Here is a 103,934-nt window from a genome sequence, read left to right on the forward strand (position 1 = left end):
GAAGCCAGTCCTTCTGCTTGCTAGGCAGATGTGTTAGCCATTACACCACTGTAGCAGTACAGGTAGAACAGCTGCACAGAGGACCCTAATCCAGTGCTCTCCCTAACACAAAATTCAGTTCATTCCTTCAGCCTACTTTCCTCTTCCTAAATAGTCAGAATTGTCGAGGCTCTTCGGTACTGGAATAGCCCCCAGCTTTTTACATAATGGATAAATTCTGCCTCGGCAATACTAACAATTTAAGAAAATGAAAATAGGCTGAAGGCGTGAATCGAAGTTATTGTTACGGAGGGATGACTAACGGAGTCTGTGCAGATGTGTTATCTACACTGCGACGGTAGTGAAATGGCTAACACATCTGCTAGAAAGCAGGAGAGCCGGGTTTAGGTCCTGGAAACGGGATAAATTTTAATTCATTTCTTCAGCTTCTGTAATTAACGTACATACAGCTGAGATTCATACGTGGCAAGGAATACGTAATTATATAAGATCTATACGATTGCTGGATTTACGCATTTACTCCCCCCATACACATGACAGTCTAATTTATTGTAGGGGTAATTACAAGCCAATGCGTGACATTTCGCATCATATGGTCATTCTGTGTAATTACCTCTACTGCACGCAGCCTTTACTCAATAAGTACTAAAGATGTTACGAGACTGGTAGGTACAAAAAAGAATTAGTATTGTTCGTGACATTTTGCAGGCTGTTTTAGAAGGGTGCAGGAAAACCTTAAGATATAAAATCGCCAAAGAAACTGAGACCACTGCCAGGAATTTTCATCCAAGGACACTACAGATGATTCCAAATACGGCGAACACCAATTTCATCCCCTGTCTCTGAGTTCCTCGTCTTCTTTCTCTGGAGATATTTCTAAATTGCAGACTGTCACTAACTTTTCTGTGCGGCTATGGTGATCAATGTGTCCGAATGACGTAGTGGTCAGCGCCCTTGCCTAGTCTATGTGGTATCCGTAAATGCCTCACCGGACTCACCTTATGTGACGGCACACCATATGCAGACGATCTGGTTCTCGTGCTCCGCAATCGTGACGATGTAGCCAGCGCACTAGAATGGGTTACCACATACGCTGTGGCTTCCGGCAGCTGTCTCGACGTCACCAAATCGATCGCCATGGCCTTAGGACACGGGTTGACTCCTGCGTCGGTCGCACACAGCTCAGTGGCACTATCAAATGGCTCGGAACAGAGTTTCACGGCGACATACGTCGCGCTGTGGCCCTTAAGTACCGCAGCTTACTACAACAAATTCGGGTCCAGATATCCAGACTTTGTCTGAGGACCCTCGACATTCTCCAAAGGACACACTTGGTCAATTTTTACCTCCCATTGCGCCTTCCACGTATAGCGCGCGTCCTTCCCGTATCATTACTGGTGGCTCGACGTCTATTAGTGGCATTCGGAGCCTACGTCAGTAGAGGCATGTTCTTCAGAGTCAGTTATGAGACGCTGACCCTTCCGCCGGAAAGGGGAGGCCTTGGAGTTGGCCATGCCCTCGACAGAGCGGTAACCCTGTTTGTCAGCTCGCACATCAAGCTCTGGCGCCACCACTCGGAAAGTTTGGCAGGTTTGCTGCTTGAGTCCTTAGCTCCGTCCTCACTTATTCCCCCATTGACGACGCAAGACATACCCCCAAACTTCCACTACTAAGGGGAACTTTTACATTGAACACAGTTCCGTCCGTATAGCACTACCAGTGACGAAACAGGCGTCGGCGCGGGATGCACATCGCGTCCTACAGCAGAGGCGCTCACCAAACATCGTGGAGGTCAAAAACACTCAGATTAATTGCAAGGTGGTGTGGCGGACGATACACGCGGCTATATTGGATACAGGCATCCAATCGACATGGTACATAACAGTCATCGGGAAACTTCTATGTGTAGATAGCTGTATACCGGACACGAACAGCACCGTCTCACATGTGGCGCTGCAGAAGACGTATGGCGCTTGGTGCAACAAATTTAGAGGTATTTTCTACGACTGAATACGGAACACATCACACCTCGGCTTGTACTACTTACGGATGAACAGTACTTCCTACGTACCAAAACAAACGCAGTCTGTGGGCACGCGGTACAATACTTATTTCGCGATGGACCTAAAGATGTATTGGGCTTTTGAAACTACCTACAAGAACGTCATTGCAAAATTGTACGGAACCCAAAATATGGGCAATGTTTTTCTAATAATTGAGGGGTGCCCTACGCGACCCTCCACGCAGCTGGGTCATCAACAACTAGGAGAATATACCCATTGACTGAGCTGAGAAGAGCATGTCCGCTTATCGATGGAATAACATACGATATGCGTGAAGACGTACCTGGATGATGAAGCGTAAGGAAAGTAGCGACACATCCTTCTGCATCGTGTACGAAACACATTTTTCGTTTCGCCACATATATTACCTCGTTGTAGTAAAGTACCGAGATGTTTATTTTGTTTAGTCAGAGCACGCTGCGGTGCTAGATACGTTTATTTTCGTTGTGGTGTAAAGTAAATACAAATTACAAATATATTAAATAAATACATAAAAAATTCCCACAATTGATTTCCTCTCACCATCCCTAATACCTTGACTGGTGAGCGGGACATTGTGGCCAGGCCTATGGTTACGACCGCTGCCCACTCTGCCCTCCCCGCCCTCACTTCCATGCAACCCCTCCGAAAAAAAAAGTAATCAGAAGACCTGAGTTCGAGTTCACGTCTGGCAAAAATTTTCTGCCTGCTCCATTGACATAAATCAATGATCACTGGCAGTTACTGTAGTTCATTCCTTTGTGTCTTGTGGTCATACTGTTTGGTGCATCGTCGTTTACTGATATGTACCGCAATGGTTTCTTCTAAAACAATAACCTTTGTAAGTATGTTATACTCTAGTGTTCTACTATTTGAACGGGAAATGCTGGCACCGATTGAAAAGAGAAAACTTCAGGTCTTTAGTCTTCTCACTGTGTGGTAGTCCACTAATATATCGGCTGACCAGTAGCCTATCAGCTTTCCTCAAGGTAAGTTATAAACCTAGGGTGAGGTGGAAAAATGCTGATCAGCATCAGAATTAAGATACAAATGGTTCAAATGGCTCTGAGCACTATGGGACTCAACTTCTGAGGTCATCAGACCTAACCTAAGGACATCACATACATCCACGCTCGAGGCAGGATTCGAACCTGCGATCGCAGCGGTCTCGCGGTTCCAGACTGTAGCGCCTAGAACCGCACGGCCACTCTGGCCGGCATTAAGATACAAGTGGAGGATAAATCTCGCAGTAACCTTTTTGAAAAATGGTATAATAAATGACGCACCGCCACATAGTAATTCAAGTCACTGGTGAATCAAGTATCTGGTAGCCGCATTTTCCATGGAGACGCCAGCGTCACACTGGGTATGAGAGCAAGGAGCGTCCAGGGACCGTCACCATAGAATAAACATTTGAGTTAAATTCTATAATACGCCTGTCTTTGATGTGTGTATGTAGCAGATTGAAGTAATGGTTTTAGTTAAGCTCAGCCAGCTTATCTGAATGAACGCTGTGTTAAAATTGTCTGAAATATTTAAAGGATAGCCAGGAGTTAACGAGGCGAAGTGCCTGTAATGTTTATTTCCCAAGACTGTTTATTGAAGTTTGTTATTTGAGCATTACGTCGTTTTTCCTGGTGTTTTGAGAACGTACGGGTCACTGCGTGAACCATCAGTATATTAAATGCAGTGCAGTGCACAATTATTATTGAAGTGAAGATTATTACGTGAATATGGCGCCATGTAACTCACACTTGGTTAGGTGAGGATGAGCTTTATTTAGGATCCAGTCAGATGCACATTTAGGGCCGTAATTAGATAGCTTAGTCAACTATCAGCTGTTCATTTGATGGATACTTCACCTGCCTCAGAACCACATGTTTACTAAAGCGCTCAGAAACGGGAGTATGGAACAGGCAGCAAATCGCACCAAATAACCGAACCGCCACACTTATAGTACTAATAGTTGTGGACTGCAGGAAGAAATATTACGGGAACGTCTGTTGACTGTACTGCATACTAAAGGACAGGGTCCTGTAAGAGGTTCATGTCTATGGAATTTGTTGCTAGCGCACTCGAGCAGCTGTAATTTCAATGGAATGCTCACGCGCTGACTGCAATATGTAAGCTATAAGAGAATCTAAGACTAAAGAGCGGTGTTGGCTGCAGTAGGGACTGTGTGTCAGTAGGAGTAAGTAGTAGCGAGCAGTCGTGTGTATGGAGTTGGCTGGGCCAGTCGTGCGGAGCGATGGCGGTGCCTGAGCGATGTAATATCAGGTAAAAGCAGCCTCGCGCATATGTTCTATTGTTATGTCAAGTCCCATGTAAATGGTTTTAAAAAATCTCTTAACAATAATCTTTCTTATAAAAATTAACTTTTGACAATCATTCATCTCAATTTAAAGAATTTACTAATTGGTCATCCCAATTATTGTAAATAAAAATCAGATTTTTTTTATATATATGAACAATCTGTCGGCCAACATTGCACTGGGCTGTGCCAGAAACATTTATTATAGGAGCAGATATATATGCGTTATCCGGCGACTTCATTGAGGTAAGAATTTTCAATTTATTCAGTACGATCTTTCAGAGCCATGACGCAGCACTGCTGAAATCCAAAATTTACCTGTTTAAATTCGCAGTCAATTATTGAAAGGTTATCTATGAGTCACATTTTTTATTAGGAGATTAGTCACATTTATTGTTCCAAGGTTACAGAAGTAAACTGTTGGTAGGTTACGCCAAATGTGGTTCAAATGGCTCAGAACACTATGAGACTTAACTTCTGTGGTCAACAGTCCCTTAGAACTTAGAACTACTTAATCCTAACGCCGGTCGGAGTGGCTGTGCGGTTCTAGGCGCTACGGTCTGGAGCCGAGCGACCGCTACGGTGGCAGGTTCGATTCCTGCTTCGGGCATGGATGTGTGTGGTGTCCTAAGGTTAGTTAGGTTTAATAAGTTCTAAGTTCTAGGCGACTGATGACCTCAGAAGTTAAGTCGCATAGGGCTCAGAGGCATTTGAACCTTTTATTTTTTAAACATAACTAACCTAGGGACATCACACACATCCATGCCCGAGGCAGGATTCAAACCTACGACCTTAGCGGTCGCGCGGTTCCAGACTGTAGCGCCTAAAACCGCTCGGCCACCCCGGCCGGCTGCTAAAAGTGAATTATATATATATATATATATATATATATATATATATATATATATATATATATATATATATATTACTGTTTGAAGGTTACAGTCTGTACTATCGTGTGTTGTTATCTACCTCTTCCGCCGTTTTTCATGTAGAGAGTTAACACTTTAAGTAGGCTGTTACATTTCCTGCAACACTTGGGAGTTTTCTCCATTAATAGATAATTCGACGGTGATAAAAAGTTCTGAGAAATTGCTTCTAATAAATTATTCGTGAGACGCACGTGTGGCGCAAGAGATTTCACCAGTACCTACAAGGTTATGTAATGCGCATTATTCACCGAGCGATAACCTGGCCCAGCGAAGTACTTTGTCTACAGAATTTCATTCTCTCTCATCCTCTTTGTGTAATTACAGTAACTTGCCGCTGTAGACAAAGTCTATACTTGATCCAGACAAGACCCCTTGCAACACATTTAGCAGAAGAGACTTCCATTATAATAAGTATCTTGGTGGTTGGGGAGAGGGGGCGGGGGCATTCCAGAGGCACAAAAAGAATCACACAATACACACTAAAGTCAATAGTTACAAATACCTTCAAGATGCAGCATGCATATCCATCAAGGTCGAAATGTGAAAATCGAGAATCGATGAAAAGGGGGGGGGGGGGGGGGGGGGGGGAAGGGCGGAGGTCGACATAACTCATTATTAATTCAGGAAGTCTCGCAACAAATCAATGCCTGGTGCTCGGATTCATAGTTTACACTCAACATAAACAAGTGTTCCATACGGCGCATAAACAGTTAGAAAGCCCCATTACTGTATGATTATACAATCGCAGAAAGAACGCTGGAAATAGCTAGAAAATATCTAGGGGAAAGTGTACGTGATATTTAAAGTGTAACTACCTCACACAATGAGTCGCAGGTGAGACAGATTCCAGATTTAGACGCATGTGACGAATTCTCACTAAGTGTGGTTAATCCACGAAGGAAATAGCTAAGAAAACCATTGGTCGTCCAGTACTTGATTACTGCTCGTCAGTCTGGGAACCATTACAGAAAGAAAATATGCAATAAATAGAGGAGATCCGAAGGAGAATTGCTTGTCTCGTTACAGATTCAACCGATAAACGGGAAAGCGTTACTGCTATGTTTATCCAACTACAGTGGCAGACGTTATTGTTGAAATTCTGAGAGCGTAACTTCCGAGAAGAGTCAAAAAGTATATTGCTTCCACCTACATTTATCTCGCATAAAGACAATTAGGGTAATGTTAAACAGATTAGATTTCGGACAACGATATCTCATCGATTGTTATACATGCGTGCTATTTGCGACTGGAACAGGAAGTGGGCAACTGACATTCATACACAAAATACTTTCCGCCAAACACAGTAAGAAGCTTGTGGAGTTTAAACGTAGATGTAGACATCTATGTGACTTTCATTATTCATCTAAGGCAGCAAAATAAATTAGACTCATATTTAACAGAGGTAGGACAGTATCTGAAGAGCACATAGTCAACTTTAAAGACGTCAAGCAAAGTACAGGCATCGCTCTTGACTACAGAAGCGTGCCACACGCACAAGACTCTTCTATAATCACTAAAGAAGAAGACAAAAAAAACTATTCTGTTGAAGTAAACACGGATGGAGGCAAATCAGACGACAGAGCGAACTGAGGAATACCAATACTTTTCAGCCTGAAGCTCAAGTTCGATAATGAACGTTCGAACAACCAAGCAGAACAATTTACCATTATAAATGTGCTTGCGTCAATACGCACTCTAACGATTACTGGCACAGATGCAGTAGTCCAAATCGTGGGCAGATTAACATTCGACTGGATACGTAATCCAAACTTTTTGACTGAAGGAATACGGGCCACAAACAGAAGATTACAAGGCGCTAGTGGCAGGTAGATTGAGGATAGGTTCGCACACATACAATGGTATGGGACAGTGAATCTGTAACTAAGAGAAAAGCTCGATCACGGAAAACGGGCAGCTGCAGCAAACGGGCTATGTTGGAATTAGGGAAAAATTGAGAGAAAAATCAGCATCTAACTGGAAATTGACTGAGAACTGACTGGGAACGAGGAAAACAGGAAATTGTGTTTTTTACGATCCACCGACGTTTGACAGTTAAGCTACCACTGTCACCAATTGTTACGGCCATGTTAAAAGATCGCAGAAAGCTAAAAGCCTGTTACAAACAGATTCAAATAACTGAAGACGCATTGCATTCCATCTGGAGCAGCAATGTGAGTAGCAGTTGGCACCAAAGTGACACAACGACGTGTTACAAATCCTTATCCCGCTCTTCTTTCGACCGCGCATTCTCGTGAGCACCACCGCGAAGGATCATGTACAGTGGCGGCATTCCTGCCAAGTCCTTCTGCCATATCGCAAAAGGAACATCCAGCTTCTCGTAGCCCAATTACACGACCTCGTTCAAACTCAATGGTTGTTCATAAATGGCGTATTTATCAACATCAGGCATTCTTAAATAACGTCAACTCATCACATCCAGTCTAACTAAGTCTCACGACCGTAGCAACTTTTACTTAAAGCAAACCTGATTTGCATCCTGAAAGTGGCGTAATTAGCGGCAATCTAATGCTACTGGCGCGAAATTTTAATAGGCATTACCTTTGATACGTAGAAATACACCTACCGACTGTCGTTCATGTCGCACAACTTCTCCTTGGGTTTGCGACTTTCTTCCCTCAGTGCAAAACAAACGTTATTAACAATCTACTTCTTTATTCTTCATGTGTAGATATTTATATCTTAAGATAATTATCACGGCGACGAGCACATCCACCGAACGAAATACCAATTTGTCGATACCGTCAGTGCGAAAGGTCTGACATTGTTGACGAAGCCACAGCCTCACATCTGCTTGCACCGCTATCAAAATGTAGTACTCGAAGGTTCTGTAAGTCTTGTAAAGGAAGAAAACTGGATGGGGTCAAGTCGGGATTGGATGGAGGGTAATCGATGACAGTGAAGCCAAGGCGTCGGATTGCTTCAGACGTCGCAGAGCTCGTGTGTCGTCTGGCATTGTCATACTGAACGGGATTGAGCTCCAGGTATAGATGACTAGAAACTCGATTGCTACAAGCCGTTTCTTTCGCTTCGACACAGTTGCGTCTACCGGCGAAGGACTGTGAAACGACTCTTGTGAAAAATGAATTCAATATCGTTGTTTCTCCGTATTGTGACGAATTAATCATGCTATATGCGTGTCGCGTCTTGGAAGATATATGCAATGTTAATCAAAGTAGAGCAAACTCTAAACATAATTTCATGGACTGGGTATTCTAATAACCAGAGAACATTGTATCCAAATGTGATTTACTTTTTAAAACGAAGGTAGGAAGGATGGTATTCCTCTTCTGATATGGACTATGTTTTTCCTTGTGTTTCCTTAGCGAGCAGATGTATGTTTACTTGCTATACGTAATCTGTAATTTATATTGAGTAATAAGTTAATGTCTTACAAATGTGTCAGCAGTCATTTTTACAGGCCTTTGGAAATGCTTTAGTGGTTTAACATTTGAGAGCTTTCCATCGTGATTGTGCACACTTGTTTGGAAGCAAAGCGGTCGGTGGCTTACAGTCATCGGGTCATTTTGCGATTTCATATGTATGAAGCCGAACTTTTGTATAATTTTTCTGCGAAGTCATCTTTCACACTTTCTGCCTCTTTGCGCATGGAACTGAATATAAAATATTCTCAAGGTCAGTTCTGGGGCCTTATACATCGAGACGACAAACAAAAATTAGCGATGTAGGAAGTAAAGTACTAAATCTGACGTAAGTTAACCAAATAACAGTATATTTGTGATGCGCGTTAAACTAGTAACCGCAACGTGCCATCGTAGTTGTGAAGTGCCTTTTCTGAGGCAAACCTTTCATAACTGGAATGCACATATTTTGGTAGCAACTACGTACTCTTGCAAATTTTATTCTTTAATCAGGGAGAGCTACATTACAACCGGTGACGCGCGAGTGGACTGATTGCATGTACCAGTATTGCAAATACTCTGTCTTTTAAATGTATTACGCTGGATACGGAGCCTGAAGAACGAAAAACACACAAACACATCCCAGGAATAGGTAAGAATAAAAGGAATTCAAAAGAGACAACCATATGTCTGTATTGGGATTCATAGACAAGAATATCCAGTATTACGAAAATATATTGCAGCCATCGCAACAACCAAGAAAAAGCAGGTGAGGGCATCCTTGAATAGCCACTTGCTTTTTGAGTTACCAGTCTTGCGATTCTACTGTAGACGTATCATAACCGATCAAGAAATTTTTCAATGGGTAATTAAAAAAATTGAAATTGTACTTACTGTACGCTCTAGGTTCGTGGCACTAAGATGGCCTTTGTAGCGAGCGGAGTTCTGTTCACAAAAGATATAAAATGCACACCCAGCGACAGCATGATTTCTGTTCGGAACACTGTTGAAAGACGCACAACACTGAACACTCACTTAAACACTGCACTAAAAAGTTGGCACAAATGTGACATACCACACCCGAGAGCAGGTGGGGTGAAACAGGTCAGATGACGGGAAAAAAAGGGGGAGAAGGAGAGGAAAAGTGAAGGGGGATGGGGGAAAGGAGCCAATGGAAGATGAGGATCCATAAGAGGGATGGGGAGTGCTGAGCAGACGTGCCAGGGAGTGGGGAAGGCAGAGGAGGGGAGTACAAAAGGACTTGGGGGGGGAGAAAGGAGATAGGGAGAGGGTAGGCGGGGAGAAAACACAGGATGGAAGTGGGGAGGAAGAGGGAGCCCAGGGAAAGGACGGAGGAAAGCAGGGGATCAGAGTTGATAGGAGGGATAAATGGAGGGAGAGAGGGCACCATCCTGGAGGGGGAGTTGATGGAAGCCGCCTTGGGAAAGGAGATGTAGGGTGTAGAGATGGAAGGTAGGGGGGATACAACAGTGAAGACATGGCAGGGGGCGGGGATGGGAGAGGAGAGGAGCAACCAGGGGGTGAGGGGGTTCAAGGCGGCGGGAGGTGTAGAGGATGCAGATATGTTCGAGGAAGAGGAGCAGATGGGGGAAAGGAATGTGATCGTATAGGATCCGCGTGGGGGACGGGACCCGCAAGACCCACTTTCTCACCTTATATATCCACACACTACATTCGTAGTGTCCCTACCCAACACACTCATTACTCGTGGAAGACATTCAGGTAATACATGCTCATCCACATAAAAGAAGGTCCTGCCCAGTATTGCCAGAAATGTATACTTATATGGATATTGTGTCTGTTCTTTCGATCAGAATTTTGATAAACAGTTGGGATACGTCTACAGTTGAGTAATTTCCTTTCTACAGAAGTTTAAATGCGGATTCATTATTATTATTATCATTATTATTATAATTATAAGAAAACCACTCAGTGCACGAGATAGTCCGCAGCTCATGGTCATGCGGTAGCGTTCTCGCTTCCCACGCCTGCGTTCCCGGGTTCGATTCCCGGCGGGGTCAGGGATTTTCTCTGCCTCGTGATGACTGGGTGTTGTGTGCTGTCCTTAGGTCAGTTAGGTTTAAGTAGTTCTAAGTTCTAGGGGACTGATGACCATAGATGTTAAGTCCCATAGTGCTCAGAGCCACTTTTTGCGCGAGATACCATCATACTGAGTGAAAGTATTTGTAACAATACTTAAAGTGTAGTAAGTAGGGTCAAGTAATTAATTGCAGAAGCAACGTTTTCTTTCTATTGGTTTACTAAACATGATGTTGCCAGTCTACACCAAGGTTGCGGGATAACTTTCTCTTGTGGTTATACTTCATCTCCATCGCCATAATCTTCTTCATCTGCTGTCGTAAATGCATTAGTGTCATCTCGTTGCTATTTGCATGTTTTATTCTAATGACCGAATAGTTCTCCCAATCTTTATAGCAGTCGAGAAGATTTCTAAATTCTATTTACACTAAAGAATTAAAAGTTTAAGCTTGCCTTTTTTTAAGTAATGCCAGTTCCCTGTGGAGATTTCAAGACCTGACTCTTAGGACTACTCTTCCATAAATGCGAACTGAGACACATGTTGACAACTCCAGTGCAAAATCGCCACTGAACTGATTACAAGCAAGTGTTTCAATTTACACCACTCCTCACAGCGTTATGTATAAAGTGTTACTGGGTCTTAAATACTATTCTAATACGAGAAGGATCTTCACTGGAGTGAGAAAAATCGTAGGCCTCGCTAATATATTAGTGTTGTTGCCATAAGGTATTTTGCATTAAGGAGTACTTCCTCTGTAACACATTAAAATGTTGTTGCCTGGAGGCATAATGAGTCATGCGTCAAGCGTATTAGGTGCTAAGCATTAGATATTATTGGGTCTCAAATAGTATTCAAACTCGACATAGATGTCAGATGTCGGACGGAAATACTGTATTTCCTCTGTAAGGTATTGTATGGTTGCTGCCTGGTGGCGTAATCCATTAGCCACTAACTGTTAAGTGTTACTGTGACTTACATAGAATTCTAATACCAAATGGATGTCATGTGAATTGCTAGAAAGGGGAACACAGTATATTCTAATATCACGGTCAGGGGGTGTTATGCATTATTTGTGAGACCTGGGCGTTACGCATTATATTAAGGTTTCGTAATGCTGTGTATCTGTATGTGTGTGTGTGTGTGTGTGTGTGTGTGTGTGTGTGTGTGTGTGATACGAGATTCTGCCATGTTGCATTAAAACTACGACCTCCCGATCCGCATAAACACCTCTTTAAAGCCGACCGGAGTGGCCGAGTAGTTCTAGGCGCTACAGTCTGGAACCGCGCGACCGCTACGGTCGCAGGTTAGAATCCTGCCTCGATCTTGGATATATGTGATATCTTTAGGTTAGTTAGGTTTAAGTAGTTATAAGTTCAAGGGGACTGATGACCTCAGAAGTTAAGTTCCATAGTTCTCAGAGCCTTTTGAAACACTTTAAAATAGCAAATAAAAGTAACCCATACAACAGGGTTTCAGGCAAAGGGGAAACATATCAGAGGAAAGGCAATTCAGTGATAAACTGACTATAGCATATGTTGAACGTGAACAACATTCATCAGTGGCACTTCTGTGCCATAGGCAGCAAGTTCCTGCAGGAGGATTGAAGCTGGACTGCTGGAACTGTTGCACTCTCATCCGAAATGTTCTGCGGCATCCCTTGAAGATTGAGAAGGTTGTTACGATACACCATGTACTAGAGGGCTTCCCATGTTAAGTAACCGCACACAGACAGATCAAGTGACCTGGGTGGCGAGCTAGCGCCACGACCAGGTTTACCTCTGCCAACAGTTCTGTCAGGCGTGAAGATTCTGTAAATGTGCTCCAAGGTTCGGCCAGTTCTATGGGCAGTTGCTCGATGCTGTTGGACATAGATTTAAGACTATTCCTCTTCCGTCTATTTTGCCACAAATTTATTTCCAACCTTACCATTCGTCTCAGCAACTTTTATTTGCCCCAAACAGTATATAAAACATATTTAGTAGATATTATCTCCTCTTCAGTGATAGCTATATATTTAATTAAAGCTGGAGGTAGACAGACAGAGGTTAGTTTATAATCTTTTCTTAGTCGTGACTTCTACACCATCCAACATCTGTGTGTTCTTATTACTGCAGAATAATAGTAGTGTGACGGTCAGCCGGCCGGAGTGGCCAAGCGATTCTAGGCGCTTCAGTCTGGAACCGCGCGATCGCTACGGTCGCAGGTTCGAATCCTGCCTCGGGCATGGATGTGTGTGAAGTCCTTAGGTTAGTTAGGTTTAAGTAGTTCTAAGTTCTAGGGGACTGATGACCTCAGAAGTTAAGTCCCATAGTGCTCAGAGACAACTGAACCATTTTTATTTTTGTGACGGTCATTGACCAATGATGGTCAGTGATCATTTATGGATAGTGATCACTATAGTTAAACTTCCGGTCTGAGCGGCTGTGGACGATATGTAAAACTTCTTCTTTGTAACATTTCGTTGCGAACTGCGGGCAACATCTTCCGAGATGAGTCAACGGCTGGCTGCCAGGCCGTGGAGCTGCCGTATATATAGAGCTCGTCACGTGGGCCTGACTGTCAGTATGTCTATGAGTAACGTAATTATACTCGTTTGAAGGTAAACAATTGTCACATCGTTGGTGCAAAGTCGACAGCCATATCTTAGATAACTTTAAGCCATCCTCTTTTCTATTAAAGTTGTTGTGTGTTTCTGAATCTATATATCTTCTCTATACATGCGTGCGTAGCAATGCGATATCCTGGGTCTCACGTTCGTCTGACTAAATATTATTTTATGATCAACGTCTTTAAAAACATGTTCCGTTATAGTTGATTTGACGATGTGTCCCAGGCGACAGTTCCTTTTGTGTTCGGTTAAGCGGTTATTGACACTTCGTTGTTCCAATATGAATCTTCCCACAGATACATGGAATTTTATAAACCCCAGAAACTGCTAAGGGGTGTCAAGCGTCTGGCGCCAATCTTAAACACTCACAAATCTTCTTGGTGCGTCTAAAGATTCCAGAATGAGATTTTCACTCCAATCTGAACCGGAGTGTGCTCTGATATGAAACTTCCTGGCAGATTAAAACTGTGTGCCGGACCGAGACTCGAAAGGCAAAAGTCCCGAGTTCGAGTCTCTGTCAGGCCCACAGTATTAATCTGCCAGGAAGTTTCGTGTACAGATTGTTTCAACTTGAAACTTGGCCACAACATTCCCAATACGGTCCGCGAATAAATGAAGTAGAACTTTTCCAGCTGACAGTTGTTGTTGCTGAATGTTGTAAGACACTTCCCTTCTGGGATGTACTGCTCGATCTCTCTCGTTGTCAGCGTATCCATTTTTCTTAAAAGCCGTTCGCAAATGATTTAGTTCATCCTGCAAATAAACTGGCTCACAGATCTTATTACCTGGGTCCACCAATGTCTTAGTAACACCAGTCTTCTGCCAGGGACGATGGTTCGAATCCTTATGGAGGTCATGATCAGTGTGTGTATCTTCTCTATACACTTTATGCCCTAGACTCCCATCAGCCCGTTTAATTACTGGTACGTCCAAACAATTAAGTTTTCCATTACTCTCTTTCTCCACAGCAAATTGTATCTTTAGATTAATACTATTTAGGTGCACCAAGAAACCATACAATTCCGCTTTACCGTGATTCCATACCACGAAAGTGTCATCCACATACCGATACCAATTCAAAGGGCTTTCTCTGTCAGACAGCAGCGCCTGATATTCCCAAAAAATTCTTGAATAGATTAGCAACAGCTGGACTCAGAGGCCTCTCCATGGCCACTTCTTCGGTTTGTTCTTAAAACTCATTATCATACTGGAAATAAGTCGTGGACAGGCAAAGCGCGAAGTATCTGCTCACTCCTCAGTCTGCAGACCTATGACGGATAGAAATGCATGATAAAAATCCAACGAGTGCTCGCTCCCCCTCCTCCCCTTCAAAAAAACTTTTATAGCCTCTGAACAATATTTATCCCCTCACACTGCCCTAATCCTTAATGTCGAAGCTATATCATTGGGAAACATATGAACTATGTATGAAAGAGCTTCGTCAATAGGAACCATGGTAGAAAGGGGTACCGCATCGAGGCTGACCAGGATATCACCTGGGGTGACAGTCATCTGGCTCAATTTTTCGATAAAGTGCATACAATTTTTAATGTGATAATCAGTTTTACCAATAGTTGGTTGTAGCAAATAGGCGAGATGTCCAGCCAGTTCTTGAGTAAGCGATCCAATAGCACGCACAATCGGTCTCAATGGGACATCAGGCTTACGTATCTTCGGTAGCACATATAATGTAGGAGGACATGTTACCGTTTTCCATAGATATTTTTTTTATCCTCGAATGGAACCCTTTTTTTAAATCGATTGGTAGCTCCTAACAATTTCATTGTAGGATCCTTTTGAACTTTTTGTATGTGTTAGAATCCTCCCTATGGTAGTCCTCACTTTTCATTACATCGGTAGCATTACCCTTGTCAGCAGTAAGCACAAAAATATTCCTGTCCACGTTAATCTACCGTAACGCCTTCCTTTCTCCTTAGGACAAATTACTGCAAGGTTGGTTGGCTTTACGTAGTATGTGACTGTTTCCATCCTGATGTCATCAGCAGAATGTGGTGATAACTGACGAATCCCCATCTCTGTATTAGCTACAATATCCTCCGTGGCAACCTTTGATAGCGTAATTGCAAAATTTCCCTCTTTCGAGCAAACAGAAATTTCTTCCTTAGATAATTCCCTTCCCGACAAATTAACAACGACACGGGAATCATCTGTATATGGTGTATCCTGTCTGTCCTTCTGTAAATTCTCGAACTTTGTCTTCTGCCTATTACAAGACACTTCTGCATTCAGTTCCATATATATAAATGTTGGCCAGTCTACGTCATTCCAGTCACAAAACTACATTGCATTGCTAATAAATAAATGGAGATTTAACAGTTGTCTGCTAGTTACCGCCAGTCCTCGACGAGTTCGATGAATTCGCTCGTGTAACATCGCAGCTTCCATGCGTGGGTAGAAACGTTTAGCTGGCGCCGAGTGAAACAGTCTTCTCACTTTCTAAAACATCACAATTGTCCCGGTTTCACGACAATGTAGCAGAAAAGTGAGCGTACAAAGTTGTTGAGCTTTCTTCTTACGTATCCCCTCCAGTCGTTGTACCATAATCGACATCTCCCCTTAGTGGCGTCTAATCATAACGTGTAGTGTATCACGGCCGACGTCTCCATCATACGTCACTTGGTGCCGACTGTAAGTCTAACTATGAGTAACGTCATTATTCTCGATTGAAGGTAATCGACTGTCATGTCGTTGGTGCAAAGTCGACCGTCATATCTTCTCTAACTTTAATCCTTCCTCTTTTCTATTAATATTATTGTGTGTTTCTGAATCTCAATTTTTTGGATGCATCAGTAATTAAACAGGCAGATAGGAATCTAGGGCATAAAGTGTATAGAAAATATACACAAAACGACCGTTACCTCCATTACAATTCGATCCATCATCGCAGGCAGAAGAGTCGTGTCATTAGAATATTAGTGGACAGAGCTAATAAGATCTGTGAGCTAGTTTATTTGCAAGTTGAACTAAATCATTTCCGAACAGCTTTTAAGAAAAACGGATACGCTGACAGCATGATAGATGGAGTAGTCCATCCCAGAAGAAAAGCGTCTGGCAACATTCAGCAGCAACTGTAAGCTGGAGAAGTTTTTCTTGTATTTATTCGCAATATTACGGACCGTACTGGGAAAGTTGTGGCCATGTTTCAAGTTGAAACAATCTTTAGACGCACCAAGTAGATCAACGTGTGTGCAAGATCGGTGAATCACGCTCGACACCCCTTAGCAACTCCTGGGGTGTGTGAAATTCCGTGTAGCTATGAGAAAGTTTATACTGGAACGACGACAAGAAGTGTCAATACTCGCTTAACCGAACACAAAAGGAATTGTAGACTGGGACATACCGACAAATCATCTATAGCGGAACATGTTTTAAAAAATGGCGATCATGAAATAAAATTTAGTGGGACGAGCGTGTTCGCCAGGACATCTAATTATTATGCATGCACGCATGTAGGACTTGGAGGTGGACTTTGCACCAATGATGTGACAATCGATTGCACTGTTCGAAAAGGGTTCTATTTTTGTGTGTGCTTCTATATCAGTATTTCTTGTTCAACAGCAGGTGGGAAGAATCTTACTTCCTTGCATTATCCCCCGCCACACGTACGTCATAAACACAACCTGCACTAGCTCATTAACCCACACGGCGACAGCCGGTCACTGCCTCGGCAGTAAGCCTTCACGCTTCCCAGAGGCAGGTGCATCGAGTTTATAACAATGGTGTTAGCTGTAAGTTGCGTCAATCTTAGCGAGTATGTATCACACGTAAACGTGTGTGTTACAAGTAACCGTCTCTGTCATATTTTCGAGCACGGTTGAACTTTTAAGTTCCAGTGTTTAAACAGATTTAGCCTGGTGACCAAGATAAAGAATGAGCACCACATTTCTGTTTGCTACATCTTACTGCAAACTAATTCAGTGGTGGAAAGGTAAAGGAAATGTGGCGTTGTTCGCTGTGTCCATGGAGTGGAGAAAACCCAAGGATCACGTCAATAATTGTTATTTATGTCTAACAAAAATTCTGGGTTTTACAAACATAAAATTGAAGAGGCATATTGTTTACCCAGATCTGCCTTCACAAAGAACGCCAGTGCAGCATTCTGACAGCCTTCCAGTTGCTTAAAGAGCTCCAGGTCAAATTCGAAGTGACAGTGAAATAAGTAGTACTGAAGAAATCACTACACAAGTGAGTCATCGCCACATTTGTTAACACGAGCAGATTTAAATGCGTCGAAACCAAGTCTCCAGGGTTTGTATTTACGTGCAAATAGCTGCCACCATCCTGCCCAGACGATGAGTGTTCTCCTAACTTTGACCCACAGAGCGCATATTAATTCTGACGAAAGCAGTCTGCAAAATGAACTTTCCTACTTACAAAGAGTGTTTGAAGACAATGGGTACTCCCCACAGCAAATACAGAAGGCACTGAAAATGAAACCAAAACAGGCCACAACGAAGGCAGAAGAAGACGATGAAAACTTTAAATCGATGGCCTTCCTGCGATATGTGGGTAGCCTATCATCTAAAACAGAACGGATTCTCAGCAGACACAAAATAAAAGTGATTTTTCGTCCTCCATCCAAGACAGCGGTACTCGTGGGCTCCGTCAAAGATGATTTGCTGCTCCAAAAATCTGTAGTTTACAAAATTCCATGTGAATGTGGCCTTTCTTACATTGGGCAAACAACTCGTACTGTCCATGAAAGATGTGCACAACACTGTAGGTACACACAACTTTTACAACCTAACAAGTCAGCAGTGGCAGAGCACTGTAGTGATACTGGTTTCAGTATGTTGTATGAGAACGTCGAAATTTTGGCAACTACATCATCTTTTTGGGACTCGACAGTCAAGGAGGCAATTGAAATCCGCTTGACGTCGACTTTAATTAATAGAGATAGTGGTTTCAACCTTGATAAATCATGGAATCCCGGACTTGCTGTAATAAACTCACAAAGAAGCCGTCACAGTGCAGCTTACAATGATATATCGACATGCCAACACAGATCGACTGCGGAGTCATAGATGTAACACGCACATTGTACACATCTCTGCCGCCGACCAACGTCTCTGGCGCATTTTTATCTGTGGGTGCATGCGCAGTTGCGGGGTAACGAGTATAAAGGGACGAAGCGAGCACTTGAAAGGCAGTCTTGCGGTTCACTCTGAAGATGGCTGACATTATACGGCCGAAATATTAGAAGAAAAGAAAGGAGAATTCTTGTGGTTGCACACCCGGAAATTAATGGAACAGTCTTTGCGCCGTCAAAACCTGAAGAATACATCCTTGGTCTACACCCGTTTTCTCCGAACATTTTGTTCTTGGTCGTCCACTCTTGTTATTCCCTCTTGGCTCCTGTACATTCTGTATATTACTCGCTTCTGCCTATGACTTATCCCTACATTTCTCAGAGTTTCGAACACCTTGCAGCATTTTACATTCTCGAACACCTTTTGCAGGTCGACAAAGCCTATGTGGACGACTTAATTTTTCTTTAGTCTTGGTTCCATTATCAACTGCAACTTCAGAATTGCCTCTCTGGTGCCTTTATCTTTGTTAAAGCCAAACTAATCATCATTTTCCTTTTCCATTCTTCTGTACATTATTATTCTTGTCAGCAAGTTGAATGCGTGAGCTGTTAAGCTCATTGTGTGACAATTGTCGTACTTGTCAGCTCTTTCAGTCTTCGGAATTGCGTGGATGATGTCCTTTCGAAAATCAGATGGTGTATCGCAGTCTCATACATCATACAACCAATATGAATAGTCTTTCCTTTGCCAGTTTCCCCAATTATTTTATAAATTATAATGGAACGTTATCTATCCATTCTGCCTTATTTTGTTTCAAGTTTTCCAAAACTCTTGTAATTCTGATTCTAATGGTGGATCCCCTATCAGTTCTACATCGACTTCTGTCTCTTCTTCTATCACTTCTATCGCGTCGTCCCCTCGAAGGGTCCTTCTGTACACTACTTCCACCAATAGGCTTCCTCCTCAGCATTTGACAGTGGAATAGTCACTGCAGACTTAACGTTACCACTCTTGCTTTTAATTTCACGGACGTTTATTTTCACCTTACCACATGCTGAGTCAGTCATTCTGACAATCATATACTTTTCAAATTCTTCACATTTTTCATGTAGCCATTTCGCCTTAGCTTCCTTGAACCTCCTATATATTTCATTCCTAAGTGACTTGAATTTCTCTATTTCTGTTTTTCTCTGAACATTTCCGTACTTCCTTCTTTCAACTTTTTTTGAGATTATGATATAACTTTCTTGCCGTTTATTCCAGCTTTCCTTGATAATGGTCGATTGACCGAAACTAGCAGCGAATTGCGCAAAGGATAGCCAAAGGTTTCACCATGAATTTTAACGATTATTTGGTGGGTGAATATCGCCACATGCAAACATACGTATGATCAGCTGAAGTATTTCTTCTGTTTCCAATTATTTCTTCGCAGTTACTTCTTTGAACCTTTGTTTTTCTTTCCAACTTCCGTGATTTCCCTTTTTAGAGACTCCATTCGTCTTAATTTGAACTGCCTACTGAGCGATTCCTCATTACATTTCCATAGCCTCAGAGACCTCCAAGCATATCTCTTTATTCGGTAGTATGTCTGTATCCAACTTGTTTTCACACTGATTCTTCCTGACTAGTCTCTTAAACTTCAGCCTACTCTTCATCGTTACTACGAAGAGTAGGCTGAAGTTATCTGAATCTACGTGTGCTCTTTGACCATAATGTAATCTAACTGAAATCTAACCGCGTATCTTGGCATTTTCCAAGAATACCTCCTCCTCCTGTGATTCTTCAATACAGTGTTCGCTATTACTAGGTGAAATTTATTGCAGAACTCAATTAGTGTCTCTCCTCTCTGACTCATAGTACTAAACCATTCTTCTACCTTAATCCTTTCTTCTACTTTGAAGTCAAATTCCTCACACGCAACGCTGTATTTCTGAATATGTACAATGATATTCCAATCGCGTCTGACTATTAGATTTTTATCTCCCTTTACGTACTCAATTACCCTTTCACTAGCCTCATACACTTTCTCTGTCTCTTCATTTTCAGCTTGCGACGTCGGCATGTGCAACTGAATTATCGATGTCTGTGTTGGTTTTGCTGTCGAATCTGATGAGAATATCCTTGTCACGGAACTGTTCACAGTAACTCACTCTCTGCCCAGCTTCTTATTCATACCCTGAGACCAGGAACGTTTAGATCATTAATCAACGACGCTACCTGTCATTTTTATATTTTGTTCGTTATTTTTCATGGAACTTGATCAAGGCAGACTGCACACGACACTCGTTAAAGGGCATTGTTGCTTTCTTGACTCAGTTTCCTTATTGCCCTCTGACCGAACACGCTGAGCTGCCGTGCCGACAACCCGTGGATCACAAGTAAACTCCACGAATCCTAGTCCTGAACAAATATACTCAACATCTCAAATTCAAAAGGAAGTAGGATAAATGTTCTGTGACGTTACATGGCGTTTGATCCAATAACTAAGATAAAGGGATAAGTATAAGAAATTTCTACACTTCGGTCTCTGTTGCAGCCCTACTAACCTTTAGACGGCAGCTAGGTGTCATCATACTTAATGTGAATTTGGAGCTGCGCTGCAAACGTACGTTGTTAGCTGGCCTTAGGCAAGTATGACTCGAGTCTGTTTGTAATTACAATAAACTGTCGCATGAGGTGGTAACCTACACACACTCTTATTACACAATTCTACCAGCGATCCACCAAAGCAGCAAAACTCCACATGTCGGTTTGTAGTGACTTCTTCGTAAAGCAGGTTCGCAATACTGAACGAAAATTCCGACTCACTTACTCCCTAAAGTGAGTAACATCCTGTCCAATACCTCCATTTTCTTGTTGGATTGACTTTACATTAACCAGATGGCTCTGCTAACTAATGCGTACATTGTACCTGGTTTTTAAATCATTGAAATAAAATCAAATAGCTGCCATCTACACAGACTGCCGACACATTAATGCGGAAGTTTTAGCAGAAATTGTCGCCTTCCGCTTGAGCTATTCTAACGAAATATCTAATCGTGGTAAACGTCTGGCAGCGCAAAAGAAAAGCTGTGTTACTGAACCAGGTTTTTTCGTGATTTAGTAAACCACTCCTCGTCTTTCTGCCAACAGTTCAGTCTGTTGCAAACTCAGAAGTGAGCTGCTTCACTTTTGCACCCTCCAGTAAGAATACAACCTTGGAAAAACGTTTTTGAGAAAGAGCACTTGGCTGCCTGTCCTGGCCAGAACAGTTTCTGCGCTATCATCATATGGTCCCCAGATGCTAGTCGGCATCAGCACAGATGATCACGATGAATCGCACATTCAGACTGTGATCTACAATGGACGCCCCTACGCTCGCATTGCCTAGAATAAGATTATATAACAACGCAGTTTGGATTTCAGCATTAATATATTCGATTTACACAGTAACAATAACGTTTGACCTAATGCAGTAGACGCCATAAGGAATACCAAGTATGTAGTCTACAACTATGGGCAAAATTTATACAGAAAATAAGGGATTGTTGCATTAATTCGAGACGATTTTGTTTGGTGTACTGGTACGCAGTTTGTTGTAGGTGTACTTGTCAACTGTCACATTTTATATGAGAATCTAGGACTGTTCTTTCTTTAACATTTGAATGTTACTTATTTGATACTTTTATGTCCTGTTTTTTTAATGAGTGAGATACCGCAGCTTGACTATGTTTAACATTATATGAACTGGGGGTGGAGTGAGGTGAAAGAAAAGAAACTGTTGGGGCTAAACGTGGAATTAGCGGCGATGAATGAAAATGTGTGCCTGTATGGGACTCGGACCGAGGAACTCCGGTTCACTGGGCAGTTGCGTTACCCACTGGGCCACCAGGCCACAGTGGTTACAGCACTTGTGTGTACTACACTCCTGGAAATTGAAATAAGAACACCGTGAATTCATTGTCCCAGGAAGGGGAAACTTTATTGACACATTCCTCGGGTCAGATACATCACATGATCACACTGACAGAACCACAGGCACATAGACACAGGCAACAGAGCATGCACAATGTCGGCACTAGTACAGTGTATATCCACCATTCGCAGCAATGCAGGCTGCTATTCTCCCATGGAGACGATCGTAGAGATGCTGGATGTAGTACTGTGGAACGGCTTGCCATGCCATTTCCACCTGGCGCCTCAGTTGGACCAGCGTTCGTGCTGGACGTGCAGACCGCGTGAGACGACGCTTCATCCAGTCCCAAACATGCTCAATGGGGGACAGATCCGGAGATCTTGCTGGCCATGGTAGTTGACTTACACCTTCTAGAGCACGTTGGGTGGCACGGGATACATGCGGACGTGCATCGTCCTGTTGGAACAGGAAGTTCCCTTGCCGGTCTAGGAATGGTAGAACGATGGGTTCGATGACGGTTTGGATGTACCGTGCACTATTCAGTGTCCCCTCGACGATCACCAGTGGTGTACGGCCAGTGTAGGAGATCGCTCCCCACACCATGATGCCGGGTGTTGGCCCTGTGTGCCTCGGTCGTATGCAGTCCTGATTGTGGCGCTCACCTGCACGGCGCCAAACACGCATACGACCATCATTGGCACCAAGGCAGAAGCGACTCTCATCGCTGAAGACGACACGTCTCCATTCGTACCTCCATTCACGCCTGTCGCGACACCACTGGAGGCGGGCTGCACGATGTTGGGGCGTGAGCGGAAGACGGCCTAACGGTGTGCGGGACCGTAGCCCAGCTTCATGGAGACGGTTGCGAATGGTCCTCGCCGATACCCCAGGAGCAACAGTGTCCCTAATTTGCTGGGAAGTGGCGGTGCGGTCCCCTACGGCACTGCGTAGGATCCTACGGTCTTGGCGTGCATCCGTGCGTCGCTGCGGTCCGGTCCCAGGTCGACGGGCACGTGCACCTTCCGCCGACCACTGGCGACAACATCGATGTACTGTGGAGACCTCACGCCCCACGTGTTGAGCAATTCGGCGGTACGTCCACCCGGCCTCCCGCATGCCCACTATACGCCCTCGCTCAAAGTCCGTCAACTGCACATACGGTTCACGTCCACGCTGTCGCGGCATGCTACCAGTGTTAAAGACTGCGATGGAGCTCCGTATGCCACGGCAAACTGGCTGACACTGACGGCGGCGGTGCACAAATGCTGCGCAGCTAGCGCCATTCGACGGCCAACACCGCGGTTCCTGGTGTGTCCGCTGTGCCGTGCGTGTGATCATTGCTTGTACAGCCCTCTCGCAGTGTCCGGAGCAAGTATGATGGGTCTGTCACACCGGTGTCAGTGTGTTCTTTTTTCCATTTCCAGGAGTGTATATCCACACGCCTCTCGTCCGATCCACGTTCCCATCTAGCGCCACCTATCTGCAGTCTACGCCCATGTCCTACATGCTCGCTTTTTTGAGATTCTAGCAGGATACCGAGCCTAATTATATATGCGCAAGAAGGTGAAGAATTCATTACACATCGAGGCGGATTAATTATATGAACGTGTGCCGTCTGTCCTTTCTGACTTGTCCAAAAGTACAGATATACTAATTCAAGTAGAAAAGTTTCACGTTTGTGACATTTCTTCTTCTCTTCGGATTTAATAGAAGTTTGAAAGCAGTGTATGAAACTCGAACAATTGTTCCCTGTATGGTGTGGGTTCCATCGAAGAAACCACGTCAGAAAAAAGCCTTTTTCCTTCATATAGGATAGATTTGGTATGACTTACTTGCCACATTCAGGAATTCTAACGACAGTGTTTCTGCTTGATTGTTAAGATGACACACCGCAAATGAAATTTGTTTAGAATATCTAATTGAAATACTAAGAAATATCAAATAGATTTCGCAGGATCGTTCTGTGTCACTCGAGGAAATAACCTATCACTGGGTTGTCAGACATAATCTACAACGTTGCCAGCAGACATGTTCTACAATGTTGCCAAGCCCCAATCATCCTCTCAGCACGATGGAATATGTTTCCACGGCCGACAAATTTCTAGAACGGCCTAGGAGATCAAAGACGCAACGGAAACAGCTACGAAAGTGACATATACTTTAAATGCTACAGGTGAGCAAATGTCACTCGAAGAAATACCCTATGACTGGGTTGTCAGACATATTCTACAACGTTGCCAGCAGACATGTTCTACAATGTTGCCAAGCCCCAATCATCCTCTCAGCACAATAGAATATGTTTCCACGGCCGACGTATTTCTAGAACGGCCTAGGAGATCAAAGACCCAACGGAAACAGCTATCGAAGTAACATATACTTTAAATGCTACAGGTGAGCAAATGTACATAAGCGAACCGATATACCATAAATTAAGAGCAGGGGAAATTAATCGAATGGAGCCAATCATTATGCCTGTCCTTATTTTATTTTTGTTTTGTTCTCTAAATTATCAGAATAATCCGATCAAATTGTTCTAGGAGTAATTGTTAGAGCTGTAAGCTACTGTAAGTGTTGATAAGAAAATAAATAATAGTTATAATGAAGGTATTAATGTCAGCAAGTCCATAAATAAAAATAGATTAAAAAGAAATAAAATGAAGCGACCATCAGCAACACCTAGGGATACGATGGTGCGGATTGGCACATGGTGCTGGTATATGATGATGCTGTTGATGATGATGATGTTAGAATTCTGGTGCGCTCAACTGCGTGGTTATCAGCGCCCGTACAAATTTCAAACCATTGCTCTGTCCAATCTCACACTTTCATGAATGATGATGAAATGATGAGGACAACACAAACAACCAGTCATCTCGAGGCAGGGGAAAATCACAGACCCCGCCGGGAATCGAACCCTGGGCCCCATGCTCGAGAAGCGACAAGGCGACCGCAAGACCACGAGCGGCGGACGTGCTGAAATATGTTGCGACTATCCAGACGCTGATATTTCATGAAGTCCAACTATCTGAATTCGTGACAGTGATAGTTGACAACCATATTACTGAAACTTCCCCAACAGTCAGTGAATGGGATCAACACTTTTTGCACCCCACACGCAACACAGTTCCATTGCGTGAGAGTTAATACTGAACAGGTCTTTATTTACTGCTCTATTCGATGGCTAATAATAAAGGTCGACTTACTGTCCAAAATCTGTCTTTCCCTGTACTTCAGCCTCAGCCCACTATCACATCAAATTAAATTCCATACATAGTTTCTGATATCATGAAGGTGGAGGCAGAAATTGAATAATAAGTAAATAAATATATTAAGCTATCAAAATGGTTTTATTCACAAAACATGGTGTTGCTCATGTGATTTCAGTCTTCATTTAGCACCAACCTTAAGAATGAAACCATCTTGCATGATACTATGTGGATTACGTCCTGCTACGTGAAGCTCTGATGATGGGCTATGTGTGAACTGCATAAACCAAAATACTTTTTACAACAAGTGGCACGTTGTTGCTAATTACCGAATGAAACGGCGAGAAACCATGAGCTCTGCATTCTCATAATGGTCGCAGAGTGTCTGTGAGTCTGTATCTTACAACTCATGATTGTTAATCACAAAAATATGACCTATGCTTACAACTTTGTGTAGGCCTGAGGTTCCCAACCTTTCTGAGACTGTTGCTACTGAAAGAGATCAGATTCTATTCACTACTTTAAACAATATTTGGGACCTAATTAAACATTAGAGTGTAAGAGAGTTAGTATTCCTATATTTAGTGTGACAAATTGTTTATAGTACTTAGTTAATGCTCAATTAAGAAAGCGTTTGACATTAAACTAAAAAATAATGGGTCATTGGGATGGTTCTAGTTATTTCCCACCGCAATTTTTGGTATTTGAATTGGTGTTCTACATTGTCCTGCCATGTACCAAACTCTTTCTGTGCTTCATTTTCGTTTGCATTGTATTGGCAGTCTTAATAGATCTGCCAGTAATAACAGGCCATTATTTAAAACAATACACGTCTTTGTTTATAGTGATTTACCTTAGCCAAGTCCAAGAAATGGGACTTTCGCTCAAATTTCACTACCTGAAAATATTGCTTTGTCTGAAACTGGTCTTAGAGTCAGGGCTAATTTTCCAAATCTGAAAAAATAGTTACTAGTAGAATTTACTACTGATGGCGAAACATGACTGCCATTGGATGGACAGTAAAAGCAATAAACAGAAGAGTACTTTTGGTAAAATAAACGTATTTTGAAAATGAAGTATTTAGTGCGCATGAAACTGACCATTAACAAACACTTCGTGTTAACAGCTCTGACTGATGACAGTGGTTCGCTATATTTTCACGCCAAGACCATTGGCTGATGGAGAGATGCGCATTACAGACTACTGGGAGAAACAGGAAAGCAAATAAATGGTTCAAATAGCTCTGAGCACCATGGGACTTAACATCTGAGGTCATCAGTCCCCTAGAACTGAGAACTACTTAAACTTAACCAACCTAAGGACATCACACACACCCTTTCCCGAGGCAGGATTCGAACCTGCGACCGTAGCGGTCGCGCGGTGTCGGACTTAAGCGCCTAGAACCGCTTGGCCACCAAATAAATGGTCTAGGGGACAGATACGCACTGAAAACATAACTATGATGCTGGTGAACAAAATTGAAGGTTCGCTGGACTATGGCTAAAACGACAGGTAGTAGATCGCCAAAGAAATTTCTTTTCTGGATTTTAAGAAATAAGAAAGGACCTTAGGGAAATGAGGCAGACAACATTGGAATGTACGTAGGAGCAACATTTATTTCTATCGTTCAGGTTCACAGCGCATGGAAATATCTAGACGAAGCTTTGATCAAATGGCTGACGATTATGATTATATATGTTACGTAGCAGAGGCCACTGCGGTTTCGATAAAAGACATTATTTTTAATGAAATACGGTGGTCACTGAATCTTCATCGAACCCATTCTGTTTATATCCCTCGGAAAATTCCATATTCTCTTTCGGGGGTAATTACCCCCACGGTGAGGACCACTGCTGTAGACGACATAGCATGTTCCACAGTTGACTAAACTCGTCGTGGAGGCAAAAAATTACAGTAACAGCTTATCGCGTTGTTGTGCACTCCACTAACACATGTTCCAACTATTGTTCTCACAGCTTCTTATTCTCATTTGGTAACTTGAGTTGTGGTCACGTGTGTCTATGAAGTCCTGGAGCATATCTAGTCCCACTCTGACAGTTTTTTGATATTATCCAGATGATGCCCATTATTGTTTCCAAACATTCAAAGTTTTTTTATCAGTGGTAATACTGTTAGATCATAGCTGCTGCTCGAATTGAAATGCACAATTACTGTAAAGCACACTATGCACGACAGCCAGCTTGGACCTTAGAGACAAACTTAACTTCACAAATATTGTTTTTCATTTAAATAACGATTTATTTATGCATATTATGTAAGAAATAATAAATTTTCACATAGAGTGATACAATTAAATGTTACTGACACTGTAGTTAAGTCCTTTACTGCTGTTTACAAAGTACCACACTGGGTTAATTTCAAAGGACTCTTCTGAAAGCTAGCTTCAAATTGAATAACCAGATTTAATGAATGTAATTGATAACTTTTGTCCTAATAATGCTATTAACAGAATTCATTATTCTCATAAGCGTGTTAAATCTGTAAATACCTCTAAAAATCATCGTAACCCTTTTGTAAATTGAAGTAAGAGTCACCATTCAATTTGTTTGATACGATTACTTTAATAGCCTGTTCCTTGAAACATTTCTTTTACTGTGTTGCCTGAGACTTTCCCGACGGACATGTTGTATATATGGTTCTCGGGCGAGACGTCGGATGCCATAATGAAAACTCCGCAATGTTTCATCAGCGCAACTGGCCGACCTCTTCAGGTGCGACGGACACACTGCTAAGGCATGACTAGGGCCCCCTATTTATGCCAGTCTTAGGCAGGAAGTGCGCATGCGAGGAGGCGCCAAATTCGATGGCCAATAGCGACGATATCAACCGATAGCTTGAAGGACAGTAGCGTCACCAGCAAGACGAAGAACTGAAGACTTCGTTGCACGCGCGGAGGCTGCCGCTGCTGCCCTGCGCTGCCATCGACCACCCCAGCGACCTCTGTCGGAAGCCGAAAAAAAACCACATGTAGCGAGTGTAGAGTCGGTGTTCAGTCCATCTCTCTTCCACAGTGCGACAAGTTTGTCCGATGTACGACATGCCGCAGCTACAAGGAATCTCGTAAACACCATGTCTTCTTAGGTCAAGGCTGTCCTTAGATGAGCCCAAGAGAGCTCTAGGTATTGCCGACGGACGAAAGACACATTTAACTCTATGCCTCTTCAATAATCTTCCTATTTTTGAAGAGACACCGCCGATGTAGTGCAAAATGAACATTCCCCTTTGTTCTTCACCTTCTTCCAGTTCCTCACGTTGGGTAACCCGCTCCGGGTGTAAGACACGGCGAATCTCCCGTTCGGAATATCCACTTTGTTGGAAAGTGGTACGCAGATGCAGTAGCTCATTGGATAAGCTGTATGAGTTTGATATGCCTCGTGCTCTGTGAACCAATGTCGTAAGTACGCCACTTCGTTGCGGAGGATGGTGACAGCTGGTGGCCTGTAAATATAAGTCCGTGTGTGTTGGTTTACGGTACACTGCGTGAACTAATGTGCCATCTTCTTTTCTCCTTACCAACACGTCCAGCAATGGAAATTCGCCGTTTTTCTCCATCTCCATAGTGAACTTGATGTTGGGATGAAGCGAGTTAAGATGCTCAAGAAATACATTCAGCGACGCAGTGCTGTGAGGCCAGGTGACAGAGGTGTCGTCCACAAATCGCCAAAAACACGTAGGTTTCAAATCTGACCACTGGAGTGCTCTCTTCTCGAAGTCTTCCATAAAAAGATTAGCCATAATGGCTGACAAGGAATTACCCATTGCGACGCAGTCAGCCTGTTCAAAGTATTGTCCATTAAATAAAATGTACGTCTAGGTGAGCACATGTTGGAATAACAAGGGCAATCACAGAATCTGGAAAGAAAAACATAAGTACAACGAAGATAACTGTAAAGAAACCATGGGTAACAGAAGAAATACATCAGCTGATCGATGAAAGAAGGAAATACAAAAATATTCAGGGAAATTCAGGAATACAGAGATACAAGTAGCTGAGGAATGAAATAAATAGGAAGTGCAGGGAAGCTAAGGCGAAATGGGTGCATGAAAAATGTGAAGAAACCCAGAAAAAAATGATAATCTGAAGGACTGACTCAGCATAAAGGGAAGTCAAACCAATCGTCGGTGAAATTAAAAGCAAGAGTGGTAACATTAAGAGTGCAACCGGAATTCCATTGTTAAATGTAGAGGAGAGAGCGGATAGGTGGAAAGAGTACAATGAAGGCCTCTATCAGGGAGAAGATTTTTCTGGTGTGATAGAAGAAGAAACAGAAGTCGATTATAAGAGATAGGGGATCCAGTATTTGAATCAGAATTTTAAAGAGCTTTGGAGATAAAGCTGACGGGATCGATAACATTCCATGATAATTTCTAAAATCATTATGGTGAGTGGCAACAGAACGTCTATTCATGTTGGTGAGTAGAATGTAGGAGTCTGGAGTCTGGCAATACATCGTCTGACTTTCGGGAAAATACCATCCACACAGAGTGCAAGAGCTGACAAGTGTGATAACTAATGCACAATCAGCTTAACAGCTCATGCATCCAAATTGCTGACAATAATAATACACAGACGGATAGAACCGAAAATTGAGGATGTCTTAGATGACGATCTGTCTGGAAAAGGCGACGGAACCATACACGCAATTCTCACGGAGGTTGATATTGAAAGCAAGACTAAAGAAAAACCAAGACTAGTTCAGAGGATTTGTCTACCTGGAAAAAGCGTCTGGTAAGGCAAAATGGTATAAGATGTTCGAAATTCTGAGAAAAATAGTTAAACCATAGGGAGAGACGGGTAATATACAATATGTACAAGAATATAATATAAGTGGATAACCAACAACGAAATGCTCGGATTAAAAAGGATGTAAGACAGGGATGTATTTTTCGCTCCTGCTCTTCAGTTTGTATATCGAAGAAGCAATAATGGGAATAAAAGAAAGGCTCGGGAGTGGAATTAAAATTCACGGTGAACTGGTATCAATGATACGATTCGCTGATGACATTGCTATCCCGAGTGAAACTGAAGAAGTGTTACATGATCTGCTGAATGGAATAAACCGTTTAATGAGTTCAGAATATGGATTGAGAAAAAATCAAAGAAAGACGAAAGTAATGGGAAGTAGTAGAAACGAGAATGTCTAGAAACTTAACATCACGACTGATAGTCTCGAGGTAGTTGAGGTTAAAGAATTTTGCAAAATAGCAAATGACAGACGGAGCAAGGAGGACATCAAAAGCAGACTAGCACAGCCAAAAAGAGCATTTCTGGCCAAGGCAAGTCTACTGGTATCAAACATAGGCCTTAGTTTGAGGAAGAAATTTCTGAGAATATACGTTTGGAGCACAGGATTGAATGGTAGTGAAACATGGACTGTGGTAAAACCAGGACAGAAGAGAATCGAAGCATTTGAGATGTAGTACTACTGATGGATGTTGAAAATTAGGTGGACTGATAAGGTAAGGAATGAGGAGGTTCTGCGCAGAATCGGTGAGAAAAGGAATATGTGGAAAACACTGAAAGAATGATACGACACCCATAAAGACATCAGGGACTGACTTCCATAGTACTAGAGGGAGCTATAGAGGGCAAAAACTGTAGAGGAAGACAGAGATTGGAATACATCCAGCAGGTATTTAAGGACGTAGGTTGCAAGTACTAGTATGAGATGAAGAGGTTGGCACAGGAAAAAATTCGTGGCGGGTGCATCAAAATAGTCGGATGACTGATGACTCAGCAAAAAAGAAAGAAAAAGAGGTTAGAAGAACAGTTTAAAGGCTGAAAACTCACTAACAATACAAGAAAGAAACAGAACTTACATGTCTCGTATTCAATAAAGGTCCAGGGATAAAGCTTTAGTCAGAATTTTCTTTTAGTCTGATGCTACCTGTAGCTCAACCTGTGTGAGTATTCCCTAGAGGCATGCCCCCAACGTTTCCTATTTTATTATCTCACAAATTTTGTGATTAAAGCTTCTTCGTGTGAACGTTCTGCTCCTGATTGCAGTTTCCGGTCTACGTTTAAAAGGTTAACATATTTGTGTTTAACCTCTCCTAAATGTCATTTTATCTTTCAGTACGTAGAATCACTTTAATAGGCCACGGGAAATGACGACGTCTTTGTCTTTCACACCGTTGAGAATGGATTACACTGCTTCTTCTGTTGTTTTGATCTAAAATTCTGACATGGCTTTAACATAAGCCGAAACCGATAAATAAACTAATATTATTGCGATGTCGAGTTTTGATTTTAACCTAAATATAGCACCAGATCGCTGCGCTCCATAGACAGTATAACCTAATTTTATGAAAAGCAATATATTCAACGTCTCCAGCTCAGTTAATGGCTGGAATAGTGTCTTGTAACATTCCATGGCTTTTGATTCATTAACTAAAATAAATTTAAAAGTATAAGACAGGTTTCTGGTGACTGAATTTCTACTTGCTGACACTACCGCCTCGGATTAGGCGCAAACTAATCTCTAGGAGTTAGTGAAGGTACATCACACTTACTGTGCATTTGGAAACAAGGAGCATTCAAACGATGTTAACATGTCATATCTCAGGCAAAGCACAACTCCATTACGTTCTAGTTATTCGCAGGAACATGTCATTCTCTTACACCTTCTTGTAGATGACTTAATTTCGTCGTAGCAGACAGTCACCTCATTTTGGAAGCGGTAAAAAGGAGTAACAAACCTTCAGACCATCATACACCACATACGAACCCACTACTACACTCATGCTTAAACTCCAACGTGAATTTCTCATAAATTACACTCCCACACATATAACTTTAGGTCTTGTGGTCTCTCTGCACAAGAAATAAGCTTGCAAGTTTCGTGTGGTTATGATACCTCTGTCTTGTGAAACTGATACACTACCGAAAGTAACACATCCTGCGTCTCTCTGGGCGCTACGACTTCTTTCCAACGTCGACGAGGTATAACTACCGATTAATAGATTTTTGCCAGTTCAGAAGACCTCTTGATTCTTCTTGATCTATGACTTTACGCAAATCAGTGTACTAGGTACAGTTTTATAGGCATCTTCTGTCACCCATGTGTCATTGCCACTAAAAGCATTACGCTACAAACCTCAAGAAATGCCCTAAATATGAATGTAGGGAAAGTTGACTTGAATCATGGAAAACCCTCTCATCAACTAGAGGGAGGGAGAGAAAGTAGCATCTTATCCTTAATCTCAGAGCTCGTTCCGTTATTACGAGAAATCAGTTTTCAACTACGAATAATAAATTAATCAGGAAGAATTCGTCCTTTACTAACTCGTTCCTATCGACTTGTAGATGAAATACGATTAGTCGGTAATCCAAAAACAATCAACTGTGGCTACTCATACAATACTCCAAATCATGGTTGCAGTGGAATTTATCATACGGCACACTAGCAACTATTAACTGAAAACTGTTGGCTTTGGACCCAAAAGCAATAAATACTTGATATTATAAAATTTATCATACTTCCGCACAAATGCATCATGATGCCAGTGTAATAAACGTTCTCCACCATTTTCGGTTAATTCAATGAAGCAATTAGACGAAAAAGCATAAAACCATTCTAAGCTTCTTAAGACCGCACATTCGGTGCTTTCTGGTAGTTTCAACGTGTATTACACATTCTTTTGTTGATAACATGCTCCGACATGAACTGCTCCGTCGTCACAGTAATAAATGACCAGATATTGTTACAGAACTTTTATATCTAGGGTACCGGCTCCCTATTATCAGCTTCTCTGGCTGGGTGTTCTCCTTTTACTCGGAAAATTAAGTGAACAGCGTAGGTAAATGGGAATATTGCGTGTAGCGAACATCCCTCACTTCGATCTTTCTAATTGACCATTCAAGAAAATAGAGTGAATATGAGTGATAGAAAGGTTCCTAAAAACGTGTAAATAACAACAGCAATAATAATATTACGGCAATAATTAAAGACGTTCGGTGCATTCCATCATTCAGCGAATTATCAAAAGTTGCCTGTTCTGTCTATACAATACATCTAGTGCGAACTCCGAGATTTCATTAAGATGGCTTTACCGAATTTCATTCCGGGTCTTTCAACAGCATTAGAGAAGGAGAAATAAATTGACCTACATGCAACACTTTTAAAGCGGTACTCGGCACTATGGCAGCAGTGAAATTCGCATCAGCAGACGAGCCCGATATCACACGGTGGCGAGACGCCGACGTCAGGAACATAGAATTTTAGAACATGTTTTTTGCTCGAGTATCATGTCGTTTTTGGAAACCCAGAATCTACTATGTAGGAATCAACATGGGTTCCGGAAACAGCGATCGTGTGAGACCCAACTCGCTTTATTTGTTCATGAGACCCAGAAAATATTAGATACAGGCTCCCAGGTAGATGCTATTTTTCTTGACTTCCGGAAGGCGTTCGATACAGCTCCGCACTGTCGCCTGATAAACAAAGTAAGAGCCTACGGAATATCAGACCAGCTGTGTGGCTGGATTGAGGAGTTTTTAGCAAACAGAACACAGCATGTTGTTATCAATGGAGAGACGTCTACAGACATTAAAGTAACCTCTGGCGTGCCACAGGGGAGTGTTATGGGACCATTGCTTTTCACAATATATATAAATGACCGAGTAGATAGTGTCGGAAGTTCCATGCGGCTTTTCGCGGATGATGCTGTAGTATACAGAGAAGTTGCAGCATTAGAAAATTGTAGCGAAATGCAGGAAGATCCGCAGCGGATAGACCCTTGGTGCAGGGAGTGGCAACTGTCCCTTAACATAGACAAATGTAATGTATTGCGAATACATAGAAAGAAGGATCCGTTATTGTATGATCATATGATAGCGGAACAAACACTGGTAGCAGTTACTTCTGAAAAATATCTGGGAGTATGCGTGCGGAACGATTTAAAGTGGAATGATCATATAAAATTAATTGTTCGTAAGGCGGGTACCAGGTTGAGATTCATTGGGAGAGTGCTTAGAAAATGTAGTCCATCAACAAAGGAGGTGGCTTACAAATCACTCGTTCGACCTATACTTGAGTATTGTTCATCAGTGTGGGATCCGTACCAGATCGGGTTGACGGAAGAGATAGAGAAGATCCAAAGAAGAGCGGCGCGCTTCGTCACAGGGTTATTTGGTAAGCGTGATAGCGTTACGGAGATGTTTAGCAAACTCAAGTGGCAGACTCTGCAAGAGAGGCGCTCTGCATCGCGGTGTAACTTGCTCGCCAGGTTTCAAGAGGGTGCGTTTCTGGATGAGGTATCGAATATATTGCTTCCCCCTACTTATACCTCCCGAGGAGATCACGAATGTAAAATTAGAGAGATTCGAGCGCGCACGGAGGCTTTCAGACAGTCGTTCTTCCCGCGAACCATACGCGACTGGAACAGGAAAGGGAGGTAATGACAATGGCACGTAAAGTGCCCTCCGCCACACACCGTTGGGTGGCTTGCGGAGTATAAATGTAGATGTAGATGTAGATTTTTTCCTTTTAGTGCTGTAGCAGCAGCTAATGCACAAAGGAAAACATATTGCTCACAAAGTGAAAGAGGAGAAGTAATTGTAGTTTACGAGTAAAATGACCTTCTTGCATAGGAAATATTAGATTTCGTCATTTTTATTTAGTACCTAAAAGCTATTCAAATTATTTAGTCATAATTACCAACAAAAAAGCCACATACACACTCAATGAAATTGGAAGGATAATTCAGCTCTAGACTTGAAGGTGAGGACGACCAAAGACTTGACAAACAACGTTGTGAAGTTTCGAATTGTCAACGTTTCCAAGCCAAGGAACATATTTTTGTACGCCTCTCAAAATTTCACACTGTCGCTGCCACCCAAATCTTGCTAGACCTCTGCGCTAACGGACATAAATTTTGGGACAGGCTTAAATTAACCCAGATACAAAATATAATACATCATTTCTATCCGATAATTACAATTATCTGAATATACCACAGATTATTAATTTCAGCACCTAGGTATTTAAAATCGTCTACACACTCAAAATTAAAATCTACAGCCGAGCAGTTATCCTAGTTGTTGTCCTTGTTTTACAGAGGTTCGTATATAAAGTTTCTGATTTACAGTCCCCTACCCTCTGCGGCTACTTACAGTTGCACCGCTACTCTCTCCAATGGTATCCTACGTTTACTGATAAATGCAGTGACATAAGCATAAGCAGCCATCTGTGCGATCGTTATACCAATTTGCCCAGATATTTCAAATGTTCGTATAATTTCTTCTAAGATCAAATTTAAAAGCATTGTGGAAACAGCATTGCCTTGTATTACTCTTATTATAATACATTTTCACATCGACTATCCTCATTTTTAAGGCTTCTCTTTTCTTTTTTCTGCACATCCTTGACACTTCTGTCGTATTTTCATTACACATAACCTGGTTAATATTCATGTTTACTTGAAGACATTTTAATCTCACGTCCTTCTTTTATTGCACCACTTGTTTACAGTCACTCTCTCACAACTCGTTATTTCTAGGCCTTCTAGACTCCCCTATTACGTCCTTTGCTACAGTTAGGATATTATTCATACTACATTCCCACTCCCTGTCAGATTTCTTAATGTGCTATACCTTCTCTTTAATTTATTCTTATATTCAAAAGGTGTATATCTTCTAATTTTTCTACATTCAGGTTCAGCGTTCTCGTAATTTTCCCTCTGTATGACACGGCATTAAGGAATAGATCAATAGGCGTGAATGGACATGTCTAAAAAGGGAAGTCACCGAAGTAGGAAAGAAAAACAGAGGTACAAAGAAGGTAACTGTGAAAAAACCATGGGTAGCAGAAGAAATACTTCAGTTGAAAAAGGAAACAAGGAAATAGAAAAGTGTTCAGAGAAGTTTAGGAATACTGAGATATAAATCGCTCAGGAATGAAATAAATAGTATGTGCAAGGAAGCTAAGGAGAAATGGCTGCATGGAAAAACTGAAGAAAAAAGTGACTGTCGGAAGTACTGACTCAGCTTATAGGAAAGTCAAAACTATCATCGGTGAAATTAAAAGCAAAGCTAGTAAAATTAAGAGTGCAACAGGAATTCCACTGTTAAGTTCAGAAGAGAGAGTGGATAGGTGGAAAGAGTACGGTCAAGACCTCTATCAGGGAGAAAATTTGTCTGATGTGATAGAAGAATAAACAGGAGTCATTTTGGAGGAGATAGGGGATCCAGTATTAGAATCAGAATTTAAGAGAGCTTTGGAGGACTTAATAACAAATACAGCAGAAGGGATAGATAACATTCGATCAGAATTTCTAAAATCGTTGGGGGAAGTGGCAACATAACGTCTGGCCACATACCCTCTGACTTTCGGAAAAATATCATCCACACAATTCCGAAGTGCTGGCTAGAATAGTATACAGAAACGCGAGGATGTATTAAATGACAATCAATTTGGCTTTACGAAAGATAAAGGCACGAGAGAAGGACTTCTGACGTTGCGGTTGATAATGGAAGGAAGACTAAAGAAAAATAAAGACACGTGCATAGGATCTGTCGACCTGGAAGAAGCGTCCCACAATGTAAAATGGCGCAACATGTTCTGAATTCTGAGAACAACAGACGTAAGCTATAGAGGGAGACGGGAAATATACAATATGTAAAAGAGACAAAAGTAATTTATAAGAATGGACGACGATGAAGGAAGTGTTCGTATTAAAATTGGTGTAAGACAGGGCTGTAGTGTATCGCCCCTGGTGTTCATTCTGTACATCGAAGAAACAATGTTGGAAAGAAAAGAAAGGTTCAGGAGTGGAAACAAAACTCAACTAGTCTGAAGACTGATGATTAAAAAAAAACCATTGGAATAATCTATTAAAAAACTAAAAACCCGCCTCGATTGCGAAAAAAACCATATAGTGTTAAGTGTTAACACAAGTTTCGGCGTAGATAACTACATCTTCTTCAGAACAACAATAAGACCCACAAATACCTAAGAAGACCTTCGTCAATGATTAAAAGAACACCATAGCTACACATTTATAAGCGAAAAAGAAAAGGAAAACACAAACAGTACATATGCACAAAGTCAAAACCACTACTTACCTTAATAGTGTACGCTCCACCTCACACCGGCCTATGTACGATGGGCCCTGACCAGCCATAAACTGCAGCTAAAAATGGTCGCTCACCTAACAGTAGGTGCTTTTCGCAATCGAGGCGGGTTTTTAGTTTTTTAATATATTAACTAACGATAGCTGACGCACTGCTATGTTGAATGTGCTGGAATAACCCTTTGCCTCAATTTCGCAGCTACAAGAAAATGGTCCGAGAGTGAGTTTGCCACCTGCAATGTGCTTGTATTTTCAGTGTCACTTGCACATCTTTTGGCTATCAAATGAAATAACTGCTACCCAGTAAAATTCAGAACAGCAACAGAAATGTTTCATTTAAAGTAATCGTACCAAACAAAACTGAATAGTAACTCTTATTTTAATTTACATAAGGGTTACGATGGTTTGTAGAGGTATTTACAGATTTAACGTGCTTATGAGGATAAAGAACTCTTTTGTTGTTTTATAGCTTTATTAGGACAAAAATTGTGAATTACATTCATTAAATCTGGTTATTCAATCTGAAGCTAGCTTTCAGATGAGTCTTTTGAAGTTCACCTTGTGTGGTACTTTGCAAACAGCAGTAAAGGACTTAACTACAGTGTCAGTAACATTTAACTGTATCACTCTGTGTGAAAAATTATTATTTCTTACATAATGTGCATAAATAAATCGTTATTTCAATGAAAAACAATACTTGTGAAGTTAAGTTTGTCTCTAAGGTCCAAGCTAGCTGTCTTGCGTAGTGTGCTTTACAGTAATTGTGTACTTCAATTCGAGTAGCAACTAAGATCTAACAGTACGTACAACTGTTAAAAAAACCTTAAATGTTTGGAAACGATAGTGGGCAGCATCTAGATAATTTTCAAAAATTGCAAGAGAGGAACTACATATACTTCATAGACACACGTGACCACAACTCAAGTTACCAAATGAAAATAAGAGGCTGTAAGAACAATAGGTGGAACATATGTTAGTGGAGTGCACAACAACGCGATAACCTGTTACTGTAATTTTTTGCCTCCACAACGAGATTAGTCAACTGTGGAACATGCTATGTCGTCTACAGCAGTGGTCCTCACCGTGGGGGTAATTAGCCCCGAAAGAGAATATGGAATATTCTGAGGGATATAAACAGAATGGGTTCGATGAAGATTCAGCAACCACCGTATTTCATTAAAAATAATGTCTGTTATCAAAACTTCAGTGGCCTCTGCTATGTAACACTATATAATCATAATCGTCAGCCATTTGATCAAAGCTTCGTCTAGATATTTCCATGCGCTGCGAACCTGAACGATAGAAATAAAAGTTGTTCCTACATACATTCCGATGTTGTCTGCCTTATTTCCCTAAGGTCCTTTCTTATATCTTAAAATCCAGGAAAGAACTTTCTTTGGCGATCTACTACCTATCATTCTAGCCATGGTCCATCGAAATTTCAATTTTGTTCACCAGCATCATAGTTATGTTTTCAGTGCTTATCTCTTCCCTAGTCTATTTATTTGTCTTCCTGTTTCTCCCAGTAGCCTGCAATATGCAACTCACCATCAGCCAATGAGCCATCTTAATATTTTTAATGGTCTTGGCGTGAAAATATAGTTTACTACTGTCATCTGTCTGAACTGTTAACACGAACTGTTTGTTAACGGTCAGTTTCATGCGTGCTAAATTCTTCATATTCAAAATACGTTTATTTTACCAACAGCATTCATGTTCGGCTGTACTCTTATATTTATTCCCTTTACTGTCAACCCAGTGGTAGTTATTATTCGCTGTCGGTAGTAAATTCTACTAGTAACTATTTTTTTCAGATTTGGAAAATTAGTCCTTGCTCTAAGACCAATTTCATATAATGAAGCAATATTTTCAGGTAGTGAGATTTGAGCGAAAGTCCCATTTCTTGCACTTTGCAAAGGTAAATCATATAAGTGTATTGTTTTAGCTACTGGCCTGTTATTACTGGCAGATCTCTTAAGACTGCCAATACAATGCAAACGAAAATGAAGAACAGGAAGAGTTTGGTACATGGCAGGACAATGGAGAACACCAATTCAAACACCAAAAATTTCGGTTGGAAATGATTAGAACAACCCCAATGACCCACTATTTTTTCATTTAATGTAAAACGTTTCCTTGCTTCTACATTAACTAAGTACTATAAACAATTTGTCACACTAAATAAAGGAATACTATTTTTCTTACAGTGTAATGTTTAATTAGATTGCATATAACGTTTAGAGTATTGGATAGTATCTGATCTCGTTCAGTGGTAACAGTCTCAGAAAGGTTGGGAACCTCTGGCCTACAGAAAGGTGTAAGCATAGGCCATATTTTTATGATTAACAATCATAAGTATGAGTTGTGACATGCAGACACACAGACACTCTGTGACCATTATGAGAATTCAGAGCTCATGGTTTCTCACCGTTTCATTCGGTAATTAGCAACAACAGGCCACTTGTTGTAAAAAGTCTATTGGTTTTTGCAGTTCACACATAGCCCATTATCAGAGCTTCACATAGCATTGCGTAATTAATAGTACCATGTAAGATTGTTTCATTCTTAAGACTGGGGTTAAATGAAGACTGATATCACATGAGCAACACCATGTTTTGTTAATAAAACCATTTCTATAGCTTAATATATTTATTTACTTATTATTTAATTTCTCCTACCACCTTCATGATATCGGAAACTATGTGTGGAATTTAATTTGATGTGATGGTGGGCTGAGGCTGAAGCACAGGAAAAGGGAGATTTTGGCCAGTAAGTCGACCTTTATTATTAGCCATCGAATAGAGCAGTAAATAAAGACCTGTTCAGTATTAACTCTCACGTAATGGCGCTGCGTTACGTGTGGGATACAAAAAGTGTTGATTCCATTCACTGACTGTTGGGGAAGTTTCAGTAATTGGTCGTCAGCTAACACTGTTAATGAATTTTTGTAGTTGTACCTCATGAAATACCAGCATCTGGATAGTCTCAACATATTACAGCACCATATGCCAACCACACCTTCGTATTTCTAGATGTTGCTGAGGGTCACCTCAGGTTATTTCTTTCTAATCTATTTTTATTTATTGAGTTGCTGTCCTTCAGCCGTTCATTACAACTACTATTTGTTTTCTTATCCACACTTACAGTAGCTTACAGCTCTAACAATTACTCCTAGAAAACTCTCATCGGATTATTCTTATAATTTAGAGAATCACACAAAAATAAAGTAATGACCGGCATAACGAGGAGCGCCATCCAATTAATTTCCCCTGCTCTTAATTAATGGTATATCGCTTGGCTTATAGACATTTTCTCACCTGTATTATTTCAAGTGTATGTTACTTTGGCAGCTGTTTCAGTTGCGTCTTTGAATTCCTGAATTACTAGGCCTCTCTAGAACCACATCTGCTGTGGAAATATATTCCATCGTGCTGTGAGGATGAATGGGACTTGGCAGCATTACAGAACATGTTTTCTGGCAACATTGTAGAATATTTCTGACAATCCTGTGATAGGTTACTTCCTCGAGTGACACAGCTGCTAAATCTGTTTTATACTTTTTGGTATTTCAATTAAGTAGTCTGACCAAATTTCATTTGCGGTCTCATCTAACAATAAAGCAGAAATGCAGTCGTTGGACTTCCTTAATGCGGAGAGCAAGTCATGTTAAAGCGGACCTATATGAAGGGGAAAGGCTTTTTTCTGACGTGGTTTCTTAGATGGAAACCACACCATACAAGGCACACATTTACGAGTTTCCTCCAGTGCTTTCAAACTTCTATTAAATCCACAGAAAAGAAAAATGTCACAAACGTTAAAATTTTTTACATGAGCGAGTGGATCTGTCCTTTTGGACATGTTATAAAGAACAGACAGCACGCATTCATATCATTAATCCGCCTAGATGTGTAATGAATTCTTCACGTTCGTGCGCATACGTAATTAGGTTCGGTATCCTGCAGGAATCTCAAAGTAGCGAGCATGAAGAACATGGACGTGAACTGCAGATGGGTGGCGCTAGGTGGGAACGTGGGTCGGACGAGAGGTGTGTCGAGACAGTGCACACAAGGGCGGTAATCACTGTGGCGCTGGTGGCTCAGTAGGTAACGCAACTTCCCAGTGAACAGGAGATCCTAGCTTCGAGTAAAAGACAGGCACACAGCTTTAATTCGTCGCCACTACTTCCGCGTTAAGTCCCAATGCAGCTGACACATACAGTTTATTTACTTTCATCTCACTCGTTCCTCAGTTTGCATAATGTTTAAGATTTTTTCTTGTCAGGCTCCAGTTTCTCACTCAAAAAAAAAAAAAAAAAAAAAAAAAACCACTACTTAAAACTTTAAAATATGTAACATGTACTTGGTATTCCTCATGTCCTATACTGCATGAGGTCAAACGTTATGGCTACTGCGTGGTGTACACTGAGTTAATCAAGTATATTTCTTACTGAAATCCAAACTACGTTGTCAAATAATCTTATGCTAGGCAATGTGAGAGCAGGAACTTCCATTGTATATCACATTCTCAAAGTGCAATTGATTGCGGCCATCTGTACTGATGCTGAATAGCATCAGGTTACCACATGACGATGACGCAGATACTGCTCTGGCCAGGACAGGCAGCCAAGTGCTCTTTCTCAAAAACGTTTTTCCAAGGTTTTGCGGTTACTGAAGGGTGCAAAAGTGAATCAATTTACTACTGAGTTTCCAACAGACTGATACTGTTGGCAGACAGACGAGGAGTGGATTACTAAAGTATGAAAAAATCAGATTCAATAATACAGCTTTTCTTTAGCACTGCCAGAGGTATACAACCATTAGATATTGCGTTAGAACAGCTCAAGTGGAAGGCGACAATTCCTGCTAAAGCTTCTACATTACTGTGTCGGCCGTCTGGGTGGATGGCAGCTACGTGATTTTATCTCAATGATTTCAAAACCAGAAGCAAAATTGGAAGAAGCACATAGAAAATGTCGTGGGGGCGGCAAACTAAAGGTTGCGTTTTATTGGCAGGACACTTAGAAAATGTAACCGACCTACTAAGGAGACTGCCTACACTACGCTTGTCCGTCCTCTTTTAGAATACTGTTGCGCGTTGTGGGATCTTTACCAGGTAGGAATGACGGAGTACATCGAAAAAGTTCAAAGAAAGGCAGAACGTTTTGTATTATCGTGGAATGTGCGAGAGAATGTCACAGAAACAATGGAAATCATTAAAAGAAAGGCGTTTTTCTTTGCGACGGAATCTTCTCATGAAATTCCAGTCACCAACTTTGTCCTCCAAATGCGGAAATATTTTGTTGACACCGACCTACATAGGGCGGAACGATCACCACGGTAAAATATGGGAAATCAGAGCTCGTATGGAAAGATATGGGTCTTCATTCTTTTCGCGCGCTATACGAGATTGGAATAATAGAGAATTGTGAAAGTGGTTCGATGAACCCTCTGCCAGGCACTTGAATGTGATTTGCAGGCTATCCATGTGGATGTAGATGTAGATGTAGATGTAGGTCGAATGTACGCATTGGTCAGCAGAGCCATCTGGTTAATGGCAAGTCAATCCAACAAGAAAATGGAGGTATTGAACAGAACGTTATCCACTTCAGGGAGTAGTGATAGCAGGTGGCACTTAGCACGTCCCTACTATATTATTTATTCGTATGCTCTTTGGCTGTGGCCATTCATTGCTCAATTAACTTAAAACTAACTTACATCTAAGGCAAACCTTGCTCTCCTCCAATAAATGTATTTTATTTCAGGTGCTCACATAAATTACTTCTCTTGTGGAGGCAGGTCGACAGGGTGTTAGTCCTGTGCATTATTCTTGTATACACTTATACTTCACACATAGTATGACAACAGCTTAACTTAGCAGATATTGCAGATATTTTCAATGGTTGACTCGGTATTTCTTTAAGTCTGCGTGATGAAACAATTCCTTTATTCGTTTAGATACAGGGTCAGCTAATAGATAACAACCAATGTGTGGTTTTCTTAGTATAATAAATGGTCCTTCACACAAGTGCTGCCATTTGCGATTCTTATGATGAATCAAAGATGGTTTAAAGTGGGTCTTTAATAGCACTCGTTCATTTATACAGTATGATAAGACTCTGGTAATGTGTTTGTCATGCGCCTTTTTTCTGAGGTTGGCATGAGTGGTTCAAGATATGAGAGCTTGTCCTAACTTGTCGTGTGAGGTTACTACAGGCTATTGTAATTTCGTTCCGCAGCTTCCCCGTGGAGGCATAAAGAAGCTGCTAACGTTTTTACGACTTGAGTGAAGTTGAAATGTCAGTTATGTTTACTTGATTACTATTTTGTGTCATGCTAGGCTGAAAACGTGCGTTAGTATCCCATCCGAACCGTGCATCACTTAATTGCGTGTCATTGGACATCGCGTTTGATGCTTGGTTCGCCTATGTGCAAAAAAATGGTCGGGTTTCCTTGGCTATTATTACTGGCGGTGTTGAGAAAAGCATGCGGCGGATTGCCCTGATTATTGTTCCTGAACTGTTGGTTGAGTTGGTGAGAAAATGTCGCATTTTGAGGCTGTAAAGGATTCATTGGGTTAGAGGGAGTGAAATAACTTGGCTGACTGTACTGTTGTGGCCCGTTATAATTGTTCCATTTCTTTTCCTTTTGACGATTTCCATTATATTTCCTGTTGCTCGGATGCTGGTAATTACCGTTGAGATTCATTGGTGAGTTACCGTATTGTCGCTGTGTGTTTTTTTTAAATCGAGTTGCATCTTTTCTGGTTTGGATATTTATTATATGGTTTTGCGGCGGTTGAAATTATTATGATTGCTGTTAAGACTGAGCGTTTGGTTAACCCGTGTTATGTTGGTACGACATTCCGCTGACACAGTCGGCTACGTGCTATTGCGAAGCAGGCGGTCCATTATTGTAATTATTCGGCGCACTCGCACGCACATCCTCATTGATCGTATCCAAAGTGTCAAGAATGGATAGAAAGTCTTCCTGGTCCCCTTCACTCACATTAACTAATTTTCCCTTATTGACACAGGAAGTTTTGACTTTAACATCATGATGACATCTTTGGTTGAAATGGGCGTGATCTAATACTGAATTTTACGTCGATATTTTTCGAAATAACGTCTCAAACCTACTCGCTTGGTGTCGAAAGGTTCGGCGTTGTAAACCTGCTTTCGTAATCTTTGAACTCCAGAATTTGTTCAAAAAAGAGCTTTCGAAATCTGCGCAGGTGTGACATTTGTCTATTATTTCAGTACGCCAAATTGATCCTTTGCCTTGTACATATCCTAATATGAGCTGTATTCGCTGCCTGTCGTTCCACGACTCTGGAAAAGCACATATGAATGATTTTAGAAATACCAGGACATGAATATTTCGTTTTTCAGGTATAATGGCTGGAAAACTCTGTGTTTCAGCACACTCTCATCTCGCATTAGTTCAACGAGTGTCAGTTGATCGGTATGACTACGTGACGTTGAAACTGTATCACGCGTATTGTTTACTGCTGGTGAAAATTGTACCTGATACTCGGTGTATTGACGAGTAACTTGTTCTGGCGGTAGTGAATAATCGCTTTGATTGTTCTCTTGCAATTCTATAACTTGCCTTTTCAGCTAATCTATGTCATTGATCAGCCGTTGCTTCCATTCCGGAAGATCGTGGCTGAAGGCTCGTCTGATTTTGCCTAATTCACTGGTTAAAGTGTCACCAGAAGTACCGGGAGCGGTTAGGATTTCTACTGCGGTGGATTTAACTGCACCTATTAGATCAGAGTGTACTTTCAATGTACTGTTCCTTGGATTTTATCCACTTTTCAAATTCCCTGTTAAGTGTGGTGCTTATTCCTGCGGTGACATCTTCGAGTCTTTTGTCAATATTGACATCGGGTATTCGCTGAGCAAAGTTCTCTACTCGCTCGCCAATGTGGGTAACACCTTCCGTCAATTGCCCTACTCTTTTGAAACATCATTATAATGTTTCAAAGAGTCACTCGCTGTTGATTTACACACATCGACTTGGGTCTGCAAATCTGTAAACTTTCTACCAATGTTGGTATTGGCGGAATCCACCATGGAAAGAACACTTGTCTATTTTTGCATGTACGCTTGCGTTTAGCTCGCTTGCGTAAGCAGTGGTAATGTCTTTAATTTTTTCCTCCATGGTGTCATTCGAACTTTTGATTTGTGTTTAGATGTCGGTAATAACAGAATTTACATTCGTCATTCGTATTTGAGTGTCCTCTATCCTCAATTCTGAACTGTTGAACCTGCTGTCTACATATGTGTTCTGTTCCTGTTCCTGTAATCTGGCATCAACTTCCGCTATTTGGCTTCTAAGATTACCCAAGTGAACTTTGTTAACTGAGTAATCTGCATTTCAATATTGTCACCTTTGTTTGTTAACTGACTGATCTGCATTTCAGTATTGTCACTTTTGTTTGTTAAGTGTCCCATGTGTGCTTCAAAACTGGCTTTCATATCAGCAAACACGCGGTTGCGACGAGGACTGTGAGGCCCATACCTCGCGTGTCACTTCGTCGTCTGTTGTCCCTTCACTACGAGATTCAAGTTTGTTTACAACTGCGTGCGGTCTAAGTTGCTAATCCACCATCTTAAATTTAGCGTAGTTACACCACACTAGCTAGAAAAGGTAATTTATGATTATGATTTTCACTTGTCAGGCGCGCCAATGATTTCGCGTCCTGATTTCTCAGATGTTGCTTGCTCATTATGAACAATTGAAACTCTAGCACACGAAGATGCCTAATACGGCAACTGGGGGAATAAAATAAATGAAAAACTCTTATACACCACGGAAACTGGTATAGATAGCGGCCATTTTGATAAACTAAAATATACAACAATGGAAATTTTGACGAAATATTTCTAACTATTTTAAGCGAAATGATGTGAAAGAGACAGTTCTAACTGGAAAAATAAAACGGAAATTTGGAATTTAGAGAGCTAAAGCAAAAGGAATAAAGGTTAGAGATCTAATTCTCATTAGAGGATTGAATACTTGGTACGCAAAGCTTCAAACGAAATGAAAAGTCGTACTCCCTTTTCGTTGTCTTGAGCGCTGCAATTTACGGCTGTTGTGGTTTCGTACTGGAATTTTTTTCTTCTACTGACTTTTTGCGACTCGCTTCCAAATCTCCCCAAGTTGGTTGCGGGAAAAATAAAAAGAACAGATTAGTTTTTAGTCAACTCCCTGTACGGGCGCCACATCTGGCGTTAGGAACTTGCTTATTAATAATAGTGGTGCTGTAACTGTTGGTTGGAAATATTTACTGACAAAATACAACCTAACGCTACATTGCGTACTTATGGCTATCCTTTACGGGCGTTTTTTAGTACGACTTTAAAAGAGAGAGATAGAGAGAGAGAGAGAGAGAGAGAGAGAGAGAGAGAGATTATTAATTGATCACCGATGCGTCGGTTCTCGATTGTGTTCAGGAGACGTACGGATTGATAACGCGAATAATTGACCTTTTGACCCAGATTGCCTCCACGCTATCAGAATCTTCGATGAAAATACCTAAGGGACCAATTTGAATACGAAAATGGAATTGAAAGCAGATTAGTGGAATGTCGTAAGAGAAAGATTAGCCGATCGGAAGTTGACCACATTAGTGGTCTCCCAAATATAATCGAGACACCGCGATAAAGAGCGAATCTGTAACAAAGTTCATACACAATTTGAACATCATTTTTGGTTAGTGAAAGAAAAGAATAAGAAAAAAATTACTGCATCGTAAAATATTAATATATTTTGAACAAATTGGCTTTAAACTTCTACAAATTGACAAATACACAACAGATCCATGACTTACACCTGATATTTCTTTTGTAAATGGCGCAATCCAATAATGGCTGCTTTGTCAGTCCGTTCCTTCTTAAAATTAAATGTCTTTGCGTGTGCATAAGTACATTGTATCCACACCCGAGTTACCGAAATGTTTATTCGCCTTTTCACATTGTCTTTAAACAAAATAAAAACACAACTTGTAGCAATGCTATGTAGTACGTCTTAACATGGCGGCGACCAAAAGTACAAGGGATAATGAAGTCTCTAGAATATTTCTTAACAAAAGACAGATTGTCCTTTCTTCTGTTTCGCTGCTTCTTGCTATCAAGCCCTGCGGCGATGATTTTAAATATCTGCACCCACCGGGTCATATTGTTTATTTAGAGTATTTAAACGCTGGACGAGCGTTTTGGTATAGGCGCATATTAAACAAAAATATTTCACCTTTTTACTCTCGCTCTTTGAGGCTTAGCATCTTCACGAACTACAACTCGTCTGCTGTCCTTTTCTTTAATGACAAATATCTCACATGCAAAGTAGCTTAAATCCAATTATATTAGAAACAGTGTTCTAACCCGTTTTGTGTACCAATGAGGATCAGCTCAGTCGTTTGTTAATTTATTTGGTACAAAACTGTGACCTGCTACCGATGCTATTTGTTTGAATTTAAGCCACATCTGGTCTAAACTTATATTATTAGTTTGGAATGAGGGGAGATTGTCTCTCAGGAAGGCGTCAGTGAAATTTTATCTGCTTTTTTGAATTGGTATATTTTTCGCTTATTTTTCGAGGATTTGGGAATTACAATATTCAATCTCGCTACGACAAGCCTGTATTCACTAATCCCTGAATCGGTTTTAATGCTCGTTATTAACTCAGAATTGTTGCTAAGAGGTCAAGTGTGTTTTGACAACCGTTTACTATTACCGTGGGCTCATGAACTAATTGCGAGAAAAAATTTTCAGAGAATACGTTTAGCACAGACTCAGATGATATTTTATGCGTACCTCCGAAATAAACGTGTATTTCGCCAACATAGCGAGGGTAAATTAAAGTTACCTCCAACTATTATCGTATGAGTCGGGTATGTGTGGGGAAATAAAACTCAAGTTTTCTTCGAACCTTTCAGCAACTGTATCATCCGAATTTCGAGGTCGGTAAAAGGATCCAATTATTATTTTATTCCGGTTGCCAACAATGACCTCTGCCCATACTAACTCACAGGAAGTAGCTACTTCAATTTCGTGACAAGTTAAACTACTTGAGACAGCAACAAACACGCCACTGCCAACCATCCTTTTGGAACACAGTTAGGTTCTTCGCAAAAATTTCGGCTGAGCTTATATCGGCTTTAGCCAGCTTTTTGTGCCTATAATGATTTGAGCATCAGTGCTTTCTATTAGCGCTTGGAGCTCTGGTTCTTTCCCAACACAGCTACGACAGTTTACAACTGTTATACCAATGGTTCCTGTATCTACGTTCTTCCTGTGTTCAGCCTGCACCATTTGCAACTGAAGCCCTCCAACCTAAAAAAAAGCCCAGTCCACGCCACACAGCCCTGCTACCCATGTAGCCGCCTCCTGCGTATAGTGGACACCTGACCTATTCAGCGGAACCCGAAACCCAACCACCATTTAGCGCAAGTCGAGGAATCTGCAGCCTACACAGTCGCAGAACCGCCTGAGCCTCTGATTCAGACCCTCCACTCGGCTCTGTACCGGAGGTCTGCAATTGGACCTGTCGACTATGCTGAAGGAATGAATTAAAATTTGGTCCGCGGCCGGGACTTAAACCTCGCTCTCCTGCTTTCTAGCAAATGTGCTAGCCATTTCACTACCGCCGCACTGTAGATAACACATCTGCACAGACTGCGTTAGTCCAATGCCCTCCATAACAAAAACTTCACTTCACGCCTTCAGCCTATTTTCACTTTCTTAAATGGTTAGTATTGCCGAGGCACAATTTACCCATTACGTAAAAAGCTCGGGGCTATTCCAGTACCGAAGAGCCTCGACAATGGGTGGTTCAAATGGCTCTGAGCACTATGGGACTTAACTTCTAAGGTCAGAGCCTCGACAATCATGACGATTTAAGAAGAGGGAAGTAGGTGGAAGGAATGAACTGACGTTTGTGTTAGGGAGGGCACTGGATTAGGATCCTCTGTGCAGCTGTTCTACCTGTACTACTACAGTGGTGTAATGGCTAACACATCTGCATAGTAAGCAGGAGGGCTGGCTACAAGTCGTCGCCGAGGTAGAAATTCTGGTGTATTTCTGCAGCTTCTGTCATTATCCAACAATTTTGTTATTGTGAAGGTCTTAACTGTAACATTGGCTGACAAATCCAACATTGTCTGGGTATTCATTTTGCCAATTTTTTATTATAAATGAAAAAAAAGGTAACTGCGTTTGTAGTGCAATACCGAAAATAATTCGTTTCCATGTATTCGTGAAGATACCTTTCAAATTATAGAACAGTTGTACATAGAAATACACACCTTACTCAGATGTATAATTACAATACCATAGACAGTTTCCGTGCAACAGCAGCAACTGTTTCGCACATACACAGTGCGATTTTGTAAACGCCTCTACGGCAACGCATCTTCGTAGTTTATACACTCCTGGAAATGGAAAAAAGAACACATTGACACCGGTGTGTCAGACCCACCATACTTGCTCCGGACACTGCGAGAGGGCTGTACAAGCAATGATCACACGCACGGCACAGCGGACACACCAGGAACCGCGGTGTTGGCCGTCGAATGGCGCTAGCTGCGCAGCATTTGTGCACCGCCGCCGTCAGTGTCAGCCAGTTTGCCGTGGCATACGGAGCTCCATCGCAGTCTTTAACAATGGTAGCATGCCGCGACAGCGTGGACGTGAACCGTATGTGCAGATGACGGACTTTGAGCGAGGGCGTATAGTGGGCATGCGGGAGGCCGGGTGGACGTACCGCCGAATTGCTCAACACGTGGGGCGTGAGGTCTCCACAGTACATCGATGTTGTCGCCAGTGGTCGGCGGAAGGTGCACGTGCCCGTCGACCTGGGACCGGACCGCAGCGACGCACGGATGCACGCCAAGACCGTAGGATCCTACGCAGTGCCGTAGGGGACCGCACCGCCACTTCCCAGCAAATTAGGGACACTGTTGCTCCTGGGGTATCGGCGAGGACCATTCGCAACCGTCTCCATGAAGCTGGGCTACGGTCCCGCACACCATTATGCCGTCTTCCGCTCACGCCCCAACATCGTGCAGCCCGCCTCCAGTGGGGTCGCGACAGGCGTGAATGGAGGGACGAATGGAGACGTGTCGTCTTCAGCGATGAGAGTCGCTTCTGCCTTGGTGCCAATGATGGTCGTATGCGTGTTTGGCGCCGTGCAGGTGAGCGCCACAATCAGGACTGCATACGACCGAGGCACACAGGGCCAACACCCGGCATCATGGTGTGGGGAGCGATCTCCTACACTGGCCGTACACCACGGGTGATCGTCGAGGGGACACTGAATAGTGCACGGTACATCCAAACCGTCATCGAACCCATCGTTCTTCCATTCCTAGACCGGCAAGGGAACTTGCTGTTCCAACAGGACAATGCACATCCACATGTATCCCGTGCCACCCAACGTGCTCTAGAAGGTGTAAGTCAACTACCCTGGCCAGCAAGATCTCCGGATCTGTCCCCCATTGAGCATGTTTGGGACAGGATGAAGCGTCGTCTCACGCGGTCTGCAGGTCCAGCACGAACGCTGGTCCAACTGAGGCGCCATGGGAGAATAGCAGCCTGCATTGCTGCGAAAGGTGGATATACACTGTACTAGTGCCGACATTGTGCATGCTCTGTTGCCTGTGTCTATGTGCCTGTGGTTCTGTCAGTGTGATCACGTGATGTATCTGACCCCAGGAATGTGTCAATAAAGTTTCCCCTTCCTGGGACAATGAATTCACGGTGTTCTTATTTCAATTTCCAGGAGTGTATACATGGCTACTGTGTGCACCTACAGCCGTTTGCACTTCACAGTCGAAACCTACCAAAAGAGCTTTCAGATGTCTGGGACTTCCTTATGCTGACTCAGCCGAAGCAGCTGTAGCGTTATGAGTATGTAGGAGAGTGATGTGGCTGCCCAGAACTGGCGCGGGGTAGGGTGAGTTTGCTTGTGTGGGCCAGGGCATTAGGGCGTGGTGTTGCCACCTTAGCCAAAGTGCTACGACTGGACAAGCCTGCATGGGTCAGCCAGTTGAAGAGTCGAGCAAAGAGCCGGATCTGGGTAAAATCCCACTATGGGGAATTTTGACAACTTTAGGCCGTTTAAGAGGACAGACAATACTCCAAGAAATGGTGGAGCATCGCACAATCTTAAGGTGGCTAAATTACAGCTCTTTGAGATTCAACAATAATTCACAGTCAAGTATTAATGGAAATCCAAATACATTGGTGACCTCAGATAAATTAGGCACATCCAATGGAAAAAGAATATTTTCGGTATATTCAAAACTATGGAAGTTAATATTTCACAACGAATAAACATTATCACAATTAATGTCTGAATTAACAACCTTCAAACGCTTCATGCATTTCCAGTATGTTTCAGATTATAGCACTGCACTATAGTTATCATCTCTCAAAAGTTACAAATTAGTATCTAATTGATTTCTTGATTTATTTTGTTTCTTATATATTTCATTATGCAAATGTTGTTAGGCTATCATATCTTCCACAATTACTCAGCAAATGAATAGACATTCATACTTCGGATTTGGTATACTTGTGTATTTTCTTGATTAATGGTTTACTATTTTCCCAGTAACTTTATTAAATATTAGTTACAAATGATAATACAAAATCATGGTAATTGAGGGCGCAGTCAGTCACATGTGTTACCTGAAAACACTTTCCTAAAAGAGTGCCAAAAGACTCATCTGAAAAACAGGTCTAAATAATCGCTTAAACAATGTTTAACGATAGTCTGCTGCAATTAATTGTGAGCATACTTACACAAGAAAACTAGCTTATCTATTTAGGAATTAACTTATATTTATCTTTATTGTGAATAGTCTGAGTGTAACTGAATGTTTATAACATTTCATTCTTTAAATATTCTTGTAATACATCGATTTAGCCTGGTAAGTGGTCACGTTGAGTCAAATCATGCCTGCAGAACTTAAGAACAATGTATGTTTGGTGGGAATGGACTTCAGCCAATGGAAAAGCAAGCAGTATTGGAACACTAACGGAGTCAAGTGGAGGCTGGGACGTTTCCCAGTGAAGAACTCAAGGGATTCATTCCACACTTTTATGCTTTGTGCTTGAAGAATGCAGACATGCCTTTGGTAATGAGTGGTATTTCATAATGTAGGTATTTAATTCTTGACTGTGAATGGCCACTACCATACTTTAATTCTGATGTTACTTATTTTTCGAGTGTTTGAGTGTCCTCCAGTGTTGGACTCTAAATTTTTCCGCTTGTGTTACACAACTGAGGACAGGCAGGTTATGGGTTCCTCTTCTTTGTACCTCGTGAATCATCATACCAAACTGTGGACTGTTTTGAGCTGGTGAATAGTTCGTCTAATGTGATTGAGAAACTGATTTAGTTTTCATGTATCTGTGATGACCATTGAGTTAGGGGATTGTGCAACCATTCTCGTAATGCTCTAAATAAAATTTTACTGCATTTTATAAGCGTGTTTCCTTTCTACACTTTAACTAAATATCGTAGGACCACTTCCCGTTTATTTGATATGTCCTGTCGTGAATAAACATTATTAAATGTAATTTTCTGTCGTCTACCTCAATTACAGACATTAGATTTGAATCCTTGTTATTATGTTATTCGGTTAACTTCCATTTTGTATTTCTGTGAATTATATTAACTCGCAATGCTATCCGATACATAAACTACTTGACTGCAGGGTCACAGCTACCAGATTATTATTTGCATCGAATTAGCTGGAGGTATGAAGGCAGACGTGTGTGGCTTGACCCTATGATTACACCGAGCTCTTCTCTCTTAAACAGAGCCGCAGTTACCCATGGTAAAGTCTTTTAATTAGAAAAACAAGTAAACAGCAGGAGTGGACTTTATGTATCATCGCACTATGCCTTAGTATAGGGTGACCAAATTATTTTCGGTGAAAACCGGGACACATTCACCCGGGTGCCAATGGACACCTTACTCCACATGTACCCAGGTTTCTTAATTTTAAATATTAATATTTTGTTGATACATTTTGTTAACCCAATTATTATTACTAATAAGAGGATACAAAAGATTGATATAATCTAGATTATCTGTATAAGAAATGACATTTAATAAACGTATACAATAATAAAGAAATGTATTACGATTTCACAGCAATTCAACTTTTAATCAATTAATATTAACATGAGCTTTAATATTACTGAGCACTTGTAGAGGGAATTGACTGTCCTTGGAGAAAAGGGTATTTTTCACTGTCTCCAGCCTTCTTGATCATGTCTTTGTTCTTTGAGACACAGTGATATAACTAGGCACAATCCATTTTATAGTTGTGCATGATCTGCAGGATTGCTTCAAGAGAGTCCATCTCCATTCTGTTTCTTTCATCAGTCCACTGAATGAAAATATTTTTTCCACATTGGCATTTAGGGCTGGGATTGCAAATAAATACCTTGCAACTATTACCAACTCAGAGTAATGCTGAAGACAGTCACAACTTTTAAAAAAACTCACCCACCTCTCATGACATTCAAATGGTGTTTTTTTTTTTCATCATTCCACTTGCGAAGACTTTCTGCAACAAAATTTGCCAGTATTCCGAACTGAACAAAGAGAATAGAATCATCGATTTCAATCTCTTTACTCTTCAAATACGAAACTGTCTCTTCAACACCTTCCCATTTTGGCACTCTCTACAGTAACATCCGATCAAACACCGGCGATGAGAGTAAATATGAGGCGCTCCACTTAATGAGATATTCTACACAAGTGTCATAAAGCTTGTTATCTTCTTCTCTAAAACTCCTTTCCGCTGCTTCTGATACTTTTGCTCTTTTAAGGACAGATTTAACATTAAAAGAAATGAACTGCTGTTCTCACCTCTTAGTAACAGTTTCCAGAGTATTTTTCAAAACATCATTTACCTGTATCACACTTTTCGTGCTTCCCTCAATTTCCTGTATCCCATGCTGCAAAGTGCTCAGCTGACTGTGAATGAACCATAAGTAGGCTTCTCTTAAAGGGTCACAGAAAAACTGAACCAATATTTTGGGGGCTTTGTCTTCATTTAGGAAAATATCTTTTAATGGTTCAAACAGGCGGATTACTCTTTCAACTGCTGGAAACAGTGATAACCAACGAGTTTTCGAATGACACATTACATTCATATATGCAGTTCCCACATAATCACAGAACTCCTTATGCCTCTCTGTTCTAACAGTATAGATGTAAAAGTGTGAGTATACCTTCATGACGATAGTTTCAACATCACAGCTTAAACTGTCAGCAGATGTCTGCAAGCTATTGTGTAAAACATGTGCAGGGCACCCTGTACCTTCAATGTCTTCATGCAATGTTGCCTTTAATTTGGTAAATACGTTGCATTTGCCTTGTCTTTTTAAACCATCAAAGTTTGTGTTGGTGTTGTCTCCACAAAATGCCACACATTTATTTTTCTCAAGATCAAACATTTTGATAGTATTCATAAAAAATCTTGAAATTTCGTCAGATGTTTCATGAGGTAGGGAACTCACCTTCAAAAGTTTGGTCTGAATTCCCTGATTAATATCAAAAAACTGTAAAACAAACGGAAATATTTTAGTGGCCTTATGATTGCTGGCATCAGTGGATATCCCGTAGAAAGAAGACTTTTTGATGTATTCAAGACTTTCCTTTACACTCTGGGGAGCCATAACGCCTTTCATTAAGGCTGACACTTCAGTTCTTGTAGAAACTAAACTTTTTTGCAATGGAAGAATCATCAAACGTAATGCCGTTAAGCGTATTAGTGCAATCACTAGATCTCTAAGTTCAGTGATGTTTTACCGTGTGGTAGGCTAGTGTAAGCTCGGCTGCTCGATCTTTCGTCTCTTCACTTGACTGATGTTTCACAAAATAAATTTGTAGAGTTTTACTGCAGCTCGGTGCACTGTATCTGTTATGTGTTTCTTTGACCTGATGCGATCAACTATGTCGGAACATCCACCATGACATATACTAATAAAACAGTTACATACGGAACACTGCTTCGTAATCAAAACGACCTTTCTTAATGATATTCCATTGTTTGGAATAACAGTCACTGAACTTGCAAGCACGTTTCGGCATTGCGTTTCGCAGTACTGCAGTAATAATACCATTAATATGAGAAAACACTATTGCAGTTTGTCTGACAAAACATCAACTACTACACTGTTCTGACAATGAGTGTGTGAGTAAGTGGGCGACAATCGGACGGTTTCATAGCTCTGTTACAATAATACAACTTACTACTTGTTGGCCAAAGTACCGCTCAAAGTAAATTATTGCCTGAGTGTATCAATACTGATACTGTCATTACTAGTATGGGACGATGAAGGTTTTAGATAAATAAGCTAAAATATATTAATTTCTTGTGTTGTATTTCCTTTAATATAGCGAAATCCCAAAAAATTGAGAAATTTTCATTGAATGTATTTAAAAACTGAATTCCCGGACTTTTGAGCGTCCCGAAACAAATTTTCGGGACACCGGAACACAGGGATGAAAACCGGGACAACCCCTGTTTTCCGGAACGTTTGGTCACCCTACCTTAGTAATAAAGAGAAAGTACATTAAAATTTCATCCTTGATGCGGAACTTTTTCACTCATTTCAGTATTTATGAGGTCATATCTCTTCAACTATGTGTCGTATAATGATATGTTTGTGTAGGTACGGATTATGTGGATACTGTCTGCAAAATATGTTCTGAACAGAGTTAGCAGAAAAGACGTGATAAATTTAAAGGCCATCCACAAAGCAACAGCTTTTTTCGCATTTCAGGGAGTTTATAACGTCATCCTGTGAACCACCTGTGGTACCCCGATATAATTTTGTTGGTGCATTTAACGGAATATGTAGATACTGTCTGCAAACTGTTTTCCGAATAGAACTAGTGATAAATAAATAATAAATTTAAACGTGATGCATGACGCAACACTTTTTGACGCATCTCATTCTGTATGAAGTCACATTTCCTGAAACATGATAGGTATCTATTTATTACTCTGCAGTAGTTGGTGCCTGACAGTAAGATATATGTGTACCAAGTGTCGTTGAAATCGGTCTAGTTGTTTAGGAAGAGATGTGGAACATACAAAAATAAACACGCACACACTTAAAAGTACATACGATGGGCAGTCAAATGAAAATCGAACACCCGCCACTACGTGACCGTGCAATGATTCCTTTCAAACATTCAAAAGTAATCACCATGCGTTGGGAATTTTATCCCACTGGGAGAAGAGCCGATCAATTCATTATTCGTATAAGATGTTTGACGCTAACAGTTCCACATCCGCACCCACTCTTGCATATTTCCAGCTGAAACCGACGGTCACGTTTATCTTTCTTCAGGTCTCCAAAGATGTGAACATTGCATGGTGAAAGATCCAGGCTGTTCAAAGAATGCTGCAGTGATTCACAATCAAACTGCTGAAGGGCGGCCTTCATTCAGCTGGTGGTGTGAGAACGGACGTTGTGGAATATAAGGGCCATCTAGACGAGTGTGAAACCACAGTGAATGTGCAATACTGTGAAGACACTCTGCAGGAGCTACGACACGCCATGAAGTCGAAACGCCCAGGAGTACATCCTGTTGCATCATTACGCCCACCCCATATTGTCAATCGGACGACGGCTACGCCTCAGCGGTTTGGTTTAGAAACACTGCAGTATCCTCCATACAGCCCTGATCTTTACCGTGTTATTTTTAGGTCTTTGGCGACCTGAAGAGACATGCCTGGATGTCGTTTTCATGCGGACGGGTAAGAGCGATACTGGGTGAGACGAATACTCGGACATCCGCGGCCAAACTCTTTCTACTAAACAGGGATTGATCGTTTCGTCTCCTAGTGGAATCAATGTCTTAACATGGACGGTGATTGCTTTTGAGTGCGTTCCATGGTACTCTTGTGGCTTGTGTTTGGTTTTCATTAGACTACCCCTCATATATCCCTTTATATAACATGTGTGGATTAAAATTTCTTTAGGAGAAGGTGTTGCAATTAAAATATTACTGCACAGGCACCCAATTTATGAAATATAATGACTTTATTTTTTGGGAAACTGTATGTTCATAGAATTTTGATGACTCACACAATTGTTCCAAAACTTATAGCCAGTTGTTGCCTTTTTAATTGGGAATTATTATTTACCTAAGCGATCAGTCATTTATTTCCAAGTAATGGTTGACAAACATCCATTTCCCAGGATCAGCGTTGCTAAAGATCGGAAAACTGATAAAAAAGCCTCTGCTGATGTCGCTGTGTGATCCGCGGATTAAAAAGTTACTTCAGTACCTCTCCGATAACATCGCTAAGAACATAGGAAAACGCTATAGAAATATGCTGATTAACGGACGATAAAAGGAAATTAACTGATATCTATTTCCGGATATTCAAACAACCTACGAAATTATAGCCCAGAACACTATATATAGCACCTTGCAGCTGCTCATTGAAACCCGCTGGCGATTTCCAACGAAGAGGTTGCTGATCACCTTTACGGCAGTGTTAGTCGTTGTTTCCGCGCAGACAGCCTCTAATCGATTCCCGGATGACTTCATGTTTGGAGCTACAACATCCGCATATTAGATCGAAGGAGCCTGGAATGAAGATGATGGGTTCAGAAGCGTTAAGTGTATTCCGCCGGCAAAGTGACAACGAGGGAAAAAAACTATGTATTCGAGCACGGGCCATTACATTTAGGTTTATAACGTGTGCGTTCAATATACTGCTTATTGTTGCTTATGCAAAACCAAGGCAATAACGTATTTCCATGACAATAGTTGATAGGTGTATTATTTACTGTGATGTTCTTGCTCGCATTTACAGGCAAGGGAGAGAGAGCATCCAGGTCAACTTCTTCCAAAACCATCCACTTTTCATTCTAGAACAGAACGGAGACGTTGCCTGCGATTCTTACCATAAGTACAAGGAAGATGTTCAGATGCTGAAGGTGCTCAACGTAAGTACAATTTACAGCGGCAAGCATGCTAACTTCTTTTTTTGCAGCGATTTAAAAAAACTTGTGACTTATGTGTTCACTATGAGTTCCATACACAATATTTCATAGAAGCTACGATTTAAGAAAAGGGGCACCTGGTCGTTTTAAGACATTATTTGCTTTGAGTAAACGTCAATGGGCGAACTTAATAGAAAATCTGAAATACCTACAAAATTATTAAAACAATGCGTAGGAAAATCTATAATCAGGAACGAGATTCGTTTCAGATTCATGTAGCGTCCTGTTGGGAAGTCAGCAAGCAGTTAGTTTAAACAAATAAAATACTATGTTCAATCGAGAAATAGTTACCGCTTTTTAACTGTAGCTGACAAAATTGTTGGACGTGAGGTCCGCCAGTTATGCAAAGCACCGTTTTTTCTCAGTACCCACACATGTTTCGGCACCATTGTGCCATCATCAGTGGGTTTTCGTTCTTATTTATTCTGCAATGTGATCATTTTTGTTAAATGATTATAAAATTATGTGCGTCTTTAGACCAAGCAACAGATCGTTTCTTTTTCTAAATACCTTTATGTTTGGCGTATATGAATTTCTAAATCATTTGTGTGTTAATTACTTCAAAAAGAAACGATCTGTTCTTTGAAATAAAGATGCACGTATTTTAATAATGATTTAACAAAAATGTTCACATTGCAGAATAAATCAAAACGAAAACCCACTGATGATGGCACGTTGGTGCCGTAACATGTTTGGGTACTGAGAAAAAACGGTGTTTTGCATAACTGACGGACCTCACATCCAACAAATTTAACTGCTAACACGGCCAATACAAAGAAATGCAAATCAAAATTATGAATATGTAGCAGACAAAGTAGAACAAAATTAGAACAGTTTCGTTAAAACAAAAACGAATGTAAGATTGTTGTCGTCAAGGGACGACTTCAATATTCATGGAAATAAATCTCTAAACGTATAGTACGGGAAAGGAATTCGGCTGGTTCCTTTTCAAACAAAAAATTTTAAAATTGCATTTAATAGTCTTAGGCAAACTATGGAAAATAATGATGAAAAGTGCATCCGAACCCCGCTCGTCACATATACGAGTTAGCGCTTTTACTAGTGTGCCATATTCCCTTTCTTCCGAAACTCTCATAGGTATGCATGTAGTGTCGTGATACATAGTGGAACACGCACACTGATCATCCAGAACATTACGGCCACCTATGTAATAGCTGGTAGATCCACCTCCGGCACGGAAAACAGCAGTGACGCGCCGTGGCGTGTAAGCAGTGAGACCTTGGTAGGTCGCTGGAGGGAAATGGCACCTGGCGAGCTGGAGGGCCAGCACATGAACTGGAACTCGCCACTGTGTTCCTCGAATCCCTGCATCACACTTATGGCCTTGTGATATGTCGCATTTTCTTGTTGAAAAATGCCAATGCCGTTGAGAAACATGACCTGCATGAAGGGGCGAATGTGGTTTGCAACCAGTGTACGCTACTTCTTGGCCATCGTGGTGCCTTGCACGAGCTCGATTGGACCCATAGATGCCCACGTGAGCGTTCCAAAGAGCGTAATGGAGCCGCCGCCAGCTTGTCTGAGTTCTGCAGTACAGGTTTCAAGAAACCGTTGACCTGCAAAATTACGGATTCACGCCGACCCGTCGGCTTGATGAAGAAGGTATCGGGATTCATGAGACCATGCAACGTTCTGCCACTGAGGCAACGTCCAGTGCCGATGGTCACGTGCCCATTTCAGTCGTAGTTGCCGATGTAGTGGTGCTAACACTGACTCATCCATGATTCGTCGGCTGCGGAGGCCCATCGTTAGTGTTCGGTGCACTGTGTGTTCAGGGATCTATTCAAGCACACTTACACTCTGCCACTCATTAAAGTCTGATGTTAGTTCCGCCACAATTCGCCACCTGTCCTGTTTTACTAGTCTGCCCAGCCCACGACGTCCGACATCTGTATTGCGGGGTGGCTGCCCAACCCTGGAAGTTGTTCCACGTTGGTTTCGCCATGTGTTGAAGACCCTCAGCTCAGCATTCCTCGAACACTCGAAAAGTCGTGTAGTTTACGAAATGCTCTTGCCGAGCCTCCTGGGCATCACAATCTGCCCTCCATGAAACGCAGTTCTCGCGCCTTCCCCCATTCTGCATACGGACAGCACGCTCACTGATAGTACGTGCACCGAGTGTGTGTCTGACTAGCAGTCATTCGCCGTCAGGTGAAGCTGCCACCGCCTGGACGGCCTTTTACCGCTAGTAGGTCGATGGTCTTAATGTTCTGGTTCATGAGTGTACGTGGGTGATGTGTGCTTCTGGAGTACTTTGGTATTATTACGTTACTGCGGAAGTCGATTGGTGCCACGTAGTATTACTGCTCAACTGCGGCCTTCGTAACAAGGAGATTTGTCGGGGCTGATCTAAGGGTAACACATGTTGCTCGACTGCATATATATTGTGGCCTCACATCACTTTGACTAAATTATTTGTTACGTAATAAGTTTCACACGTTGCTATGGCATTGCCACGTACATCAGTTCCACCTCGGTTAATCCTAAAGTAACATGGAGCAGGCAGCCAGCACTGGATGCTCATTGGATGCCTTCCCAGCAATTGACAGTTACATGGCATGTCATTCAGTATTTGACAATTGATGGCTCTTGTCTACCCCACTACTCGAAGAACTGAAGTGAAATAACACTTTATTGTAGACAATGTACTATTTGTATTCGAGGTTGAGAAATCGGGTTGGGGGAACGTTGTTTCCATTCGCAAAGTGTCATTCCATAAAAAAAAAAAAATTAAAAAAAAATCTGTCCTTCTGTAGCAACCACTGACCATGGAATGTTGGATTGTTCCTCATAAAATTATGGCCACAATTTGCAGTATTTGGATGACGCATTCACTTGTCACATAGGTGGCCTCTTGGGTGCTGTATTCTAATGAAGAGATGCACATCATGGGCTTGTCGGTTCGTGTTCCTTCGATGCTGATAGACATTCTCCATTTCGAATACCTCGGTTAACTGCCTGAATATCATTTTGGCATGCATCACCCTATGTTATATATGACAAGCTCATGCTCTGCCCTTATCTTGTAGCAAATGTGTACAGCAGCTCATGAGTCCACGCAGACGATAACCACTGGCGGACATTCTACTCCTTATCCGCGACTTGTCAACCGGCAAAGAAGTATGCTTACTCATCGACTGTTGGGTCGAGAAAACAATCACATGTACATGTCCTCGGATGGAAGAAATAGTTACACGCTCCGCTGCAGAACGAAAATTACGTTCCGGAAACAGTCCCCAGGCAAAGCCATGTCTCCGCAATATCATTTCCTCCAGGAGAGCTAGTTCTGCAAGGTTCACAGGAGAGCTTCTGTGAAGTTTGAAAGATAGGATACAAGGTACTAGGGGGGCGTAAAGTTGTGAGAGCAGGACATCAATTGTACTTGGGTAGCTCTGTCGGTATAGCACTTGCCACTGAATGGCAAAGGGGCGAGCTCGAGCCTCGGTCTGACACATAGTTTTAATCTGCCAGGAAATTTTCAGTTTTATCCTGACCAGTTTCATCTAAAAGTTTTACAGGGCTATCTTAGTGCTTAAAATGAATCCTATTAATGCAAATTGTATTCACGAAGGATCAGATCATTTTTTTCTGTGTGAGTCACTTGCGGAGTTAAACAATAAGCAGGGTACTGTTAGAAATCTTATTCGGCTTAAAAATATTCATGTTCTGTTCGGATTTATCGACTTGGAGAAAGTGTTTGCCAATGTCAAATGGTGCAAATGTTCGATGTTCTGAGAAAAATAGGGGAAACCTATAGGGAAAGAAGGGTAACATACAATATGTGCAAGAGCAAAGAGTAAACAATAAGAGTTAAAGATTAAGAACGATGTGCTCAGATTAAAATGGGTGTAAGACAGGGCTGTAGTCCTTCTTCCCTACTGTTCAATTTCTACATCGAAGAGGCAATTACGAAAGGATATCAGTGTTAAGATTAAAAAGGATGTAAGACAGGGCTGCAGTCCTTCTTCCCTACTGTTCACTCTCTACATCGAAGAGGCAATTACGAAAGGATATCAGTGTCAAGATTTACAGATGACATTGCTATCCTCAGTGACAATGAAATACAGGGTGTACCGAATGGAATGAACAGTCAAATGAGTACTGAATATGGATTGAAAGTAGATAGAGAAAAGACGAAAGCAAAGAGAAGTAGTAGAAATGAGAACAGCAAGAAATATAACATTAGGACTGGTGATCACGAAGTAGGTGACGTTAAGGAGTTCTGCTATCTATTCAGGAAAATGAGCAATGTCAGATGGAGCAAGGAGGACATCAAAAGCTAACTAGCACTATCAAACACGGCATTCATTGCCAAGGGATGCCTGTTGAAATGATGGGATTTACACTGCTGGCCACCGTAAATGCAACACCAAGAAAGACAAGAGGTACTACAACAAAATTTATTTTGTAGATAACATGTTGACCAAGTATCAAATGATTACGTTTACAGACGTCTGTGACATGTGGTTCCTGCCAGAATCAGTAGCCAGAATAGCCGCCATTGTTGGAGATCACCGCTGCCACACGTCTCGGCATTGAGTCAAAGAGACGTTGGATGTGTTCCTGGGGTACAGCAGCCTAAGCAGCTTCCAAAAGATCATCTGGTGTGGCAGCTGGGGATGTAATCTGGGTCACTCGTTGAGCAACCATGGGCCACATGTTTTCTATCGGCGAAAGAATCGGAGAGCGAGCCGGCCAGGGAAGCAATTCAATCTGGTTATTGACGAAGAACCTTTGGACAATGCGTGCCACGTGTGGTCGCGCATTATCCTGTTGAAATATTGCTGTGGCCGAGCCCTGAAGGTAAGGAAGGACAACTGGCTCCAGCACCTCGGATATGTAGCGCCGGCTATTTAAAGTACCAGCAATGCGTACTAGAGGCGTGCGAGAGTAATATCCAATACCGCCCCATACCATAATACCCGGTGCAAGACCAGTGTGGCGGTGCATAATGCAGCTGTCCAGCTTCCTCTCTCCACGGTGTCTCCACACTCGAATCCGACCATTGTGGTGCTGCAGACAGAAGCGTGCCTCGTCAGTAAAGACGTCATTCCATTCTGCCGTCCACATCCGTCTGTCATCACACCATTGGCGACGGAGACGTCTGTGGTTCTGCGTCAATGGTAGACGAAGCAATGGACGTCTTGCGGACAGACCACTCTGCTGTAAAAGGCGTCGAATGGTACGCGCAGACACTGGATGATGCGTTACAGACGCAATGTGCTGTGCTATGGTTCGGGATGTCACTGAGCGATCCATCACTGCCATGCGCACAATTTGCCTATCAGCATGTGCAGTGGTGCACCGAGGTGCATCCAACGGTCACATTTCCGCATTACAGTTGTTTGGTTTCGTCCAACACGACTAGCGAATTCTCTGTATGATAATTCACAATCTCGGTAAGCCACTATCCTTCCTCTGTCGAACTCGGATACTTGATCAAACGATGTTCGCTGTTGTCTACGAGGCATAACTGATCGTCTTGTGAAACAACCACAGGGTAAACACACGTGCCGAACGTACACTCGTCGAAATCGCCAAGCCTTAAATGTCGCTATGAGGTGGCGCCACAGGCGCGCGTGATGTGCGTCTGCGCTGAAATTCTAACCAGTTGCATATCTCATCGCTGCAATCGCATTGTGTAAATTTCACTTGATTCGGATGCTTCCTTCAGGGTGTTGCATTTACGGTGGCCAGCAGTGTATTTTCAGGAAGAGATTTCTGAGATTGAACGTTTGGAGCACAGAGTTGTATGGTACTGAATCATGGATTGGGTGAAAACTGGAGTGGAAGGGTATCAAAGCATTTGAGATGTGGTGTTACGGGATAATATTGAAAATTAAGTGGACTTGAAGGGCAATGAATGAGGAGGTTCTCTACCGAAATGGCGAGGAAAAGAATACATGTAAATCAATCACAAAAAGAAGGGACAGGATAGCAGAACATCGTCAAGACATCAGGGAGTAACCTCCATGGTACTAGAGGGAGGTGTAGAGGATAAAAGCGCAAGAGGAGCGCAATGATTGGAACACACCCGCAATAATAGAGGGCCAAGGTTGCAAGTGCTACTGTGGGATGAGGAGTTTGGTACAGGAGAGGAATTCTGATGACCCGAAAAAAGGTAACTTCGGATATTTTAGAATTAGGAAAAAAAAGTTCGCCAATGGTTCGTTAGTTATCTAGAAACTGTGAAGCAGAAACCTGTCTTCAGTATAAATATGTAACAAGTTTGAATCTTATCGCGATGTTGCAAGGCCGTGGATGCTACAGGTTCAAGTTCTAAGACTTTTATTTTCCTTAATACACATCAATAACAAATGACCAAATATAAGAGATTACTACTTTTTCGTCTTCTGCGCATGAGGCAAGTTTAGTTTTTAAAGACGTGAATGGCAGTATAAATAATTTAGCAATATCTATAGTAGTCTACAGTTAGTTAACTGTTGCTTATTTGCATTAGAACTCGTTCTTACACTTTCGGTAATGAAGTCGTATAATATATGTTTTTGTATGCCAAATGTTGTAAATGAAACGGAACGTATTCCGTGCATTAGGATTGGAAGTTATATTTTTAAAACGACCTACAGAGCTACTTAGTGATGGGCACGAATATCAATGGTGAATCGATTTGCTCTTCTAAATCATGAAATCAAGATAAATAAGCGATGTCTACTGGGTTTACAAGTCTAGAAATAAAATTATTAGTATGTTATTTATTACAGCACTTTGTTTCTACTTACACCATAATAATTTCATATAACGAAATAAAAATTTTGTAACTATGTGAAGAAATACACAAAATAAAAATTTAGATAAAAGTCTGTTTTATGTTGGAGAACTTTGGATAAGCTGAAATTATAGTTTCTGATCCATCAGTATTATTATGTGCACCAATTTAATGACTTCACACACTGATCTATGTAACATTATCTAATTTATACTCACGTGGTTGCTTTGACATACTTCGCAGGTAGCGTGGGAATATGGATTGGCCTGAACCAGAGACTAACTCGACAGAGGATGCAGAGGCAGCTGAAAGAGCATGACAGTTTGTGGTGGGTACTGTAGCTCTGTTGTCAACCAGTTGGATCCCCTGTAACTTTTAAATGTAGTGTTAGTTTGTTAGAGATTTTTACAGATAGTATTCACGTGACTTTAAAGGTTTGTATGTAGGACATTGATGTTTGTGAGAAAACTGACGTGTAATTCTATATTGCAGATGGGTATGTTTGGTCATCCTATTTACATTCAGGATGGGGATTATCCAGCTGTGGTTCGACAGCAAGTGGATGCCAACAGCAAGGCTGTGGGATGGCCCCGATCAAGGCTACCAACCTTCACACAAGAAGAGATCAAGTACATTAGGGGTGAGTAACCAAATGAACAGCAGTAGAAGACCATTGGGGTTCAACAAGTGAGGACACAACGATTTCCACTTCTGCCCCGCGTGATTGTGATGTAAATAGTTATTCTCATATGTTTTTTCATCTTATATCCGTTAATTCCATCGATATTTTGCTAGTGAATGATGTCGCAACGTGAAAGTGATAGACAATTGATGTGGCGTCTCACTAGAAATTCTTGGCATACTTCAACAAGTTTTGTTGCCGACATATTGAGTAGAACAGTGATCTTGCTACATCACACATTTGCAAGAAATAAAAACTGTTTACCGGGAAAACTTCCATTTAAACATCATTTAGATTAGTTTGTTTCATACTGTGACGCTGTATGTAAGGAAGCATTCTTGACTGCATGTGAAATGTCAAGTAAGGCTCAAGACACAAATTTTTGAAACTTCTTTCTTTGAAATCCAACACTTTGTCAACCACAATGGTGATACCACAGTTTTGGACGCTACACAAGTATTGATTGTAAAGGCCATATACTGCCAACACCGTCATTCTTACTGGAATGTTAACCACATCTCCCACAATACTTGTCTAAATTATTTCACTTTAATTGCAGTTCGCTTCATGCTGGTGGAGGGGGGAGGGGGAGGGACTCTTGCTTGTTAAACACTCCCTGTACTGAAAGTGGACCTCTATGTCAGTTGCCTTCTGAGACTGCCGGTCGTTTACGAAATATAATATTCTTTGACGTATGATTAACTTTACGATGGGATTTAGGGGCAGACTATCTGAAGAAGAAGTAAATGTTAAAATTGGACTTAGGTCATAAAGAAAATTGTGAATGTGATAGCATATAAAGTAATTTCAAAATAACTGACTATGATTGACGCTCTGCAAACATAAGATTAATATACACAAATCCTTTCACTATAGTTTCTAATAGATACAAAAATACTAACGAGCATATGTTTCAGTAGGTCTCTGATATCTCGTTACTTATAGAAAAATCGAATACATGTTACTTCAACTACAATTGCAAGAGGCATTTAATGTTTGCCTTTACTGTCGCTGTATTACATGCGCCTCTGTTACAATGGCGCTGTGTCGTACGCTTTCGAATATTTTCTATAAACTTCATTCAACTGGGCATGGATTGTTCCAGTATTGTTTTCCTTCAAATACGGAAAACGTATCGTCACACTACGCTCCCCTTTATCAGTGGACTGCCAAATTTCGTTTTGCCTTCTGCGGCGGCGTGCTACTGTACTTTGTCACGGAGATACAGTGTGTACCTGGACTACAGACACACACTTGCAAACAAAGTCGAAACTATTGTCACAATTTGATTTTTTCGAGATGAATATTAAAGCTTTATGACAACCCCGTGTTTGTGACAAAAATATTACACCACATCATTTGAACCATTCCGTGTTACGTCTCCCTACGCAACCAAGACTGCATTACGAAGAGAAACTGTAAGGATTCTCTCTCTAAGGAAACTAACTATTCCAGAGGATTTGGGCTCCCGAATCAACACTATAAGTGACTCGTTACCCGGGAATTACGCACTGTGTAACTAATAATATGGGAGCAGCAGCTTCATCCCTATCAATTACAGGAAGCATCATGTTTTTCTACTCGGGACTTCGATCATCTCGTTCTGTAGCGTCCATGAACTCTGCAGCATCATCCCTATCAATTACAGGAAGCATCATGTTTTTGTACTCGGGACTTCGATCATCTCGTTCTGTAGCGTCCATGAACTCTGCAGCTCTGTATGAGCGATTCTCTCTTTCTCGCCTTTGTACTTACTACAGTTGGAATTTATTTCTCCAGAGGCGATATACACTATAATCGCAACACTCAGGTACCATCCGCTAAAGATCATCACACTAGAACATTGCAGCACTGCCTAGAAATATTTACATTGAACCTGCGTACTCACCCCTCCGTACACTGAATGTCTGCGAGACATACCCCGTCGTGCGTTTTTTCGTGTAACATATCCCACTTGAACTTCGTTCCATATCCCCTTATCCACTTTCCACGTACGTATGCATCATAATCATCAAGGGAGCACCCTGAACAAAAAATTTTCAAAGCACATTGTGTAACCCAAGGTTTTGAGGGCTGCAGGGTTCCAGTACTGATGTAGCACTCGCATTAGTACCTGAGTGGCGACAGTGAAATTTAGTGAAGGTGGTACTAAAAATGCTTGTTTTCGACAAATGGTAACAATTGAAATAGAATAGATTTGCACAAAACAAGGCCTTCTCCATTTGTTTGCTCACATCACCACAACAGCTTTCCATCTTACATAATGAAGAAGGGAAAAAATTCCAATATTAGTGCATTCGAATCTAGTGGAAGGCCTTCACAAAGGTAAACCAATGCACTAGTAGAACGCTACTGTATGGATACCTTTTGCCTTCACATCAACGTCTACATCTACATAGGTACTCCGTGACTCACCGTACTGTGCGTACTGGAGGGTACCCCGTACCACTACTTCTCATTTCTCCTCCTGTACCACTCGCAAATAGAGCGAGGGAAAGCCGACTGTCTGTACGCATCCGTATGAGACTTAATTTCTCGTATCTTATCTTCGTAATCCTTACGAGCGATGCTATTTGGCGGCGTTGATTCACAAGTAATAGCAGTGTCTTTCGAGAAACTAAAGTGATACGATTCCAAAATATTCCTGGAAACACTGAACATCTACAGATCCATTCTGCACATCACAATATTCTATCTTCTTGTAACACATAGCCAATGTCTCTTGCAATAGCTGTGTTCTGTACCATTTTAGGGATGGCGTTTACCAAACGTATCCTGCATACAGGAAGCTGGTAGTTTTCAATACTTGGATCATATAATCTTTTAGAAACATACGAAATGCAAATGTCTGTTAGTATTCGCTGTCCATTTCTTAATTCATTGCTTATGGCTGGTGAGAAATAGATGCTAATGAAATATTTGCTGATGATACAAAACAATGATTATACGATTTGAGTGGTTAAATGTAAGGTAATTTAGTGGCGACAAGATAAAATTGTGAACTGGACAAGACTTGTCCTCCACAGCAGCCTTTAGCGCGTTGTGACTACCATTTGCACTCTCCGAGTCGATATCAGGGACCGAATGAAAGATTCAAATCGGCATTGGTTACTTCCGCATGTATCTGCTTCATGATACACGTTCACGTAAATCATTATTCGTGTTCAGTTTTTATAGCATTGTCACTGCGTAATAGCAGCATCCCTTACTTGAGCGAGTGTCAAATAAAACCTTTTACATTTGCTCGTAACGCTAGAGCTTTTGTTTGGGTTTATCAGTTACTTGAACTCAGGGGAAATAATGCTTGTTACAGGTACGGCAGACTTCTTTGGGATGAATAACTACAACGCGACTTTCGTGACGCCAGACCTCAGAGGCCACAACCCTTCCAAAAAGTGGGACACCGTCGTAATTACATCGGCTCCTGAGGTAAGCTGAATATACTCCCTGAACAAGGTGTAGCAATGTGTTAGTGGAAAGACATTTGACGACATCTGAGTGTTCACAAATTGACGATTACTAAGACAAGAATATGGTGATAGCACATTTGGTATAACTCATGGCTCCATCCAGCCAGGGGAATAGGCCTTTGCATTGAAACACTGCAGGTCGTCATACACCGAAGCGCCAAAGAAACTGTAACAGGCATGCATATTCAAATACAGAGATATATAAAAAAGCGGATTACAGCGCTGTTGTCGGCAACGCCTATCTAAGACAAAAAGTGTCTGATGCAGCAGTTAGATCGATTACCGCTGCTATCAAAATTTAAGTTAGTTTGAATATGATGTTATAGTCGGTGCACGAACGACGGGACACAGCATGTCTGAGACAGCGATAAAGTGAGCATTTTCCCGTACGACAATGTCACGAGTGTACCGTGAAAATTCGGAACCCGGTAAAACATCAAATCTCAGACATAGCTGAGACTGGAAAAAGGCCCTGCAAGAACGTGACGAGCGACCACCGAAGAGAATCGTTCAGCGTGATAGAAGTGGAACCCTTTCGCAAAATGCTGCAGATTTCAAGGCTGGGCCATCAATAAGTGTCACCGTGCGATCCTCATCAACGAAACGTCATCGATATGCGCTATCGGAGCCGAATGCCTACTTGTGTATCCTTTATGACGGGACGACAAAAAGCTTTACGCCTCGCCTTGGCCAGTCAACACCGACATTGGACCGTTGATGACTTAATCATGTCTCCTGGTCGGACGAGTCTCGTTTCAAATTGTATCAAACGGATGGACGTGTACGAGTATGGAGACAACCTCATGTTTCCATTGACCGTGTGTGTCAGCAGGGGACTGTTCAAGCTGGTGAAGAGTCTTTGATGGTGTGGCGCGTGTGCCATTGGAATGACATGGGACCCGTGATACGTCTAGATACGACTCTGGCCGGTGACACGTAAGTAAGAATCCTGTCTGATTACCTGCATCCATTCATGTCCATTGTGCATTCCGAATGATTTGGGCAATTCCAGGAGGCCAATGCGACACCACACGTTCAGAGTTGCTACAGAGTGGCTCCAGGAACACTCATCTGAGATTAAACACTTACTCTGGCCACTAAACTCACCAGACAAACATTATTGAGTAAATCTGGGATGCCTTGCAACGTGCTGTTCGGAAGAGACCTCGACCCGCTCGTACTCTCATGGATTCATGGACAGACGTGCAGGATTCATGGTGTCAGTTCCCTCCATCACTACTTCAGGCATTAGTCGAGTCCATACCACGTCGTGTTGCGGCACTTCTGCGTGCTCGCTGGGGCACTCCACGACATTATGTATGTCTACCAGTTTCTTTGGCCCTTCAGTATAGAAAGACATGGGTTACAAACTGGAACGGAACATTTCTTAATCCCTGAAGCTAATAATCGTGATGAAACATTGTAGTTTCGTTCTCATTAATCAAAAAATCTATATTACCCGTTAAAACTATTCTCAATTTCGATAGTAGATGATCATAACTGTTTTTCATCTACAATGTCTTCCCAAATAGTATATAATATATAGTGCATATTATGCGACATAGAATCAGAATCAGATTTAATTTATTTTTTCCTACAGTTTTACTATTTTGCGAATCTCTCTATTAATTTAAGCCTGCAGTTATTTATAATTTTTTTGAAAAGTTTATAGTAATAATAATTATTATTATTATTACCTCCAAGATAACTAACAAGCCTAATTAGTTTTGTGCACTTCAGCATTGTACTGTAAGTGCATTTCACAAGCTGATAAACTTAACAATAAAGTCATCCTTGAATTTAATGATTAAATATATATTTATACGTTGTCTTATTTGATTTCCTGCCTCTTTTTCCACAGTCGCAGCTATACAAATTGTGTAACCCAACACTGTCTTTTGCGATTGTAATCAACGTCTTACAAGGGGAGGCCGCGAATTGTGAAATTCAGATTCGATCCATACTGCGCATAATAAAAGCTCATGGCCAGAGGTGTAATGTGGCAAAGCACCAAGATGCACTTCTCAGCCGTTGTCGAGAAAATCGACAGTTAAAAGAAACCGTTGCGGTGAAATACTCTCTACGATTATTAATTTTCTACAGCGTCGTGGCGCAGCGGTAAGCACTCGGGTTCGTAATCCGAAGGTCGCCGGATCGAATCTCGCGCCATGGAACGTTTTTTTTTTAGTATTTGTTTTTTGTAATTCAAATGTATATATAAATATATATACACACACACACACACACACACACACACACATGTATATATATATATATATATATATATATATATATATATATATATATATATATATATATATATATATGTATATATATATATATAATTTCCGGCAAGCAGTTGCAACAATTATGCGTATAATAAGTTGTTGAAAGTCGTTAGTCGTGGAAAAACTGGCGACTTCGAACTTCATTACGTTTTCCGCAAACAAAGTTGTATTTCACAAATGTTATTAATCGTCTTCATAATGTTTACCACGTATAGTTAACGGAAGACGTAGAAACGAATACGTATAGTGTAAGTCAAACGTTCAAATTAGAATAGAATTTTTAATCGAGTGAAACCGTGACATCAACTCCAGAGACGATTGTATAAAAATCCAATCCATCGTCCACCACCAATTGTCTTCTCCGATTTTTGCCGATATTATACGATACGCGTGGTATCCATCGAACCTGACGAACGATAGAACAATTTTTCAGAATGTCAATCAGATGTGTTTCCCAACAGATAATTTAAGAAACAATTGTTCTTGTAGAAACGCATCGTTTATCAGATGTGCTCGATATCGTGCTGTTTTCTGCTTTCCACGTTTCTATGATAACTATCACTCTGGTTGGTGCGATACTCCAGCTACTTCTTGTCACTAATTGTTAATTATGTGCGAGTGTATACCGAACTTTTCAATAAATTGTATCTACTTGAATATTATTTGTGATATTGTGTTTTATTTCAAGTATTATTTTTCCACGACAAACGACTTTCAGCAACTTGCAACTGATATATATATATATATATATATATATATATATATATATATATATATATATATATATATATATATATATATTACAAAAAAAGCAATAAAAAAGTGCCATAGCGTGGGATTCCATCCGTCGACCTTCGGATTGCGAACCCGAGCGCTTACCGCTGCGCCACGACGCTCTAGGAAGTTATCAATCGTAGAGAGTATTTCACCGCAACGGTTTCTTTTAACTGTCGATTTTCTTGACAACGGCTGAGAAGTGCATCTTGGTGCTTTGCCACATTACACCTCTGGCCATGAGTTTTTATTATGCGCAATATGAATCGAATCTGAATTTCAGAATTGGCGGCCTCCCCTTGTTAGTTAGAATGTTATTACAGTCACAAAAGATGGTATGAACATGTATAGCTTGCAAATATAATTTACTGACCACTGACTCATACTCAGAGATGAATAACGCTGAGCCCCAATCTAACTTCATGATATTCCCAGAAGAAGCAATAATCTATACCAATTTCAGAATTAACGAATACACAATGAAAAATTAAGACTGACACACATATAACATAAACTGTTAATACAGAACTAAAAATTCAAAGGAAGGAGCAGAAATGGTGTTAATGAATAGTTCAGCAGTCTCTAAACGTTTTAGCTTTGCAGACCACTTACTTAATAAAAAAAATCTTAGCAGCCCAGTAACTAAATATATAAGTATAGAGATATATAACCTACAGATACAGATAAGGTGTGGTCAAACAATACCGTGACCTGACTGACGCTACAACCATTTGATGTAATTTGGCCGAAAGCGTGATCCGTTGATACTATCAGCGTGAACCTGGAACACGTTCTGAGTCGTCAATCGGCGTCTAGAGACGGCAGAGTGTGGTACGTTTACGGTGTCCGTTGCGCATCATGGATTTTGAACAACACGTGAACATTAATTGCAAAAATGTGCCAAAGGTACTCACGAAATGTTTCAGTTGGCGTACGAAGATAATACTCTAACGCTGAAGATTGTTAGCAAGTGATATGAGCGAGTTAAAAGAGGAAAAGAGTCGAGCGAGCAACGTTAAGGAAGTCCATTAACCACAACAACAGAAGACAATGTGCATAAAGTTGCAAAAATTGTCCATTCCAACAGGCGAATAACGATTCTAGCGCTTACTGAAAATTATAGCAATTCATACAGGTCCGTGAAAAGCATTCTAACATGTCAAGTAAGTGAGTGCAAATAATGTTCCTATACTTTTGAATGATGATCACAAGGGAAGTCGTGTGTCCGTCTGCACGGAATTGAAGGTCCGTCTTCATTCAGATCCGGTCTTCATGTCAAAACTGTTACTGGATATTAAATTTGGGTCCTTGAGTATGACCTTGAGACAAAAATTTAGAGTTACCAATGGAAAAATAGTATATCTTCTCATTCTAAAAAGGTACGGCCGTTACAATCTAATCTCAAAGGTATACTCATTTTTTTCCTATGTTGAGGGCATAGTTGTATGAGCGTTCGCTCCACGGGGGACAACTGTAAACGCGTAGTGCAAAGTCTGGGAAACGATATACGAAGGAAAAGACCAGAAACATTGTCTAATAGCTTCCTTCTTCATCTGGACAGTGTGCCATGCCACATCTCGCTTTTGATTCCCGACTTTTTGGCCAGAAAACGTGTTTCTGTTGGTCCACATCCGCCTTACTCACCACATTTAGCACCATGCGACTTCTGGCTCTTCCAAAAAATAAAACCGTGCTTAAAAGAAAACGTTTTGAGACCGACTCAGACATTGAGAGGGTGACGACAGAGTAGCTGAACGCCCTTCTAAAATAAATCTTCAAGAAATACTTACATATTCAATATTGATCCAACAGTACTTTAAAAAAAAGATTTAATAAAATTCCATATAAAATTATTAATTTTGTTAATAATAAAATTATTCATTGTGAATTTAGGTTACTCCTCTTATGTGAATCATATTCACTGTGTCAATAGGCATAATTATTAAATGATACTGTACATCCCCCAAAAGCATTGAAAAATATTTTTCTTTTATAAAGGCAAGGATTTTATTGTCTTCACTTAACTGTCACTACAGTATATAAACTCAAAGTCGAGTGGTCGATGTTAAAACAAAAATGGGATTTCTTACATTGTTTGTTCCAATCAGTATCTAGATTACTACCGTTAATTTTAGCCTCAAATCACCTTCCACATTTAGTCGATTTCTGTAGCGATTTTTTTCAAAAAAATTAAGCTGAAAAGAATCGTTCGTGTAAACAGGTTGGTGAAAAGCCAGTCATAATCTCAGCACAATTTTGGCAATTGCTGCATACTATTGCCAAGCACTTATCCAGAACTAGAGCAATGGTGTTGTTTCAGAAATGGATTTTACACACTTGTCACGTCTTATTTTAATTAACGAGTCTTCTTACTTGATGATATTTCCAATTATTTGTTGGTACCATTCTTCAAAGAGATTTCTGATGCATCGTATTCCACCCTCGGTTTTAGGGAAGTAGTTCCGAAAATAAACATTAAAAGGCTTAAATACTGCTCTAGTAAGTATAGTTAAGGGGTTCACACTCATACGCATGAACAAGAATATATGTAATTATGCTATAAGACAAATAACTAAAGTACATTAGTATTAGTTATACAAAATGTAGTATTTGGGAAATTATCTGTTTTCAATGAAATTTCTGTTGAAGGGAAATTAATGTATACAGTTAGACCTATTAAAAATATTTGCATAATATGCATGAAAACACATCATGAGGCTGGATGTCAGAGATTTTAGCTGATCTCTTATGATTGTAGCTGTCGTTTTATTGATTTTCATTTCGTTGTTTCCCAGAAATAAGACTGGAAAAACGTCCAAGGAATCTTGTTCCACTTTTTAAGCACATCGCTAAAGTTTCATTATAATTACTTCTAGTTTGTGTTGCACAAAAAACTTATAAAAGTCGTTGCCCTCCAGAGCGTCGAGGACACCGACAGATATGCAAACCGCCTAAACTAGTTTGCATCGATCACGAACGCTAAGAAGGAACTTGCATGTTTTCCATCACAATCTCCACCAATAAATAAAATCCTGACAACACTTCACGTCTCGGCAGCCACTGAAATTGGTTAAATAAAGTTGAAGATTTCTATAGCATCGCCAAGATCTTTACGAGACATTCGTCCAAACCTTTATCTACAACAGCCTCTCGATGCTAACTTTGTCGACTATGCTAGTTTGAATGCGACGTAACACGCGCCCATCTGTTGTCAAACGTACATTCTTTCTAATCTACTTCATTTTCTTTCACAGATTTGTCAACCGATTAGAAAAGCTATTCACCAGCTTATTCTGTCGGAAAAGATTTCCGAAACAGCTGTTGTGCTTCAGCATTGCCATTCGACTCATGTCGACCAAAACTTAAGAAATTAGCCTGACCAGGAAAGCCTGCACTTTCTTCAAGAAGCAGCGAAAAATATTCGCTTTCTTTCAAGGCAGTAGAGATGGCTTCTTTCGTATATTGAGACATATCATCAGTTCTTTTCACAGTGGTATCTGATAAAGGCATTTCATTTATTTCTTTGGGTACATTCTTCATCAAACAAAGCATACTTATACCTTTTCCTGCAGTAATACTAAGTTCTTCTCGCACTGTGTGAGCTGACCCCTTATTTGCAATTAACAGAGGTAGGTAATAAAAAGTTCTGGTACTTAATACGCTCCACTTTCAAGACTTTTAAACGGTGGATTTAGTGATAGAAGAATTTCTTTTGATGGCTTGAAAGAGATCGAGAGGTTTTCTTACGGATTCAGGATGTTTAGTTGATAGATGCGTTACAAGTTTCGATAATATGATACGTACGTTTTGTAGCGTTTCAAAACGAATCGCACACTAAGAAGGCTGTATCTCAGTACCAGAATCCACAATCCAGAGTTTTGAAAATTGGAGCTATATTTACGAAAGTATGTTTCAGTCTTCTTTGGTGTTCCGCTGCTACTTTAACTGGACACTGACAATTTCACTACTCACAGAATCTTATGTGGCAGTTCTTTCATCAATTCCCTGCTTCTTTCCGACCGAAATTAAGCATCTGTATTGACGTGCGGTAGTAGTAACTAATAGCAGACACAACCCTACGATACAACACGCAGTCACTGATAAAAGGGGGATTTACACATGTAAGTGACTCAGCAGTGCCGTGGTTAGAGCTTGATGCCACCGACGTGGTTGGAAGTAGGAAGTAGGAATTTAAATGGCACTGTCCACCTACACACTCCATGGCTTGGCGTGACCGAGCTTTCGCAGTCGCCGCAGTATTTTGGGTTCCACATTAACATATCCATTCTTCAGTGAGTTTCTTTACACTGTCACAAAAATTCTGAGTCATCGTTACATGCATTTTGACACATTGGCCAACTATTAACTTAAATTTTAATTGTACAAGTGAGCCTCAGTTGTTGGAGATTTTTTTCTGCCTCCATTGTTAGTGATTACCCGCCAGAGATAGGTAGTTTTGAGAAAATAAGCAGACAATATAATATTAAGAAATCAAGACATCCTCAGTCGTTGCAGTCATCAAAACATTTCCCATTATATTTCAGAAGTTTCCAAAGCTCATTAAATCCGCGTCCTCAAACTAAACATATCGGCGTTTTTGCTTTCTCTGTGCAGATTTGTATAAAAGTCTCCAAACAAAATACACCAGCGTTAGTGCTCCATGTGTACAGTCTTGTATAAAAGCGTCAAAGAAAGCGAACGGTACAGAGAAGCGTCTGATGTCTGCTGTAACAGCGCATAAGCAACATACACATTCACCTTCCGAAAATTACAGGCAATATCGGGTAACACCCTTCTCTTTAAACACCGCCTTTATTTTGCGACGACTTAGCTATAAAATGGCAGTGCCTATACCAAAATCAGTTCTGCAAACCACAGATGATGCAATGGCTAAGGCCTTGAACTCACATTCAAGAGATCTTGGTTCAGTTCCTGGGTCAGGCATCCAGTCATCGGATATGTGCGGTCATCCATGCAAGCTCTGGAATGTTTCTTTCATACGGTCTTGGCCGCTTCCTTCCCCTCCAGTAGTAATAAATCTGATCAAAGCTCCATCTCCAATTAACTTGAAATTAGGACTTAAAACTTCAATCTTCATTCGTCTGTCTTCTTTTTTTCGGAAAGCGATCGAATTGAGAAGTCTCTGAAATTCCATTTCTGTGAATAGCTCCCAGCTAATAATCTGTTCAAATACATTTAAATAATATATGTGTAATACAATGTAACGCTGGCCAATATAAAGAACTGTTTATAAATCAGTATAATGTTTAAAAAACGATTAACTGAGGAATTAGTTGAAGTTATTCGCTACATCGAAGCACTTGTGTAGCTACGTTTTAAAAAAGAGAATATACTTTACTTGTTATTAATATCTTCAGCGTCTGCAGTGTAATATTAATTATCTTTGCTAAATGGCTCGTAAATGTCTCTAAAATCTGAAAGAAAATGTGTTATATACTAAATTACGAACCTGAAAATAAACATTATACTTAAAATATTTGTCACTACACATGAAATACACCGCACGAAGAGCTTATTTGTACACAGCAAAATGTAATTTAATGCCAACTTTATTTTACAGCTTATACCAAAGGACTGTTAACAATTATGTCTACATTCTGTACACATCTAATACGTAATATTATTCGTCATGTGATCCATCACAGGAAGGTACAGAATGGCAGTGGAAATAAGTGATACATAAACAACAAGTTATTTGGAACGACCGATAGTAGTGTTGAATTGACAGTCAGAGAAACCCATTCAAGTTCTGGGGTTACCAACGCACGCCTGCGTAGTAGCACTCACATGAGAGGTAACCGCTTCGAATACTGGTTGAAGAAGCAGTTACTATGAGGAAGAGAGGTGGTGGCGTAAAGTTCCTATCAGTGGAAATTGTACCATGGTGGTGGCTCTTCTCCCAAATTTATCTTAGTATAGAACTAACGCTGACTTTTTGTTCTGAGAAATTTCCCTGCGCACATATATTAGTGTTCACTACAGACATGGAATTAATATACTGTGTTACTAACTTTAAGAAACTGCAAAAAACTACTTTTATTTTAAATTATGAACAGATTAATGTGTTTTTCTATTAGAATGAGTATTAGAACAAAATGATGTGAACAACAAGGTAAGCACATTGTAACTAATGTGTAAACAAAACCCCTGAGCATCCATATTGAGCAGACAGGTGCAAATAAGAATAAGTTATATAACATGTATCTTATTTTTCAGTCTCATGCTTGGGGACTTCGGAAACAACTTAACTGGGTTGCCACTCAATATCCAGGATATCCGATCATTATAACAGAGAACGGTCACTTGAATCTCGGAGGACGCAACGACACTGACCGCATCGAGTACTATACTGTAAGTAGTAATTTCCACACAAGTATAGTAACCTTTTTTATCTTCCGGGACTCATTTCACTACCAGCAATGTTCTGTGTTACTTGTAGGAATACCTCGGAGCCGTCTTAGAGGCGATATACACTGATGGTGTTTCTGTTATCGGCTATACGGCGTGGAGTCTCATGGACACCCTGGAATGGAACAGGGCTTTCATGTGAGTAATAGTGGTATTTTTACGTGCCAAATGAAATAATACCAATAAAACATTATAATACGTACTAATCAATAAAGCACTGCGCTATTCTGTACGCTTAGTACAGAGCAGAGCCGAAATGATTATTCTACCATATTGTCTGAAAGGCTTCACTTAGATTGCAGAAGATGAAAAAAAATTAATAACGCAGAGAGGAGAGAAAAAGGAGAGGTGTGATACCTACTCTACAACACTGTGATAAAGTGCCATGTGCTGGTACATTCACTTTTACGTCTCTACAAAGCGAATCGAGTAGCTCTATTATTATAAATAAAATAGTTTGGGTGTTAAGAAGAGTTAAAACACCTAAAAAATCCTACGTTACGACAAGCTATACAGCTATCCTCCTCCGATGACCACTTTATTAGCTCCGAAGAGGATCACTGCAAACAAGTCCGAAACGTTGCTGGTATAATTGTTTTAATTTGGACAATGTGGAGATATATCTGAAAGGCGTTCATTCAACCATACATCGGTCTCGGTAGCATATTTCTCTAGCAGCGTTTGTGGAAATAAAGTAGATAACTGAGATTCACATATTACACCTAACTGCTCAGACACTTTATTAGCACTTTTTTCCAAACGAGTAGCGATTCCGCTACGTTAATGGAGGTACGTAGAGCAAGATGTTTACACACACACAACACTGAATTCCCTTAACTTACGGGTCTGTAGTTTTCGGGCGTGGAGTTGACTGACGGTAGCGTTCCAGATGTATTCCACTGGATTCCCGTGAGGCGAATTTGTTGTCCAGGACCTTAAGATCACTTCACTGTCACTCTTCTAAAACGACTACAGCACGATTCTGTCCTTGCGGCACAGACAGTTATCTTGTGGGAATATGCATCGCCGTCAGGGAAGATATCAGACATCAGAAGATACACATCGTCCTCAAATATGTTTAGATAGTCCACAGCCGTCACAGTGCTTTCGGTTGCTACCACAGGTTCCGTGGCGCCCAACATGAAAGCCCCCCCCCCCCCCCCATTGCATATAGTACCGCACACACTGGCTGGCGTACGGAGCGTGGTGGATGTTTTGAGTAGCCGTTCCCCGGTGTGACGGTGTACTCGGCAATGACCGTCTACACGGTGTAACAAGAAGAGACATCCATCTGACCAGACAACACGTTCATACTGAACTAGGGTCCAGTATCGATGATTCTGTACCCAATGAAATCGTAAATAACGATGAATTGTTCAACATGGAACTATAATGAGGTCATTTGCAGAGACTGTTGTTCGACAGAGTGCGCTGTAGAGTGTGCTTAAAAACACTTCTGCTTGCACAAGCACTGTAATCCATTACAGACTGCCATGTTTCATGACTTACGGAGCAGAATATTCTCTACGCTCTAGAGACTTGGCCGTCCAACACCTTGTCGCCACCTCGTGGTTTCACTCTCATTCAGCCACTTTCTACAGATGATCACGGCAGTAGCACGCGAACAGGCGGCCAGCTGCTCGTTCTCAGCGGCCCCGGACCACAACAATACGCCCCTTGTCGAAGGAGATTATGTCAATGAATGTCCTCATTTGTAACACGAGTCGTTGCTAGAACCATTCCCCATTTCTTTCTCGGTTTTATGCTGGTAGTGGGCAGTGGTCACAATGTCTTCAGTGGGCAATCAGATCTTGGCCATCTTTTCTTTTTTTATTTTCTTGACCCTCACCTCCGGCAGTTACTTAATTGACTACTGTTCTTTTGCCGCGTATAAGTGTTCCTTGTTTGGGTTACCTTTTTCCACAGGCCTGCTACCGAACGAAATGGCACAGTTACTACAACACTTTATTCGCATTCTTGAGAGAGGCAGTTCCAATCTCCGTCGAACCACCCACAATTAGGTTTCCGGTCGCCCCCTAAGCTGTTTAAGACGAGTACCAGCATGGTTTCTTTTAGAGGAACATGGTGTTTCCTTCAGAAACTTCCACAATCGGAGCTTTTTCTCGGTCATCAACGGAAGTTAAATGCTTATCTTCCTTTTTTTTCCTTTCATATATGTACAATTTATCTTCAACCCACACGCAGACTACTGAATGCGGGACATTATATATCCACTGAATAACATTACTTCTTCATTTCTAATACTGCTGCCGTTTAGGTATCACTTCCTCCAAACCCGTGCGATTTTGGACTCTTTTCCTGCATTCTGCATCTACATTTCACTACGACAGATTACTTTTGATGGAAATAGTTTCTATCAGTGGAGTCAGGATGCTCCATGTCTTCATTAAGCCATCTGTAGTACATGATCTGTCTTCGCTGATCCATGAACAGCATTCATGTCATCTACCGTCTTTTCATAAGTTATAATCTCCTAATTCTGCGAGCTAATGGTGTTGTCTCTACCACTCTTACTATTCACCAACAAACAACCGGGCTCAGGAACTGAATTTTCTGTTCCCTTGAGGTTCGAACTTCCTTTTTCACTTTCTTATATGCTCGTTCGACACAGGAAAGTGCAGCTTAACGCAGGGGAAGCATTACACATATGGGATTTGACTTGTAACATTTAAAATTAGAAAACAATGGCGTGCGTGAGCAGAGCAGTGCTTCCACACAAGCGTTGGACCAAATCATGTTAATACTCTCATCACATGCTACAACACTACCTTTCACCTCACAAAAACATTCATAGTTATCGATACATGTCAACCCAGATCTGCGCTGTACGAAATAACATTGTTTTCGCATAACTCAATGTACCATTTCCTTGAGACATGTTGGAGGAATAGAAACGTCTCTTAATTGTTTGTTGCACTTAAGCTAAGAGGTTATTACCGCGACTGTCGTCGTTTTATTAGACTCAATAATCTACGTCAGTACCTCGCTTCTGGGTCAATGAGTTTAGTTTTCTTCATTTGCTGAAGCAGCCCACTAAACTCCAGGTACAATATTTCTAGATACACCTGCCTCATTAGTAGGTATGACGGTGTGTACAGCAGCTAAGTGATAACGCGGTTTTACATCCATCAGAGGCTGTAACATCCAGCGGAGTGTTATAGTGACGCATCGCTACCTGAATTGGGAGTGTCAGACGTGCAAAATATTAGAGAGACGTTATATTTCAAGGGTAAAGGACTTCAGAATGACACATGTAACAAACACAATCCAGGAGAGTCGTCTTTTTATCAGAGTATTCACTATTTGTCATTTGCATGCAGCGTCCTACAGTTAACTATTCGTTTAAAATATACCGTAATCGGGTACACCCGTATCATGGGATATTTCACGATGTTAACCGCCAGTCTTGCAGTACCATAATACACACACTTTTTTATTTGTTGTCACTGTTTCGGACGTCCTCCTTCCACACAGTATTCAAGAAGTGTACGACCGTGATTGAACGTAGATAATGAATTCGTTGTTGTTCAAATGATATATTATATTCATTACAAATATTTGATATTTTTTAATATTCTTATGTTGGTGGTAAAGATTAATACCGATTATGGTGGAACATTATTCCAGTTCATCCATATGAACGCAATACTGCTACTCTGGAACGTTGTGTAAAGGATACTACACCGCAGATCAAGTTGACATTGACTTATGTTATTGCGGAAAGTGTGTCTTCTTAACACTAACTGAATTTCATTGAAATCAGAATTCCTTTATATAAATGCCGCCTCTGATTTCTTTTTGTTGTGAGCGCGTATACGATGTTGGTTTCCTCACGAACTGTTTCCCTTTCCTTTCCTTTGTTTCATTTCGTGTTGATTGTGAAGGAAAAGTGCATCTTGTTACCTGCGGATTTATAGATGGTAGTGCAGCTGAACACGGATATAACCGCTTTAATCTGCGCTGGTAAAGAATTTCATCCAGCAACTCATTTCCTTATGAGTTACAGTCTCGCATTATTAAAAGCTTACCACATCATGGGAAGGGGCGTCTAGGCTGTTCGACTAACGCAATAACCCTGCCGCATTATATGTTTGCGGTAACATCAGTAGTTAGAAATAATTGTTTAAGCTTAACCTACAATTCACGCAACTCAGCCATCAAAGCGATCAGTTTCAGAAATATTTCCTGATGTACCTTGCGTGGTAACGTGGGATTTAGTATGAAAATATATATATTACTGCAGATGTCTTCAACAAGCTACCAGTATTGATTGGTAAGGTGAGACATTTGAAACCCAAAACAAAACTAAAATTAATTCGGAGTACTCATTATTAGTCAGTCCTACTTAGTGTGTGATTGTGTGGAATACCAAAACGCAAACCTGAGTGTGACACTGAACGGAACAAGATTCGTAGTCAATGTCTTATTCAGTACAACATAGATAGCTATAGCAGCTGATAATTTGAGGGTAATTTTAGTCACTGTCTCATCCACCATAAGTGATTGTCCCATACTTTGACATATGCATCGCCACATCGTGACATTTGTGTGAATGATCACTTTCATATTTCTCTATGCAGGGTTACGTTCGGGCTGTACGAAGTGGATACTAGCAGTCCAAACAGGACAAGGACACCCAAGGAATCGGTTGGATTCATGGCAGAAGTCTTCCGCACCAAGCAGCTGCCCAACCAGTACAAACAGTAGGAGGATCCGCACTCACCACACGAGGCATAAATTAGTGTGTCAACGCAGTGTTTTATTAAACCAGTTAAAAAACACAGTACAGTTAAATGATGAAACAGATGTATTTTCAGCAACTATTGAATGTAATTATGTCACTATACTTCCTATGCAAACAAATTTCCCAAAATAAACTTTGTACTTTGATCTCTTGCTTCTATTTATTTTAGAAATACAGGAGTGAGTAGAAAGAGCATGCGAAAGCTGCATTATAATAGTCTCACAGCCTCACTTTCAGAACGATGTAAGGTAACTTGGAGTCAACATCATTGTTTTCGGAAGACTGGTCACGTAAAGAATATCGAACACACATATTCTAGTCTGCAGCAAGGTTTACACAAAAGTCGAAATGTATACAAAAATGCCGGCCATTTTTCCTTTAAAGACTAGATTAAGTGGAAAAATGACACAAACTGGATGATTGGCTGTCGCCCCTGCTGTTCAACCTAGTACTCGATAAGACCCCCCGAAGTCGGGAGACAGATAAACATGGAATAAATACGGGAACGAAAGGTAAATGAATCAAAGCAAAGTGTCTTGCTCTTGCTGAGGACCTAACAACAATTACCCGTACTCTTGCTCACAGAAAGTTGCGTACCTAAAGACTGGAAAATTTCTCAGGTCACACCAATACCCAAAAAGGGAAATTGGAGTAATCCGCTGAAATTACACGACCATATCACTAACGTCCATTTTCCGTAGGGCTTTGTAACATATACCGTGTTTGAACATTATGAATTACCTCGAAGAAAACAATTTATTGTCACATAGTCACCACGGATTCAGAAAACATCGTTCTTGTGAAACACAACTAGCTCTTTACACTTATGACGTAATGAGCGCTGTCAACAGGGGATGTCAATTTAATTCATATTTTTAGATATCCAGAAGGCTGTCGATACAGTTCCTCACAAGCGCCTTATAACCAAACTGCGTGCCTGTGGAATATCGCCTCAGTTCTGCGACTGGGTTCGTGATTTCCTATCAGAAAGTTCACAGATCGTAGTAACAGACGGAAAGTCATATAGCAAAACAGAAGTAATATACGTCATTTCCCTAGGAAGTGTTATAGGCCCTCTTTTGTTCCCGATCTGTTTTAACGACATAGCCCTATTAGATTGTTTCCAGATGATGCAGTAATTTACCGTATTGTAAAGTCATCAGATGACCAAAAAGAATTTCAAAATGATTTAGATAAGATATCTTTATGATGCCAAAAATTTCAGTTGACCCTGAATAAAGAAAAGTGTGAAGTTATTTACATGAGTACTAAAAGAAATCCACTAAACTTCGATTAAGCGAGAAGTCACACAAATCTTAAGACTGTAAATTCAACTAAATACTTAGGAATTACAATTACAATTAACCTAAATTGGAACGATTGCATAGATAATATTGTGAGTAGATAAAACCAAAGACTGCAAATCATTGGCAGAACACGTAGAAGGTCCAACAGATCTACTAAAGCGATTGCTTACACCACTCCTGTCTGGAATATTGCTGTGGGGTATGGGATCCGCATAAGGTGGGACTGACGGATGACATCACAAAAGTTCAATGAAGGGCGCCTCGTTTTGTACTATCGCGAGATATGGGAGACAGTGCCACAGACATGATACGTGAATTGGAGTGGCAATCATTAAAATAAAAGGCGTGTTTCGTTGCGACGGGATCTTCTCGTGAAATTTCAGTCACCAGTTTTCTCCTCCAGTTGCGAAAACATTCTGTTGGCACCAACCTACCTAGCGAGAAATGATCATTACGATACAATAGAGAGCCGGCCGCGGTGGCTGTGCGGTTCTAGGCGCTGCAGTCCGGAACCGCGGGACTGCTACGGTCGCAGGTTCGAATCCTGCCTCGGGCATGGATGTGTGTGATTTCCTTAGGTTAGTTAGGTTTAAGTAGTTCTAAGTTCTAGGGGACTGCTGACCTAAGATGTTAAGTCCCATAGTGCTCAGAGCCATTTGAACCATTTGATACAATAGAGAAATCAGGGCTCGTTTCTCCCGCGCGCCGTTCGACAGTGGATCGGAAGACTGCTCGAAGGTGGTTCATTGAACTCTCTGCCACGCACTTTATTGTGAATAGCAGATTAATCACTTAGATGAAGGTGTAGATGCAGGTGTAGACGAAGCCAACCTCGTGGCCGAGAATCTGCATAAGACCACCATCAAGACTAAAATTTACATCCCTTACAAAAGTACACAACACAGAATCAATTGCCACCATGTTTGGCGATAGCACACAAGTTAAACGTTTGAACTACGTTGGTAAACTTACTTGAAACACTAACAACGAAAGAGTAGCTAACAAAACTGCGTCAAATCCACTAAATTACCTGAAATATGTGCAACAAGAAATCGCTGTCTATCAAAGCCAAACTCTGTCACTATTGCACAATCGTTCTTACAGGGGTACTCTACTACCCAAAGAAGAGGTCATCGGTAACCACCAACGTCAAAGATGTCGAGAAAATAGAACAACAAATACTGAAAAAATATTTGGACCCATATCGAAGATGGTATCCGGATGCGCAACAGCTCACAGGAAACCACTTGAGTGCGAGGTCACAAAAGGTCAATGATATTTACGGCATTCGACTCCTCACTTATTGTCTACCATGCAACAACTACTGGCTGCCAATGACGACAGGGGGCGGGAGTGGAGGTATCCAATGGTCAGCACAGCATGAGGCTATGGAGCATAGTTGAAATTAGTCGACGAGTAACACGCAACAGTATTAGCGGCGTTGATAGAAACCAGAGCAATGACAACGATAAACAATGCGAATATATCATTATATTTACAACAACATTTGCTGAAGTTGACATTTCGTCAGAAAGAAACCCAAGGAATTACGGAGAGGGAGGATGAAGTGGCAGATGATATTTTAGCGTTTCTGCATGATGAGCCAGTGGAATGTGTGTTGTCATATACGCTCAACCATGTGGACAACGTGCATGAGGAGTACAACGATGACGATGTGTGCTTATTAAGTGATATTGAAAGAAGTGTCTAGCCACAAATCCCTTGTCCAATGGAACGAAGTAAAGAGGAATCTTTGCCCAAGAAGCGGGTACTAAACATAATTACGTACGGGGAAGACCATCAAGAAAAAATACATATAAAGATTTCGAAGAAGTCTGCACAAATATGACAATTCACCGTGTAAGGAAAACAACGGAGCCGGCCGGAGTGGCCAAGCGGTTCTAGGCGCTACAGCCTGGAACCGCGCGACCGCTACGGTCGCAGGTTCGAATTCTGCCTCAGGCATGGATGTGCGTGATACCCCTAGGTTAGTTAGGTTTATGTAGTTCTAAGTTCTAGGGGATGATGACCTCAGAAGTTAAGTCCCACAGTGCTCAGAGCCGTTTGAACCATTTTTTGAAAACTACGGATATTCGAGGCTGGACAGGGCCCACAATTTACAGTAACTGATGTTTTGCGTTTCAAGGATGCTCGAAAGTATTTATAGGTCGTGCATTATTGTGATCTACTACATTCTTCACATCAAACTGCGCACGACATAGACTACAGTGATTACAAGGGAAGTGGTGGATGGTTGCCCAATTTCAAACAGTGCTACAGATTTGGAATCACGGAACCTCAAACAAAGCACCAACTTGACGATGCACAGCGAACTGCAGAATCTGCCCAAAAATGTCTAACAGAGATAAACAAACTTATCCCATCGTTGAGCAAGGAATTCGTTTTCATCTCCGACCAATCAGGGTTTGAAGAGGAAATGCGTATGAAAAGAACGCTGGATATTAGAGGTACCAAGGGAGTTATATCAAGGCCAATTGACATCAGTGATTTAAAACATTAATATACAATTAGGCCGACTGTTAATCTGGATAGTTAATGGGCTGTAAAGTTATTTAATCTCCTGCGAGCTACTGGAGGAGCTCTGCCCCCTACGATTCTTTCTAGTGCGCTTGATGTTGCAAGGTCCGCAGGGAATATTTACGTAACAGTAATCAATAGTAAGGAAATGGGTATATGAGAACTACAGCTATGATATTGGCACTGCTTTTGCCCCATGGCAGCTTGCTTTTGCTTGATTTCTGGTCTGCGCATAAAAATCATACTCTTTTAGAGCAAGCTATCCCTCCTGAATTGCAGTTCATGCCACATGGAACCACTGGACAAATTCAGCCTCTGAGTGGTTTTTTTTTCCTTGCCTGTAAAACATATTATCATATTGTCAGCAGCTACGCCTTAAAGTATAGCTCGTTGACGATAAGCTCCATGACAGACTGTTTCGCATTCGCTTGCATTCCATCACAGTCCATCAGTTTTCATCATTCCGATATGTCAATATCATTCTACATGTATTGTTTAACAGTGGATACCTAGCTGAGCGTCCTGCAAGGTTTGAAAGCCTCAGGTATTCGCCTTCGATGTTAACGGTGCTACCCTTTGTGACCACTGTGGTGCGCCAGTTGCCATTTGGTGCTCATGGTACAAGCTAATGATTCGTTTTGAACATTTTTGGACTGTCGATGGTATCCATTTGGTGAAGCGTAGCACCTACATCTCACAAAGGTTGATCTCTGCACCTCCTAGACACTAATTTCCTGTCGCCCCCCTGATGCACATGTTGAGTCATCAGTAGGTAATATTTTTCCTGTCACAGTTGTTAACACAAAACTTTCAAATGTCATCGGTCTTCTGACTGGTTTGATGCGGTCCGCGAGGAATTCCTCTCCTGTCCTAACCTCCTCATCTAACAGGTCCTCAAATATTTGCTGGGTGTATTCCAATCCCTGCCCTCCTCTGCAGTGTAAAATAATATATTCTACACGCATTCATTAGGAGTAGACATCTAGCTAAACGTAGTGAACGGTTTGTGACTCCCAAAGCGTTCGCCTTCGACCTTCATGGTGCCAACCTTTGTCATCACTGTGGCCCGCCATTTTTCACTCGGCGTTCATGGTGCTAGTTAATGGTTTGTTTTGAATATTTATTGAATCTCGACGACGTCCATTTTGTGAAGTGTAATAGATACGTTCCATAGAAGTTTGATCTCTACACCTCTCAGACACTCATTTCCAGGACCTCCTGATGCACGTGGTGTGTCGTTACTAGGTAATATATTTCCTGTCCTAATTATTAACATGATACTTTGAAATGTGCCTTATTAAAAACTGAACATATCGCCCTTGCACTCAAGGGGTTCCTTGTCAGAAGAACTGTAATCTCTGACTGAGCGGTCCATCTCCCTTACACGGAAAAGACGTTTGCAGTTACACAGCCGTACAGCATGAATGGACGATTGCCGCTTAAGCAAGAAAATCTTACATACCCAAAGTGATCTCACAGAGATCAGTATTGACCCATTGGCCACTGCACCGGCTGCATACAGGCAGAAAATCGGGCATTTCATACTGCAGAACCAGGATAGAATTTGAAACTTTAAAACGTATGAACGCAAAGAATAAGACAAGGCCAAATTAAAGTATGAGAAAGTTTAGCGAAGATGAGAAGAACAAGAAGGCCAGAGCTAATTAATGATCCCTCGTAGTGCTTAGAGGGCGAAACGAAATGAAGTGGCCTGTATGGGAAAACACTTAGCATACTTGCATATACACTGCCGAGGGACATTATTGTGAACAGCTGTTCAGAGCCTCATTGGGCATCTTTGGCAGCCCGGATGCTGTGAGACGTGTAGGAATGGAGTCAGTGAAATTCTGGACGTCACCGAGAGGGATGGGGAGCCATGCCGACTTCTGCTCCGTGCCCCAGCTACGCTAGGTTCCTCGACTGAGGATCCATGCCGCGAACAGCACGCTCGAGTTGGTCCACAGACTCTCGACTTAGTGTAAAACCCTGGAGTTTGGTGTTCGGGGGAGTACCGTAAGTGCGCCCAACAGTTGCACTTCTATTTATCCATAAACATCTCCCTAGTAGTCTCCGTCTTTGTCTTCTGTCATCTATGGCCGCAGTTCAGACCGTTTGCTTCGGCATCAGTTTTGGTTAGCACCGTTTAGCTACACACAGTTTACAAATATAGCCGCTTCGGAAATGATTCCAACCTTGACGCGAAGTCAACGATCAAGCCATTCTGGAAATGAAATAAATCGGTCTATTTCCACATCACGACATCGACTGCACTGTTTTCCGCGTCCCAAAGATGCGCTTTATATACTCTCCAATGATACGTCTTCCACCAGCCGTCTGTGAGTGGTTATCCGTTTCGAACACAGGCGGTGGTGACATTAATGTGACTGGACCATGTATCAAGGCTGGCCTCGGTGCACAACGCCCGAGACGTGTAGGAGCCAACAGCGGAAATATGACAGCTACGTTAAAATTCGTGTTATTACCAGGCCAGGCTTGCATACAGTGAAGTTCATTACATCTACATTAACAACGCCTTTAGGAAGACATTAGAAAAGCGTTGCAAAGAACAGTACATCTAATTTGCTCCTGATTTTAACACGTGACTCATACTAATTCTATTCACAAAAAATGTCGCAACTTTAACCAGAACTCAAATGTGTCTCACGTTTGGCAGGCAGTAACGAACTCCAGCACCGCTTTACCATTCTGTCTTCTTCACTCCACCAAATTAACAAGAGAAGGTCACACCATACCTGGCCTCCGCTAGCTGTGAACCTTATCGGGACTCCCAGGTAAGCGAAAGAGAATCCTGGCAGATAGCATGTTCTATTTGGTCAGCACTTCTTATGAAGCATAAGCCAATCACAAGGCGTGCATAAACCCCAACACTATCTACGTTCGCTATTACTTTTAAATATATTAAATTCAGGTTTTCTTGTCTAAGTCAGATTTGCCTCTATATGAAATTACTAATCAACTAAAATTAACTAAAAGTAAATTTTAATTATTAGTGTGTTACTCCAGTTAACTCTGTCCTGTGATTTGCTGTGACAACATTTGGCGAGCAGCGGTTGCTAGCCACCCTGCTGTCATTGCTGTCCGCAGAAACCCATCTGCATCATAGTTATGGACTTCAAAGTAGTCATTTCTCAGATCTCTCGTGTCTTTGATCTGTAAGTGGCACCGCTGGTCGCTCGTCGTACTCGTTCAATCCAGACTAGAAAAACTAACGCACTTACAAATCAAGTAACTGCCTACATTAATGTATCTCAATAGATGGGCGGGGATATTCCATCGTCATACAATAGACGCAGTCATTATCCGCATCATACACGTCTTTAGGCCTAACATTGCTGCTTAGGACATTTAAACTTCATACAGATCTTACTTAGGTAGCTTTGAGTAGCTTTCAGTGGCATTTATAAAATGAAATAGTGATTGCAGCATACGATCATATACGTAAAGAGACAAGGACTAGCATTAATCCTTAGATAGCACACGTGAGATTGAATGTAGTTGATGAAAGGAGAAGAGATAGAACTGCAGCAAATGAAGCATGCGAAAGAGAATATAAGCGTCTAAAAAAGGAGACTGACAGGAAGCGCAAAATGGCTAAGCAGGAATGTCTTAGATGGAAAAACAATGCTACGGAATGATGAGAAAGTTGAAAAGTTGAAGGAGTATATTCAGGGTCTGTATAATTGAAATTAACTTCAAGGCAGTATCGTAGAAAGGGAACAGGACGAAGATGAAGATGAGATGAGAGATATGATACTGCGAGCAGCATTTCAAAAGCACTGAAATACTTAATCGGAAACCAGACCGCTGGAGTAGCCGACATTCCGTCAGAATTTCTGATACTCTTGGAAGAGCCAACGATGGTTGAATTATCCTATCTGTTGTGCAGTATGTACTAAACAGGCTACGTATCGTCATACTTCAAGAATAATGTAATAATTACAATACCAAAGACAGAAATTCCTGTCAGGTGTGACTATTTCAGAACTATCAGTTTAACAAATCGAAATTGCAAAATACTTACACGAATTCTATATAGAACAATGAAAGGAAGTGTTAGAAGCCGACCAGGGGGAAATCAATTTAGATTCCAGAGAAATGCAGAAACGACCTATGACTGCTCTTACAAGATAGGTTAAGCAAAGGTAAACCTACTTTTATGGCATTTGCCGTCTTTAAGAAAGATTTTGAAAAGTTTGACTACTGGAATACACTCTTTGAATTTATGAAGGTAGGAGGCAACGAAGGGAGCGAAAGGCTGCTTACAATTTTTATAGGAACCTGATATGAGTTGTAAGATTCTATGGGCACGAAAGGAAAACTGTGCTTGGGAAGGGAATGAAACAGGGTTTTAGCGTATCCCTGATGTTATTCAATCTGAATATTGAGCTTGTACAATGGAAACCTGCATGCCCGGCTAGCAGCGCGGTCTAACGCACTGCTTCCCGAATGGGAAGGCGTGCCTGTCCCCGGCAGGAATCCACCCTGCGGATTAGTGCCGAAGTCCGGTGTGCCGGCCAGTCTGTGGATGGTTTTTAACGCCCTTTTCCGTCTTCCTCGGCGAATGCGGGCTGGTCCCCTTTGTTCCACTTCAGTTACACTATGTCGGCGATTGCTGTGCAAACACTTTCTCCAAGTATACGTACATCATAATTACTCTACCACAAAACATTGGGTCTATGAATTTTATGAAAAGCAGAATCTTTCGTGAACTGTCTCTTACAATAATGATGTAAAACATTTAGAAATTTGGAAATTACCAACATGGAAGAGGTTATTGTGGTGTGCGTACTGTAAGACCTTCGGTACACACACCATCAGATTATTTGACTTGTCGCTCTAACGAAGTAGGTGAGTGTCAGCAATATGTCTCGTGGTCTTATTGTGGCATGTTTATCTTCTGCCGTTAGGTCAGACGATAGAAATGCCACTTGCACGCTTCGAGTAGCAAATTGACGGTGACCAACTTTAAACAGAACTTGATTAATTTTCACACACATTTATTAAAATAATAAAAATCATAGATATTACGTAACTTGATTCTGGATGCTGTTTACAATTGACAATCTGAAGTTCCTTTGAATTTGGTGCGTCAATCTTATTCTCACAAATCTCTGATACTTGACAAAGTGTCTATACATTTCTCTTCATGGCGATGTACAGGAATATGATAATCTTATTAGTCGCAGACTGAAACTTGACTATAGACTGGTACAGACAAATGCAGACTAATGCAGACTGATGCAGACTAATGCAGACTCACTAATCGGAGGTCTGTACACTCGTCATAATACCTCGAGCGTTCAGGTATCATTGCGCGAGTGTGATCCGCGAGGAGGAAAGGTTCTACGTTAGCCGCAATCTCATTGGCTGCGTGACATATTAATAAGCGTATCGGCGGAAGCAGAATTCGGTCCGTCTGTAAGACAGCACCGTCTCGTAGTGCGGAGACGGACGAGCGCTGCGCCTGCGCTGTTGTGCTTAGCGGGGCGCGCTCTATTGGGAAAGTTGTGTACGCGCTGACTACTCGGAAATATGTACAAAACAGTTACAAAACACAATACTAAATTTTACGTGCAGGAATGTGTAATTCTAAAGTAATACGTCTCATCAGGGTGCATCACAGATTCAAACAAAGTAATCTTTACATTGTCGACAGCACAACTACTACAAATTCATTATTATGCTATGCAGACATCACTAAACGTTGCTTGACCGAATAACAAAAGTGAGGCTTCATGATAAAAGTTATAAGTAAAAATAACAGGTAAGTGACGAAAATTCTGAATGTAAGTTGATACTTGCATTAATAATTCAAGGAAAGGTAAGTTCTGACACGAAACCAAATGGAGTAGATAACGCACAGTAATCAGGTATGGTAAAAGTGAGAGAAAATCAAATACTGTAGGTAACGTGTAATGGGCCACAGATTATTAAGGTAGAGATGACTGCATAATGTAGACAGCTGACAACAGGCCACACTTATTTTAGTAAGTAGCTGAGTTGCTGCAGTAATCTGACTTAATAAATACGCAAAAAGTGGGCTGGTAAGTACTGAGGTAGGAACGTAATATTAAATTTTCAAGGCAGGTGTACTGGAAGATACTTCGAGAAACATAACCACGACGAGTGAGCGTAATAACATGAAGACTGTGTAGACATGAAGAAGCAGGTGTAAGTACCTAAAAAACCTAACCAACACAGCATGAAAGCTGATTGTCACTCTCATGATGAGAAACAAGACTAGAGAAGCGTCCCCTATCAGCAAGTTCTCAATTATATATTAAAAACAAATAGAGAAGAGTCTTTCAGTCTTTGAATACAGTAATAAAAGGCTACTTAGCGAATATCACTTAATATCATAGGACATTAAAAAGAAATTTTTTTCGGATATGAGACAGAAGCCTTGCATTCCAAATAAAATGTAGAGTAACTGGTCCTAACTTTAACATGACAATGTAGATTATGTCTACTATCCAGCTAATTATAGTGTAGAGTACATTTATAGCTCTAACTGGCTTCATACATTAACCATTACTGAGGTGTATTTAATCAGAAGTCACTCTATGTACTGTATGGTGACATTACTGTTTTTCATCATTTAAAGTTTTCCACTCTATGTGGAGTATTCGCAGATCAGATGACGGTAACTCTGTTTTACATTATCTGGCCATTGTCAATAAAAATTTTACAATCGCCGTCTTGGCTGAAAAGTTGACTTCCTTCTAACTGAACTAAGATTAATGCAGTGCACACGTTATTATACAGTGAGTGTGATGAAGGACACCTAATATTTTAGGTGAACATGCGAAAGTAAACTGGCAGTGTTAGCATATGCGATATTGGACAGATGGATGTAAGGTGAGATAATGGGTTTTGGTGGGACACGGGCACAGTGACTTCAAGTAAGGGGTTTCATAGCAGTTGTCCTAGTCCAGACGCCACATAGGCGATATCGCCAGGCGATATGCACAAAATATTACATGGGTGCTATAACTGCTTTCTTTCAGAACGGAGAAAGACAAGATACTGGAGGTTAATGACACATTAATGATACTAATGGACCTCATTCTGAAGCTTTCATGAATATATATTTCTCTTGCAGGTTTAGGATAAAATTTCTTACATCCAACAACTCTTCATATCTTCTGCGACACGTAGTTACCTAATTGATATGCACAATGGGGGAATGTAGAGAACGCAAACTGGTGCCGTACTGCAATAAGACAACGATTGAGTGAAAAATCTTAAGAGCAGTATGCCACGACAGCAAGTAACCATCTTCTGCCTTCCGTTAGCACTGTTTACTGAAATGAAAAGGAGGAAAAGTGCCAAAATATGAAAGCAACGTTGAAATATGTTAAATTAAAACAAATAAGTATTTAGTAAAGGAGAAATGCTGGTACTGCTAAATGTTATTAACAGAGAAAGCAATGTGCTGAGTAATTACGCAGTGAATTTAAGAAAGAATATTTCAAGTATTAAAACACAAATTACTAAAAATTTAACACAAACTATAAAGAAAAGTACACCTAGAAATTAAAGAAACATCAATAAATATAGTCTAAACACTGGCTCAGCACAGTTACTAAAAACTATTATTATGGTTTAAGAAAGTTCCAAACTGAAAGGTAGACAAATAAGTAATAGATCTTCTTTCTTCATTCTTGCGGTTTACACCCTCTCACTTTCCCTGACAAATTTCTGGATACACAACATTCAAGTTACACTACTGGCCATTAAAATTGCTACACCAAGAAGAAATGCAGATGATAAACGGGTATTCATTGGACAAATATACAGTATTATACTAGAACTGACATGTGATTACACTTGCACGCAATTTGGGTGCATAGATCCTCAGAAATGAGTGCCCAGAACAATCACGTCTGGCCGTAATAACGGCCTTGATACGCCTGGGCACTGAGACAAATAGAGCGTGTACAGGTACAGCTGCCCATGCAGCTTCAATACGATACCACATTTCATCAAGAGCACTGACTGGCGTATTGTGACGAGCCAGTTGCTCGTCCACCATTGACCAGACGTTTTCAGTTGGTGAGAGATCTGGAGAATGTGCTAGCCAGGGCAGCAGATCCAGAAAGCCCCGTACAGGACCGGCAACATGCGGTCGTGCATTATCCTGTTGAAATGTAGGGTTTCGCAGGGATCGAATTAAGGGTAGAGCCATGGGTCGTAACACATGTGAAATGTAGCGTCCACTGTTCAAAGTGCCGTCAGTGCGAACAAAGGTGACCGATACGTGTAACCAATGCCATCCCATACCATCACGCCGGGTGTTACGCCAGTATGACGATGACGAATACACGCTTTTAATGTGTGTTCACATTGATGTCGCCAAACACGGATGCGACCATCACGATGCTGTAAACAGAACCTGGATTCATCCGAAAAACTGACGTTTTGCCATTGGTGCACCCAGGTTCGTTGTTGAGTACACCATCGGAGGCGCTCCTGTCTTTGATGCAGCGTCAATGGTAAGCGCAGCCGTGGTCTCCGAGCTGATAATCCATGCTGCTGCAAACGTCGTCGAACTGTTCCTGCAGATGGTTGTTGTCTTGCAAACATCCCCATCTGTTGACTCAGGGATCGAGACGTGGCTGCACGATCCGTTACAGCCATGCGGATAAGATGCCTGACATCTCGACTGCTAGTGATACGAGTCCGTTGGAATCCAGCACGGCGTTCCGTATTACCCTCCTGTACCCACCGATTCCATATTCTGCCATCAGTCATTGGTTCTCGACCAACGCGAGCAGAAATATCGCGATATGATAAACCGCAATCGCGATAGGCTACAATCCGACCTTTATCAAAGTCGGAAACGTGATGGTACGCATTTCTCCTCGTTACACGAGGCATCACAACAACGTTTCACCAGACAACGCCGGTCAACTGCTGTTTGTGTATGAGAAATCGGTTGGAAACTCTCTTCATGTCAGCACGTTGTAGGTGTCGCCATCGGAACCAACCTTGAGTGAATGGTCTGAAAAGCTAATCGTTTGCATATCACAGCTTCTTCTTCCTGTCGGAAGAGGATGAGGTGGCAGAATGGCAGTGGAAGATGCAGCGTAACACCTTGCTGATGTGTCCTGGCATTACGACATCACCCCCATCAACAACTTTTTATTGACTGAGCACAGCTCCATTGTACATACTAATACAAAATTTCTGTGCATGGGAATGGCTGAAATGAACGATGTGGAAACTCTCTTGTTCAGGCAGGCACTTGTTTCACAAGGGTAATGGAGAGTCACGTGGCAGAGACCACGATGGATTCTGTATTAGTGGAATCCTATGATAATTGCTGATAATTAGCAAGTAAAATGTTGTTTATGATTAATAATTGTGGGTCATTCTATAGTGTGCTCACATACATGAGTTGGAATTTATTCAAATATTATATACACACAACTGCAGATTTGTGTGAATACCAAATGTATTGTGCAACATATAACATGTACAGAAAGTTATGGTGTGATTAAAAACACAAGAATCAATAACGTATATCCACAGAAAAAGTTAATCAGTGTACTCTCTACTGGAAGTCAAGTAGTTAAGGATTTCCTCGAGTTATCAGCATTACAGCGAAACATACACCACTTCTGTATGAGCCTACGGCCAAACTTGAGAACTTCAGCAATGGGGACATATCTGCGGAGGAGAGTTTCGTGGCTTTCACAAAAACTGCGAAGTTAGACGGATTTACACATCTCCAAAGATAACATCACGTTCACAGTTGCTGTGTTACAAACAATGGCGGGCCTTCTCTTGTAATGCTAGGAGGGAGTTTTACTCTGCTTTCAGCACAATTAAATTGCTTTCTTCACCTCAGTACTATCATTGGCTTCTACACGACTTCAACCACAAATTAAACTGCCTTCGTTCTGCAAAAGTATCACTCGTTTCGACTACGAGTGATCCCCCCTCTGGCCATCATTACATTACAGACACCCAGTATCAAATGTCTGCTTGTGATTGCTTCAAGGTCTCTTCCTGACATGAACTCCCTTTCTTACCACTCACAAATCATCTTACTTATACTAAATAAAACTTATTTATCACTAAAAATCTGGCATGTCTATAGAATATTACATTACATCGTCTACTAAGTCATTTTCAATTGTCGCTTCCGTCTTAATAAAAAATTTACGAAAAGAACATTTCTCCATTTTGACCAAAGCATTTTTTATTACACAAATTACATAGAAATCGTACAGAACATTATAATAAACATTTTTGTCACGTATAACATAAAATTCTCATAAAAATTAGCAATGCGATACAGGATACCTGGTATTGTTGTACTTACACTGTTTATTACCAAGGCATTTGGTATTTATCGTCAGTGGTAATAATCGCTTTTTGTAGTTTGCAGGCCGCAACAAAGAGACTTCTCAGTCAGGGAAAGAGGTAGGTATAGTTCAACTTAGGTCACTAACTATTATACTCAGTCGATCTGCATAGGAATAAGATAGAAGAAAGCCAGTGCCTTATTCTGAGCGATCCCTTACTAGATGGTGAACTGAGCTAAACACTGCTGCAGGACAAACGCACGGTCCAACATTTACACATTGCCCGACATTATAGCAATTGCCAATGCATGGGCGGAAACTTCTCTGCAGGCTTTACAAACGATATAAGATAGCGGAAAAGATAGTGTGGACAATAATATGGCACCTGTCATTTCTGTTAACAGTGCTTGCAGTTTTATGCCACAGTTAAGCTGAAGGAGCTAGAAAAGTTCATGAAGGGCAGATTTAAAACTGACACCACGACCTCTTTCTCAGGGCTACACTTGGTTTTCAGAAATCTATGACCCAAATGATATTTACCAATATCTAAAACCACATTAGCGCAAATTCGTTCGTTAGGCACTGTTCACCGACAAGTTTTAGTACGTAACTCTTTTCACTATGAATGTCTATTTTCAGCGGGCGTTTCTAACGTTGTTTCACATTACAAAGAGTCTTAGGCCCTTTTTTGGTGTCTCGATATCTACACCAAAGCAATGTACGCTAGGTGGAGATGAAGAGACACACACTCCGCTTCACATACCACATGAGCAGGATTATCAACAGTTCATAGACATGGATTGTTGTCAAATTTCCTATGACGTATTACCTCCTGTGATAACAAGCAATGTTGTTAGATTTGATTCCAACTCCACTCTCAACCCTCTTATAGGACAATCGACAGTGGTGGGAGTAAGCTCTCACGCTGTTTAAAATGGCGGGAAATTTTAAAATACAGGAATTTCCCTGATGTCACAGCAGTACTTGCATTGGTGCCAGTGAAACTGACACCACTTGTCCTGAGTGTAAAATAATAAGAAATTAAAAATAGTTTCCTCCCCCCCCCCCCCCTCCGAAGCCCAAATGGCGAAAGTTTAAAACCGTATAGCCCAGTAACTTATTTCGCTTAAGCAATTTCATCCATCCCAGAGGAGCCATTGCCACTGATTCTATAAGAATGGTTTTATTTATTCTCTCTTCTTATTCTTAGCTGTTGCTTGGGCCTTGGAAACCATACGCGTTCTCTACACTCCTCTTCCGGTGCTCTCTGTTCCTTGCTTTTGTAGTCCATTACTCAGGCCCATTATCACCGCGTCCTTGTCGATCGCATCCTTCCATCTTGTCTGCGGCCCTCCTCACTTCCTTCTGCCCCCTATGGATCCAGAGAATGCTACTTTAGGTAGTTATTCCTCCGCCAGCCTAATTAGATGTCCGGACCACATCAGTCTCCTCCTCTTCATACTTTGCCTAATATCAGCATGTTGATATGGCCCCTTCAGTTCCTGGTTTCTAAGTATTCTCCACTCTTGTGTTTCTGGGTCTCTCTTGGAGTCCAAAAATTTGCCTTAATATTTTCCTTTCAAAAACAAATAATTTTATTTCATCTGTTTTTCTAAATGTGAAGCTTTCTGACTCGTATAGAGCTGCTGGCAGAATTACATTCTGATGTAGCATAATTTTGAAGCTTCTGGAAACAACTTTACTGAATAACACATCTCGTAGGTCAAAATAAGCTTTATTCGCTGCTGCTATCCTCGCTTCCATTTCAGTTTCCATTTTATTCTGTTCATTGACAATGCTTCCCAAATAATTGAAGGTGTCTACTATTTAAAAGTGAAATCCTGCTTTCCTTGCAATGTTTCTGTAGGAGCTTGTCATTACTTTTAGTTCTTATTTGTTTCCACTTATTAGGACAATATCGTAAGCATAAGCAAGACGATTTATTTTATTCCTACCCATCTTTACTCCAACTGGGTTTAAATTTGGTGTTCTCTATGTATCTTTTCTAAAACCAGATTGAAAAGTATTGGAGATAAAGCATCTCCTTGTCTTAGGCGTGTTCTGACTTCAAACTCCTTTGACACTTCTGTATTGGTCTTTACTTTGCAACAGGTTTCCTCCAAGCACATATGTACTAGGCGTATTAACTTTCCAGGAAACTGAAACTCTTTGAGAACACTGGTTATTATGCTCCTGCGTATGCTGACGTAAGCTTTTTTGAAATCAACAAACACCATGTGGATGTCAACTTTATGATCCCATGCATCCTCAGCTATCTGTCGGAGTGTAAAGAGGTGACCACTGGTTGACCTGTGTCTCCTAAAACCGCACTGATAGTCACCCATAATTTCTCTCTTTAGTTGACACTGTGATAGAATTTTGTAGGATACATTAAGGAGTGAAATTCGTATATAATTATCACAATCCATAAGGTCATTCTTTTTTAATCTAGGGCAAATTATTGCCGTTTACCAGTCGTCAGCATTGTCTCATATTCCCACACTTACCTTACCAATTCCGCAATCCTTTTTTACAAATTCTGACTCTCCATTCTTTATTATATTACCCAGAATTTTATTTTAACCTGAAGGGTTATTATTATTTCCTGTATTTCTTCTTCACTGGGTGGCTCTACTTTGATGTATACTGTGTCTGGCACATCACATAAAAGAGGTTCGGTGGGGTCTTCGCAGTTTAGTAAATTAGCGGAGCAGTCAGCCCAGCGCTGTTCTACTTCAACATCACTTGTGAGGATTTTTCCCTGGATGTCTTTAGTAAATGTTTCTCTCTATTTATATTTTTGTGTTACTTTCTTTACTTTTTGGTATATCTGTCTTGTCCTGTGATAAATAAAATCCTCTTCTGCCTCTTTTATTAGTTCCTTGTAGTCCTTCCGTTTCTCCTGTCTAAGTGTAGTGGCCGTTTCCTTTCTTATTCTGGTGCACTTGTCTCTGAGATCGTGATCTCTTGGATTTTCTAACCACATCTTCTTAGCCTTCAGTTTTTTACTGGCACAGTTGGTTGAACCACACTTTATCGGACTTTTTACGTTTACCCAGTATCTTAGAGGCTGCACTGTTTACTGTCTCCTTAATCTGAGACTAGTCATAGTCCACATCTCTGGCAGTTTCCAACTCATCACAACTCGTTAGATTTTCTGTTACTGTTGACTCATAGTTTCTTCTTACCTCTGTTTCTTTTAACCCATTTGTGTTATAAGGCACAGTCATCTTAGATATTTTGCACACTTTCTTATATTTAATGTTCTTTTTACTTACAACCAGGAAGTGATCAGAGTCACAGTCTGCTCCTCTATAGGTTCGCGTATCTTTGATACTATTTGCATAACGCTTCTGAATGCATACATGGCCTATCTCGTTTACTTTATGCCCATCTGGTGCCATCCATGTTCCATTATTAAAGCCCTAAATATGGAACCTTGTACTCACGATGCATAGATTGCTGTCAGTTATTAAACTGATGAAGTCGATGCCATTGTTACTGGTTTCCTGATGCATTCTTGCATTACCTATCACCGGTTTATAGATGTTTTCTTGACCCAATGTGGCATTAAAATCACCCAATATTATTGTGACATTGTGATTTGGCAGTGAGTTACATACATTGTCTAATTCAGTATAAAATTCCTTCTTAATGTAGTCATCCTTGTCCCTGTAAGGCGCATGTGCATTAATAAAGGATATATGACTACTTCACTCTGCGATTGTTATGTAGGAGATTCTGTTTTTAATAGATTTAAATTCCTTCACTGCTTTCATTATTGAGTAATGTACATAGAAACCAGTACCTAATTCATGGTGCTCGCCACAGTCTCCTTACAGTACACTTCCTGCGTTCATCTTGATCTATCCTGTACCCATCCATCTAATGTCCTGGAGGGCTACTACTTTTAGGTGGTATTTCTCTACTTCTTTGGTCAAATTCTGCACACTTCCTGGTGTTTACAGGCTCCTGACATTCCATGTTACAAAAGAGGAATCCGTTGTCCGTTGCCGTTTTCGATTCCAGTTGAAACATTACTGATTTCGAGGCTTATGTAGAGCGTCCTGACCCAGATAATATTTTTGTGAGTAGGGAGGTAACCCTCTGCACAACCGCCAACCTGAAGGAACAGGGCATTTTGTTCGGATGCCACTCCTAGAGGCGTTGCCTCCTCTACGGCTCTTAACCTGCCCCTGCCAGTAAGATGCTAGTTTTGGTCCTACTCGAGTATTTCATTCCCTCGGTACTCACTATATCTAGTGAGCTTCTGTCGTCCGATGGGGGAATAGCAACCCCAAACGGGGGTTTTATTTATTAGGGACAACAATCGTGGGATTCCTTAGGGGCTGGAACTGCTAGGGACTGCCAGGGTCGCCATCGCCACTGGGGCAGTGCAAGAAGGGTGGAGTGTACAGCTGTATTAGCATTACAATAAAATTTAGGAGCGCTTAAGCAGAAGTGATTTCATGGTCACGTGATGGGAACTGGTGTCATCTAGAATCTTTATACTATATATGTACAATTGACAGCAGTGCATTTTTTCTATAATCAAAAGAAGAAGAGGAACACATAATACACTAAGTTTATTTACTTAATTTCATCTGAAATTTCCTTTTCCCTTTACATCCTCTACAGTTCAGTTTAAGAGGAGACAGACCATCAGTCTGACATCGTCCATTCTCACTGTAATGCTTATAACAGTATTGACAATTAAAAATAAACACATCATTATGAAATACTTGAGATAAGCAATGCCAACTGTGTGAAATGTGACACAACGTGGGAAACATTTATTTTGGAACAAATAAAAATTAGTTGTATTCAGTATATTCCACGCTTTCATAGGTTTTTTATAAATCTCAAAAAGGAGTTAAAAAACTTTTGAGATCGAACCAATTCAAACAATAAGTAAGAATGTGCAGTTAACACTCTCTCTATAAGTAGAACGGTCAAATTCCAATCCTGCCTTGGGCATGGATATGTGTGATGTCCTTAGGTTATTTAGGTTTGACCTCAGATGTTAGGCCCCATAGTGGTTAATGCCGATTCAACCGTTTTGATCTCGTGAAAAAACAAAACGGGCTTTAGTCTCAAAGGGTGCGGGCCGAACACAGGAAGAACCTAGACACAGGAACCATTGGTATAACAGATGTAAATTGTAGCAGCTGTGTCCGGAAAGTAGCAGAACTCCAAGCGCTAATAGAAAGCACCGATACTCAAATCGTAAAACTCACTGAAAGCTGGCTAAATCCGGAGATAAGTTCAGTTGAAACTTTTGCGTAAAACTAACAGTGCTCCGAAAGGATAGGCCAAACACAGTCGGCGGTGGCCTGTTCTGTTTGTTGTTGTTAGAAGTAGTTTATCTCGTCGCGAAATAGAAGTAGTTAGTATGCGCAGTCATTCTTGGCAACTAGAATAAAATAATAATCGGATCCTTTAACCGATCTCCCAATTCAGATAATACAATTGATGAAAGGTTCAAGAAAAAGCTGAGTTTCGTTTCAAACACGTACCCGACTCATACAATATGGTGACAATTGGCGGTGACTTTAATTTTCCCTCGACATGTTGGAGAAACTACATTTTTAAATTCGGAAGTACGCATAAAACATCATCCGAAATTGTGCTAAATTCTTTCTCTGAAAATTGGTTCACGCAGATAGTTCAAGAGCCCAAGGGAATAGTAAACGGATCTGAAAGCACACTTCATCTCTTAGCAACAAATAGTGCTGAGCTAATAACTAGCATCAAAACGGATGCAGTGATTAGTGAACACAGGGTTTTCGAAGCGAGGTTAAATATTGTAACCCCCAAATCCACCAAAAATAAACCAAAAATATACCTACTCAAGAAAGCACATAAAAATTCGCTTGAGCTCTTCCTGAAAGACCATCTCCACTGCTTTCAAATTAACAGTGTAAGTGTAGACCAGATGTGGCTTTAATTCAAAGAAATAGTATCGGC

At 41.1% G+C, this 103,934-nt stretch overlaps 1 protein-coding gene across 1 annotated transcript; it reads left to right on the forward strand.

Moving 5' to 3' along the window:
- The first annotated feature begins 24,985 nt into the window (after nucleotides 1-24,985).
- Nucleotides 24,986-83,751, forward strand: LOC124805575 (myrosinase 1-like). The gene is made up of 6 exons (XM_047266142.1): nucleotides 24,986-25,036; nucleotides 65,873-66,020; nucleotides 69,376-69,491; nucleotides 78,832-78,966; nucleotides 79,055-79,161; nucleotides 83,625-83,751. Exons 1-6 carry the CDS (start codon nucleotides 24,986-24,988, stop codon nucleotides 83,749-83,751), a joined length of 684 nt encoding a protein of 227 aa, XP_047122098.1.
- Nucleotides 83,752-103,934: the final 20,183 nt, after the last annotated feature.

This window comes from Schistocerca piceifrons, chromosome 7, assembly GCF_021461385.2.
Source record: "Schistocerca piceifrons isolate TAMUIC-IGC-003096 chromosome 7, iqSchPice1.1, whole genome shotgun sequence".
Lineage (NCBI taxonomy): Eukaryota > Metazoa > Arthropoda > Insecta > Orthoptera > Acrididae > Schistocerca > Schistocerca piceifrons.

Bases quoted from the DNA above. Each gene is read 5' to 3' on its own strand.
- LOC124805575 (XM_047266142.1), top strand. From the start codon at position 24,986: ATGGTGCTGGTATATGATGATGCTGTTGATGATGATGATGTTAGAATT. The intron at 69,492-78,831 runs GTAAGCTGAATA...CTTATTTTTCAG, and splicing joins TAATTACATCGGCTCCTGAG to TCTCATGCTTGGGGACTTCG. The intron at 79,162-83,624 runs GTGAGTAATAGT...TTCTCTATGCAG, and splicing joins GAATGGAACAGGGCTTTCAT to GGTTACGTTCGGGCTGTACG.